General features: G+C 47.7%; 2 protein-coding genes and 1 long non-coding RNA gene across 3 annotated transcripts; 1 reads left to right on the plus strand and 2 right to left on the minus strand.

Annotated features, from left to right (window-relative positions):
• Positions 1-12,083: 12,083 nt before the first annotated feature.
• Positions 12,084-13,311, minus strand: LOC121135321 (olfactory receptor 2AT4). The gene has a single exon (XM_040733849.1). The coding sequence runs from the start codon at positions 13,302-13,304 to the stop codon at positions 12,267-12,269; it is 1,038 nt and encodes a 345-aa protein (XP_040589783.1). The 5' UTR covers positions 13,305-13,311; the 3' UTR covers positions 12,084-12,266.
• An 11,594-nt stretch (positions 13,312-24,905) lies between these two features.
• LOC121144446 lies at positions 24,906-52,090 on the minus strand. Its single transcript, XR_005881798.1, has 3 exons — positions 51,902-52,090; positions 37,730-38,187; positions 24,906-25,505 (listed from the first exon to the last, which is right to left on the minus strand). It is a non-coding gene; the product is annotated as an uncharacterized LOC121144446 (long non-coding RNA).
• On the plus strand, positions 50,886-98,239 carry Slco2b1 (solute carrier organic anion transporter family member 2B1). The gene is made up of 14 exons (XM_040758133.1): positions 50,886-51,224; positions 63,865-64,001; positions 65,122-65,259; positions 66,659-66,821; positions 70,067-70,297; positions 70,640-70,738; positions 73,316-73,506; positions 84,829-84,922; positions 88,956-89,313; positions 91,260-91,425; positions 93,420-93,583; positions 94,945-95,009; positions 95,333-95,453; positions 96,464-98,239. Exons 1-14 carry the CDS (start codon positions 51,209-51,211, stop codon positions 96,600-96,602), a joined length of 2,082 nt encoding a protein of 693 aa, XP_040614067.1. The 5' UTR covers positions 50,886-51,208; the 3' UTR covers positions 96,603-98,239.
• The last annotated feature ends 30,361 nt before the right edge of the window (positions 98,240-128,600 follow it).

Consider the following 128,600-nt stretch of genomic DNA (forward strand, 5'->3'; position numbering starts at 1 on the left):
ATAAGTTTGGCAGAGGAGAGGCTACAGAGACAGATGTTACACAATCTGTGTTCTAAGGAATAGAGCACCCTTCCCTTCACAAAGCTCTGGCTCAGTAAGAGTCAAGTATGTGGACTTGGGAGATAGAGTGTATATAAATCCTTGTTGCACCCTCCATGTGTGTGACCTTCATGTTACTTCAATTCTGAACCTTTTCTCCCTCATCTGGGACCTTGAAGGTTTCCTTTTTTTGTTTTTGTTTGTCTGTTTGTTTTTACAAGATAGGGTTTCTCTGTATTGTTTTGGAGGCTGTTGGTCCAGCCTGGCCCCGAACCCACACAGATCCACCTTCCTCTGCCTCCTGAGTGCTGGGATTAAAGGCGTGCACCACCACCGCCCGGCACCTTGAAGGTTTCTATTTTATTTATTTTTGTTTTTGCTTAGACAGACAATGCTTACTGAGGCTAAACCATTTGCTGGAGTTTCCCATGACTCCTGCTGCTACCAGCCTTATCTTGCTGTAGGAAAGCCCAGGCTCAGATGGTCTGAATCTTACCTGCAGGTACACTTCCTTGCCTCCATCTGTCAGTATATCTAGTCCAGGATCCTACAGCTCAAGTGTGATTGATGATCCTGAATCCTAGGTGTGTCCTTCTTTTTATACTCAGTATTTCTGGCCCAAGTCTATAGCCCCTGGACCCCAGTCCCTGTCTCTCTCTATACCACTCCCTACATATCTTAGCCTCTCCATCCGTAGCAATGATTACCTGTTGGCTGTGGTTCACAGTGGTGTCTACAGTGGTTCTCCACAACAGGCCTCAGTTGAAGCAGCAGGCTGGGCTGAGCTTGAGCTCTTTAAAACCTCAGCCCTCTCCTTCCAGCCAGGTCTCTTGAGTACTTTCCTTCAAGATGCCTCTTCTCTTGTACAACACCCCATGCTCTCAAGAAATCACTCACTGGCATCTCCTACAAAATTCATCCCAGGGAGGCAAGATTTGTCCCTCAGCTTTGCTTGTAATTAGAAGGTTGTCACTAACAACCCTCAAGGGCCCAGAATTTTACACTAATGATGCAGTCTTTGTTCTCATGATCTCATCTAGTCCTCACAACAACAGAGGAGACAGGAAGTAACAACAGGGCATGACAAGAAGCCCAAAGGAAGGACAATAAGACCCAGGGGGTGAAATAACTTGTTCATTTTAACAGTGAGGGCTGGAAGCAGAGTTTTCTGGCCCAAAGTTCTATGTCTTGCTTAGGGCCTAGTTTACTGTAGCAGGATTACATGCTGCCCAAGAGTGACCTGGGGATAGTGAATATGAAATCCCTCCTGCCTTGGTTTGCTGGCTCTTCATTAACTTTCATCATGGCCGTAGAAATAGAAGTCTCCCTTCCAGACAAGGCTCTGGGTCCAGAAATAGTTGCTCTTCCTCTGTTTCTCCTTCAGAGTAAGATGTGTGAGTTGCGTTTTTCTTAGCTTGTTGATTCAGTGGCATGAGGTCTCCCAATTGCACATGACAATTTCAGCTTCCAGGTCAATGAAATTATTATTCTAACCTTAGTATAGGTGTGCATTCTTAGAAGCTATGGTGTTCAGAGAAACAGAATAAAAAACTAAGGGGAAGGGAGAAAATGTTTTGATTCTTAGGGCTAGTGAGTGAGGCCCTCCTATTTTCTACCTCATGTGTATCCTGAACAGACCAGAAACTGCTGTGTTTACTGCTGCTTGTTAAGAGTATGGGTTTAACTTATCAGGCAGTACCTGTACACCCTTCCAGCTCTAATCAGTTATCCAAGTGTAGTCTTCACTCTGCTACTAGTCCCTTGGCTACCGCTACTCACTTCTGAGTGATGGGCTATATTGTATGGGCTGATTGCTACGAATTATGTGCCTTTGTCAAAAGCAAGGTCATACAGGAAATAATCGTGATGAGTAAGTTATTATGGTTTGCATAGGAAATATTTCCTGAAGGCTCATGTGTTAAAGGCTTGGCTGCCAGTCAATGTGATTTGGGGAAGTGATTGGATCATGACAGCTCTCACCTCCTCAGTGGATTTATTCATCAGTAGATTCATAATTTGATGATGCTATTAGAAGTGATACAAACTAGGAAGAGGAGGCACATCCTGTACTTCTGTTCATGCCCACCATGAGGTGAACAGCTTTACTGTGCCTTGACACAAGTCCACGGAAACCAAACCAAGCAGCTACGGCAAGCCTCTAAAATGGTGAGCCCAAATCGACACGTAGGTTGACTTTGTCAGTCATTCTGTCATGATTATGAGAAGTGACTGATACTTGAGGCATTTATTAAATGCACAGGTGATGGTGGCAGATACACTGTGAGCAAGAAAGACAAATCTGAGTTCAGAATGGGTTTCCGTTCTGTAAAGATAGATAGTGCCCTTCATGATGAAAGACATCCGGCTGACTGGCTCCCTTGAGTGCTGGTCATTCATAACCCTGTGTGCAGTGTCAGCCATGTTGTTGGTACTTTGGGTTCTTAGCAGACGATGAACCAGATAAGGCTTGATGGACTCATGTTTAGACTCCCTTTATACCGCCCGGGCCTTTTATTCATCGCTCTTTAAAAAGTCTATTTCTTTATTCCTTGACAGTTTCATACATACATTTCATAAAATGTATTTTGGTCATTCTCATCTCTCAATACCCTCTCCCACACACCCCACTCACACTGTACCCCTTCTCTTCCCCAACAAGTCCCCCTCTTATTTTCATGACTTTTTTGTTGTTGTTCTTATTTTCTGTTTTGTTTTTTGACCCACTGAGTTTAATTACAGTTGTTTGCGTGGACATAGGTGCTATGATTCTCTTGTATAAACACTGAGATGTTGGCAAAGTGCGAAGCCTTTAACCCTTCGGGGCCAGGGTCATCTTGTCTGCCTCACTTTGCCCACTCCTGCTTATGGAACCTTTTTCTTCTGTGGGTATCCTTTAAAAGTCACACAGGATGGAGCAGGCACCAGTGCCATGGAACCGCCTGATGCTGGAGTAGGAGAAGCCAGCTGTGGGTCAGTGCTTGCTGTGTGGCCTTGAGGAAGATGATGAAGACAGCTGCGGGGACTATGGGTCCAGCTCTGTGGACCACTTGGAAGACTCTAAAGTGGAGAATAAAGCAAAAGATACTTTTCCTCTTAGAAGAAGCTGTTTGGGTAGATAAAGATGAAGATACTGAAATCACTGATATTGAGTAGCCAGCTTCCAAAAGAAACAATGGAAGTAAATTCTGGAAAGATAAACTTCTAAACTGAGTGCTGTGGTACAAATCCAGCACTTGGGAGGTGGAGGCCAGAGGATCAGGAGTTCCAGGCCAACCTGAACTACCTCCTGAGAACCTGGATTAAAGAAGACAAAACGAAAGAAACTTTAGAAGAGAGTTGAGTTTCAGCATGCTGTGGGACGGAGAGTGGGAGGTTATCTACACAGAAACTGGTAAACAGCAAACATTGCCAGAGGAATGTGAAGAGGAGGGAGGTGATCGCTTTAAAAGGCTGATATCCACAGCAACTTCTCTTCCAAGAGACATCTTGAAGGCCTGCCGGCATGCCCATGCAAAAGCCCTGAGCACTGTTTGGAGCTCAGTGCTGCAGTTACACCCACATGCATGGATGGTGATAGTCCCTGGATTCAATCGTGCTGTTGCACTGTTTCGGGGTGACATCAAAACAAATCCTAAACTTCAGAGCTTCTGTTTAGGCAACTTTCATGTCTTTAAGGCTTGTTTTAGTGCTGATATAAATAAGGTTTTAGTTGTGAGTACCCACAGCAAGGCCCTTTGTATCCATTAGATGCTTGTTAGAAAGTTAATTCCTGTATATTAAGTATCATGTTTGAAAAGGAAAGTAGTGAGGGGATTTAAAGTCTCCCCAAATGGACCTTTCTTACTCATTAATAGCATTGTTAAATAGTCTCATTTGCTATCAATGAAGACCAAAGAACTGATTGATAGCATGAAGATAATTGACAGGGTTGCAGTATCTACCTCTTCTCTAAGGATGGGAAAGTCCATGCTTGTAATGTGCATTGATGGATGTTCATGGAAGCAGTTTATATTGTTTAAGTGTTGCCATGTTATGGAGCAGTCTGTGGCTTGTGGTTCTAAATTTTGAATGGTGAGCACATAGAATTAAGATCGTTCCTTCCTTCCTTCCTTCCTTCCTTCCTTCTTTCCTTCCTTCCTTCCTTCCTTCTTCCTTTCTTTCTTTCTTGTTTTTTTTTGAGAAAAGGTTTTCTCTGTATAACAGTCCTGGCTGTCCTGGAACTCGCTTTGTAGACCAGGCTAGTTTTGAACTCACAGAGATCTGCCTGCCTTTGCCTCCCAAGTGATGGGATTAAAGGTGTGCACAACCACTGCCCAACAGAATCAAGATTCCAAAGCCTATAGCAGTCAATACAGATGTTACTTCTCTGACCTCAGTCCTACTTCAGAGTTGACTACTAAAGATGCCAGTCAGTGGTTCGTGTTTCCTCTGGTACAGTGTTTTCTAGCTTGCAAATAATTTTATAAAGCCCAAGCTTTTTCTTACTGAAGTTTCACCATGGAGAGTGAGAAAGGCAAGACCATAATAGATGGACTGCATGGGTCCTCAGACTTCTGAAGAGATTATTTGAACTCTGTTCTTCCACAGATGAAGCCTGTCCTGATGCATCTCAGAAACTTTCCAGATGTGTGACAGTACACAGATGATGATTTCTGTTTGAAAACACAACAGTCACTTGGGACATTCACAATTATTTGCCATTGTTATTAGGACATTCCCAGACAAGACAGTAAGGCCTGTGGGTCAGTAAAGAGCACAGAGATAACCTTACTCTAGAGATGGTTTCAGGGAACAGCATCTACTTTATTGCACATGAGCAACCAATTATATAGTGGAAGACTAGTGAGTGTGATTGACTAGCAAACTTCCTCAGACTGGGTATGAGCGCTCACGCCACCAGTGTCTATGTGGAAGGAGACTTGGAGAGTGCAGACTCATCCACAGGACAGCTACCAGCTACTCATGCTGCTTCAGACTTCAGTGTTCTGGCTTCTGGGAATACTCGGGAGCATGGTGTGCCTTACTTCTTATTTAGAAGTGCAGTATGTCAAGTAGGCTGGCCTCCAGGTCATGCCTGCATTTTCTCCTACAGTTCCCCGCTCTGTATCATTTTGCTTTTCTGAGAGAAGAGCCTCCTGATCAATGAGCAGAACATGCCATCCAATATATTACTACTAAAGGGATAATAACATAGATAGATTATAAGGGTTATGAAAACAAAGATGGTATCTGGGCATGGGAGTGGTGTCTTCCCAAATTTTAGAATCTTCTTATAGGATGCATATCAGGAAATAGTTTGGAGTCATTAGCAAACAGGTGAAGGCCAGGTCCTCTGGCTTCCACCCCTGATATAAGGCAGGGTTAGATACCAATGCCCAATAATTTCCAGGGCTGGCATTAGAGTCAGTGCAGCAAGCAAACACGTGAGCAGAATAGGTGCTTGCTGCCATCTCTTGCAGCTGCTCAGTTTCATCTGCTTCATTGCTGGCATCACCTGTCCAGGGTCTGATGAGCCCACCCAAGATCCAGATAGCTTCTGGTCCATTTTCTAGAAGGACACAAGGGAAACTGCTCCTAATGGTAAGTAATGGCGCTGGTGATTGCTATTTGCCTATTATTGCATCTTTCCAGGTCACCAGAAGTAACCACATAGGCCCTGACAATGGTGCCCAATGTTTATGAGCTACAGTATTTCCCTAGTCATCTGTTTGCAAAAAAATAAAGTAAATAATGCCATATTATTAAGATGTTGAGGGTGAGCCTTATTCAGATCCATACTCTCCTCTTTGAATTTATCAATTTGTTCTTTGAGTTGTTGTGTGCTCTCCACTACAGCGTCACATGGGGAATTATATAAAATCCCAGTAACATGTTGACTTTTCCATTGGAGATTAAATTGTTTAGAGGCAAAAGAGAGAGAAGCAGGGCCATTGTCTGTTCTTACAGTATAGGGCACTCCTGCAATCAAAACATTTTAGCAAATGAGAAATGACATGAGAGCCCTCTCCCCTGTCAATAGTGTGGCTAGAAGAAGGTGAGAATAAGAATCTACTGTGCCATGAGTTATGCCTACAAAATGAAGAGATATGCATGACATCCATTTGCTATAATGCCAGTGACTGTAGTCCCCAGGGATTGACCCATGCTGACTGCAGAGGTCTTGAAGAGAGAAAGGTAGCACAGGCATTACACCCTCAATCTGTTTTGTTTGATGATGAATTAAAGCAGGGAAAAGGGCCCTTAAAGATCCTGCAGATTGATGAAAGTGATTGTGCATAATCACAGAGTCCTGCCAGAGGGAGGCCACTAGAGGCCACGATACCTCCTCAGCAAGAGCATTTCCTTAGTTAGCATCCCCAGAAGATATGGGCACTGATAAGTGACACAATAATAGGATGTTGTTGCTGTTGCAATACAGCTTGCAAAGCTAAAGTACAGATGTCAAGGGAAGTCATAATTTTAGTCTTTATGAAAGTAGCAGGTAATCTAGGAATAAACCGAGCACAGTAAATACTGTCAGCTTGCAGGTTAATAGGTCAAGGTTTGTGTTTCATGGCTATGAGTACAATTTTTAACTCTAAATGTTGTGGGGAAGCTCTCTCTGGTACAGCATTCCAAATTTTAAATTCTTGATAGCAATATTGAGTATCACACAGGCCATTCCTCCATGGAAATAGCACCAGTGAATATTATATGTGCTCCAGGTACAGGATTTGAACTGACAGGAGAAAAGCTCTTTTCAGTGGTTTGTCTTAAACATGTGGGCTTCCATGGAGGACAATGATTGTCCAATCTTTCTGGGAAACCAAAAATGCTAGCTTGGAACAAAAAGTTATTATAAAGAGAATCAATTATATGTTTATTGAAAGACCAAATTATAATATCCAGCTCCATAGTAATTACATGAACCACTCTGTGTCTCATCTGTATTATCAAGATATATAACATATCCAGTTGGTGTTGTAATCTTTGAAGGGAAATGTGAGGACAAATGGATCCATTCAATAGGATGGTTTGCATTTTGAAACAGTAGTCCAGTGAGAAGGGGATGAGTAGCTATCAAATGGGCAATTCCTTTGTGGTATCCCATAGCAACAGTTTTAGTGCATTTAGTGACTCCTTAGTCTTGCCTGGAGCAATAGAGCTCTGTGATCTATGAATCTCACTGAGGAAGGGTCTGGGTCTCCTTCTAGTGTCTGAAAGAGGGGAAGCAAATCACCAGTAGTGACCTGTAGAAATGACCTATTCCAATTAATGTCTCCCAATAGCTTTTGAAGAACACCTAACATGATTTGATTAGGTATTTTAAATTGAGGAGGGTTTACGGATACTGTGTGTGAATTCATAGGGATCCCAGAAAATTAAAAGTCAAGATTCACTGTGTTTTTGTCAGAGGCAACTCTGAGACCTCTATTGTTTAAACTTCTCATAGCTAGTTGAAAAACTTCCCCTAATTTGTTAGAATCATAATAAGCAAGTAAAATGTCATCCATATAAGGAATATATGTGACAGGTGGGTCATTTAACAAAGGATGAAAAGCCTGAAATATATAATATTGACACAGAGTAGAACTGTTTTCATCTCTGAGGCAATACTCTCCCTTGCCATCTTTGAGCAGGATTTGCATTGTCTTGTACAGGTACAGGAAGACCAAACATTTCTCTAGCCTCTTGGTGCAGTGGGCTAGAGTGATAACAACCTTTGATATCCATGGCTGTATTTATTAATAGGGTCTCTTCTCGGTATCAGGCTTTAAAGACTTCATCTTTTCATCTGTGCATTAATAGTCTTAAGTCATGTGATAATCTCCATTTTCCTTTAGCTTTTTTTTTTTCAAATGACGAAGATAGAGTTCCAGGGACTAAGTCTTGGTTCATGTATTTCTGTTCTTATACTAATACCTAAGCTTGTTGCAGTTTCTCTTTACTTAAGGCCAGGTTCATCTCTTCCATTGAATTTTTATGGGCTCAGGAAGTGAAACAATGGCCCTTAGTATTGGAATCGAGGAGGTAGTTCCTTTCTCACAGTCTCTAGGTCATCATAAAAGGCTTTATCATCAGTGGTAAGCATGGCTGCAGCCATTTCTAATACTTCTCTTCCCCAGAGATGATTAGATAAACCTTCAAGAGTCAAAGGCTTAGCATTTCTGGTGGGTCTGTCAGAGTCCTTCCGTGTAAGAAAGGTCAAGGGTGTTTTAGAATGACAGGACTACCAACACTCTCCACAGTAGGACATGTAGTTAGAACCCATTCAGTGAATACCTCCTCTGCCCTAATAATGAAGATATCTTCTTCGGTATCTGTAATTCCCTTAGATCTTTTTCCTTCCCAATATGTAGCCATCTGGGCTTTACTAACTCAATGGGACAGTCCAGTACACCTTAGACTGTGACCTTTTCATATCCATCTGATCTGAGAGAATCTTTTGGGGAAAGACCACCTCCCCCTCACACCTTTACTCTCACTGCTCGGGAGGCAGAGGCAGGCAGATCTCTGATTTTGAGGTCAGCCTGGTCTACAGGATGAGATATAGGACAGCCAGGGATACACAGAGAAACCCTTCTTGAAAAACAAACCAACCAACAAACAAAAGACAACCATCTTGTAGGTGGGGCTGAGGGCTTGGGGGGAGCTTATAGGACCAGGGGCTGTCCATCTTATCATATTTAGATTTACTATATTTTACCCAGTGCTTGCCCTTTGGACATCTGGGGCATTTAGTAGGTGGCTCTTTGGAAGTACCCTTTCCTGCATTGGGCAGTTGCTCTTAAAATGTTTGGTTTGTTAACAGGACCAACAAGGGCCATTAAACTTTAGGGCTGCTCCAAGAGCCTCTGCAGAGACAGGGGCAATATATTTCTTGACATGACAGGATCCAATCATTCAGAGGGGCATTCTTTATCTGACATAATACCCTCTGTATCTCTACTGTGACCCCATCAAAGGCAAGTTGGTGTACCAGTATGTCAACTGCCTCAATTTGCTGTACTTTGATTCCATGGAACTTTGTACTCACCAGTAATTTAGTAAAAGGCTCAGTAGGCCCCTGTCTTAAATCTTTGAAATTTGCTGTGTCCCCTGAACAGCCTTCTGAGTTCTTAGGGAACACAGATGAACTTGGTCAAAATACTGAAGAGATCCAGAAGCCTGCTCAGCAGGTGATGAAAATGTTACTTCCCCCTGTAAGGTCTCCATATTCAATGCTATACCTGAGTTTCAATTTCTCTCAACCTGAAGTTCACATTGATCATAATGTGCCTTCCAAATCAAAAAATCCTGAGGGCTCATACATCCTTGGGCTTGCTGTTTATAATTCTCTGGCATGTTTAAATTCATTCTTATGGATTCTAATAACTGCATTGTGTATGGAAACTGACATCTGTCATCTCACACACAGCAACTACTGCATGGCTTTCATGACATTCAGATGCCATGTTAAAGGCAGGGTAGGATTTAATTTCACTGGAAAAGCCAAGACTTTGGGTTGCTCATTTGGCCAGCAATCATCACAACTAGCACGGAGCTATGAAAAAGAATCTAAATGTTGTAGCATCTGAGATTCCTCTCCTTCTAAGTTACAGTGTTCAAGCAATGCAGTCAAGGAAAGGTGTAATGGCATCTTGTTTCAACAATAGACCTGAGGTAATAGTAATAGAGACAGTGAACAACTGTGGGTACCCCACAGCCTTTATATGATGGCTCAGTTCTTTTATTTATTTTTTCTGTAACTATGTAATTTACCTTTCTTTCTCCTGGACTATACTTGATATTTGTTATCATTGTATATAGCTTTCGTATCAGATTTAAAACCCTCTTATTTAGATAAAAAAAAAGGGAAATGTAGTGGCATTTTGTTCCACCAATAGACTTAAGGTAATAGCCACACCTTAGGGTGTGGCTTCAGAGTGTGCAAACGTGACCCCTTATAAGGAAGAGGAGGGGCTGTCTCGAGCTCTCTTGGGTTGTGGATGGAGGATCCTGAAGGGCAGAGGCTGAATCTCCAGAAGGAGACTCACAACTGTGAGTGCTCCCCAAATAAACATCTGTTAATTCTTTATCTGGGTGTTCGTGGACTTGCTTTAACCACCTTCAGGAAGGTAAAAAGTGAAGGTGCTGCTGAGAGGCCTCTCCCTCGACCACCCTTCCGTTATGATCACAGTTATGGGAAAAGTGACTAATACAAATGTAGAGTTTTTGCTGCATCTAAATATGACCATTGTGTGTCAAAAGCTAAGCTTAACGGGTGATTCCTGCCCTTCTGCTGAGCTACATCCCCAGGGCAGTCATATGTCTTTTCTTTTATAGACAGGATATCTTTTGTCATGCAGACTTTTTAAAACTCTGTGTGCATTTTTGAGTTTCTGTGTATGATGGTAGCACAGGTATGCCGTAGCACATACCTGCAGAGGTCAGAGGACAACATCACATGTCAGCCCTCCCCTTCTACCTTGAGATGGGAGCTCTTATTCCCTGTGTGACTTGTTCTAGGCTGGCTGGTCTGTGTCATTCTGGGTGTTTTCTTGCTGCCACTTCTCATCTTGCTGTAGGGGCACTGGGATTTCAGATGGGTGCCACCACAACCGAATTTATGTGGAATCTGGTGACCTGAACTCAGGTCCTCATGATCGAATGGCAAGTGTTTTACACACTGAACTATTTCTCTAGCCTCCAATTTTTATTTTATTTTATGTGTTCTCTAAGTGAATTTCTTTTTAAATTATTTTTTATTAATTAAATGTTTTCATTTATTTTGCATCCCGACCACAGGTTCCCCTCCTTCTTCTCCTCCCATTCCTTCTTTCCCCTTTCTCCACCCCTCCATTCCACTCCTCCTCTGGCTACATTCAGAAAGGGGCAGGCCTCCCATGGGAGTCAACAAAGCATGGCATATTAAGTTGAGATAGGACCAAGCTCCTCCCTCTGCATCAAGGCTGGACAAGACAACCCAGCATGGAGAATAGGTTCCTAAAAGCCAAATCAAGCACCAGGGACATGTCCTGGCCCCACTGTTAAGAGCCCTACAAACAGACGAAGCTATACAACTGTCACAAACATGCCAGAGGGCCTAGGCTGGTCCCATGCTGGCTGCCTAGCTGTTGATCCAGATCATGAGCCCAGGTCAACAGTCTCTGTGGGTTTTCCCATCATGACCTTGACCCCCTGGCTGGCACAGTCCCTCTTCTCTCTCTTCAACAGGACTCTTGAAGCTAGGCCCAATGCTTGACTGTGGATTTCTGCATCTGTTTTCATCAGTTACTGGATCATAATTAGAGTAGTCATCAATTTGATTACAGGAGATGGCCAGTTCAGGCACCCTCTCCACTATTGGTAGGAGTCTTAGCTGGAGACATCCTTGTGGATTCCTTGGAGTTTCCCTGGTACTAGGTTTCTCCCTAACCCCGAAATGCACTCCCTATCAAGACATCTCTTTTATTAGTCTCCCCCTCCATCCAGACCCCAACCTACCCAACCCTATCTCTCATGTTCCCTCAACCAACCCTGGTTTGCCCAGGAGATCTCTTTTATTTCTCCTTCTCGGGGAAATCCATTCGTCCCTCTTTGTGCCCTCCTTATTACCTAGCCCCTCTGGGTCTGTGGATTGTAGACAGGTTACCCTTTACTTGACACCTAATATCCACTTATGAGCGAGTACACACCATGTTTGTCTTTCTGGAACTGTGTTGCCTCACTCAGGATGATTTTTTCCTGGTTCTAGCTGTTTGTCTGCAAATTTCATGATGTCATTATTTTTTATAACTGGGTAATAATCTATTGTGTAGATTCACCACACTTTCTTTATCCATTCTTTGGTTGAGGGGCGTCTAGGTTGTTTCCAGGTTCTAAGTCTCCAATTTTTAAAATACACTTTGCTTATACAGAATTTTTTTCTTGCCATGCAGATTTTTTTCTACTTTAGTGAATGTTTTTGAATTATCCAGTAGTGAAACTTTTATACAACCTCGGAGTCTTATAAAAATAAAGGTTAGCCTTATTACATTGCACAAAGGAAAAAGAAAAACAGGAACCAAGCTATACAGATTGAATTTAGTGCTATTTGCTTGAGTGAATTTTTATTGTACATCATTGCATTCATTAATTTGTCCATTCTGTTATATTTACTGAGTTTCTTCTCTGAGGACTGGACCACTCAGAGTCTTCTTCTCTAAGATAAACATTGCTGGATGGAGTCCTGGGGGTAGAGTTAGCTGCATTAAGAGATCAAACATTCACATCATACTTTTGAGATAAACAATTTTGGTGATGGCTGCCTTGACATCCTTGTTCCTCAGGGTGTAGATGAGAGGGTTGAGGATTGGTGTGAGAATGGCATACACCACATTGCCCATGATGTGGAAGTCCAGGGGCAGCTCAGCCCTGTAGGCTACATAGGCTATGGCAATGGATGAGTAGTAGGTGCCCACCACCAGGAGGTGGGAGCTGCAGGTGGAGAAGGCTTTGGAACGCCCTTCCCTGGAGTTGATACGCAGCACTGAGGCCAGGATGCGGGCATAGGAGAGAAGCACCAGGAGGAGGGGAAGGAAGGACACCACCATGGCAATGCAGAAACCCATGAGGGTCTGGGGGCTGGTGTCTGAGCAGGAGGACTGGACCAGAGCCAGGTGGTCACAGAAGCAGTGGTAGATATAAGCGATGTTATTATATACCATCTGGGAGGTCTGTGCCACTGCTGGGATGGGCAGGAGGAGGGCAGTGATCCAGGCACTGGCTGCCAGTGCAGTGTTTGTCTGTGGGGTCATGTGAACAGGGTAGTGCAGAGGACGGCAGATGGCCACATAGCGGTCATAGGCCATGACCACCAGGATGAAGGCTTCTGAGCAGGTGAAGCCTTGAAAGAGATACATCTGCAGTAAGCAGGAAGGGAAGGTGAGGAAGTGGTCTCCCAGCAGGAATAGGGACAGCATCTTAGGGACCGTGGTTGTGGTGAAAAGGATGTCCAGGCCTGAGAGGTTGATTAGGAAGAAGTACATGGGCTTGTGGAGGCTGGGCTCTGTCACCACGGCCACCAGGATCAGGGTGTTCCCCACCAGGATGAGCAGGTAGAAGAGGAGGAAGAGGAAGAAGACAGGAAGGTAGAAGAGCTCTGGCAGAGAGGGGATTCCCACCAGGTAGAAGACAGTAGAGCCATCCACCGATCCATTGCAGGTTGTAGCCTCCATAGTAGAACAGAGCTGGTGGTCTGGGTCACAGACATCTGAGACATCTGAAAACCAGAGAAGGAAAGAATTCTGTTGTAATGATTCCATAATGTTGATCCTTAATTAATCTGAGCACTGTTATTTATAACCAGCTACAGAGGACTGGTGGTGGGCTGTGGAATTGGCTTACCTCAGATGCCACACTATGTGACTTACGTTGCTGGATCTCAGACACCAAGTTCTTCAACCCAGGCTCTACTTTTGCACTCACTCAAAGTTCCAGCATGTGACTTTGGAGGGACAGCTTTGTCCAAGGTTCTCGGTAGCACACTGCAGTTCACACACTCATCAGGCCTCTTCCTCACTTGTGCTTCTCAACCTGGGACTCTTTTGACTGCATGGGAACTGGGTATCCTGGCCTCTGCTTCCTAACAAGGTGTGGTTGGCCATGGCAGTCCAGCACCCACCCAACTGTAACAACTAGGAAAGTCTGGATAAATTACCTAAGTCATCATTTTGTTGAGACAGGGTCTCATGTACCCGGATTTGCATTCACCTTGTACCTGAGGCTGATCTTGAATTCCTGATCCTTCTGCCTTGGCCTACCAAGGCCTGAGATTACAGGCATGTACCACCACATTCTAAAAATCAAACTGAAGAAGCACAGACTCAATAAGGGTGGGATGAGTTGGACTTCCACAGGCTGGAGGACCTTCCAGAGTGAATATACAATCATTTTTCCCCCTCAGAGAGTATTTGATTTGGTGACAATCATGGGGATGGCTGAAACTAGGCAGAGAAACTTGGGTATGAGAGAACCTAGCAAGCTTTTGTCAGTCAAAAGAGGCTTGCAAAGTGGATTAGACAGTTAAAGTACCCTGAATGTAGGACTAATCTTTTCCAGACTCATCTGAATTCTGTGGACTGCGCAGAAGAGGATGGAGGGCTATGTTGCTTTGTTTTGTTTTGTTTTTGTTTTGTTTTGTTTTATTTTTTACCGTTCTTCTAAAGGACAAAGATCTCCCCAGGGGACACTGATACTTAAAAGGCCAGAGGGGAGGGCTTTCCCCTCACATATACACTGCCCTTCTCTCAACATTTCCCAAAGACTTGAAACTGTGCATGCGTGTGAAGGCAGGGTGTGGAGATAGGTGAGAAGGACTAAGGCCTTACTAGTACTCTCCAGAATGCGGCACATCTCCCACAGGCATCACTGAGGAGACAGAGAACCATACCCCAGGAAAGGTTAGATTCTTTCCAGGACTGAAGAAACCAGAAACCTAATTCAATTACCAGGTAGCCTGAAGTGCTCAACCCCTGACTGTCTGCTTAAGAGAGAAATGGGAAGTGTGACAGGTAAGACATGTCTGTGGTCCAAAGCGTCCAATGAATCTGCTGTTAATGATGCTCAGCCCACAAAAATATTATTATATTGCAAAGTCAGGAAAAAATGACCAAGAGGGAAAGAACATTATAAATGACATACAAATGATCTCAGGCCAAGGATGTACAAGCCTCTCTACCACAGAACATTTACCTAGCATGTATAAGGCCCCAGGTTCAATTCCCAATATTGCAAAATAAAATCAAGTAAAATGTAAAAGTAAGTTAATTTTAAAAGTCTAGATACCTAAATGAGTAAACAAGGGCATTAGTATGAATTTTTATGTTTTATAGAGGAAACTGTAAAAAGGATTAAAAATAGAGAATTTCCACAGAAACTTGGAATCTATTTGAAATATCCCAGAACTAAAGTGTGCAATATTTGAAATTAAGAACTTGATGAATAGGTCCAGGTCTGATTCAAGTTAACAGGGACTGCCATCCACAGAGGTAGGAATGAGCCTAAACCTCAACCCATTGACCCTGTGTTTTGTCTTTCTCTCCTTGGGGAGTCTGGAAGCCCAGAAGTCTTGAGAGGAGGGATGGATTCCCTACTTTCTCTATTCCTGTGGCCAACAGTGCCATTTCATTGGTTGATTATTGTGTTTCAGAGAACAACTGTTTGTCTCTGTAAGCATGGAGTGAAGCCTGTCACCTGATTCCCTAACACTGAAGAGATACAAACTGCATTTCCCCAAATGCCTTGAAAACTCAAAGCAGTCAACTGTGTATCCAGTGTCATGGTATTAGGTCAAGTTGTGTTTCAAAAGACAGAAGCTCAAAGCCTCTATTAAACAGTGATAGAGGCCCGTGTTGAGGCTCAAGGCCAGAAAAGGAGAACAGGTCTTGAGCCCCAAATGCCTCATCTATATTTATGCCACCCACAAGCCCTTTCTCTTGACCCATACTTCTGTGACACTATCTCAGATGTCACCTTCTCCAAGAAGCTGTCCCCAGTTCTGCTTGGCTCGGGGCTCACAAAGTCCCCCTTCATCACCATCAAATTAGTGGTGTGACTGTGGAGCACTTTCAGGGTGGCAGTGAATGTTTCTACTGCCCACGGTACCCCAGCCCCTCCCAGGAGCCACCATGTAGCTTCTTCAACTTGACCCACTTTGCTGGTCATCATGAAACAGTGACAAAGGAGCAGTCAGTAATGAAATCATTCAAATTGGTTTAACTCAACCCTCTCATTATATGGAAGGGGACAAAGAATGGGGCTTGGAAATGGACTGTTGTTGTCTCAAGATGACAGGGGAAATGGACTATGAGTATTAGAAATGGACTAGCAGCAGGTCTTAGTGGTTGGCCCCTCCCTTTGAGCCTGGGATAGATAAGTCTGCAGTGAGCCTATGAACGGGGACCACTGAGCAGCCTAATGAGTTGAGGCTTTTGTGCTTACCCCAAAAGCACTGGAAGTGTTTGCTCCCCTAAGCTGCTGTTCCAGTGGAGCTCACAAGGTCTGGGAGGTCTAGCCAAAGAGGAGCCTGAAAAGGCTTCTGAAAGAATCTGGCACTTGGTATCATATTTTAGAAAGCATCCTCATACCGTTATAGCATCAGATCCCTTTTTACCTTTATTCTGTAACTCAAGAGTAAGTGATTTTATTCTGAATTACACGTTCCATAGGTGTTTTGGGTGCTTCAGGCTACTAAAGCTATGAAGGGCCATCTCTTTGGTAGGGTTTTCTCTGCTGAAATTCTCTAATAGTTCATTAGTAAGCCAGAGAGGGGAAGAGAGGAAACAAGTCGTCCAAATATCCAGGCTGATGCTGCGCTCCACGGACCGCATCCCTACCCACACAGTCCTGCTGGGGACTGCTTATGCTTCCCCAGCAAAAGAAGGGACCAGGAGTCAGAAGAGGTCAGGCCCTCATCCAAAGCCACATCCAGAGAGGTTGTTTCTTTAGCCACCCAGTCACAAAGATCTGAACCCACCTGGCAACCAAGCGTCTTGGCTGCTGGGCCAGCCTTCTACCTTATTTCCTGTCTTTGAGCCTCTGGGCTCAGTCTTCACATCTGTAAAATAAATGTTTAGAAAAGATGACCTTCTCCAATTCAATAAGCATCGTTAAGGTCCTCTGTGCATCTGGCTGAAAGGGGGTTTAGAGGTGACTATCTCACAGCCCAAGCCCCTAAAGATGTACGTCAAGAACTCCCCCAGTTATTGAGTGTGTGTGTGTGTGTGTGTGTGTGTGTGTGTGTGTGTGTGTGTTTGTGGATGCACTTGTGGAGACCAGAGTTCAATGTTGAGTGCTGTCCCCAACCTCTCTCCTCTCTTTTGTGAGGAAGGGTCTCTCACTGATCTGGAGCTGCACTGGCTGGCCAGGGATCCACCTGTCCTGCCCTCCACTAGTGCTGGGATTATAGCTGGGCACTACCATGTCCTGTTTTTATGTGACTTCTGGGGATTTGGACTTGGGTCCTTATACTTACACTTCAAGTGCTTTATTAACAGAGCCAGAGCTACCCAGGCAGGGCTCTATTTTTAAGCAGTCTGATTCTTCAGGCACTGGGGCATTAATTTGCTATAAGCTGAAACCCACACGTGCTCTCACAGGCTCTGATTGTGCTGTTCCCACAGGAAAGGTATATGTGTGTGAAGCACAGAATGTAAATCAGTTAGCATACGACTTAGACCTGGTTTCCATTCTGGCTCCGCCATTTTCCTCTTTCCCTCCCTGACCTGAAGTTCCTCCACCTTGACTCTGAGAGTTCAAAGGGCTTCCATTAAGTACCTCCAGGTCCCTTTGTCTCCTGGCAAGTCCCTCCTCCCAGACCTTTAGTCATCTACAGATGCACACTATTAACTGGCCTGCCCTAGCATCTGATCCAGGGAGGGTCATGTAGACCAGGCACACAGCTGACATGCCTCCTAGGACCAGGATATCCACACATTAGGTGGGTGTCTCCAGACTGCACCATGGCCCTACAAGTTCTCAGTGTCCTCAACTTTCTCCTCTATCTTAGCCTTTGCCGACTTCTGGATCCCCCATCCCCAAGTCAACTCACCTGACCAATCTGGTCTACCCAGTGATCTTCTGTGGAGCCGTCACCCCTGGACTTGTAGAAAGAGCCAGAGAGGAGCTGAGCCGTGACTCATTAAAGCCTCATCCCTCCCTGGAGTCAGGCCTGCTGGGACTCTTCCTTTAAGCTGGCTCTCCTATGGGACCACAGAGCTGGCAGCCAGCCAGCAATTCCACAGGCTACAGTAGAATGCTGGCTCTGGGGTTAGCTGTTAATGAAAATGGAATCATTAACAAGCCTCATGGGTTCCAGAATCCATCACTGGAAACAGTGCTGTTCCTAATTTCTCATCTCAATTTCACAATCACCAGGGAAGATGTCGAGACTGTCTGCCCCCTCTTTTATGTTTGAGGTCAAAGGAAGGACTTGAGGATGGGTGCCTTATGGTCCAAGCCCCCGACGATGAGCAGCAAAACTAGAGAAGTGGAGTGATGTGTGCAGACTCACAGGAGTACAGAGTGCCAGAGCCACGGCCTGGACCAAGGCTTGGAACCTTTTCTTAAAAACACATTTTCTAAGAGTTTATTAGTTTTTCGTTGTCATACAGAATGAGTTCCATTATGAAATTTCACACATGTAAGTATGAAATAGTCTTTGCTCCTAGTCCCCCCCGTGACCCTCTATTGTGTCACCTCTTACCAGTCACTCTCCTTCCTCAAAATTCTGGGCCAACAATTCAGCAGTATGTCATCTATCTACTGAGACCTGAATCTCACTGAGCCTCCAATTCCATATATGCACATAGGGATTAATGATTTCCTGTTTCACATCTGATCCCCTGGAACTGGATACACACAGATGTGAGCTACCATGTGGGTGCCGGAAACAGAGCCCAGGTCCTCCGGAAGAGCAGCTGGTGCTCTTACCTGATGAGCCATCCCTCCAGCCCACCCCGCTTGTAGAATATTGAATCGGTGTGGAGCTTTGGGAAGTGAAAATTGCCCTCTTTTCCAGTCCCTCTCCTGTCCTTCCTTTTCCCAGAGGTAATCACTTTTGACTTGGAATGATTCTTGCATACCTTTGTAGGAATTTTTATGTATGTCGTTTTTCTTTTATCATAAATGAAAACAATTTGCACATGTTGTGCACAAATTGTGTGTCTTGACTCATAGTAAGGCTTGGAATCTTTTTTTTTAAACACGTTTTCCTTAGTTTGTATTAGTTTTTTAGATATCATACAAAATAATGAGTTCCATTATGAAATTTCACACAAATTTATCATTGCTCATAGTCATCCCTATTACACTCTGCTGTGTCTCCTCTCACCAGCCACTCTCCTTCCTCCAAATTGACCCTTCTCTGCTCTCACGAGTGCAGCATAAATCTAATTATTCTTAATAGCAAAAACACACAGTCAGATATCAGGTTAAATGTTGAAAGATCAGAGAAGTAAAGGAGCCAGCCACTAGAGTTCTTATCTCTACGTCATCATCAGATGGGAGGGGTGTGCTCCTGTCTCCTCCCGCCTTATAGTCAGCTCTCTGTCCAGGCGTATCACCTCCTCTCTTCACCTCCTCAGTGCTGGGATTGAAGCTGTGTGCCTTGGGAGCACTGGGATCAAAGGCTGAGATTCCAAGTGCTGGGATCAAAAGCGTGTGCCACCACTGCATGGCCTCCGTGACTAACTAGTGGCTAGCTCTGCTCTCTGCTCTTCAGGAAAGCTTTATTTGTTAAAGCACAAACAAAATATCACCATACTTGACAGATATATATGTGGTTAATTCTGACTCTACATGTAAGAGAAAATGTAAAATTGTGAGCTATTTCTTTTTTGTTGTTCTCAGTTAGCTTCCTCATTTAGTCCTCTTCCTTCACCCAATCAGTACCTTTTACTTTTATGACATTTAAATATATATTTAAATTTATTATTATTATTATTATTTTCAAGACAGGATTTTTCTGTGAAACAGCCCTAGTTGTCTTGGAACTTGCTTTGAAGACCATACTGGCCTTGAACTCACAGATACCTGCCTGCCTCTGCCTCCTGAGAGCATGTGTCACCATACAAGCTTCATCCATTTTCCTCTAAATGGTGTGATTTCATTTATTATTTATTTTTAGGTAAAACTTCAGTGTGTATGTATGCCATATTTTCTCATCTGTTCTTGGGCGTCTATGCTAGCTCCATGTTTTGGCTTTTATAAATAGTGCTTCACTGGGCATAGGCACAGAATTGTCTCCATGGTATACAGATTTAGATTGTTTTGGGTATACACCAGAAGTAGACTATATGGGTTCTAACTTTCATTTTTTTCAGGAACCTCCTTACTAATTACCACTTTAGCTGCACCAATTTCCACTCCTACCAGCAATGTACAAGGGTTCCTTTCCCTGTGTTCTTACCAACACTTTTTTAAATTATATTTTATTTAAATTAGAAACAAGCTTGTTTTACAGATCAATCCCAGTTCCCTCTCCCTCTCCTCATCCCCCTACCGGCCCCCTATCCCATCCCCTTCCTGCTACCTCAGGGATGGTAAGGCATTCCATGGGAGGGGGATCTTCAAAATCTGTCATATCTTTTGGAGCAGGGCCTAGGCCTTCCCCCCGTGTGTCTAGGCTGAGAGAGTATCCTTCTATGTGGAATGGGCTCCCGAAGTCCATTCATATACTAGGTATAAATACTGATCCACTACCAGAGTCCTCATAGATTGCCTCCTAACTGACACCCATGTTCAGGGAGTCTGGATCAGTCCTATGCTGGTTTCCCAGCTATCAGTCTGGGGTCCATGAACTCCCCCTTGTTCAGGTCAGCTGTTTCTGTGGGTTTCTCCAGCCTGGTCTTGACCCCTTTGCTCATCACTCCTCCATCTCTGCAACTGGATTCCAGGAGTTCAGCTCAATGTTTAGCTGTGAGTGTCTGCTTTTGCTTTCATCAGCTACTGGATGAAGGCTCTAGGATGGCATACAAGGTAGTCATCAATCTCATTATCGGGGAAGGGCATTTAAGGTAGCCTCTCCATTATTGTTTAGATTGTTAGTTGGAGTCATCCTTGTAGATCTCTGGGAATCTCACTAGTGTCAGATCTCTCCTCAAACCTATAATGACTCCTTCTATCATGGTATCACTCATCCTGCTCTCCTCTATTCTTTTTCCGACTCAACCTTCCTGCTCACCCATGTCCTCCTCTCCCCTCCTCTTCTCCCCTTCTCTTTCTCCTAGCTCCCTCTTCCCTACCCCCATGCTCCCAATTAGCTCAGGAGATCTTGTCCCTTTCTCCTTCTTTAAGGGACCATGTATGTCTCTCTTAGGGTCCTCCTTGTTTCCTAGCTTCTCTGGCGGTGTGAATTATAGACTGGTAATCCTTTGCTCTATGTCTAAAATCTATATATGAGTGAGTACATACAATGTTTGTCTTTTTGTGACTGGATAACCTCATTCAGGATGGTTTCTTCTAGTGCCATCCATTTGCCTGCGCTGCTGAGTAGTACTCCATTGTGTAAATGTACCACATTTTCTTTATCCACTCTTCAGTTGAGGGGCATCTAGGTTGCTTCCAGGTTCTGGCTATTACAAATAATGCTGCTATGAACATGGTTGAACAGATGTCCTTGTTGTACGAATGTGGGTGGAGGCAGGACTAGTACCAGGACGATGTCAGACCCTGAATGGGCTGTTCCGTAGGGAGGGTTCCCTTTTGCGTCCAGGCCCCAAGCCTCAGGAGGCTCTGAGCAGGGCACTGGAAGGTGGGCTGGCAACAGGCTCACAACTACCTCCTCCCATGGGTGGAGGCGGGACTAGGATGTTGGCAGACTCTGGATGGGCTGGTTCACTGGGATGGGTTCCCCAGTTCGGAGTCCCCAGGCCTCAGATGGTTCCGATCAGGGCACTGGAAGGCGGGGTGGAAACCCAACACTTTTGGTTGTTTGATTTCTTCTCATTTTAATTTATTATTTGTGTGTGTGTGTGCATTCCCATTGCATTCCCATGCATGTTCATGGTGTGTGTGCTGGAGTTGGTCCTCTCCCTCTCACACAGGACTCAGAAATTGAACTCGGGTGGTCAGGCTTGTATGGCAAGCACTTTGACAGCATGAACCATCTTGTTGGCTTCTCGATAGCAATCGTTCTGACGTTCTAATGGGTGAGGTGAGCTCTCAGTGCCATTTTGATTTGCATTTCCTTGATGGCTAAGGATGCTGGATATATTCTCATGGGTATTACCACTTTTGAAAACTGTCAATGCATTTGATTGGGGATATTTGTTTATTTTAATCTTCTATGAATACTCTCTATCGGCTGCTGACATGAACAGCCGGCAGAATATCTCTCCCATTCTGTAGCCTCTTTGCTGTATTAACAGTTTCCTTCTCTGTGCTGTTTCTTGCAGTCTCACTTGCTAATTCTTGCTATTGCTTCTGGGTATTCAAATCTTTCCAGAAGGTCTTTGCTTATTCCTGCACCTGGAGCTTTTCCCTGTGTTTTCCTCCAGCAGGTTCAGGATCTCAAGTCTCCCATTGAAATATTTGCTTCATTTCTAGTTGAGTTTTGTATAAAGCAAGAGGTAGGGATCTAGTCTCGTTCTTTTATAGGTGAACACCAAGTTTTCCCACAACATCTGTTGGGCAGGGCATCTTTCCTCCAGTGTATGTTTCTGGACCTCTAGCAGGAAACCAGATAGCTTCCATTTGTTTGTTCTGTTGATGTCTACGCTCTCCTTTCTGTCTATGTGCCTTTGCTAGTGATGGGTGTTTCTTCTAGACAATGAACAGGTCTTTTCAGTCTCCATTTTCCAACTACAGTGTTATGATTGTTTGCATTTAACATTATTGTTGAGAGGGACTTTCTGATTTCTGTAATTCTGTTGATCATTTAATCTGCTTGTATGATTAGAATATTATTTGCTCTTTTCTTCTTGTATTAAACCTGTGCTTTATTGAGTTAGACTCTTCCTCCTCTGCCGTTTTTTAAAAATTGTTATTTATTTTAAAAGACATTTATTTTTATCTTACTCACATGAGAGTTTTGTCTGCATATATGTATGTGTACCACATGCAAGCCTGGTGCCATTAAGACCAGAAGAAGTCATTGGATCCTCTATATGCACATGCACAGGCAAACATACCTGTGCACTTGTATACATTACACACTGTGTGTGAACTACACACATTGCCTTAGTCTGTCCATAGCTATTCATTCTTTCATGAATAGAGACTCTTGGGTTTGAGATAAATTTGTGCATTCCCATCTATTTTTGGTGTCACAAAGTTAAATATTGTACTTAATTTCAGGAGAGTTCTAGTTACCCTTAAGTTAAAAATAATGCCATAGATTTACCAGACTGTTGATTCTATTGCTTTATTTCTTGTTTATCAGACTCTACTCCAGGGATTCCCTAATCAGCAGCAGAAAGCCACCATTTGGCAGCACAAGACAAGGCTTTTTGATATGTGTCATTGAAACTAGGAAAATGACATGGGCTAGGAGAACCCACAAGGAGGTAGCAGTTGGCAGAATTATAGTAAGTGGAAACAAACAAAAGTGAAGCTTTAAGTTTCCTTTTAAAATGTTTCTTACTTATTATGTTTTTCATAAGATAGAAAAAAACATTGGCACCAATTTCTTTGTAAAAAGCCAACAGTCTAGGACTTCCTGTTGTTGATTTCTGAAGCATCTTGCAGAGACAGAGGCAGAGCAGTCTAGAGACTGTCTCCAGCAGACTGCACTGTTTATTTCAAACGCTGAGGGGCAGACACAGTGGGAAAAGGAAAGGGATACACCTGGGTTTGTGTAGGAGGCTTGGGGAATGGAAAGTTAATGCCAGTTCACAGTTTCTCCATCCTGGAGTTGTTTGTCCAGACAAGACTGTTTTATCCTTAGGAACTTTCTTGCCCTAGTTATCAAGTGCAGGTCACAGTGGGTGAAAGTTTGGCAATGGTAGAGATGGGGAAGGTGCTGGAGTTTCAATATAGGGCATTGGTCAAGGTCTGGAAGAGATTGTTCATAGTTTATTCTAAATATTATTATAACATTATGAGTTGAAGTAAGATTTGTTCTGTTCCTCTGAAGAATAAAACTGGTCTCATGTTTCTAGGAAATGACAGTCAACAGGCATAACAACAACCATCAAAACTTGTTTGAAACTCGTTGAATTATTCAGTGATGGATCCCCACAAGTATACATACTCTGAAGTCTGGTCGTGCAAACCGGACTTCTGTCTTTGGAGGTAAACTAGCCCCGAAAGACTCATACCTGGACCCTGATCTAAAAATGAAACTTTCAACACAGCCCCATGTGCTGTGAGCCTGGTTGTCAGCCGATGGAGTTTGGGGAAGTAACTAGATTCTTAGGCCCTTGACCCAATCAATGGATTAGTTCCTTTTGAGAGGTGACAATGAATAAGAAGTGGGTCCTAGCTGGAGAAAGTAGTCCATGAGAGCTATCCTTGTGACTTACCAAGAATTACACTCCATGGAATTCTCTTCTCTTGCCCCTCTCTCTCCTTCCTCTCTCCTTCCTCTCTCCTTCCCTCCCTCTCTCTCTTTCTCTCTCTGCCTGTCTCTGTTTGTCTGTTTCTGTCTCTTTATCCCTTACCTATATAATTCTCCCATGATGCTTCTGTTCAAGCACATGGAGCTAATCAACCATGAACCAAACCCTCTGAAACTGTGAGCCAAAATAAATAATCAATCCCTTAAGTTGTTTCTGCTGGGTATTTCTGTCACCACCGTGGGAAAGGTAACTACTACATCTCATTTCCACAGCCCTGTGCAATAGTAGCCAGTGGGGCACAGAAGCAGACTGTGCCATACAGCACAGCTTCCCCATGTGTAAGCTTCCACTTCCTGTTTCTGTGACAAAATATCCTGACAAAAAGCTGCAGCTGGTTGTTCTTACTCTTTGTTTTTGGGGGACCCACCACCCAGCTCCCAAATAAATCAAACATGGAGGCTTATTCTTACTTATGATTACCAAGCCTTAGCTTGACTTTTTTTTTAGCCAGTTTTCCTTAACTTAAATTAGTCCATCTACCTTTTGCCTCTGGGATTTTACCTTTCTCTATTTCTGTATATGTTTTCTTTCCTTCTTCTTATATATCTGACTGTATGCCTGGATGACTAGGTGGCTGGTGCCTTCTTTTCTTGCTACTCGATATTTTCTTCCCAGACTTCTTCTCCTATTTATTCTCCAGGCCAGCCTTGCCTATCTTTCTCCTACCTTGATATTGAATGTTCAGCTCTTTATGAAATGAATCAGGTGTTTAGACAAAGTAACACAGCAGCACAGAGTTAAACAAATGTAACATGAAAGAATGCAACACATCTTTGCATCATTAGACAAATATTTCACAGCATAAATGAATGTAACACATCTTAAAATAATATTCCACAACATTTCCCCCTTTTGTCTAATAAAATGAAAGGTTTTAACTTTAACGTAACAAAACTATTTACAACACAAACAGTTATCAAGTAAGAATTACACTTACAATATTCAGTCCATTTTTATTTAGTAAATGCAGAGAAAATACTCTATTGTCTATCTTAGTGATTACAAAGTTTTATACCTAATTAACTTTCTATTATAACTAAGGAAAACTATGATTTTAATTATTTAGTCTTTAACTCTCTCAAAAATCCCAGAAGGATGTAATATTACCTAACAACAGAGACATTTGGCTGCCTGGACAATCACCCAAAGTTCTTCTGTAATGGTGGGGCATCCATCTTCAGCCTACATGCCTAGAATATCTGGCAGACTTTTCAGTGAAGCAGGAATCTGGAAGAGCTGTCCTGCCTTTTATGGGCAAAGTTCATTAGTCAATTTCCTGTGTGTCCTGAAGAATATCTGGCATATTCTTCTGTGAAGCAGGAATATCAAAGGACTGTCCTACCTTGTATTGGCAAAGTTCAGCAGTCACTTTCCTGTGGGTCCTGCATGTCCAGTTTATACAGCATACTGTGAGCAGTCAAGGAAAAAACTGTTTCTTGCCCAAATGACTAACCTTGCCACAATGAAATCAAACTCCTATGGAGTTTCTTTGATGCCCATCATCCTTTTATGAAGTAAATTGATACTACCAGGAGCAAACATGTCATGAGACCTTATGTTATTAAACATCTTAAACACCATGTTATGTAGGTCTTTGAAGTGTTTGAAGATCATCTATATGTCTACAATATATCTGCTAACCTTGAATACATATATAATGTGACTCTAAGTTTGATTATTATAAATTAACCTCACTTCTTAATTATATTTGCATTTTTAAATGAGTTGCACAAGCACAATACCCCAAACAAGAGTAGAACCATATATACAGTGTAATAAAATTAACTTTAAATTTGTATCAAAATACCAAAATGCATGCTAATGCAAAATATCTGAGATTAATAGTTGTCTTTTTATCCTATATTCTTATATTCCCCTAAATGATAAAACATACATAACCCACCAAATAACCAAAAACCACCCACTCCATCTCTTGGGAATATGGGAGTCAGGTTCTCTAAACTGCTTCCTGTTGTCTGTGGGTAAGGCATTTTTAGGAGTCCTTGAGAAAAGTTGACATAATGGCCAAGTCCTAGGAAGACCAGTGGTAATCTTTGTTGATGGGTACCACCTATTAAGTTTCAGAAGATCTCCACTGATCAAAGCAGATCCATCCAAACTGGAACAAATCTCCCACCTCTTGTTTCCAGTGGAAACAAGAGCAAAACCTCTTCTACAAAGCATTTTTGACTTCCATTTGACAAGCACATTTTTGACCTCTTTTTTAAAGTTACAGCATTCTTAAAATATCTAGGCTAGTGTATTTTATCAGTCCTTCTTTCAATCCCATGTCTCTTAGCAGCTGTTTTTTTACTTATCAGCATTCAAAAAATTCAAAATCAGCCTACTACTATATAAGATACAGACTTCCTGTGTATTTTGCATCTTATGCAGTTTTTTCTTTTATGTTACTTTTACTCTCTATTTAAAGACTTTACTTTATTATTTTTAAATGATTTCTTTTTTTCTATGACTGTCCACACCCCCCTTTTATGTCTTTCTTAAGCCTACACACATTGTAAAACACACCACACTGGAACCTGCTTGGAGGTTTTTTCCCATCTGGACCGATCTCTTTTACTACATATCTTTTAGTCTTTTATTTTTTTTAACTGTGTGAGCAAACTGTAAACTGCTAAACTACAGCTGGGTCCTCTGGGCAGCTCTGTTGGCTGTCTCCACCCACTTCTAGGTTCATGAGAGCTAAGCCTAAAGCTTGAGACTGGGTCCGAGTTGTGTTTGACCCTCCAGCTCTGGAATGACAATGCCCTGCACTGTGGCAGGCATCTTTACTTAGTTTTTTTCCTTTCTTTCTATTTAATATGAAAAAAGCTGAATGGCAGAACTTCTTCTTCTTCTTGTTCTTGTTCTTGTTGTTGTTATTGTTCTTGTTCTTGTTCTTGTTGTTCTTGTTGTTGTTGTTGTTGTTGTTGTTGTTGTTGTTCTTCTTCTTCTTCTTCTTCTTCTTCTTCTTCTTCTTCTTCTTCTTCTTCTTCTTTTATGGAGGCAATGTTTGAGACAGGGTTTCTCTGTGTAGCATTGGAACCAGTCCTGGAATTTGCTCGGTAGACCAGGCTGGCCTTAAATTCACAGAGATCTACCTGCCTTTGCCTCCCGAGTGCTGGGATTGAGACATGCACCACCACCAGCAGGCATATTTTATCTTATTTTAGGCCCTATGGAAATTTGAGAGCCCTGTGTCAGATGCCAAAATTTACTTGGTTGTTTTTACTCTTTATTCTTCTGGGGGAACTCCCCCAGTTCCCAAATAAATTATACATGGAAGCTTATTCTTATGTATTAATGCCCAGCCTTAGCTTGGTTTATTTATAGCCAGCTTTTCTTAACTTAAAATTACCTTTTGCCTCTGGACTTTTACTTTTCTCTGTTTCTGTATATCTTTCCTTTCCTTCTTATTCCATGGCTGGCTCCTGGAGTCCTCCTCTCCTCTCTTCTTTCCTACCTTGATCTCCTCCTCCAAGATTTCTCCTCCTATTTATTGTCCTTGCCAGCTCTGCCTATCTTCCTCCTGCCCAGTTATTGGCCATTCAACTTGCCACAATAATCAGGTGTTTTAGATAAGCAAAGTAGCACAGCTTCACAAAGTTAAATGTAACAGAAAAGAATGCAACATACCTTTGCATCATTAAACAAATATTCCACTGCATAAATGAATGTAACACATCTTAAAATAATGTTCCATAACAAGAATCAACTAGCTCACATTTCTAGGTTTCAGTACATTGTTTTTGGGAAATCAGAGTGTCAGGAACTTAAAGCAGCTATTCCCGTCCAGTCAAGATCAGAGAGAGAGAGAGAGAGAGAGAGAGAGAGAGAGAGAGAGAGAGAGAGAGAATAAATGCATGCATGCATGAATATTACTTAACTCTCTTTCTCAACTTCACTTTCTACCTATATCAAGATGGGAACCTTACACAGTCCCAGACCCAAATTCATGGAATGGTGTCACCCACAGTGAGCTGGTTCTTCCTACATCAATTAATGTAATAAAGACAATCCCCCACAGTTAACTCATAGACCAAATTGTTCTATGCTTTTCCTAGAAGAGTCTAGAATGTAGCAAGTTGAACTTAGAACTAACCATCACAGATAGTGATAATCCAGCCTTATTTTAGACACTGAACAATAGTACACATTTCTCATTTAGTTTTGTATACTCAATAGTAATGTCCCTTTGTTTAATTTTTATTGAAGTAATAGTCTTCTTTCTTTTTTCTTGGTTAGTCTAACTAAGTGTTAATGCTTCCAAATAGCCATACTAGGCTTTGTTTTCTGTTTTATTTTAATTCTCTTCTCTATGTAACCCTGCTCTTGTTTTTATGACATTCTGATTATTGTATATTTGAGTTTAGTTTTCTTTTTCTTTCTAGTTTCTTACAGTTAAAAGTTCAGTAATTTGAGTTTTCTCTTTAATGTAAGAACTTCTTTTGCTGTATCTCATAAGTTTTGGCAGACATTCTCATTTTCATTCCTCAACATATTCTCTAATTTTATTTGTGATTTCTTCTTTGATCCACCAGTTGTTTTTGGACTGTGCCGTCCAATACTCAGATTTGTGGGAGTGGCATCTAATATCTGAACTTTTATTGCTTTAAAGACAGCGTGCAAGCCCAAGCCTGTTGGCACACATCTGTAGTCACAACTATATATGAGCTGAACTGTAACAGGAAAAAGTAAAATCCCAGAGATAGATACTGGGGTTCAAGCTTCAAGCTGAAGATCAGAAAAGCAAGCAGCCAAGCCTCTATCGTTCACCTTTACCTCAGGCTGAAAGAATTGATACTGTCTATATGAACTCTCACCAAGCCTCATGCTGCCTCTCCTCAGCATGGCTAGAGATTCAATGCCTGATACTGACTGTTGAAGACCCTACTCCTATCCTTTACACCTCTCTAATGCTGGTATTAAAGGTGTTATCTCATTACTCTTTTTTTTTCAGTATAAAATTTTCCAGTTTTAATTTTCAGATACTTCTTTTCTTTTTAATTAATTCTTTTTTAGTTTATCTTTAAATTTAAATTTAAATTAGAAACAATGTTGCTTCACATGTCAATCCCAGTTCCCTCTCCCTTTCCCTCCCCTCCTCCCATGCCCTCCCACCAACCCCCCCCAACACCCCTTCATTTCCCCAGGGAGGGTGAGGCCCTCCATGGGGGTGTCCATAGTCTGTCATTTCATCCAGGGCAGGGCCTAGACCCTCCTCCAAGAGTCCAGGGTGAGAGTGCATCGCTCATTGTTGGATGGGCGCCCAAAGTCCATTTATATGCCAGGGATAAATATTGATCTACTACCCAAGGCCTAATAGATTGCCTAGGCTTCCTCACTGACACCCACATTCAGGGGGTCTTGATCAGTCCCATGCTGGATTCCCAGCCATCAGTCTGGGATTCAAGAGCTACCCCTTGTCAGGTCAGCTGTTTCTTGGGGTTAAACCAGCCCAGTCTTAACCCCTTTGCTCATCAGTCCTCCCTCTCTGTCACTGGGTTCCTTGAGTTCAGCTCAGTGTTTAGCTGTGGGAATCTGCCTCTGCTTCCATCAGCCATTGGATGAAGGTTCTACTTCCCAAACTCTCTGGCCATGGAATTGTAGGCTGGCACTCCCCAGATCTATGTCTAATATCCATATATGAGAGAGTACATACCATGTTTGTTTTTTTGTGACTGGGTTACCTCACTCAGGATGGTTTCTTCTAGTGCCATCCATTTGCCTGCAAATTTCAGGATTCCATTGTTTTTTTTCTGCTGAATAGTACTCCATTGTATAAATGTACCACATTTTCTCTATCACTCTTCAGTTAAGGGGCATACAGGAGACTGCTTCCTGAACTTAACACCAGTAGCACAGACAGTGAGGTCAACAATTAATACATGGGACCTCCTGAAAATGAGAAGCTTCTGTAAGGCAAAGGACACAGTCAACAAGACAAAAAGGCAGCCCACAGAATGAGATATTCACTAACCCCACATCTGACAGAGAGCTGATCTCCAAAATTTACAAAGAACTTAGAAAGCAAGTTTCCAAAACACCAAAGGATCCAGTTAAAAAGTGTGCTACAGAACTAAATAGAGAATTCTCAATAGAGGAGTCTAAAATGGATGAGAGGCACTTGAGAAAGTGCTCAACATCCCTAGCCATCCGGGGAATGCAAATCAAAACAACTCTGAGATACCATCTTACTCTTTTAGACTGGATCAATGTCATGTAGCCCCCCAGTGGTCTTGAACTCCAAGAGATCCGTTTGCCTTTGTCTCCCAAGTCCTGGGGTTAAAGGCATGTGCCTGGTTTCTATAGTTAGCTAATATGGCTGCTTTGCTATTTTGATCTTCAGAGGCTTTAAAAATCATAAACAATATATCACCATACTGATCCAGGAAGATTGGGAGTTCAAGGCCAACCAAAGAGTCCGCATCTCAAAAAATAAAAATTCAGAAATAGTGAACAGGTTACTTAAAACATATGTTTCTTAAATCAAAACAAAAAGTGTTTAAAGTATTGGAGTTTTCAAATGAGAAGCAATATTTTAGTGGATACAAATCTGGGGGTCTATTTTGGAGAAAACAAAGGAGAGGATGAAAATTAAAGTGAATCATAGTATTTGAAATACAAAGAGAAAACACAAAATAAGAATTTGATACTAGTAAATTTGTTGCTATCAAGAACATACACTGAAGAAATGGTATCATTATAAACATCATTCTTTTAATCGAGTCATAGCCTCATGACTACAAAATGACTGCATGAGTACATTAGCCAGATTCCCATTACTGTGGCAAAATACCCAAGCTAATCAATTTATAAGAGGAAAAGTCTATTCTTGGCTAACAGTTTCAGAGGCATTACTGGGATGTCATGGAAACTAAGAGGTGGGAACTGGCTGGAGTCAGTGGTTCAGAGGGCATGACTTTACAGGACATGCTCATCAGTCCTTCTGGGTCACCCTCTGGTTCCCAGCTTCCATAGGCTTTGCTCCAGCATGTCTGCTTGCCACCGTGATGTTTCACTACACCATACTCTCATTACAATAGAGCCAGCTGACAGTGGATGTCTGTCTTTGTGAGTCAAAATAGATCTCCTCTCCTTTAAACTGTTTCCCGCAGGCATTTGTCACAGAGACACAGAGATGGAATGTATAACACAGACTAAATGTAGTCACCTGCCCCACAGTGATGTAAGATAGCCATTGTTGGACTACCTGGGCCACAGCCTTTAAGCCAATTTAATCACGCATACACATACACACACACACACACACACACACACACACACACTGTGCATGTGTGCAACAATCATTCTATCAGTCTATTCCTTTAGAATCCTGACTAATACTCAGTATTTTGCTGTAATTTAGATCTGGAATGGTCTCTGAAACCTGCATGTTTTAGACTTGTTCCTCTAGTTAAAACTATTAAAAAGTCCTATGGACCTTTAACAAACAGAACCTTAATGAGAGATTTTAGAGATGTGACCTGGAGGTGACTATGAGTCCTTGGTCTCTTCCTCTTTCTCCTCTTCCATCCCCTCTCTCCTTCTTTCTGAGATGGGGTTTTACACAGCCCAGGCTGTACTAGAACTCACCATGTAGTTGAGGATGACCTTGAATTCTTGATTCTCCTACCTACCCCTCCCAAATTCTGGGATTATTGGAGTTCATCATTACATTTGGTTCCTGTTTTAGTCAATGTTTTATTGCTGTGAAGAGACATAATGACCACAGCAACTCTTATAAAGGAAAACATTTAATTGGGGCTGGCTTACAGTTTCAGAAATTTAGTCCATTGTCAACATGGTGGGAAATAAGGCAGCATGCAGGTAGATGTGGTACTGGAGAATGAGCTGAGGGCTCTACATCTGGATCTACAGGCAGCAGGAAGGAAAGAGACTCTGGGCTTGGAATGGCCTTTTTGAAACCTCAAAGCCCCAGTGATACATTTCCTCCAACAAGGCCTTGCTTCCTAATCCTTTCAAGTAGTGCCAACTCCCTGAAGACCAAGCATTCAAATCTATGAGCCTGTGGGGGCCATTCTCATTCAAACAGCACAGTTCCTCTTTTCTTCTCAGCTCCTGGCCACAAGGTGGAAAAATTCTTCTGTCGTATGTGTTGTTTCAGACCCAGAGTAATTGGGTTAACACAATATGGAATCAACATTCAAATACTCTGAAGCAAAACTAAGATCTTCCTGTCACTGAGTTGATTTATCTCTGGTATTTGTTATACTAACACAAAGCTAACTAGCAAACTCATTTTGAGTTTTTATCTTTTTGTGCAACACTGAGATTTATCCATGTTCTTGCACATGTATGTAATTACTTCATTTAAAAACATCGTGATCGTGATTATGTTCATGAGAGTGCAGGTGTCTGTGGAGGCCAGAGGTGTCAGCTCCCCTGGAGATGGAGTTATCTTACAGGTGGCTGTGAGCTATCCAACATGGATACTAAGAACCAAACCCGAGTCCTCTGGGAGAGCAGCAAGTGCTCATACCTGCAGAGCCATCTCTCCAGCCCCAATTATTTCATTGGTGTGTTTTCTGAACATTTCATAATTTGAAGAAATGCTATTATGATGGACCAAACAGTACCTGACTTCAACATGATGAAATCATGTTTTAAGAAGTGATTATATCAATTTCCAGCTCTCAGTACCATTACCCTGAAAACCAAGTCTTTAATATGTGGGATTTTTCAAGGACATTCAATATCCAAACTATAAAAAATGTCCACTACTGGAAGGAGGAGGTGCAGGTGTAGAAGGTTTTTGAACACCTTGGGCTGGAACTGATGCAAGCACCAAGGCTAGGATTCAGGCACAGTAGAACACCACCAGGTGAAGGGGGAAGAAGGACATCACCATGGCGATACAGAGCCCATCAGGGTCTGGAAAGTTCCTAAGCAGGAGACCTGGGCTAGGGCTAAGAGGTCACAGAAGTAGTGGTAGATACAGACAACATTGTCCGTATTATCTGGGAGTCTGTACCAATTCTAGGCTGGGCAAGAGGAGGGTGGTGATGTAGGCATGACTTCCAGTGCAGTGTTGGTCTGTGGGGTCATGTGAACATCAAAGGGTCTCAAAACAGTCATGTGTCATGGCCACCAGGAGAAAGGCAGGAGGAACTGGAATAAACGCATATACAGCTGTGCAAGCAGAGGAAGTGAGCCCCACGCATGGCCAGTGCCTTTAGAGCCATTTTTAGCAGAAAGAATGTCTAGCTCTAAGAAGTTAGTGATAAGGAATTATGTGGGTGTCTTAGGGTTTCTATTGCTGCGACAAAACAAAGCAATTTGGAGAGGAAAGGGTTCATTGGGCTAACACTTCCATATCACTGATCATCACTGAAGGAAGTCAGGACAGGAACCCAAACAAGCAGGAACCTGAGGCAGGGGCTGAGACAGAAGCCATGGAGGAGTGCAGCTTACTGGCTTGCCCTTATGGCTCGCTCAGCCTACTTTCTTATAGAACCCAGGACCACCAGCCCAGGGATGGTGCCACCCACAATGGACTGTGCCCTCCCACATTGATCACTAATTAAGAAAATGCCTTATAGCTAGATCGTATGGAGGCAACTTCTCCACTGAGGTTCTCTCCTTTCAGACAACTCTAGCTTGTGTGTCAAATGTCCTAAAACTAGCCAACACAGGGGGTTTACAGACTGGGCTATGCCAGCAAGATCAAGCATTCCTCACCAGGAAAAATGGGTAGATTCAGAGCAAAGTCAAGTCTGGATGGTGGTACATCCATGTAATTCCAGTGGGGGACTGAGGCAGGCAGATAGCAGGTGGGGTGGGTGAGAAGTCCTATGGTTCATTACAGTTCTGCTGTTGAATGAATTCTTGTCATACCTGTGACCAAAAAACAGCTCAAAGGAGGGTTTTTACTAGAGCCAGGGTTCTCTGGGGTGTCAACTCATCACTGCTAGGACCTTTATACTTGAACTGAGCAGCTTGGTAGCAAGAGCAGAGCTTGAGCTCTTACCTAAAGGTGGACAAGGAGCACAGGAGACAGACTGAGAGCCATGTGTAACCTCAAAGGCCCCCTCCTAATCACCTACTCTCTTCAACTAAGTCCCACCTCCTAAAGTTTCTACCACAGCACCACCAGTCAGTGACCAAAAATCCAGGAAATAACCTTTTGTTCACATTCAACCCATAACTGCCTTCCATAGTGGGATGCTTGAAGGTTTTGAGTAGACTACACATCACTTCCTTTCCAGTCATCATTGTTATCCCAACATTGTTGTGGGATATTATTTTAAGATGTGTTGCATTTGTTTATGCTGTGGAACATTTGTTTTAATGATTCAAAGATGTGTTGCATTCTTTTATGTTGTATTTCTTTAAATCTGTGAAGTTATGTTACTTTGCCTGCCTAAAACACCCGATTGGTCTAATAAAGAGCTGAATGACCAATAGCAAGGCAGGGGAAAGGATAGGTGGGGTTTGTAGGGGAGACAGAATAAATAGAAGGAGAAGAATGTTAGAGGAATCAGAAGAAGGAGCGAGAGAACAAGGAGAGGAGGACGCTAGGGGCCAGACACCTAGCCACACAGCCAGCCATGGAGTGAAAATGAATGTAAAATACAGAAGAAAAGGAAAAGGCCCAGAGGCAAAAGGTAGATGGGATATTTTAAGTTAAGAAAAGCTGGTTAGAAATAAGACAAGCTAAGGCCAGGCATTTGTAAGTAAGAATAACTTTCTGTGTGATTTATTTGGGAGCTGGGCGGTGGGTCACCCAAAAGAGCCAAAAAGAATTTAAAAAGCCAACAACACAGCATTCTCTCTCTCTCTCTCTCTCTCTCTCTCTCTCTCTCTCTCTCTCTCTCTCTCTCTCTCTCTCTGTGTGTGTGTGTGTGTGTGTGTGTGTGTGTGTGTGTGTGTGTGTGTACATGGAGACCATAGGTTAACAATGGGTGGCTTCCACAATTGCTCTCCACCTTAGATTTGGAGAGAGTTTCTCACCGAACCTAGAGCACACCCGTTAGGCCACACTTACTGGCCAGCAAGCTCCAGGGATCCTCCTATCCCCATGCTGGGATAACAGGCACAAGTACTGAATGACTTTCCATGTATTTACTGGGGATCTAAACTCAGGTCCTCACATTTGCATGGCAAGCACTTCACCAGCTGAGCCACTGAGAAATGAAATCTAACCGCAATGACTGAAAATGTTGGTACCATTTGGCAGAAAAGAAAAACATTTGTAAAGATCTGGACTCATTGGCAGTACCCACAAGGGCCTGAAAATCAATCCCACTGAGGGAAAAAATCAGTCAGCCTATCTTGTAATGCAATGATAGGCTTGAAAATTAGGCACTTCCTTTGCAATAACCCGTATGTAATACTGTAGTCTTTTTGGATGGTGTGACAAGGGAGATTTAACACTTAGGAGCCAGACTGAAGACTTCAGGGCAGCTTTCTAACCTTAAATCCTTTAGTCCTAAAGAAAGAAAAGTAACAATCAAGAACCAAGTCAACACTACAAGGTCAAAGGGTAGGTGCCATCAGTCTGAGAGGAAAAACAGAAAGAAGAGGAGGAGGAGGAAAAAAAAAACCTATTCAATCGTTAAGATGTCGACCAGAAAATCAAGTCGCTTCTTTAAGGACATGGCCAAGGCTCCCACTAGTTTCTGCTGCCACGGAGGAAGGAACATTCTGGTGTGGATATGTGGGCCAGCCTCCTTTGATACAAACCCCTTCAGTATGCATCCCTACTTAGTTCCTGAAGAGGAGTCCTCAAACTTGGGCCCTCTGAAGGCAACAGACTCACTGAGTAAGAATGAGTGAAGTTAAGTCCTGTGTGTGTGTGTGTGTGTGTGTGTGTGTGTAGGGTAGAGTGATGCAGTTTATTCTGAAGTTCTCTTAACTGCACCTACGAGCCCAGAGCAGTGGTACTGGCCTCAGTGAGGACTCGGCTCAGAGAATGTAAGGGATGGCTGGCACACTCCACTCTGATCTGCAATGGATTCCATTTCTCTTCTGACCTAACTTTCCTCTCCCTCTATCTGGGTGGGAAGATGCTGACCCGGGCTTTACTCGGACTTGTTTCTTTGGCAGCTGTCCAGGGCAGGGCATGTTGACCGGGGGCATCTGGGTCACTGCTACTTCCTCTCCTGCAATGCTGGAGAGGTTCTACTTGGGTTTTCCAGGACCACCTCCAGCTCTCCCTCTTCTAACGCTGTCCACCTTTCCAGTGTAAGAGTGGAGACAGCCCTGAAGAGAATCGTGCCTGTGCCCTCTCTCATGACTGTGGAAATCAGGCTGTGACAAGGTGGCTTACATGTGTCGCCTCCCTGTCAGAAGAGGGTCAATGTCAGATCTCGTCTAGTAACCATGCTCCCCGAATGTGGTATTCACTCCTCCAGCAAGCCAGTCTGTCTGGGCAACTTAGACGGTTTCTCTGATTTCATTTCTCTAATGAGGCCAAAGGTTTTATTTTCTTCTCCGTTTCTCAGGCTGGTGTCCGAGGCAGGTATAAATTTCAGTTTTGCACTGAGAGAATTTAAAACAGGTTCAGATGACCTGGATGATAAAGAGACTCTCTAAATAGTTAGAAAAAAAAGTTCTCAAATGTGTCTTAAGAAGAGAAAAACTAGTCACATCTTCCTGAAGAAAAATCCTTGCAGCTGCTTCACATCTGGTGAGTAAAGGCTCAGCACCTGCAGCCGGGGTCACCATGAACCCGTGGCAATATTTTTGATTGGTGAGTTCATTGGTAAAATGTCTAAGTTCCTCCCAGTAGATCAGTCAGTAAGCACAAACAGGTACCTTCTCCAAAAGCAAAAGTCTGAGGAGGGCGTTCCTGCTGACTGGGACCATGTGCCAAGTTTTCTGGGAGATTCTGGAACACCAGAGCCAGGGTTTTTGTTTGGTTTTTTTAAGTCGGCAGTTTTGTACAATATACAAGTGACATTTCTCCTCCATAAGCTCCCTCCCCTAATAAAAATGGCTCAGAGAAGGGAGTTACTTGGCTGAGGTTGCACAGAGAGTTGGTGGTACTCAAACCAGAACCTGCACACCTTCTGCCTGCCCGGCCTCCCTGGGGCCACTGTGGAACCCATCAGCTATGCTTCCCTTTCTCTCACCATCCTTGGAGGTCCTGGACCACTCTCCTATAAAGCCAGCCTGACAATAGTACCCAGGCCCCCAACTTCCCACAGGCAGAGATTGTGCTGATGACTTTAGGGCAGTGTGGAAAGTTCTGCTGTAGAATGGGTGAGCACTACACTGCAGAGAACCTCTGGCCCATTTTCCTTGTTCCTGTCTGGAACCTCTGTAGCTTGCCCCAGGCCAGCCCCAACCCAGGAAGCTGTAGCTGATCCTTTCTCTCCCACCCAGTGCCTCACTGCAAACAGCCAGCTTGGGATGGAGTCCAACACCATGAGTCCCCTAAGAGCCCACCCTTCCAAAGCTGCTGCCATCTTCGACTTCAAGGATCTCTTACTGGAGCTCTGATCTACATTTTAGGGGCACTCTCAGGTGACTTGTTAACTACTCCTGCTGGGCTTTGTGAGAAGGAGAACAACAAGATTAATCATCCTCACTGGGACACAGAACTTTGTGTCCTCTGGGGCTCCCCCATCCATAAAGCAATGGCTGGTATCACTACTTAAGGATACCGTAGTTCTGAAGGCCCACATTCGCTAATTCTCTGTGTAGCTTCCATGGTGATGCAATGAGGACAGGTGTGAGGATTCACTCTGGGAGTGTAAAGTGCCCGTGTGGACCCTCAGGTGTCCTGAAGCTGTAGGACAGGTGTGGCAGAATGGAGAGCCACTCAGCTCCCAGGCTTCTTTTCACTCACTTGCTGGTTCTCTCTTGCTCACTCCTGCTCTTTCTCGGATACCTTATGGGTAGCCAACGTGTAGCCTCCACCAGGGAGCCCTCCATGACTTCATCTTCCTCCAGCTGCCAGCGTGCTTCCTCTTCTCTGGAATAACCAGGCCCAGCTGTGAATGCTGCTGTTTTAAATCATAGAGAACGCTGCTACATCAATCATGCTGTCTTGAGTGATGCTGGCTTGATCATGGTGAACTGGCAACGGAGTGGAGTGGCCTGGCATCCTAACTATTATGACCTGTGCATTGGAGGTCCCAGAGGAGAGAACAAAGCAGGGTTACCTCATGAGGAGAGCTTAGCCGGGACCATGAGAAAGAGATCAGCCAAGCCACAGTGGGTTGGGAAGCTTGGGAGAAGTGTTAGACAGACATGTAGAAGATTGTTTGGAATGCAATGTATGTGTCTTGCATGGCCTCATGTAGTTTAGTCTGGCCTCAAACTGACTATGCAGCTGAAGGTAACCTTGAACTCCTGATTTTCCTGCCTCTGCCACCCAAGTGCTGGGATTAAAGATGTGTGTTTCCTCCGTCCCTCCCTTTCTCCAACTCTCCCTCCTTTCTCTCTTTCTTGACAGGGTGTCACTATACAGCTCAGACTTGCCTGATTCTACTATACCCTGGGCTGGCCTCGATCTCTGAACCCTCCTGTCTCAACCTCTCCAATGCTGATGTTAGAGGCCTGCACTGCCACACCTAGCTGACTATCTGTGATGCAGCTGAGGGCGTGGGGAGAATCTGAAAAGATGAGGCTAAAGTGGCCAACAAGCCCAAGAGAGAAGGGTCTCTAACTCCAAGCTCAGATGAGAACTCAGTGTGGGGATGTCGGGAATCTGCACTGGCTGGTTTTGTGACATAAGCATCAGAGAGGAAGGAGCCTCAGTGAGATCCAGCTGTAGGGCATTTTCTCAATAGTGATCATTGGAGAAGGGCTCAGCCCATTGTAGATGGTGCCATCCCTGGGGTGGTGGTCCTGGGTTCTATAAGAAAGCAGGCTGAGCAAAGCATGAAGAGCAAGCCAGTAAGCAGCACCCTTCTATGGTTTATGCATCAGCTCCTGTCTCCCGGTTCCTGCCCTGCTTATTTTTGTCCTGACTTCCTTTGGTGATGAACAACAATGAGGAAGTATAAGCCAAATAAACCCTTCCCTCCCCAACTTGCTTTTGGATCATTGTGTTTTGTCTCAGCAATAGAAACCCTAACTAAGACAGAACTGGTCCCATTCTTAGTGAGACTAACACAGTCAGCTACAGATATCAAAAGCTCATGGCTTTTGTGGCAAGGGGTTTGGGTTAGAGCAGGAAGGGCTTCAAGCAGGCAGATTGGCAGGATGCATGGTGGTGAAGAGTGGGACAGGGACACAGCCGGTCTCAGGCAGTGCTTACCTGTGCCAACAACTGTATCCTAGTTCTCACTTGATTTAATATGAGCAGTATTGATTTTTCTATATAATATGATTCCTGGGGCTTGGAAGATGGCTTCATTGGCAAGGTACTTACCATACAAGCATGAGAACCTGAGTTTGGGTCCCTAGCACTTGTGCTGAGCACAGCAGAGCATGTCTGGAACTCCAGCATTGATGTGGGGGAAAATGTAGACACAGGTGGATCCCATAGTTCATTGGCCAAAGTCAGTACTCCAGGATCAGTGAAAGGCTACCTCTGAAAAAACTAATGATAATAAAGTGGAGGGTGACCAAAGAAGACATCCAACATCAACCTCTGATCTACACACACACACACACACACACACACACACACAAGTAAACACATTTGTACACAGCAAGAGGGACACAGAGAGTGTTATGTGACCCCACAAAAAGGCTAATGTATTGTAGGCTTGTGCCTCTGTGGGTGGCACTTCTGAGAAGTCAGTGGATCACGAGGGTGCCAACCAGTGCTCTTGTGACTGAATAGGCATTCAGAAGGTGATATCCTGTCAGAGGAAGAAGGTCACTGGAGGTGTTAGCATGCCTTTGATGGGGATATCTTATCCTCAGATCACTGGCCCATGCCTCTTGGATACAGGGAATTGCGCGGCTTTGTTCTGCCACATCTTTCCTCCTGTGATACTCTGCCTTCCCATAGGCTGACAGCGAGGAGCCAAATGACCATGCACTAAAGCCTCTGAAGCCATGAGCCAAAATAAATGTTTCCCTTCTTAAGTTCTTTGGCTGGGGTATTGTGTTACAATGATGGGAAGCTGATTATGACATCTTGTTTCATAGATGAGGAAGGTCAGAGAGGTGAAGTAGCCAAGCCTGCCAGGGTCCTTCTGATGGGCCAATCGTGTGGTGCTGTTAGTGTTCAATCTATCAAGAGTATCTTTGCCCTTTAACCATCAAGGATTAAGGACAGCATGAAGAAATAAGAGAGCTGATGGTGGAAGACTTTACTACCATGTGTTTGGTCTTGGATGGAAAGAGACAGTATCAGCATTGAGACGGAGAACATGGTAGTGGGTAGCAGTGCAGCTGAACTGAGGTGAAGCGGTTAGAAAAAGGTGATCAGTTAAGCTTGGGACACATGGCATTTGGGGAGTCTGCGGGATATCCATAGGGGGGCTCAGGAGAGAGAGCACTGAGATGCAGGTCATAACCTTGGGGAAGCCAACTTGAGACTGAGACAGGCAAGAAATATCTGTAAACAACAGTGAGAAACACTTGCCACAGAGGGTGACACGGACACAGGGGATGGTGGTGTACATAGAGGAGAAGGTGCTGACCAAGTTGAGTACCAGTGGGCAGTCGTGCCAGCAACATTACAGTACTGATAGAGCCAACCATGGGGTCACATATCCGTGATCCCAACAAGGGGATTTAGGGGATTTAGAGGTCAAAGCCTGGCTACATGATAAGGCTAGCTTGAGCTACATATCAAGACCCTTAACCGCCAGCAACCAGTAAACAAAACACTACTCCCGATGGGTCCAGAAAGATGGGATCTGGATGTGTCTGTGAGATTCAGCAGAGAGGTTCCTGGTGACCTCAGCTTGATGGTCCCAGTAGTAAAGAAGCTGTGAGGTCGATCAAGTGGAGAGCTGGCTGGCTGGAGTCAGAAGTATCTAAGGACACCCCGTTGCTCTATCAAAAGACTTCAACCTGGGTGATTGATAGGTGACAGATCCAGGAAGCTCAAGGTCAAGTGTCAGCGGATTCCTAGGCTTCTGCTTCATAAACGCCCTCTCCTAGCTGTGTCTTTGCATGGTGGGACCCAGGCAAGCTCCTCCTGGCACTGCCATAGGGTCTCTGCTTTTATGACCCAATTGCTCTCCCCACTATCACACTGGAGCTGTGTTTCAGTGTCTGACCTGTAGGGAATACTTTGGGATTGAAGGTTGGTGCAATGGTTATTATTGGTTGTCGAGCTGGCTGCATCTGGAATTAACCAAAACCCAAATGGCTGGGCACACCTGTGAAGGGTTTTTTCCTTAATTAAATTCTTTGAAGAGGGAAGACCCACTTCTAATTCGAATCTCTGTAATGGGGAAATACACCCTAGACCCATTTTTTTGTGGTTGGAAGAGCCAGCTTTAATCTGGGCCACACCTTCTGCTGGCAGCCTATATTCAGGACATGGAAGGAGGAGGCTTGCTCTCTCTGCCGGCTTTCTCTTGCTCTAGCTAGCAAGGCCCTTCCCTCACTGGCATTAGAGCCCATTTCTTCAGGATTCTGGTGCACACTGAAGACCAGCTGAGACATCCAGTCTCAAGGACTGAACGACTACTGGATTCTTGGACCTTCTGTTGGTAGACAGCCATTGACAGACTTGCTGGACCACATCCTGTAAGCCACTCTAGTAAATCCCCTTTCTGCTGTTTGCTGGTGGGGAACCAGAAGTAGAGGGTAAAGCATGGTGGGGCGGGGGTGTCAGTTGCTTTTCTTGTTGCTGCGGTGAAATACCTTAGTATAGGAAGGAAGGAAGGAAGGGTGTATCCAGGTTCTCAGCTTTTGGGTGCAGTCCTTTATGGTGGGGAAGGTATGACATCAGGAGCACGCAGCGCCTGACCACTCTTTATCCACTGTCAGGAAGCAGAGAGCAATGGATTCTGATGCTCAACTCACTTTCGCTATTTTAAGAGACCTGAGGCCCAGGGAGTATCACCCACATTTAGGGTAGGTCTTACCACTGAGTTAACTCAGTCTAGGAACTCCCTCGTGACACGGCCAGAGCCTTGTCTCCTAGGTGACTCTTTAATAGATTCTGTCAAGTCAGCAATATTAGCCATCACTGGGAAGAAGGAATGAGTGAACAGAGCAGAAGAGCTCTGAACCTAGGATCTGGGCTCCAGGCCCGGGTAGGAAGAGGCAGGCAAAAGCAGAGAAAGCTAAAAGGCACATTTTGAGTTGGGGTGAGGGTTAGTGACAAGTCTCCTTTAAGACCTGGATGTGATCAGAGGCTGCAAGGTACATTTGACCACCACTGGGTGGACCTGGGGACAAGAGTGGACTAAGCTCAGATCTCGGTGCTGGGCTGAATTAGACCCAAGCCTTGCACATCTGGTAATCTGTTTCCTTTGCTATGAAACAAAGGACTGTTGATCAAGTGAGGGTTTCTTAAGTGTTATCTTTGTACTGATACAGTGCAGATTAAAAAGAGGTGAAAGGTGCCAGCAGACACCACAAACACATTTCATCCATGCTGCACAGTCCATGTCCCTCTCCTCCAGGACCATAGGAGGTCCACATGCTCACTGTCCCCTGTCTCCCTAACTGAAGTGGAGAGGTCCTGAGATGTCTGCAGGAGGAGTCACACATCTCAGGAGCATGTACACACTCAAATCACAGAACAGCCTGGGGGCAGAGAGTTGACCCAAGGGAGTATAAAGGCACCTTCTGTGGGCCTAATGACCTGAGTTCAATTCCTGGAACCTATGTGGTGGAAGATAAGAACCAAGTCCTGTGAGCTTTTCTTTGTCTTCCGAGTGAACACACACAAACACACACTCAATAAAGTGAAGAAGAGAAAGGAAGAAGAAAGAGAGAGAGAGAGAGAGAGAGAGAGAGAGAGAGAGAGAGAGAGAGAGAGAGAGAGAGAGAGAGAGAGAAAAGTACTTAGCCAAACAGAGACCAGCTGACCAGCTGCCTGTGTCTGCCTGGACTCCTCTCTGCCCTGGGAGAATGGTGACGTGCTGTCTCTCTCTGTCTGGCTCCCACTGCTCCTCCTCATCACCTCCACCACCTTAGAGGTGTGAGGTTCTGACAGACATGACAGGCTGGAAAAGGAAAGTGCCAAGGAATAAGGGGAGTTAAAAATACATCTCAGGAGAGCCTGGGTACCTTCCCAGCCATGGGCAGGAGGTCCACAGTGCGCTGTGGAGCACACCAAGCTCAGCACTCCGTGTCAGGGCCTCTAGTGTGGCTGTCCTTGTCATCCTCACTTCCTCCAAGAGACAGTGTCACCAAAGCAGACATCCATTTGTCTCCAGGACTAAATGCACCTGAGTTGGGATGTGTACTTGGGACCACCAAGCAGCTATGCATCCTGGGCAAAGGGTGATCAGACAATTGATGTCTTACGTGAAAATTTAGCAAGATACTTTGTGTGAACGAATCCTTTGCAAAGGGAGCAGCTAAGCAGCCATCTGTGCAGCTCAGCTCACTGCCACAGAAAGAAAACACACACATGCACACACATGCAAACTCACACGCTCGCGCGCACACGCGCGCACACACACACACACACCTCCTTCTGGGGCTTTTGTGCTGACATGGCTGAGATGCCTCACTTGTTTTTCTTCAGGGTTGTGCTGCCCTGTGCTAAGTGACCCCAGGGTACCTCCGTCCTTAGCCTAAGGTCTTAGATGCAGAACAGGAGGTTTTGTGATGGGGCCAGACCACCAGGTGCTCTTTAGCCTAGGACCTGGGAAGAGTAGGTGAGCCTTCCAGAAGCTGAAGAAACATTAGTCATCTGGGAGCGTGGATGGCCGTGAAGGATTCTGGAAGGGTGTTTGATCAGAGGCTCAGGCTCAGGCGTGGAGATTGGGGGGAGCATGGAGCGACTCAGGTGTGAAGATGGGATGCATGGAGCAGCTCAGGCACGGAGATGAGGTGCACAGAGCTTCAGTGAGGCTAGGAGAGAGCTTATGCCTTATAAGTGATAAGCACTGGGTATTGTGTTAAAGAACACGCCCTGCTCATGGAGAAAGCTGAGCACAGGAAGTAGGGGCCTCGGGTATCCTTGGTAAGGTGTGGAGGATGCCCTGGGTTCAGGAACTACAGAAGAGAAAGACTGATGGCTGGACAAGGGTCCAGAATAAAAAGTGAAGTGGATTTTGGGTACAAGGTGGGACGGGAGCAGATAGGAAGGTGAAGGGCATTGCCATGTAGGTTGAGGGGAGAGACAATGGTCAGGGACAGCCCTGGTTCTGAACAGACTCGGGGCTTCAGTTCTGAAAGACCGGTTTCCAGATGAGCCTTGGGTACCCAAGGTCAACACAAAGTGAGGAGACACAGTTGGGGGGGGGTCTGAGTTAGAACAGGGACCTTGGAGTCACTGAGATTTGACAAGGCAAATGACAGACAGGCCTAGATCACCCAGACAGTTGCCAGTGGGTCAAGCCTGGATCCCTGTCATCCGCATTAACTCAATGTCAGTACTCAACTCTGCACCCAGCCCAAGACAAGGAGACTAGCAGCTGATGACCGAGTTCACAACCGACATGGTTAGGACTCTGACTACCAGTTTGGCCAGACTGCCTAGGTTCTGACCATGACCTGTCCATTGCCGGCTGTGCGACCTTGAGTAAATGCTTTAGCCTCTCTGTACCTCGGCTTCCTTGTCTGTAAACTGGAGATTCTAGTAGGTTGTTGGCAGCATTACCTGAGCCAACACATGCACTGAGAACAGTGCCTGACATGTGGTGAGTGTCAGCCGTCATCAATGCACCCATTTTTATCATTTTGACTATTTTGGTGATTTTTGAAGCAAGATCTCACAATGTAGCCCCAGCTTGCCTCAAACTTGTTAAGTATCCAAGACTGGCCTCATACTTAGAGTGAGCTTCTTGCTTCGGTCTCCCGAGTGCTGGGATTTTAGGTGTACAGGATGATGCCTGGCAACACACTGATTTATAGTCAAGGACACAGAAACTTAGAAAAATTTAATTACTGCCTGATGTCACGCAGCTAGTTACTGGTGAGCTGAGGCCTAAATTGCTCCAAGGACTAGATCGGCTTGTTTATATGAAACTTCCTCCCCTTGCCGCCCAGTTCTAAAAGGCAGTTTGACATTTTTGGCTCGAGACTGGGGGATGTGGGAGATGGCTCAGTGAGAGATGACTCAGTGGGTAAGACACCCTTGAGGCAAGCATGAGGAACTGGATTTGGATGTCCTGAGCCCGTGTAAAGCTTGGTAAGATGGAGCACATCTGCAACCCCAGCACTCCCGTGGTGACCTGAGGTAAGCTGTCCTCATGTGTGCTGTAGTGAGCGAGAGACACCATCTCAAACAAGAGGGAAGGTAAGGGCCTAACATCCAGATTGTGCACCGCATCACTAACATACACAGGCACGCTCTGACCACAGTTCTGGGCCCAACTCTCATTCTAACACCACCATCAGTCTGTTTCCAGGGGAACCCCCTGCCCTTGGCTTGGGGAAGCCACTCCACCTGAAAGATCTGATTTCTTCCCACATGAGGCTCCCTGGGTCTGTTCCCCTTAAATAGTAAAGAGAGGACAGCATTTGCATAAGGCCAACCTTACCCAGAACACTTTAGACACATGTTCTAGAAACTAAAGCAAACTTGTGTGCCGAATGGAGGGCATGTGCTGGGGTGATGGGAGTCAGGCAATCTCTAGATGCAAGCTGACAAAAGTCTGGATAAGCGATAGTGATGAAGAGAAGGACACTGGCTCAGGTCCTGTCCTCCCTCGCCCTGCAATGCTGGCAGCAGCAGGCAGGTACCCTGCCTAGCCCAACCTTGACTCTCATGCCAGGCCAGCCCTTCCAGAAGGACCATGTGACCCAGGCCCTCTGAGTGAGCAGCCCAGAAGCCACTGCAGCTGTGGGTCACTGGTATTCTTGCCTTCCACCATCAGATTCGCAGGCTCGCAAGCCATCAGGGAGGAAGTGAATCATCTTCCTGCATGAAGTTAGTGGTGTGCTTCCCTGGAGCTGTCACAGCCTTTGGGAGCCTGGTAATGAATGCTGTGGATTCTAGACATCACTGCTTGCTCCAAAAGAAGAAGGTACTCGTGGTGTTGGATGAACACCTATTACCCCTTGACAGTGCCACACATAGTACACGTACTCAATGCCATCCAACTTTCCACCTAAAAGTGGGCAAGGTAAGAGGAGCATGGTGGCACACACCTGTAATCCCAGAAGTTGGGAGACAGGAGGATCAGGAGTTTGTTTTTAGCTGCATAGTGAGTCCAAGGCGAGCCTGGGCTACGTGAGACCCTGCTTCAAATAAACAGCAATGACAACAAAAGATGAGGTGGAGTAAGTGTGGTAAGTTGGGTGTGGTAGTTCACACCTGTAATCCCACCACTCCGGGGGCTGAGACAAGAATTTGGATGTTAATTTTAGGTCAACCAGGGATATAAAATGAGACTGTCTCAAAAAGATGAAAATTAAAAATTAAAGAATGCATTTAATCTTGTGCATGTAAATATTGTGCATACCTCACCACTATAAAAGTGAAGTAAAACAGCTGACAAGTGGGGAAGCCAGAACTCACACAAACAAAGCATCCTTGTTTGTTTGACGCTGGTCCTTCCAAAGGCCACTTCTGCGGTTACTGGGATCTGGAAGGAAAGGTCAGGGTGCAGACTTCCTCTCTGCCTCCAGGGGGCAATGTTGCGAAAATCTTTGGGGGAGCCAGGCTTTTCCTACAAACTATTCCTTAGTGGCCTACTCTGGTTCCCTCTCTCTACCCCACTGTCAGCACCATCGCTCCCAACTCATGTCCCCTCCAGCTTTGCTGCACTCAAGGACACAAATTATTGATGACTGTAACCCCATACTTGACTCTTTCTGAACACATCAGTTTATGTCATCCTTCCAAAATCAGAGAAGAATAGGACCCCTTCCAGCCACCTCCCCATTTTATAATGAGACTGACAACCAGGCAGACGCAAGACCTGACCAGTGCCAGCATAGGGATGGAAAAGTGAAAGCTGGGGCCCCAGGCTACCCAGTGCCCAGCTGGAGCCCCATGAGAGACCCACTAAAGCCCCCACAGAGCTCCCGCTGTTAACACTGCCCCCCATGCCCCAGGCAGTCTGCTGAGTTCCCAGTTTGGCCTTGAGCCCCCTCCCATCCGGTTGGGGGCTTGGGGGCTTCCTTCCCAGTGATTTATTGCCTTGGGGGCTGTCAGTCAGGTCAGGCTGGCATCTGCTATGATTGACTTCCTCCCCTTCATCTGCTTCCAGAATCACAAGTCATCACCACGGTCGTCATGGCTGCCATATTAATAATGAGCCTGCATCTGCTCAGCTCTCAGAACTTAGCAAGCACTAATCCATCCATCAGCTCATCCCAGCCTTGACAGCTCTAGAGAGGCATTTCACAGACAAGGGCATGCAGGGTCAGAGAGGGCAATCAAGGGGCTCCAGGTCACCCAGAGAAGGCCTCTCTGGTGAGAGGATTCTGCCTCCTTGGAGAGAGACTGCCCACTCTCTAGGGAGATGGGGCGCAATGATGATGATCTGTGTGGTCCTGCCTGGAGGTTCCTTGTCTTTTTTTTTTTTTTTTTTTTACTGCAGCGGAGGCCACTGGCCCTCAGAGCATTCTTGCTAGGTCAGGATTGAAGCATCCAGTGCCTAAAGAGTACCAGGTGACTAAACTCCTGCTCTCTGGGAAACAGGCCTGCCACTTCTAGAGGAGGATGAGGTTTATAGCCCTGCATGGAGGCAGCAGGACCCAGGGGAAGGCTGCAGAGACATAGAACCTGGGGTGAGTGACACCCCTATAGTCTAGGAGGTGGGGGGTTGGCTAAGCAGCTTCAGTAATCACAAGTGGCTGAGCAGGTTGGAAGTGCCAGGGGTGGGGCTGAGCCAAGGGAAGGATCATGACACAGCCCCTCCTAGAGTCCCCTTCACCCTGCTGGCCTGAAGAGCATGATGTTCTGGATAGAGAGGGCCAGCAAAGGGGAGGCCCTGACTCTTAGCAGGATGGAGGCTATTTCTCCTCTACTGGCCAGGGAGAGGTGGACAGCCACTCCAGGGCTCACTGCACTCCCAACCTGAAGAAGAGTCTAGACTGTAGCAAGTTGACCTTAGAACTAACCATCACAGGTAGTGATAAGTCCAGTCTTATTTTAGACACTGAAAAATGATACACATTTCTTACTTGTTTCTATATGCTCTTACTTATTTCTATATACTCCCAATCTGAAGAAGGGACATTGAATTGAATGTGCTCCCCATTCCTTCCCAGACTGAGCTCGGTGCAATACCTTTGATGCCCTTAATTCAAAGCCTGTCTCCTGCTGCAGAGAAACTAGAGTATGCAAGTGTGTGTATGGTGGGGGTTGACTCTGAGCAAGTCACCTTTCTGAGTGGCAGTGTCCTCATAAGAGAAGCAAGCCTGGCATTGCCTTCCCTGGACAGAGCGAATGAGCCACACATGGAACAGATCTATATAGCAGGGAAATAAACCCAAAGCCACATCTGAGGCTGGGCAAGCCCAGGCTTACTGAAGACCCTCATTTGCCACCCAGTTAGGCTAGAGTTCATTTATAGATATCCGCTCCCTGACTGGCAGGCCAGAGGGAAGTGAGAATGAAGGTGCTGAGGGCGCAGTTTGGGGTGTTTTGGGGGAAGGCGTCTCTAACTATTCGTCCCCTTCTATGTCTTCTGAGCAAGGTCACAGTGACCATCAGGACCTTCCTGGTGGTTTGAGGCTGTGACTACTTAACAGATGGTAAGACTGGGTCCTAAGGAGTAGAGGATTTGCCCGGGAATGGTTGTGACAGAGCTGGGACCAGACCAGAGCTCAGTAGTCTGGTTCCCTGCATCCCTCTTATGTACCGCGAAGCAGATGGCTTCACAGCTGAAGTCTCCTGTTGTGTCAGGTTTACAGAAAGACCTGTCTCTACGTGGGCTACTCAGAGAGAAGGGCTCAGGTTCTGCCAACAGCTCCGGGTTTGCAGCAGCATCCTGCTTGGCATGAACCACGGGGCTGTGAGAACGTCAAGGACCCTGGGAGCTGCAGAGTTTTGCAAACCATGCCAACAGCAGGAGAGGACGCTAAAAAAGGCATCAAGTTTCACAAACAATGGGAGTCTGCAGATGGTGTTGGGATCCGCACACCCAGTGCGGCTGTGCAAAAATCACAGGTTGCGGGAAACACCAGCACCCCCAAGTACACTAAGCCAGGGAGCTCCTGTAGATGGACCCCACTGAACTATGTATTAGTCCAGGCCTAGTCTGGGCCTATTCAAGCCTCATAAATTCACATAGGTCCTTGACCTTTGCTCCAGCTAAGCACACCTGGATTCAGGAATATTCTGGTTCCATATAAAGAACCTCTAAGGCTAAGCCGATGATAAGAGAGCTTCTAGAAGTCTAAAGGGACCTTCCTTCTTGCAACTGTGCACCTATGAGTTGGAATCTGGAGGGTTCCCTGCTCTGCCAGTCTTAGGAAGACACAGTGCTGACTGTAAACTGGAGGGCTGAGAGCCCAGATCTAATATGGCTTCCCAAGCAGGACTAGAGCACATTCTTTCAGTCAGTACAAGACAACTGTTGGCCTTCCTCCACTGGCATGTGCCCACGTGACTGGTCCTTTAAGGACACCTTCATTCCAAAGCTGTTGGGCATCCACTGAGTGCCTACTAGGTGCCAGACAGATCTGTATTTCACATAGCCCTATTTTCTATGGCCAAGTGGACTAAAGGAAGTTTCTCTGTCACTGCAGAGGAAGCTAGGCTCTAAGACCACAACCCCATTGTATGCAATGGTCCTCATCTGAGATGGCCTTGGGCTCATTTCTGTATCTTGAACCTGGGCAGATACTCTTCCCCTGAGAAGACAGCCTAGGTTGAAGGTTTTAAAGCCTGATTCTACATCAGAGGGCCAGGACATGTTGCCCCAACTACTGGGGTGCTCTATGGCAAGTGACTGAGACTCCTTGACTCATCTGTGAAGTGGGGAGCTCCCAGCCTGCTGGATGAAAGGGACCCTAGAGAGCCTCACTTGCAGGCTCTGCTGAGCAAACCAACAATTTTCTCCTCAGCCTGGTAAAGGCACCCAGCTCCTGCCACACCCTCCAGCTCAGACTCTGGCCTCCAGGCTTAGCTTCTTTATATATTTATTGCCTCACTATTCAAGTCAGCCAGCCATGCAAAGGAGAATTTCGGTCCTGTGCAGATGAGGTTACTGGCACTCGGAGAGGTGCAGGGACTTACTTGCCTGTGACTCTTTGTCCTTTGGCTAGGACCAGCACTGGGATGGGACCATTCCTCCAGCTGTCTGCAAGGCCTCATCCAGACATCTCTAAGAATTTCACATTCACCCATTTGTCTTGCTTCCTTTTCCCCCTCCCTTCCTCCCTCCATTCTAGGTGGTTATGCGTGATGGAACTTTGGGGACCCATGATGCTTGGGGGCAGTTGTTTGTTAATCTGAATCCTTGGGGCAGATGGGAAGGAGCAGCTGTTAGTGAGGGATGAGGGCAACGGGGGACAGGGACAGGAGTGTAGTAAAGGAGGACCAAGGCTCAGTGGGGAAGCAAGGGAGACAGCAGCCCCACGGGAAGGGGGCCTCAGTCTGGGGCTGCAGCAAAAGAGACTGAATGTTCTGGAATATTTGTCCCCTGAATGGCCCTGAACTTAAGAAGAGCCATCAACGGCTTCTCACTCTTGCTTCTGCTGCTAACACCAGGGAACTATCCGAAGGCCAAGAACTAGGAAGTAACCCACACAGTCTCAGGGCGGGAGCAGCTTCCAGCCAGCATGGGGGCTGGACCTAAACAAACCCGCCTCCTGTACAACTCTGGTCCCGGGCTGTCCCAAGCCAGAGATCAGAGGAATTCATGGAGCTAAAGAAGCAGACACAGCAAGTGTCAGGGCTGGGAGCCAGCAAAGGAACAAGTGCCCAGAGCTCTCAAGAGGGGCTCAGATTGAGCGGGGTCTCTACCACCTCTGCCTCGAGGGCAGTAGCTGTCCAGTGTGGCCACAGAACTAGCCTAGGAGGGAGCAGTCCTCTGTCAATGCTCCCTGCTGCTGCTCTCTCAGAAGCTGTCTCCAGGAGCCCACCGACAGACTCATTTCTTCTCTGCTGAGCTCCAGGTTGAACCCTTGGCATTCCCCCAGCCATGGGGCCCAGAATAGGTAAGTGCAGGTGAAGGAAGGGAGGGAGTTGGGAAGGAGCCTGGAGGAGCCACGCAAAGGGTGAGACTATGGACCTCTGCTGGGGAGACAGGTCCAGTTCTGCACAGAGCGACCCACCGGTCTGTGGAGGGTATGTGAGTGAGAGGGGCAGGAAGGGAAGCCATTTATTCAGCTGAAGGCAGGAAGCCCGGCCAAGCCACCCTGGTGAGTTAGAGACCTGAGACCTGCCCAGCCACCATCAAGCTGATCCCGCAGTAAAAGTGAGACAATGTAGAGATGAATGGACAAGGTAGAGAGCCGCAAAGAGAGGGAGGGGAGAGAGCATGTGCGCACAGACACGGGGACCAGCAGGTGTTAACAGAACTAAGGGATAGACTGGGAGGGGCGTGGCCCTGAAGGAGGGTCATGGTAAAGATCGGGAGGGACAGAAGAAGGAGACTGTGAGTGTGAGCCAGAAAGGCAGAAAACCACCAGACCACAGGGACAGACGACCAAGGGGACGGACAGACAGATGCTAGGATCTACACACAGGAGGGGAGACCCTCATACACTTACCTGGCTTAGATGACAGTGGGGTATGAGGAGACTAGAGGGGAAACATCTGGAAGCGTCCAGAAACCAAGCTTGGAATGGCATAAGGAAAGCGCAAAGTGGCCAGGGCAGAGTGACAGACCCACCTGTGACCGCGGTGGAGCGAAGGGTCCTTTACACAGGGTGGCTGGGCTGGATGCCCCGCAGTAACCCTTGGCCTCCCTGCCTGTCCGCTGCAGTGTCAGCCTCCCACCCATTCAGGCAAGGCCAGGCTTGCTCCCGGGCGGCCACAAGCAAGGCTTCTGTCGAACAGACTGCACAGTGTGACAGACACAGCTTGGGGACCCTGGCACACCAGGAAGGGTGGGGATGGATGCTTCCTCTCAGGAGGCCTCACAGGACAGGGGAGGATGAGGTCAGGTTTGAGGGGGTGGAGTTTGTCTTGGCTTTGGTGACACAGGATTTTGCTTATAGCCCAGGCTCATTTCCAACATGTCGTCCTCTGGCCTCCAGTATGCTAGGATCACAGGTGGGCACCACTGAGCCTTGCACAGTGGGATGGTTTCAATGGGCTTGTGGGCCATTGACTAGTAAAATGCCCATTCATCTTCTCAGTGTGAATGGTGGGGGAGTCGGAAACCTGCGGCATGGGAAAAACTAGCACCCTCAGTTCTACACCCGCCTCCCCTCCCTGGCTTTACAGGGCCCTCTAACTGATCCCTGACATACATGTAACAGGAAGCTGTCCCAAGTCCTCCCACTGAGTCACCAGAAGTCGCCTCCAGCTGTGTTTCCTCAGCTTCTGTCTGGGCTATGGCCAGGCTCAGGACCGTGGGTAGAAGGATGAGAGGATGCAGATGACTCTCAGTCTTTGCAGAGTCCGGGGCCAGCGTCCCACTAGGGGCAGACATGTGTATCTCCCACAGAGATAGGTTGTCAACTTACATGTGCCCTTAGATAGCAGGCAGAGTCCTGTCTGTGTGGCGGGGAAAACTAACATCCCACACTGTCCCCATGGTGAGATCCAGGGAAGCCACTCTCAGGCCTCTGCCCCGTTTCTCAGAGAGCCTACGGAGATTTGACACTTCCAACACCTCTAAATGAAGCGTAGCTGAGGGCCTCCCTGAAAGCTGGAGGAAGCCTCTGTTGGCCCCACTGCACAACGGACACACACACACCCCAGTTCATCTTTCCTCACTCTAAGTGTGGCCAGCGTTGCTTGCTCTCTGTGGCCCTCCATGTTCAAATGAGATCTTCCCAGGACAGATAGGGGAGTGGAGGGACAGCCTCATGTTCAAATCCCAGCTCTGCCCATGGATAACATGAGAACTCAATGAGATGTTGCTCTCTTTCAATAGGTGAGGGAGCAGGTACTCAGAGAGGACGGGTGATGGCCCAGGATCACCCAGCAGCTAATCAGCAGAGTAAAGGCCAGAACACCCATCTTCCTGATGTTAAGGCTCTCTCCTCTGTCACTTGCCGGGGGCTTCCTCACTCCACACTGGTGAACCCCGGCGTATGTTGTATACTGCCCGCCCTTGCACCTCTCAGGGACTATGTCTATGTTCACAGCAGGTGGCATGTATGGTCCCTCGGTCCCCAGTGTGTTTATAAGCTTGTTCTGCCACGAGGGCAGCAGAGCAGAGGCCTCTCTGTGAGAGGCCTTTACATCAGTGTGGGTGATTGAAGCATGGGGCAGCCATTAGAATGGTGTTGTCCCCCCAGAGGCTGCAGCCAAGGTCTAGCAATTTCTCTGGAGTGTTAAGGAAGGAGCCCACTCCCAGTGGACAGGGAGGACTGGGAGATGAGGCTTGATACCATCCGTTCCCGAGGCCGTGGACCCAGCTGGGACTGGACAGAGCTGAGGTGAGAGGATTGCTCAGTGAGTAAACAGCTCTGTGTCCTGTCCCAGCTCTATGATGTCCATCTATAGAGTCAGAAACACAAGCCATAAAAACAAAAATGTCAAAGCTTCTAACGCCTGAGGCACAGGCCTGTCATCCCCGCTACCCCAGAGGCTGAGTCAGGAAGATTGAAAGTTCAAAGTCAGCCTGGTTAGCTAAGTCAGTGGTACAGCATGTGCCTAGCAGGTGTGAAGCCCTAAGTTCAATGCCCAGGATCACAGAAAAGATAAAGAGAAAAGAACACCAGAGAAAGAGAGGCCAAACTGAAGTACCTCCTCATGGAAGAGGATATAAAACTAATTGTTTTTCTAATTCCAATTGTTATGTTTTTCTTTTCTTCTTTTTTTGTGGTGGACAAATGCATTAAAAGTATAATTGAGCAAAGTCCCAAGGTTTCAGAGTAACTGACTTCAAACTATAGACAAGTTCACTGAGATGTTCGGTTTGGGATTGGGACAAGTACCTAAGTGACTTTTTTAATCTAACTGTGTGATGCTTTTATTTGTAATTTCATTACAATAAAGTGACTTTTTCTTGAAAATAATACTGAAAAGAAAAAGTCAAAGTTTGAAATAGGCAAAAACAAATATTTGGCCAGCAGCTAGGGGGAGGAGGGCAAGATTCTAGGGGAGGGAATACCAACAAGGCCTGAACAGAATGTAGATTCTAGAAGAGTAAATGGACTGGGCATGTTTGTGGGTTCAGTGAGCAATCAGATAAGAGAAGGGGTCACTGGGAGCTATCTCAGAAAATTAAGCCAAAGCCAACAAAGACTCTGACACAAGAGCCCATGTGAGAGTTGTCATAGAGACTCTCTCAGAGGCCGCTGGGGCTATAAAAGACCATGCCTCTGTGATCTGTCCTAGGAAAGCTCACCAGAGCCCTACTCATGTGGCACAGTTGTGAGTTCAAGTCAGACTTCTGTCCAGTTAACAAATGAGAGAAACAAGCCTGGGAAGAGCCAGCAGCCTGCCTCAGGTAACACTTCTGGTCAGAGGTAGAGAAAGCCAGGGACACCCAAGCACCCTCTGGAGCCTGGGTTCTTGGTGGCTTCCCTTTCTCTTTAGAATCGCATGAGGGCTCCCAGTGCTCTGTTGATGTTCACTGGGATGACCTGTGTGTGGCTGCTGAGCCTAACCAAGGCCCTCAGACTTGATGCAAGTCTGCGTGAATGGGTGACTTGGAGGTCAGCTCTAGCACTGAGAGTGACTGATGAGTTCCCTATGTGAAGGGAGAGGAAGCATGGCCATGGGCCCACGGCTTCTTCTTTAGATCTAAGGACACTGTCCTGCTTCCCCATGGGTTCAGGACCCCCCTCCCCAAGCTCTAGTCTCTAAAGGTCATCATGGGTTTAGACGGGGTAGTCAGGGCCAGAACTGGGAACAGAAAGTCCCAGCACAGGGCCCTGACCCAACTCGGAAACCACCAGAGTGCCTACCCTCCCCATCCTGACAGAGCTCCCTCAAAAAATAACAGCTGGACCTCGAGTTGCTTTCCCTGCTCACAGGCCACCCAAGGGTCCTTCCAGAAGGAATTTCCCAAAAATGACAGCCAAATCCAATTCCTGTCTGGAGACTCCCTCCCCGTGTTCTGCCTTTGACTCTTTCTCCTTCGAAGTACTGGGCTGGGTCACATTGGAACTGGAGCTTCAAGCCCCACAGTCACTCTTTGTTACCCTGGCCACCCCGACCTGTGGCCCAGGCTCCAGTCTTGTCAGCTATCTCATTCAGGTGAGCTCAACTCAACAGGCTTGCTCTTCAGTTAGGTGAGCTCAACTCAACAGGCTTGCTCTTCAGTTAGGTGAGCTCAACTCAACAGGCTTGCTCTTCAGTTAGGTGAGCTCAACTCAACAGGCTTGCTCTTCAGTTAGACCAGGGCTGAGAGATGAGATGAGAGGAGGAGGAAGGACAGTCTGTCAAGAGCATGGCGTGCATAAAGGCAAGGGCAGCATCTGATTAATTTGGGGAATGGCAAGAGTCTATTGGGGCTAGACAATCATGTTCTATTGGAATGGGGAGATGAAGCCTGAGGCTCTCAGGGGCCTTGAACTTGAGACTGGGATGATTCAACTACTCTCCACCACCTGTATGCTATCCTTCCTAGGCTCAGACACTATGCCTTTAGTTCTGGGAGCTAGTAGCTTTTTCAGTGACACCAATCCACTATCTTGAAAGATGGACCTGTAATGGAGGCCCCCTTTCTTTCTGCTTTTAGCTGGGGCACAGGATAGGGCAGGTTCAGACACTGGCTTGCTAAGGTCAACTGCACACAACTCTCAGACCCCCAGACATGTGTCTTCAGCTCATGCCTTTTACCTGGAGGCATGATTTCCTAGAGAAACACTCCTCCCCAGGTGGCTCACTACTCACCCAATCTTATGTCTGGTGCTGAGAACACTGTCATTCTCTCTTCCTGGCTCTCAGCGACCAAGCTCACCACAGCAGTACACCAAGACAGGCATCTGAGCTTCCCCCAGCTTGCCCCATCCCTGGGTCCCTCCAATCTCTCCAGCCCCACACCTCTTCTGTGCTCCATCCAGCCTTGCCATATTTGTTCCCTATCAACCTTCCTACGTTCACTGCCTTTTTCTGTTTCTTCTTCTGAGAAGTCTTCCAGTACCTTCCATGCCAGGGTAGGACTTTTCTGCTGTTTCCATATCCTTGAAAGACCTGTTGTTATATTACTGGGCATCTGCCCCTGTTTGAGGTTCTTTAGTAGTAATAGTAGTAGTAGTAGTAGTAGTAGTAGTAGTAGTAGTAGTAGTAGTTGTTGTTGTTGTAGTAGTTGTAGTAGAAGAAGAGGATCTAGCGTGTGTATATGTGTGTGTGTGCCATGTATGTTTGTGCGTGTGTGTGTGCATGCCAGTGCGCACACACCACAATACACTTGACAGTGCACTTGTGGAGGTCAAAGAACAACTTACAGGAGTCTATATTCTCCTTCCAACATGTGTATCCTGTGGGTAGAAAGGCAAGTGCCTCTCCCAAATACTAACTCTCACTTCTAGAACCAGCAGAGCATCCCCTCTGTGCCTGCCATGGCGATTCTGGATAAGTTCTGGGCTCCTTTGACCTGTTTCTCCACCTTCAAAGTGGTTTACCTAACCCAGGAATCATGTCCAGGTCCAGTGTTGCTAAAGATGGAAGACAGGGACGTCCACAAGCAGGTGAAAGGAGACCTGGAAATGGCCTATGGCTACCCCACTGAGGCTCCAGCAGGGCGAGCTGCTCTGAGCAGTGTCATGGACCCTGAGTCCTCTCAGAGGTGCTGCGTGACAGATCTGCTGATCTTTCAAGACAAAAGCAAAAATCTGCCACTTGATGTGAAATTTCCTGATTTTTAAAAAAATGCTGGCAACTAATTTAAAAACAGTCAGCAAGCCAGCATTTTTGCAGGCTTCAAAACAAGTCCCCAGTCCTGAAGACCCTCTAGGTAGGACAAATCCAGAGGATGCCATCTGCCTCAAGGGACAAGACTAAGAGGAGGCCTTGGGCCAGGGTTTCCTAGTCACAACCTCTGCCTTGCTGTCTGTGTGCTGTGTGGTGGCACAGTGTGTGGGTGGGTGTGGTGTTTCTTCTTGTGCACCAAAGTCAGAGAGGGAATATAGAAAAACAAACAGCAACAGAATAAGCCCTGGAATGTAGCCGAAGAGTGCAGGAACTTGAGATAGAGTCAGTGTGGAGACTGGATTGTGTGGAGGGACAAGAAGCTGTGGGAGGAGAAATTTCCAGTGGTGTCTGTAGTGCTTCCTGGGTCAGATGGAAGGGAGTGATGTAAGCCTTCCAGAAGAAGGAAAACAAGTTGTTCTGAGGCCTGGTGGTCAGACTTGCAAACAAACTAACTGTTGAGTTTGGAGCCAAGGCTGACAAAACTGGCTTCAGTGAGTCTTCTTGAAGTTGGCCGAACACCTTATCCCACACAGTCTCCCAGAGGGTGGGAAGCAAGGATCATTGTTCTTTTGGTCACCAGTCAAAAAGTACCCAGACCTCCATGGTCCTGGTCTTGCTTTCTGTATGGCATTGACTATAATGTTCTACAGAGAGTATCATACCTAATTCTCTCACATTCTGCCTTGGCATTTCTTGGCAACTGGTGGTGTAGTTCTCAAGAAGGTTTCAACACAGGCTTTGGATGTGGGATCCTGAACTGGGGCCCTTTCAACTGTCCCCCCACTATTCCTTTCCTAGCCTTTTCAGGCTGCAGAAATAAACCTTTGACTGACCACTGAGCTGACAGACAAGCTACAGAATGGCCTATAGAGTAGCAGATGGCAATACAGACACCTTTGACAACTCACAGAAGAGAAGCTGGGACAGAATAAGAAGTGACCACCCAGAGACTGTCATTATATTTGTTCCAAAGCCATCAGTGCAGAGCTGGTGACTGAAGTCACGAGCCTTGGAATCAGACAGATCCAAATCACCATTCACCAGTTCTCGATCCTGGGTGCCACTTCTTCTCCAAGCCTGTTTGGTCACAGGCATCCCAAAGCCCTGGTGACACACTCTGGGGTGTGAGGATACACGCATGCCCAAAGGAGCCTTGCATTTGGTGATGTTCATTCAGCAGTAGCCCCTGCTTCCCCGAAGATCAAGATCGCACATACTAACTAGGCATGGTGATACGTGTCTTGAATCCCAGCACTCAGAAAGCAGGGGTAACAGATCTCTGCGAGTTTGAGACCAGTCTAGTTTACATAGTGAGTTTCAGTCCAGCCAGGTCTACACAATGAAAGCATATCTAGAAATAAAGAGAGAGAGAGAAAGGGAGAGAGGGAGGGAGGGAGGGAGAAGGAAGGAAGGAAGGGAGGGAGAGAGGGAGCAAGGGAGGGAGGGAGAGAGGGGAGAGACAGCAAGCATCCGAGAGCACTGTCTCTAGTGGGGCCCTACCACTGCCCACAACAGCGAGATTCCATCCCACTCCCTGGTTCTATACGTATCAATACTTGTTGCTTCATGGAAGCAAGCATCAGTGGAAGGCACTGGCAGGACAGACAGCTGATGGCAAGATGGACTCTCTGACAGGGAAAAGAGTGTCATTCATCGACTACACACCACACACCATAGATTGTCTCAACACCTAACATGACCAACGTGACCTCCCAATGAGGGAAATGTTATTGCAAGCCACAGCTAAGAGCCTGCAAAGCCATCTGTACTTTGTCTATACCCTAGCGAGGCTGAGAAACTGGAAATCTAGTTCAGAAACTTTCAGTTCAGTGGGGGAAGGCGCCCTGAGCCCTGAAAGGGCTGAGATAAGAACCACAGTGTAGCAGTTCAGGATTGGTGGAAGCTGTAGGGGCAGGAGGATCAAAGGCTCTGAAGCTAGATGTGACCCTGCGTGCAGGTAATCCCAGCACAGGGAGACTGAGGCAGGAGGCTTGCGAATCTGAGGTCATCTTCAGCTACACAGTGAGATCATGTTGATAGGAAAGAATAGGGAAGGGAAGGGAAGGGGAGGGCAGGGGAGGGGAAGGGAGGGGAAGGGAGGGGAGAGAATGGAGGAGAAGAGAGAAAATAGAGGGAAGGAAGGAAGAGAGGGAGGGAAGGAGAAAGGAGGGGCGGGGTGGGGACAAGATAGAGGGAGGAACCCGAAGGCCAGTGTTTTGTTGATGGCTCCCCTTGAAGAATGGACCAGATTAACAAACGGTTAATACTGAACAGTTTAGCCATCTGCTTTAACTGGACAAACTAGGAAGAGAAAAACACTGCTTATGAAGACTGTAGGGGAGCAGTGCCATGTTAACAGGGACAGGCAGAGTCCACAGGCTCTAGTGTGAGGTCCCATGTGCAAATAGGCAAGTTGGACTCTCAGGGACGCCTTCTGCACTGGAGGGGGGTGGGCTGTTGTCCCTGCCTTGCACATGAGAAGTCAAAGTGACCTGAATCTAAGGCTACAAGGCTGAACCTTGTCCAAACCTAGGTCATTGCCTTTAGGGTCACTGGAGAGAGGGGTGCAGTTCTTGGGTGTTGCAGTTGACTGGAGCCTGGATGAAAGGGAGGAGAGGCTATTTGGAGGTGGGCAGTGGCTCTGCCAGAACAAAGGCGAGAGCTCGGAAGCCGGAGGCGGCTCCAGTTGAGGTGTGTTGTCTCGGAAATTTTGGAAGATTTATCTGGAATTAGTGGAAAATGACTCTTGGTGGGTGTCAGTCAGAAGGCCAGTCTTGATAGAGGCTTGCCTCGTGGGCCTGAGGCAGTAGAGACTTTTCTTTCTTTCACTGATCCTAGTTTCATGCCTGAGACACTCCAACGGCAGATTAGCATGATAAGAAGCACACATAATTATTTAGTCTAAAGTTCATAAGATATGGAAGCCTCAGTAGGAGACATGAAGTGTGTGTGTTTATGTTAGGTCTGATGAAATATCTGATCGTGGAGACACACAGTTGGAAAAATGGGGTATGACCTGATGGTGCTAAACTGAAGGGGACGTAGCCAAGCCTGTTTTGAAATGGTTCGAAACGGAAAGGAGGGGAGAAGGTCAGCTAGCAACTTGCCGAGGCCACTGACCTGCTGCGGGGGGTGGGGTGGGGGTAAGGCACATCTGACTCCTGCTGTTTTCTCCATTGCCAACCTGCCAGATTTGGGAGCTATGTGCCTTGAATCCTGTCTGTAGATGCTGTCATTCATAGCTGTAAGCTGAGGAAATCTGGGACTCAGAAAGATCAAGATACATATTCAGGATCACCTTGGAGGTTTTCAGGCAGTTGCAAGTCCAACTCAAGCTTGAGGAAGCCTATACCAGCTCCAAATTTCCTAGGGTTTGCTTTTGCACCCTGACCCTGGGAGGTACTATGGATTGGGACTGAGTCTTGCCAGGAAAGAATGAGCAGGGAGGGGAGGGGTAGGCTGGTTTCTGAAGCATTGGCCCTTGTCCTGTGGCTGCAGCTAGACTTGAGCGACAGCTCCTGTTCATGAAGCCTTGCACCTGAGGCTGGAATGGGCCAGCTCTTAGAAAGCAGAGGTTCAGGCTGACAGATGTCGCGGGAGATGACGTCTCTCAAAGCCGAAAGCATTTGCTGGGCTTCCTTCTCAACCCAGAGAGGAGATCTACGGACTTCGTGCACCAGAAACTGTCACTTCACTAACGAACAGAATAAGCCAGGGAGACTTTGAGCTTTGGCGGGGAGGCTGAGGTGGAAGCCTCGGGAAGGTCTGGACTGAGGCTGTAAGTAGGAGCTTACCTAAGGCAGGCGAACAACGCTGCAGGAATGAGAGGATGATAGTGCAGAGGAGAGGGATGTGACTGCCCAGAGGGAAGACTGTCCCCAGTGTCTCAGGAGCCCAGTCTGAGAATCCAGGGTCTGGTCTTGGGCTGGGAAATGTGTGTTCTGAGGTGGCCCACTGGCTTTCCTTCCCTCCCCTCATCCATCCCTTGCATTTCTTTCTGAGGCAGAACATCTTGTCAGTGACTTCAGACCCCCCAGCCTCAGCTCCAGCCCTGCTGTCTGGTTGACCAGGCTTTGGAGCATTCTGGCACTGCTGCCAAGGTGACCTGGCTAGGTTGGAGGGCACTGTACTTTCTCCCCCTGTTCAGACATGCTCAAAGAGCTATCGAGGAGGGCTGTTGAGTTCAACATCTGGACTGAGCTGCTGGGAGTCCTCAGAAGCTTGGAGACACAAAGGACATAGGACACAGAGCTCCGGAGAGTGTTTATGTACTCTGGATGCATGAGAAGACAGATGGCAACAGGTGACAGGAGCTCAGGTTGAGAAATAGTCTCCCTGGTGTCTCTGGGGACGGTTGCTTTAAAGGCCCTCACCCCCTCTTCTTTAGGTGACCTCTGCAGTCTCCTCCTCTTTCCCAGTGGTACACCCCAACTCCCCCCTGCCAGGTGCTGCTCTCCTTTGTTTCCTCTGGATGTTTGTGCCCCAAAAGGAACTCCTCCCAGACATACGCACTTCCATTTCCTCAAATTCTTCCAGTTACTGTCTAGGCATTTCTCCAGAGAGTTATAAAAACGACAAATGTGAACATAAAAAGATGCCTGTCATCCCAATCAAACCATACACGTCACACCACACCTGCTTGTGTGGCCATCACTGCAAAGACAGACTTCTATATATCAGAAAAGGTGTAGCGGGACTGGAATGTTGCTGGCGGGCTTGTAAAATAGAGCATCACTCCATGCCTCTTGAACAGTGTCTGACGAGGGGAGTGCCTTTCTTGAACATTCTCTGACGAGGGGAGTGCCTTTCTTCGTTTGAGCCCACTCAAAACTAGCCAAATCACCCCCGCAGCAGTGTCAGCACGCCCTGAGTCCAGGCCAACCAGACAACAGGTCTGGAAGAGCTGCAGCAAACAGTTTAATGGTTCCTCAAAAGTCAAACAGAACTGTCACGGGACCCAGCAATTCCACTTCTCCCAGGCATATGCCCAAGAGGACGGAAAATACATGTCACATAAAATGCTGTGATGACTGCTCACAATATCCCAAATTACCCAAATGTTTATCAGTTGATGAGTACCCGAACAAAAAGCAATCTAACGGTTCAGAGTGCTATAGAAAGCAAGCACTGACAGATGCTACAATGTTGAGCACCCTTGAAGATATTATGTGGTTTAAAAACTAGCTCCAGGTGACCAACCACACATTAGGTTATTTCATCTGTGTGAAATGTCCAGAATAGGAACCCCACAGAGCCGGGAAGATTAGGGTTTCCAGACCTCTGCTAAGAAGGAATGGGAAGTGACTGCTGCAAGCTTCCTGATGCAGGAAGGAAGAGCTTGGGGACTGGATGTTGGTGATTGCTGTACAATTTTGTAAATGTACTAAAACCCATGAATTGTGAGCGTGAAGGGTTTATAGAGAATTCTATATCTTATCAGTCATCTTGCTGGTTGGAGTCACAAACACCAGACGGTAGAACTACTTAAAGAAGGTTTGTTTGGACTCATGGTGTGAGGGTACAATGTATCACTATGGAGAAGGCACGGCTGCAGGAGCACAGAATGTCAGGTTACATTGTATCTACAGTCAGGAAACAGAGAGGTAAATGCTGGCACGCTGGTGCTTCGCTAGCTTTGTTGTATTCAGTCAGAAACCACAGCCCACAGGATGAGCCACCTCACTCTAAGTGGATCTTCCTCAGCTAAATCTCTCTGGATTGTAAGTCCCATTAAGTTGACAATTACAATTAACTATGATCTGGAATAATAGTTCTCAGGGCTGGAAGGCATTGCTCAGTAGTTAAGGAAGTATACTGTTCTTGTAGAAGACTTGAGTTCCATTCCTATCACATCAGGTGGCTCACAAATGTTTGTCACTCCAGCTCCACCAAGTCCAATGCTTCTGACCTTTATGGACGTACGCTCACATGACTACATGTACACTTTAAAACATAGTCTTCCAGCTCCAAGGTACCTTGTGTGAGGGTCACACAACCTTGGCCTATGGAGGTTCGGGGTCTCAAGGGCTTTTATGAGTTTCTTCTGGGGATGGACAAGAACCCCATGGTGGGAGAGGTGTCCTCCAGCAGACCATGTGAAATGTGAAGAATATGTAGCCTGTGGTGAGGGGGACATGGGACAATGGAGGAGGCTATCCACAGGAAATGGGTGGGTTGAAGGCCAGCTGAAAGGATACTGTCCTGCAGGCTGGACTTGTGGTATTTCCATTGAGAACCAGGAGCAGGAGAGAGTAACAGACATGTTTCCATAGTTACTGTGAGACAGCCATCACAGCAATGAGATCAGGGGTGTCCCGGTCTGTTTGTCCAGAAGGTTCTGTGGCATACATACTGAGTAGCTGTGTGCTTTGATGTATGATTTGCAGGCTTGGCTACATACATGATGGTGTCCTATGACAGGAAGGGGTCTCTGTCTTATAAAGGGAAAGCCTTTATCCCTTGGTTCTGAACCCAACCTTGACCCTACCCCTAGCCTAAAAGCCTACTGAAAGACTACACAGTTCATACTTAATGTGAGGGTGGTTGCTCCATAGCTTGCTGTGGGGAAAGTGGATTGCTTCCCTTTAGGAGGTGTGTGTCCGAATGGAGTGAAGGTCTCCAGCAAGATCACATGGGACCCATGGCTCTCAGGAAAGTCCCTCTCAGAGATCTCAGATGAGATCGACTCTCAGACCCTCACAACCACCAAGGTCATGTTTTCCCAGAAACAGTTTGCTCCTGAAGTCTACCTGGGTGAAGGGCTATTATCTGGGATTTTATCTCATCATCTCGTTGAATGTCCCATTGGGTCCACAGGTGAGGGACCCCAGATGACAGACAGAGACACCAAGACCACAATGAGCACAGAAGACATGCATGAAAGCAAAGTCAGCATAGAGTCTCAGGACTCAAATCAGGATGCACGGCCCCAAGGACTGTTCCACAACATCAAGGTACTCACTATTGGGCAAGGCAGGGAAGGGCCCACCAAGCCCAGCAGTTAACACCAAGCATCTTCCTTCCCACTTCCTTGCCTGGAGGGTGGGTTCCTGGGTAGTCAGGGAAGCTCTTTGTTTGGTTCTGGGCACAAGGAAGGTGGACAGGTTCTCCTTACAGAGGCTGATACGTGTTAGTCTGTGGATGATGAGGGATGACTCCTGTTGCCTCTCATTCCCTTGGAGAAATGGGGACATGCTCTGCAGTCCTAAACTTGTGTGAATACTGGAGTACTGGCTCCATAGAAAGGGCCCTAAAGACTCACCCAGTAGGTGTCAGATCCTGTGTGTGGTACTACACACCCCATCTTTCTGTCATTGTTTTCATAACACCAATGGAAGTATAGACCTTTCACTTGCTAGAAGAGTGTTCTACCACTGAGCCCCATCCCAGCCCTCAAGATCTGAGTTCCCTAAGTAATCCTAGGAAGCAGGGGCTTCCCTAGGCCTAATGAAGAGTCCAAGGCTCCAAAGTATTGAGCAAATGCCTGAAGTTCTGGCCTAAATGTTCTCAGATTTTGATTCTTTGAAGCAAGTTTTTCTTCCTCTAGGAAATTTGCCAGCTTTTTCTGGGAAGACTGGGTTGTTTGGGGTGAGGTGGGGTGGGACAGCTTGGGGAAGTCAAAAGAGGGAGTGTTTCTACAGCAGAGATTTGTGGGCAGGGTGAGAGTGGGGTGGAGATGGAGCTAGGAGATCTAGGAGAACCTTCTGGAGAAAGTGGTGTTGTTGTAGAGCACGGAGGAAGGTCCAGCCCAAAGCCTGGGGAGATCGGAGGGTCGGAAGGGCTCTGGTGTTCCTATTTTTAGTCAAGTGTGTCTCTGGTAGCACCCACGACCCTAAGCTCAACCTCCACAAGACTCCATTGATATCTCCAATTGACTCTCTTTCTCTCTCCCTCCCTCTCTCATCTCTCCCTCTTTTTTCTCCTCTCATATATCTGCCTCCCCTGACTTTGTTTACCCAACTTCTATTCCATGCTCATCTTTGGCCTTACTCTCCCTCTGGTCCAAACTCTGTCTCTATCTCCCTGACTCCTGATGGTGTCCGTCCCTGTGCCACCGACACTGCGTCTCCACAGTTCTTTGTCCTGTGCCACAGTATACTGCAGCTGGCTCAGCTCATGATCTCTGGCTACCTCAAGAGCTCCATCTCCACAGTGGAAAAGCGCTTCGGACTGTCCAGTCAGACATCGGGACTGCTAGCTGCCTTCAATGAGGTACTGTTGTCCCTAGCTCCCCCTCAGGAATGCATGCCGAGGGAGCCCTATACTCCTATCTCCACCATCCTCTTTCCTTACGCTCATAAACATTTCCTCCCCATGTCCCCATAATCCCCCAACATTGGCTGCTCCCCCAAACTTCCATAGCTCTCCTCTCACAGCATGCTGGCCCAGGGTTGAAGCCTAGAAAAGCCTCTACTGCCCTGGATCGTCCTAGTAGGAAAAGGGACCCAGCCATCATGCCCGTAGGAGCTCTTTGCTAGGGGACATGAGATATTGTCTAGCTTGCCAGAATTGGGTAGACATCCACCCTCCTTGTGGCTCCTTTGTGTCTTGACTCCTACAGCTATTGACTGTCCAAGGAAGGAAACACAGAAAATCACTTCTACTGTCCCAGAGAGAGGCTTGAGTTACCTCCAAAACACCCTCTGACTGACTTCAGGGTGACAGGAGGGAGGGGTGACACTGCAGGGGAGGTCTGGCCCCAGGATGTCCTGTATCCACAGGCCCTTGCCTGTGGCCCTCAGCCAGGCAGGGAAAGGCAGAGCTTCTCCGTGTGGATTCGGTGGAAATCAGTTCTGCTGGATCTCAGCCATCCCTCCCTCACTAATGTTGTCACTCTCTGGGGAGAAAAGTCTGCTCTCTCCAGCCCCATCAGATTTCTGTGAAAGTCTCTTCCCTGGACAATAAGTCACATTCCTCTAGAGCCAAGACCCGGCCCACTAGCTGAACAGCTTCCCATCTCCAGATGGGTCTCAGCATGATACTACTCTCAGATCTCACATGTGGGAAGGGAAAGTGAGTCCATTTGGTAAATGGAAACTATTCCTCTACCTCACAATTAGACCCAACAACCCCTGTTGGTGCAGCTCACTCCCTTTGAGGACCATGGAGCTCACCCACCCTACTCCTAGCTCCCTGGGATGATGAGTCTAAGACGTGAAATTCCAAGCCTCAGCCTCCTGCTTTCAGTCTTTATTTGGGCCTCTCATTCTTGAGGCCCCAGAGCTCCGAATCCCTTCCCTCTTCTGCTCACCTGCCTCCAGAGCAAACTTGGCCAGCCAGCTTTGTCCTCATTTTCCTCCTCTGAAGAAGCAATGAGACCTTTCCTTTCCTAGGGAGACTCAAAATCTACGTGTTTTTGTTGCTTGTTGAGATAGGGTCTCACTATGTAGCCCAGGCTAGCCTTGAATTCCCAGCTATCCTCTTGCCTCATTTACTCTCTGAAGTACTGGGGGTGGCAGGCATGAGTCATCACGCCTGGCTCAGATTGTCTATTCCACACATAGCCAGGTGTTCTTACTCAAACTGGCCAGTCTAACGTACAGATGGGAACAGCAACGGTAGCCAGAGGAAGGACGGGCTTCACCATGTTTGTCATTTCATCTCTTTGCAGGTAGGGAATGTGTCCTTGATCTTGTTGGTGAGCTATTTTGGCAGCCGAGTTCACAGACCCCGTATGATTGGCTACGGGGCTATCCTGGTGGCCCTGGCAGGCCTGCTCATGACACTCCCACACTTCATCTCCGAACCATACCGCTATGACCACAACAGCCCTGGTAAGAGACTGGGCAAGCGATGACCGGGGAACTTCAGTCCTGAGAGTCGGGCCCTTCCCCAGGCCTGCATCCAGGATGGTGTCACACCAGTGTACCTGACAGTCCTCTCTACTTCATTCCCAGTCTTTCTGATCCTGACCCATGTTAGGAAGGATAGACACAGGGCAAAGGTGAAATCTTCTAGTCTCCTCTGGGCCAGGACCTGCTCAAGTGTCTCGGTGGGGTTTTGAGATGGGAGTGAACTTATAATACAGCCTGCAAGCGGAAACTCCTTAGGACAAGTCTGCAGAATAAAATGACAATATCATAATGTGCTTTCTGGATGCCACACATAGTTTGAAATATTTCCTTCATCTTTGTCCATTTGGTTTTCACCAGTATCCAAGACAGAGGACCTGGGCTTGGTGGAACACCCTAACCCTTGGGAGGTAGACACAGGAAGATTGGGAGTTCTAGGCCATTCTTGGCTACATATTGAGCCAAGCCACCCTGAGATATTTGCTTGGCTGGGTTTTTGTTTGTTTGTTTGTTTGGGTTTTTTGTTTTGTTTTGTTTTGATTTGGTTTTTTGTTTTTCTAGACAGGGTTTCACTGTGTGTAACCCTGGCTGTCCTGGAACTCACTCTGTGTAACAGGCTAGCCACAAACTCACAGAGATCTGTCTACCTCTGCCTTGAGAGTGCTGAGATTAAAGGCATATGCCACAATCCTCTGGCTGAGATCCTGTCTCAAAAAGAAGAAAACAAAATCAATATTTGCCTTAGTTAGGGTTTCGATTGCTGTGAAGAGACACCATGACCACAGCAACTCTTGTAAAGGAAAACATTTATTGGGTGGCTTAAATCTTCAGAGGTTTAGTCCATTACCATTATGGAGGGACATGGTGGCATGCAAGAGGACATGGTGCTGGAGGAGCTGAGAGTTAGTAGATCTTGACACATAGGCAACAGGAAGTGGTCTGAGTCACAGTGACACACTTTCTCCAACAAGGCCGTACCTACTCCAACAAAGCCATACCTCCTAAAAGTGCCACTCCCTATGAGCTTATAGGAGCCAATTACATTCAAACTACCACAATGCTTGAATAAGTGTACAAATATAGTAAAATTAATTAATTAATTAAATGATAGAAGGATTTTGTTGAGAGCCTAGCTGAAAAAAAAATAATGTCCCTTAGAGCAACCAGCTTGAGTATTCACTTTCCTCTTCCATCTGTCCATCCATCTGTCCATCCATCCTTCTTTCCATCCATTCATCCACTTACCCATGCATCCATCTGTCCATCCATCCATCCATCCATCCGCTAATTCATTCATCTAATGGTTCATGTAACAAATCTGTAATGCTGTCCTCTGTACGAATCCCTCAGGGCATTCAGCCTTCTCTCCAGAAGGCGCTCAGCCTAGGAGAGGAGACAAACTGACAGAAAAACCAACATGCCAGTTTCACCTCTAAAGTGCTAAGACCCAGAGGTGGGACCATGAAGCATACATGTGCTGGAAATTACGGGATGGAGTGAGTATGGCAATTCTACATAGCACCTGACTGCTTACGAGACAGGAAGAGAAAGCCATTGGAGCCCTGGGTAGGGGAAGAACACTAGTAGCTGGAGGGAACTACCAAAGGCTGGAGGAAGCAGCATCGGAGGGGGGTGCAGCAGGAACAGAGCCCCCAAAACTGAAAAAGTGCAGAAAACATGAAGAAAGCAGAGAGCCAACCTTGGTGGCTCACACCTATCATCCTAGCACTCAGATGGCAGAGGCAGGTGGATTGCCACAGTTTGAGGTCACCCTGGGGCACATAGTGAGTTCTAGGCTGCTCAGGCTACCTTGTGAGTTCTCATCTCATATTTTTCAAAAATGCTGAGTGGCTATCTAGAGCAGAGAGCATAGTTGTCAACAGGGCATCTAGGGATGCTGAAAAGTAAGACTTCCTCGTGTTTCTCCAGAACTTCCACTTTAGCAGAGATTTTTCTGTGCAAGGTCACGCTTCGTCCTCTCTTCCAGCTCTGAGCTCACTCGTCTGTTTTTATAAGATCAGCTCAAAGACTGCCATGACTCTAAGCTCCAAACCCTCTCCCTGCTCTGATATGCACAGCTCTTTGCCCAGTTTATCCCTTCTGTGGTAGTCATGCAGCTGTGTGACAGGCCAGGCTATGTGCAAGATCCTGGAGACTCAGAGATGCTAAGGCAAATGTGACTTTTTACATAATGTCCAGAGAACTAGACGGGGGTGCCACTCACCACCCCATCAATGCCCCCAGGGGACAGAGGTTACTATGATTGTCTCAGGGCCCCAAAGGCCCAGGCCCACAGCTAGAACCAAACATCACTTCTGGGAGACTCACTTGAGATGTGAGGACCAGAGAGGCAAGGGTCAGTCACACAGTGGGACCACCACTAATGGCGATGGGATAGACACTGATTGTAGTCACCACTCACTAGACCACAAGTCCACTGGCAGAACAAGATGCCACTACAACTGATGACTTTGGTTGCATGTTTTTCCCAGTACTGGGTGTGGCTCTCCAGGTTAGCTTGACACCCTTGTGCCTCCTGTCACAAAAGGAAGGCCACACTGAGAAGGCCACTTCAGCGCATTGGGGATAATAATAAAACGAGGGTCTCCTCAAGTTTGCTCACCAAATATTGGTCAAGGAATAAATGTCTGGTACTAAATTAAGAAAATGTCCTTTCCTGCACTCTGTTTCCATGCCCTGAACTAACACAGCTCCCTCCCCTAAATGAGTGCCCAGCACATCAGAGCCCTCCATGGTCTGGTGGCTTCCTGCACTTGCCTAGCCCTGCCTGTAGCCCTGGCCTGACCCTTCCTCTGTGACTTGCTGTTCAGAACACCTCTTTCCAACACTGTGCCCTTCTGAGGCCCTGGTTTTGCCCTACCGTGAACTCTCCCAGGAATATCCCTCCCTCTCCCTCTTTCTGGAAAACTCTTGTTTGTCATTCTCCACCCAGTTCAAACCCTACCTTTTTTGGTCGCTCCTGTCCCTCCACCCAAGAGCCACACTTCTGAATGCCCCTGCTCAGAAAGGTGACCTGTGGCAAGTTAAGAACAATAACTGTGAAGACAAACTGAGGAGGCCAGCTGGTTGACATGTTTATAGTCTGTGAACCCTAGGTTTTCGGAGGATTGAGTGACTTGCGCCCAAACACTCAGGGCAATGTCTTACATTTGGTGAATATGGTTCATCTTAGTTATGGTCATAGTCTCACTGTCTTCTCTCAAAAGACAGGTCACAGGACTTGGATGTTTCGCTATGCCTGCCCACGACTGTGGCCCCAACCTCTGCCCTCTCCAATGACAGCTGTTCCAGCAGCACAGAAGCCAAGCACCTAACTATGGTGGGGATCATGTTCACAGCGCAGACCCTGCTGGGCATAGGTGGTGTGCCCATTCAGCCCTTTGGGATCTCCTACATTGATGACTTTGCCCACCATAGCAACTCACCCCTCTACCTTGGTAAGGGCGGTCTCTTCCCTTAAGCTCTGAGAATGGGGCCAGGCTCAGGCAGGAGGAGGAGAGGCCAAACATGAGGATGGGCCACGAAAATTCTAGAGAAGCCCAAGAGCTCCTGATCCTGACAAGGAGACGGGACTACTGTTGGAAGACTAGGTAGGCAGAGACCCACTCAGGGCAGGCAGAGACACCCAGTGATGGTGGTTAGAGACCCTCTGAGTGTAGGTAGGAACCCACTAAGGATAGGCAGGGACCAATTAGGTACGAGAGGACCTACTGATGATAGTCAGAGATGTTGACGCCGAATAGTACCACAGGACCCTCACCAAGGCTTTGCATTTGCAGGGATCCTGTTTGCAGCAACCACAGTTGGGCCTGGCATGGCCTATGGGCTGGGCAGCCTCATGCTACGCCTTTATGTGGACATTGACCGGATGCCAGAAGGTGAGCCCGTGGAGTGTACATTCATCCTCAAGGGCGCACACATGCTCTGTAACTGACCACTGGTCTTACAGGAAGCATAAAACCAGGAGCCCATATGGGAGCCCAGCAGCAACACTGACTATGGACAAGCCTTTTCTTTCCACTCTCTGGGCCTCGGTTTCCTCATTCTTTAGATACTCTCTGTCCTCCTGTGTCCCAAGACTGTCACCAGAATCTAGTGTAGTGTCAGAGGTAAGCTGTGAGGAGCCGTCTTCTGTGGAGCTGCGCCCTCTGTCACCACCCTGCTTTGTTGCATATCCTCCCTCCCCCAGGCACAGGCACACTGTTGGCAGATGATAAAACATGCCATCTTAGCTTGTAGGGAACACCGCCTTCGGGGGAAAGGCTTCCTATGACCAGGGCCATAGCATGCTGACAACGGAGTGCTCAGTGACTCGTGTGTTCCCTTAGGCCTCTGCCAGTTGAGATACAGCCTGGGACACTTCAAAGACCCTTTCAGTCAGGGGACTACCTGGGAGTCTGAGACACTTCTAGAGGCATCACTTGGGAAACCGTAATCTCAGAATCATCTAGAAGTCATAACGGGCCAAGGAGTCTGGCTAAAGCTTGTTCTGAGGGTGGCCAGGAAGAGGTGTGTAGGGGCCCCAGAGCCCTGGATTCTTTCGTGTGTGAGGGGAAGGGGTGGGTAGGACGGGGGAATTCTATCAGAGCAGGTTACCGTGGCTTCCTAGCTGCCTGCTTGTCACACCAGCATGTGAGTGCCAGGTGTGCCTTCTGCCTCCTATTGCTCGGAAATTCCGTCTCTCACTTGGACAGCCACCAGCAACACATGTGAGACTGGGTGGCCATTCTATAACTTGTTCCCATCGGTTCCCCCAGTTGGAACAAGTCTGGGCAGTTCTGTGTAACCATCAGGAGTGATAATTCTGCTCATATCTCGGGCCCCAACACCAGACCAGAGCTCTGTTACTAGTTCCTTGATAACCCGAGGGAAAGACTCTGGGAGTTGGGGTGACCTAGGTTTCCCAGCCACCTCCACCTGGGAGAAACTGTGTTTCCTGCTACTGTTGATACCGTCTTGGCATAAGGTGAATGTTGCCTTTGAGCCACCTCTCAGGTCCTCCTCTCTTCGTGGGGGGTTGGAGGGCCGGTGGCTCCTGCCTGCTGCAGGCACAGACTAGCATGTGCATGAAGAAGAATTATAGGCTCTCTCTAGTCTGGCATGGGGCCAGGCAGGCAAGAAACAAAGAAGGCATTGAGTACCACCGTGAAGAAGTCACACCCATCCCGGCTCTGGAGATCCATTTGCTAATTGCCGGCTGTGCTCCCTCGCCTCTGCCCTGAGATGCCAGGATCCAGCACCTGGAGAGCAGTCTGTGTGAGCGGCTGGTTGGTGCTACCAGGGACTTGTATTTTTATAAAGTACCTGTGATGCTGGGGTGTTGTGTGACTTTTCCAGGAGAGAAGTGAGCAAAAGTCTTTTCACCCCAGATAGGGCGATGATGACAGACCAAAGTAACAACCACCTCTGAGGAGAGCTTGGTAAGCCAGTGAGTTTATCGGCATTACTTATAGGAGCACGGACTCCAGGGCATCACTGGGAGGCCCACCACTGGGAGGACAACTCACAGAATCTGTATCCCTGAAGCTCCCTGCACAACTTGCAGATGGTCCCACCCAAGACGCTCCTCCTGCCTAGAAATTGCTTACTGCTTTCATGACCTTGGAGAGGGGCTCTGTGGATCTTGTGTAACTTCCTCAGTCCCCCAAGTCTTACAATCCTCCCCTCAGAGAAAAAAACTACCCAACACAGGGAGATTGAAGGAAAATGCCCCCACTTCAGCCCTTCGCTTTAGAAACTATACAGGCAGTTATACATTACGTTCTAATTAAAACAGGTAAGGGACCAAAACCATGGGGACAAGCTACCTTCCCCCAAACCCTGTGGTCACTTGAAGCAGGTCTTCAGTGACGCCAAATACTTCTGTTAAATAGTTCTGGTTCTTTTAAACATGCTGGTTGGAAAACAATAGCAATCCCGCCCCCACTTGATTCAGTAATAATACTTCACCTAATAGTGGAAATTGCAATAGAAACAGAAGCAGGAGAGGAGGAGCATGTGCCTATAAAACACATCCCTCAAGTGCTTTTCCTGTCTGTCTTTCATGGATTTTGTTTGTTTTTTGTCTGTTTGTTTTTGTTTTTTATTTTTTTCAGACAGGCTGACTTCAAATTCAATGCTTAGTCAAGGGTGACCTTGAAATATTTGATCCTACTGCTTCTACTTCCCAAGTGCCCAACTTAGATTTTAAATTTTAATTAAATTTTCTTGCTCTATGTGTGTGTGTGTGTGTGTGTTTGTAACTCTCCCAACAACCCTATGATGTACTAAACCTCATCTCCTAATGTTATTGATACCTGTACGCCACAGTAGAAGAAGCTGAAGCATAGAGATGTGAGTTATCACTAGATTCTGAGGTTTCCCCCAGTACTCCATTGGCTTAGTGATTGAAGGTCCTCAGAGGTAGAAATGACAGCCAACTGTGACACTAACACCATCACGGTTTTCTCTTTCAGGAGGTATCAACTTGACCCCAAAAGACCCCCGATGGGTGGGCGCCTGGTGGCTGGGCTTCCTCATCTCTGCTGGACTGGTGGTACTGGCTGCCTGCCCCTACTTCTTCTTCCCCAGGGAGATGCCCAAGGAGAAACATGAGCTTCGCTTAAGGCGGAAGGCCTTGGCTGGTTCAGCCACCACTGACAGCAAGGTAAGCGCCCTCCACGTACTGGCCCTAGTTCAGGTTCCAGAACCCACTGTAATTCTTCCTAACAGAGGCTTCATGCTTCCTGAGCAAGCTCCACTGTCTCCTCCCAACAGGCCTGCACAGTGACCATCATGGGCCCCTTCCATGACCCAGGAGATGTGGGGCCAGAGGTTGAATGAATGAGCAAGTTCAGTGAGCAAGCCATGGAGTCCTCTAGTGAGAGCACAGGCTTACTGGGGCTCACGTCCTTCAGTGCTGGTCACTTAGAAATTCTGACCATGTTGGAAGATGCTGGGAAGTGGAGGTTGTCGAGCTTGGGTCTAGGAAGAGTTCCTGAGAGAGGAGGGATTTGACCTGGACAGAGGATGACACGGGCAAGAGCAGGGAGGAGAGCCCAGGGGTGCTGGGTGCAAACAGCCTCGACATAGGGTTCCACAGCAGACATGAACCTGGCCCTTCCAGGCACGGTGACAGGGCTAAGAACACAGTGAGGACTCTGGCTGGTGAGAGGCCTTGTCCAAGGTCACACAACTGAAAGAGAGGCTAGGAGCTGTGAGCCACAGGGCAGGATAGATGATTCTAAGCCAAGGACTCCGAGTTTTCCAGGAGTTCACAAAAATATGAGGTCTAAAAGACAATAAGTTGATTCCAAATGAAAAAAATTTCAAAGAAACAGCCCCCCAATACTGGGGTCTGACCTCTCAGGCCTTGCACGTGGGGACTCTGCCCCTAAGCTATGTGTGTCTGGCCCCGGAAACAAGTTTTAAAAGCTTATTTTGACAACGTAATTTCAATTTCATTAATATTTTGATGCATACATACTTGACTATACTCAGAAGTTTTGTGCATTGTGCTTTCTCTTTTCCCAAGTGTGTGAGGGGCATGTTAAAATCTCAAAGGTATAAATGAAGTATGGTGCGTGCTACTAAGTCATTCTAATTGTAAAAGAACAATTCATCCAAATCTTGCTAAATATTCTGCAGCAAGAGGAATTCTATTTTCCGTGGCAGCCTGGGGCTTTGCTTCTGAGAGTGTTTACTGCCGTGTTGGGGGAGGGTCTCCTCAGAACAAGAAAGTTCGACCTAAGAAGTGAGCCTGAAAAGACCATTTCTTTTTCATCGCTTTTTAAACTGAGGGTCAATTTATAGAATGGGAGTTCAAGTCTATCTAAGCCCAGGTCCGTCTGCCCTGCTGAGACTTGTCAACCACCTCACCCCAGGGCCACGACAGCCCTGGTTAGGACGGTCGGCAGGGGCCAGAACCAGACAACCTTTGCTTCCTTCAAGACCCCTGGGTATCCCTGGAGGGACAGGAAGCAAGGACTCTACAGCTGCTTTACCAGTGCTGTGTGTGTAAGGACTGAAGGCCAGGAAGAGCCTGTAAAGAGAGGCTACTGACGCCATGATGGCCACGAAGGGGCAGGGAAGAGGATGGACATAGGCTCTTCTGCTCCGGGACAGGACTTGCCCAGAGGCAGTGCTGCTCTGCACTGCTGATTCCCGGACATAGTAAATGTCTGGGCTAACAGTGCCTGTGCTGGCTCAGAGGCAGCTGGGGGGGGATTTCAGCAGAAAATGATAGGGAGGGGGCATTTCAGCAGAAAATGATAGCTTGGAACCTCAGTTCTAGATAGCTTGGCCTAGCTCAGGCCAAGAATTCAGATTCCCAGAACTTGGAGTGGAGTCCTTGGAGCTAGGAGTGTCGCTTAGGAGGACAAGGGGCTGTGTGACTGGTGACAGATACTCTGGGCTGGGCCCTGTATTTGGACAGAGAACAATAGGAGTGGGTGGCTGTCTGCTGGACTCGGTCACAGGTCAGCCATGTGCTTTTGCAGCAAGTTACTTCTCTATGCTTGCTGTGGTATGTGGTGTGTCTAAGGTGCAGAGGTCAGATTTCTGGAGCACTACCCAGTTACTGTGGGTTCTCAGAATGTGCAGTCCCGGCAGCTGCGGTCCCTGGAGTCGGCTTAGAGAGAGAGCTCTGTGCCATGAAGCCTTGTGATGCTGGTCCTGATTGTGTGCCTGGCTGACTGGCTGCATCCACCCTGTCAGCTCGTGGGGTCCTGGGAGGCAATGGGCTGAGAGGTCTTAAGGAAAGATTGAAGGCTGAGAACATGGTGATCTGCTTCCAGCAGCCCTTGGGCAATAAATATTGATGTGGGAGGAATCGATCCTCTGCCTCCACCTCCTTGAGGCTGCCAGGGCTGGCCAGGCTGTTTGCAGTAAGACTGACTGGCCTGGCCCTTTAGGGTCACTAGTGAAGAGCCTGAAGGAGGAGAAGGGGTCCTGCTGGGTGAGAGCAGCTGATAGTTCAGGCCTGTGTCTCTCCTGCAGGGAGGGGGATGGGTAAGAAGGAAGCAGTCAAAGCCAGTCTGGGAAACCTCTTCAAGCATCTTCTCCAGACTTAGGGCTCAGAGATTCCCTAAGTACCCTAAAGGTAAATGCAGACATTAAAAGTATCTGAGAGATTGTGGTGCATAATCCAAGGCAAGGCTTGTCTGATAATGAGAGGGTCTAACTTGTGTCTAACGGGTGGTCAGCAGATTTGACAATAATTGTCAGATCTACAGACTGAGGCTATGCCTTCTAACTGGCTCGGTGTCACTGGCTTGTGACACCCATACCCCTGTGCTGAGGAGTGGAGGAAGGCCAGGTGCAGGGAGATGGGTGCCTGGATGACAGCTCAGGGATGAGGGCTCAGCAGGGTCTTTGGAGCAAATGTCTTTTATGGGCTCTCTGACAGACTCCTGGATGCATTTCCCCTTGGGTAGTGGTGTCCACATTCACAGCACTCTCCAGTGTTCACAGGTCCCTCAGAGAACCTGCTCTTGGGGCTGAGACAGGAACTGGGAAGGGGCCTGGCCACCTACCTCCCTTCCTGGCAGGCTCTTGCCTCTTGCATCAAGGATCCTGGCCATGCCCAGACTCTGAGTGCCACTGGATGCCATGGCCTTCCATTGGGTAGTATTTCTAAGACATCTGTGTGTTATTCCTTCAATAATTCTGACTTTAGAATCCCAAATGTACAGTCTTGGTTTTGTCTTTGTTGTTTATTGGTTGGGGTCTTATTTTTTAGACACTTGAACCTCAATCTGGGCTAACCTAAAACTTACTGTGTAGCCCAAGCTGATCTCAAACTCATGGTGATCCTTCAGCCTCACCCTCCCAACTGCTGAACTGAGAAGTATGAGCTACTACAACCAGATAAAGTTCTAATTTCAAATAGCTGGGGATTTTCAAGCACTTGTTTTCTAAAATCAGAGAACTCTGTGTGTGTGTGTATGTGTGCCTGCACATGCATGTGTATTATATGTGCACCTGTGCATCTGTGTGTACCTGCACAAGCATGTGTGTGCACTAGTGCATACTGGTGTGTGTGCGTACATGTGTTTGTATGTGCAGATGTAGGTACGTGTGTGTGCATACCTGTGCGGACCAGAGGACAGCCTTCTAGGGTCTTTCCTTAGTGTTTGAGACAGGATTTCTGTGGCTAGAGGCCAGAGAGCCCTGGGTACCTGCCTATCTCAACCTCGTCTGTGCTGGGACTACAAGTGTGTGCCACTACACCCAACATTTTTACATGGATTCTGGGCATCAAACCAAGGTCCTCACATTTGCATAGCAAACACTCCACTGAGCTAACTCCCCAGACCCAATAGTCTGAGGATGCATGTCTGACAATCTTTGAGTCCCAAAGTCACCTCTCTGTCTCTATTTCTCTGTCTTTGTCTCTTTCTGCCTCTTTCCCTCTCCCTGTCTCTTCCTGAGATAGGGTCTCACAGTGTAGTGCTGGTTAGCCTAGAGCTTGCCATGTAGACCAGGCTGGCCTAAAAATCCTAGAGAGTGTTGTACATCTTTAATCCCACTGAGTATTGGTATTACATATGCACCATCACCCCTGGCCAAAATCCACATGTTTAAGTGGCTACGAGCCCATGAGCCCATGACACTGGTTGTCTCAGTCATTAACCTCAATGTACCTCTATGGGACAATAGCCAAGAATAAGGGCAGAAGCAGGATGTGGGAATTCCTCAAAACCTAAAACTCAGGACTTGCCTAATAGGATCCATTCATATTCCTACTGGGACTTTTGGGTTCCTGCTGTCGCCTCTTAGAATACAAGGTGACACTGGCCTTCCTTGTCACCTGTACCTTCTCCTTGTAGGCCCTGTTTTAGAGTTCTCTCTACCAGCCTTGAAGCCTCTTGTGTCTCCCTTCCCAATCTGGCAGTGAAGGGCTGAAACTCCGTCTTTACATTCCCTTTGAGCCCCAAGGCTTGAGCAATCATACAACCCCTACTCCCTGTCACAGGAAGAGGGACTAAGTCCTATGGGGGACCCAGAGGGATCCAACGTGTGGTAGCCCTATGTCTGTCTATATGAGGCCAGTTTCTGGCCCAAAAGGTCAAAGAGGAGTCTCCCTTTCCTCATATCAGAGCTAGAGTCCCTTTCAGGGTGTGCTTGAATAGACTTCAAACTGTAACCCATATAACACCAAGGATGACACCATAGAGAAAATGAGGAAGGATGCTCTCTCCCAATCTCTCTCTCTCTCTCTCTCTCTCTCTCTCTCTCTCTCTCTCTCTCTCTCTCTCTCTCTCTCTCTCTCTCTACACACACACACACACACACATACATACACACACACACACACACACACACACACTCACTCCCTAAACACAATCCCTTTTTTGTGTTTTATAGCAGTATATTTGTTTCTGTTTTCCCAGTGCTGGCTTCTGGTCTCATGCACGCTAAGCAAGTGTTGTACCACTGAGGTGTTTTGCCTTTATCAGACATCACGATGGGATTTCAAATTGGACGAAGGTTTGTGTTGCTAAGAAACAGCTGGTCTAGGCATACCACAGTTTGGCAGAGAAAAAGACTAAGGCTAAAGAAGAGATGGAACCTGGCATCTCATGATTGCAATCCAAGCATTTTGGAGGCTGAGGCAAGAAAATGGCCACAAGTTTAAGGCCATCCTGGGCAACGTAGTAATTTAAGGCTTTTACTGTGCTACACAGTGAGACTCTGTCTCAAAACAGACACACACACACACACACACACACAACAACAACAACAACAACAACAACAACAACAACAACAGTGCCCTCTGCAGCTACTCCCTGGTCCTTCCCACAGTCCCTGGGAACCACCACTGCACCCTCCCTTCCCAGAGTTCCAATTCCTTAGACTCCGCCTACAAATACCTGTTTGCGGCCACCTTCTTACACTTCACATAATGTACTCCACATCCTGACAGATGAGAGAATTTTGTTCCTTGTTAGAATTAGTTCTCGCCGGGCATTGGTGGCGCACGCCTTTAATCCCAGCACTCGGGAGGCAGAGGCAGGCAGATCTCTGTGAGTTCGATGCTGGGTTTTTATGAGAAACCCTGTCTCATAAAAAAAAAAAGAATTAGTTCTCACATGGTCTTCATCCTGTTGCTAATGCACTTAACACTGACCGTGAGCCTCAGTAATTGCGAATGGTGCTGCAGTGAATGTGGGCAGGCAGCTTCCTCTAACACTAGACATTGGTGATTCACCTGTCTGTTTCTTTAGGGACCGAACCTGGGATGCAGGCCTCTAGGCAAGCACTCTACCACTCAGATAGATCCTCAGCCCTATTTTCACCTTTTCTTTTCTTTTTGAGACAGGGCTCTGTGTATTCTAGGCTCATTATGTAGCCAAAGAGGACTGTGAACTCCTGATCCTCCTACTCCACTTGCCATGTGCTGGGAAAACAGGCATGGGCCACCACACCCAGTATATGCGGTAGCAGGCCTTGAACCCAGGACTTCATGAATGCCCTGCAAGCACTCTACTAACTGAACTACATGCCCGGCCCTGTTTTCCGTTTTTGTGAGGCACTTGCACGCTTTTTGGCTTACACTAGTTCCCATTCCCACCAGTAGCGTACAAGGGCTTCTCTTCCACAGCCTCTCCAATGCTTGCTGCCCTTCGTCTTCTTTCTGTCAGCCGCTCCGACTGGAGAGAGTTTGAGAGAGAACGCCCAGGCCTGGTACTAAGTAAAATAGTAGGAATTAAGCTAGCGTTTGTTATGTATGCTCTTTGTGTCGCTCTGCTGGGTTCTATGTGTGTATTATCTCATTCAATCCTTACTGTCTGCCTGTGCTGCAGATACAGTTTGGATGTTCTATTCGCCCCTGAGAGACCTGAGTTGCAGAGAGAAGATGACATGGTCACATGGCTTGTAAATGCCACCGAGGTTGAGTTCCAGGAAAACCTATTCCCATTCCCGTTCTCAACTGATCAATCAATCAAGATGAAAGAGTAGCAGAAACTTAAACAGGAGCAAAGGGTCTGTGGAATGAGACCATAGCATACATGGGTGGGGTCATCAACTCCGGGAGGACAAGTGAGCCAGTTGGTCGACTCAGAGCTTCTGATGGCCTGCTTCAGTCTTATCAGAAGAAACCGAAGGCCAAGATGCCCTGGTGCTCTGTCCCGCCCCCTTAGAGGGTCTCCAGCTCTCAGAGAGCTCGTGCCTGTGACTACTTTCTGTGATGACACAAGATTGGCATTCCAGCTCTGACTCCATCAGATGGGGACCTACCCCCAGGACGAAGACTTCTAGGACCTCAGCTGTCCCCAAAAATAGCTTCAGGATGGCTAGAGGCCCACAGCGAGTCCTATTCCACAGCATGTGTGCCCTGTAGGCTTGCAGCTGTCAGCACCAAGCCCCAAGAGAGGAAGTCCTACCAGGCTTGCTGACCTGAGCAAACCGCAGGCCAGATGGGTCATCCCAAGCCCTGCTTTGAGCAGCACAGTGCTTCCTGTCTGAAGAACCCACTATTAGTCAGCGGTCCTCAAAACAGATGACGTTTCAAAGATAGAAACAAATTGAAAGCATGGGGTGTATGAATCTGGGGGCACTGGGGGCTCCTGACACCCCCAGAATAAAGTCTCCATCCCTTCATCTGGCCATAGACCTCCAAGGTCTAGCTCCAGTCTGTCACTTGTCCCCAGTTGCTGCCCCAGGAAGTGCTGGCTGTAGTCGGGTTTCGGTGGTACCCAGGGTCTACCCCAAGGCAGGCTCCATCCACCTCCGTGCCTCAAGTCAACCTGTGCCCTGCTCTGTCACCTCTCCTTTCTATCCACACTGCTCTCTGGACACCATTTCTGACAGCCCAACCCCCATGCCCCTGCAGATCTGTCTCTCCTCTTCCAAGCCCAAACTCTGTCTCCTTTGTAACAACACACCCTGGTGGGTACCGGAGAACCTGAATTTGATGGCCTGCTCTACCATGTCTTCTTGGTGGCATTTCCCACTCACCAAATGAGTGCACTAGGATGTCCAGTCTCAAATGGACAGCTCCCAAGCTGAAGTGACAGGGCAGACATGAAAGTGCAGCCAACCTGACAGGAATGCAATGCAAAGGGCAGGTGACATGTGACCCGGGGGACAGAGCTTACAAGACTCTGCCTGCTCTCAAGGGCGAGCCTGCTCCTCCCTGGTGATACATGTGGGGAAGTCGTCAGGCTGTGCCATTTAGCTTCTACTTTCTTCCGCTCCTGGCATCTTTCCCTCGGCTCTCCTGGTCACACCATTCTCCCATGATGTGACCAGGCCTACCAAAGAAGAGGCCCCCTGGTCCTCTCTGTGGCAGTGTGTCCAAAAGAGGTTATAAGACGTGTGTGTGTGTGTGTGTGTGTGTGTGTGTGTGTGTGTGTGTGGTGCTAAAGTCTCTATTAGCTACATTCAAAAGTCAATGTGATTTCTTGTAATAGTAAATTTAAACTGGGCATGATGTCACAGGTTTGTAATCCGAGCACTTGATGTTGAGGCAGGAAGATCAGGACTTTAAAGTCGGCTGTACGTGATAGCTCATGGCTGTTGTCCCAGTACTCTGGGAGTTGAGGAAGGAGGGTAACCAGGAGTGTGAGGCATGGCAAGCTCTAGGCTAGCCTGAGTTACACAGTGAGATTCTGTTTTAAAAGGAGTTCAAGGTCACCTTCAGTCAATCTGAACCACAGGAGACATGTCTTAAAAAATAAAAACACATGCATACACACATTCCACTATGTCTAAAATATTCCAATTTTGGCATTTAATAATATAAAGAGTTTATTCCTATAACTTGAAAATACAATTATACACACACACATATATATATATGTATATATATATACACTTGTGACATAGTTCAGTTGGACTAGCCATATTTTAAGTGCTTAGTCACCACGTGACTTGTGACTGCTGCATTATATAATGTGGCTATAGCAGGCATGTCCAACCTATAACCCAGAGACCACTATAACCCAGAATAATGATGAATGCAACTCACCACAAAACCTTGGATCTTAATTGTACCACTCTGTAGCTGTGAGATACCCATTCTTAGAGCATGTTTCCTCACAAGTGAAGAAGCAGAGAACTCCCCATCCCCTACTCTTTGCAGGTTCTGAGGAGGAAAGAACAAGTTCATACATCCGAGGTCTAGCATCTCCTGGCATCTCACTCAGTTCTGCTAGACCCTGGGGAGTTCCATAATTCACTGACGGACTCTGAACTGTCTCAGTCTGAGGGCTGCCTCCAAGTGTGTCAGCATTTCCTCTTGCTTTTCTTATTTTTCTTCCGAGAGCAGCTGGTGTAAGCCATCACCAGTTCTTTCAGTGGAGATTTATCAGATACGATTTTGCTTCAGGCCCCTGTAATGAACACCACAGTTCAAAGAGAGAATGAGATAAAAAAACATTGCCTGCTTATACAGAACCCTATCCAGCAGGAAGCAACACAGACCCAGAACAAGTTTTGACTCAGACCTAAGTGTTTGTAAAATAGATATTTGTTTCATTCCTTTAAAAATCAATTTAATTTCTATTCCGAATTCCTAGTCTCCCAGACCATCCAGAAAGTCAACCTTACTCTTTCTCAGGGCTACTCCACGAAGGTAAAGCAAACCCTGAGATCTTACACTGTGACCACTCACCACAGAGGCCCCAGCTCTACCCGTAAGGACAAACATCAGTCAACCCTGGTCACTGTGCCAAGGCCCACCTGCCACCCTGGCCCAAATGGTTCCCCTTGGCATGCTTGAACAGAGGCATCCTGGTATGGTGGGGAGTTTGGGAGGCCTGTCTCTCTGAACAGTCTCTGAGGTACATGGCTCCCTGCTACTAACAGAGGCTAAAGGCTGCTTGTTGCCTGCCTCATACTCACTTCCTGCCACAGACTAATTTCTGTTCTTCATCACTGAGAGAACGACAAAACCCGTTAGTGCTTTCTGCCCTGCCACCACCCTTCCCCAGACCCAGGCCAGGAAACCCAAACCTGCGCCCAGCTAAAATGTAAGAAGATGGAAAGGCAGATCCCAAGGGGGATGGCAGGCCTAGATTAATGCTTGAGTGAGCTGCCTGCAGAGACAGGTCAAGCTTTGGCCGCCAGTGCAGGGCAAGGCAGGGGGAGTTTGCACAGTGGGTCTGTGATAGAGTGGCCTATGGGTTCTGAAATAGGAAAGCAAGCATGAGACTCTCCTGAGAACTAAGACGTGAAGCTGGGGCACAGAGGCTCATGCCTAAAATCTTAGCACTCAGGAGCAGTGGCAAGGGGATCACTTTGCCACATGTTCAGGTCAGCTTGGTATACAAATGAGCTCCAAGCCAGTCAGAGTTACATGGTAAGACTGTGCTGGCTAGTCTTATGTCAACTTGACATGAGCTAGAGTTATCTGAAAGGAGGGGAGTCCCAGCCCATTGTGGGTGTTTCCGTCCCTGAGCAGGTGGTCCTGGGTTCTATTAGAAAGCAGGTTGAACAAGCCAGGGGAAGCAAGCCAGTAAGCAGCGTCCTTCCAAAGCCTCTGTATCAGCTCCTGCCTCCAGGTTCCTGCCCTGGTTGAGTTCCTGTCTTGACTTCCTTCAGTGATAAGCTGTGCTGTGGAAGTGTCAGCCAAATAAACCCTTTCCTTCCCAACTTGCTTTTTGGTGTTTTATCACTATAATAGAAACCCTACCTAAGATTGAAAACAAACAAACAAAAAAACCCTGTCTCAAAGAGAAAAGAAAAAGATAAATGAGTTGAGAAAGAGGTGTCCATCTCAACGTCTGAGAAGCTCAACTTACTCTCCCCACCCACAAACTTGTTCCAGAGAACTGGCTTCTCCTTACACCCGGCCAAAGTCTTTTCCCCTGACACTGCTGACTCTGACTTCAGGCTGTAGAGAAAAATGCATTGACATCAGACCACAGGCACCATAGGGTGCTTATTATGTTAGGTGATTAGAATGTCAAAGATGTTGTTAAGGATAATGGTGACACTGATGATGGATGATAGTGGTCATGGGATAGATAACCTGGGTGAAATGTTACAACTTAGTCTCCTGTTGCTGTGATAAACCCCTCAAACAAAAGCAACTTGGAAAGGAAACTGTTTCATCTCACGGGTACAGTCCACGCTGGAGTTAGAACAGAAACTCAGGAAGGCAGTTCCAACAGGGGAACTTCTTGAAATAGATCTCATGGAGGAATGCTACTCATGGAGCTTTTCTCCAGGCTCATGTTCAACTACTTTCTTATTGCAGCCCAGGCCTATTTACCTAGGGATAATCCCGCCCACAGTGGGCTGGTCCCTCCTACATCAATTAGCAGTCAAGAAAATGACCCACAGATATGCCCACACGGCAGTCAGATGAAGATATTCCTTCAGTTGAGGTTCCTAGGTGTGTCAAGTTGATAACAAAGATTAGTCATCCCATAGTGTCAGTGGCATTGATAATGATGTCAGTAAGGAAAGCATTACTGGTGCCTGCAGTGGTGATAGGACTGTGAGTTGAGATGTCCGTTTTAGTGGCATTAGTCATTTGGTGATAGAGATGAGGTTGGTGGCATTGACATTGATGAAGATGATTATGTTAAAGACAAGGGTGATGATATTATAATCACAATATTGGCAGTGATTTTGAAGGTACAGGCAACAAGGATAATAACAAGATATCTTGTGGCCAGGACAGAGGTAGGGATAATAATATTATGATAATAATATTATGGATAAATTGGTCATCTAACTGGTTATGGAGATAGTACTGAAATATGTAGAGATGTTAGGACTGATGATAGTTTGTGGCTATGGTAATAATTGTCACCAGAATTGTGTTTATCGTGTTAAGGTGACATGTTACAGTTTAGCCACAAGAATTTCATTCGGTCTTTCAAGTCTTCTTATTGAGTACCTAGAGGGCCAAGAACCAATGGACTAGTGGCCTGTGCTCCTGATGAGGTACCAGAGCTCCCTTCCCATCCCCCTACTATCCCTGAACAGGATCTCTTGCATCCAGCTGACTGGACCTGGCTATGTGTCTTCCTAGGGTGAGGAGCTCTCCTCTAAGCAGGAGCCCTTAAAGAAAGAGGCTGGATTGGCTCAGATTGCCCCGGACTTGACCGTAGTCCAGTTTATCAAAGGTAAGTGAGCCCAGAAGAAAATGGAGGGAGGAAACAAGAGCTGCCTTTGAGATTATACTAAGCACAGTCCTTAAAGTTTGTCTGTATTAGTTCATCTGTATCTATGGTCCTCTCATGAGTCCAGACACTCCTGGTAAGGTTGGTCATGTACACCTCTCTGCTAAGAACATCTTCTCTTACTGATGTCCATCACAATCATTCTTGTCTCTGCTGGTCATGTTCAAGAGCCCTTCTGTCCCCTGGATATGCCTGGCTCCCACCAGTGACAAGGCTACATGGCACTGTCCTCTGGACTCTCAACATCCTTGGGGCTCCTGTCTTAGTTCTGCCTTGTGTTTGCCCATCCTCTGCCATAAGCAGTGAGCTCCTGGAGATCAAAGCTTGTGTCCTTCACCCGCTTGCCTCTAAGCCTGCAAGCAGGAAGCCTTGAGTAAATGCTCATTAAATCTCCAAGCTGTGGCATGGTTAGAAAGCCATGGTTCTTTGCCCTTGCTTCTATGTGGGCCTTGAATTCCCAGGACAATTTCTCAGTACAGTAAGAAATAGACTCACTGACAGAAACTTCATGCTACCCTGATCCTGACACAAGAAAATCAATCAGTCAGTTACCAGAGCTCACAGTGGGACCAAGCAGCACTTTCTAAAGAACTCAACCCTGTGGACATTGATTGAGTGCCTGCTGTGTGCTAGGCACGTCAAAAAGCCCTGATGTAAGGCCTGCCAGACACTGGTCAGTGTACGGTCTAGTGAAGTTCTTTTTTCGTCTCTAACCTGAGTTTCCTCATGTAAAGATTAGATTGGTGATATTTGCTTTGCCTTTCTCAAGGGTTGGTGTGACTGTCAAGTAGGATGAGGCATGGACAGATAGTCCTGTCTACTATTTTTAAAACTGCCTGTGTAAGGTGTGAGCACATCTACCTTACGCCTAAACAGAAAGTGGATCTACTGTGGTTTCAAAAGGTGTTATCCAAAGGGACCCTTCACCCTTCACCAAAGAAAGACATTTGGAGCAGGAAAGAACTGGATACAACTTTTTGCCTGTTTCGTAAAATTTGATGTTGGGTTATCTGGAGAAGGGACTGTCTGAATGGGGCTGGGCCTAGAGGCAGTGGCCTGCACTGTGGATCGTTGTCACCCCCAACTGCTGGAAGGCCTCAGCACACCAAACCATGGAAGAACATATTAATCACTGCTTTGCCTCCAGCACAGCTGGGCTCAGCTGTGCAAGTTAAATCCTAGAGCTGGGGTGGTCTGGGCCAGTTCTTCTCTGGACCATTCAGCTTCTAGAGGAACCTTATAGAAGTCAGAAACGGGCCTCTCTGTAGGCCCTGTGACTGGTTTGCCAATTTGGCCTCTGGACAGCAAGGCTCTACATGGACCATTCTGACTCCGGGGCCTGGATTTGACCACCTCCAATCATGGGGGATGCAGAAGGAACAGAAACTCTTGGAGAAGACAATCCCTGGCTGGGGAAGTTACATGATAGGGGAGACACATTCTACAGTCTGCAAATGGAGGGAGACATTGTCTGATGGAAGAGACCAGGATGCTAGAGGAGTGCCTTGTCTGGTGGGCGTGGTATGGTCCAGGAGTTAGGAAAGGCCTTTGACTTGAGGGAGGAAACAGCGCTAAACTAAGGACACGCTCATTCTGCGGCCTCTGAGCTGGCAAGGCTGGTGAGGGAGACAGACATCACTGAGCCGAGGGAGGTACTGGCATGCCTGCTGTGGAAACCTGTGCTGAGTGAGTCTCTGAGAGAGAGACAGGCCCTGGAATTCCCCTTCAGGTAGCTAAAGGAAAGGCACGGCCCTGACCTCCAGGAATTTTCCATCCCTTGTGGAGAAGGCTGTGGCTGCTGAGAGGTGGGGGATGGGCTTGCAGTCCACTGCATTGCCGGGCACAGCAGAGTGAGCAGGATGGAGTCCTCCAGAGCCAGGCGACTAGAAAGAACAGACACAGAGTGGGAGGGGCAGAAGGGAGCATGGTTCTGAGCTAGAAGTGAGGAGAGCAAGAGGTGCCCTGTGAAAAGTGTCTGCACCCATAAGTCTCTCCAGCGATGTAGCAAATCCAAATCAGACCAAGTCAAACCAAATTAGGAAAAGTGATGTTTAATGGATGCAAAGCTCCCGGATGATTTTCCAGTCCCACCCCCCCAGCCAGAGAGGAGATGGGAAAGGAAAGCCATGTATCTGTTTTCTGGAGTAGTCTTGAGCAGCTCTGGGGGAGGGGTCATCACTTGACAGGCTTTCTGAGATAAGGCAGGATTAATGGGTGAGAGGGTTTCGACCAGAACATTCCAGATTCTTTGGGGCTGGAGTGACGCTTCCCCCAGGTTTGCTCTGGACAAACCTGAGTAAGTCCCTGCCTCTCTCTGGGGCCCACCTTGCAGTGAAGGCCAGGTGATATAAACATCTCTCAGTTCATATGGAACTTCAGATACCCTGGGCCACTCATGGAGGGAGGAGAGAAGGGGGAAGGGAGTCCAGGAAGAGAGAGAGAGAAAAAGGAAAGGACAGAGGGAAGGGGCTGCAGCAGCTACCTGGACGCCACCTACCCCATTCCAAATGCTAGCTGAATATGCAGTTTGGAGGCAGGGGACTAGGGACTTGAAGGAGGACACATTCCACAGTGTTAGCCCCTACTCACCCCTCCTGGGATGATTTTATTTTCTGTCTCTGAAGGAAACAGGCCCAGGTCATGAGGATAGGGACCAGGCTACTTTGACTATGCTCTGAGGACAGATAGAATGTGCCGTCTATAACACAGGGACAAAGGTTCTGGTATGATACGGCTTTGTCGCTCCTCACCAGTACACCCTGGTTTTTCTTCTCCTTTCCCCACTCTTTGTCTAACAGTGGAGAACCACATGCAGAATAGAAAGTGTCCTTGGACATCTCTGAACACCCAACTCACCGGAACACTGAACTCAGGAGGGAAGGGATTTGCCTGCCATTAGCACTTTCAGGGTGGGCAGCCTGACTGAGGCACCAAGGCAGGATTCAGGAGCTACTCAGAGCCTGGTGAGGTCCCCATTGCCAAAACAGCAGTTACCACTGCCTGTCTCCAGGCTGCTGTCCAGGCCACACCCCTACCTGGAATTCCTCTCCAAGTCCCCTCATTCTCTAGTCCTAACTATGTCCTATATCCAGGAAGCCTCCTGGCCCAAGGCTGCCCAGGATTCCCTTTCTCTGGAGGCCTGAGATTCTGCCTCGGGCATTTGGACATTTGATCTGGTCCTTATTCATTAAACAGTATGACTAGTGAGTCCTGGGCTCTAGAGATAAAGCAAATGATACGTAAAAATTACTACTCCAAAATAAAATGGGGGTCAGGTAGCAATAAAACAGCTAAATGAATAAAATGTGTAATCTCTTAGGTACAGTGCTCTTGGGGAAACACACACTGGCTGTGAGACATCAGGGCAGCAGTAGGCACCTGGGTTGAGGACAAAAAGAGAGGACCTGAGTCCAGGTTGGCATGGAAAGAGTAGGACAAGAAGGAAAGGGCCTGATGGGAGTAGGAGAAATGGAGAACAATTCAATAGAAATAAAAAAAAAATCTAAAATGAGATGGGGGGGGGGGTGAATGACATAGATTCGATTGAGATGGCATGAGATAGAACTGTGTCGGATCCAACAGACCTGAACAGAAATAAACATGTTAATACGCCCCCATGTAACCCAAAGGACTGGAAGACACGAAGAGAATCTCAAAGTCGGAGCAGAAAGGAAAGGAATCAGGTGTAACGGGATAGCCTGGGATTCATTAGAACACTAGGATGAGATGGAATGTAATGGAAGAAGCGGGAAAGAACGGAAGGGTGGGGTGGGGCGAAAGGCATGGATGGTGGAAGGGTGGGGTGGGGTGGAAAGACATGGATGGTGGAAGGGTGGGGTGGGGCAGAAAGACATGGATGGTGGAAGGGTGGGGTGGGGCGGAAAGACATGGATGGTGGAAGGGTGGGGTGGGGCGGAAGGCATCGATGGTGTGGCGGGCTGCCCATGCTGACCTCCTCCCCCACTTGTCCCAACAGTCTTCCCCAGGGTGCTGCTGCGGATGCTGCGTCACCCCATCTTCCTGCTGGTCGTCCTGTCCCAGGTGTGCACCTCATCTATGGTGGCAGGCATGGCTATCTTCCTGCCTAAGTTCCTGGAGCGCCAGTTTTCCATCACAGCCTCCTTTGCCAACCTGCTCCTTGGCAGCCTCACCATCCCCTTGTCCATTGTGGGCATTGTGTTAGGAGGTGTCTTAGTCAAGCGTCTCCACCTGAGCCCTGTGCAGTGCAGCATCCTCTGCCTGCTGGGCTCGCTGTTGTGTCTGCTGCTCACCTTGCCGCTCTTCTTCATTGGCTGCTCTACTCATCAGATTGCAGGCATCACCCAGGACCTGGGGTGAGTAGGCATGTGCCTGGGAAGGTGCATGCTGAGGGTCCTCAGGGAGCACCCACCTCTCCCGTCTCCTCCCAATGCTTACAAAGCTCTACGCATGCCCTTCCTTGGACTCAGGGACAATCAAGCAGTGGTCACAGGATGACATCAAATGCCACAGAAGAGGCATAGATGGAACATCAGGGGCAGGAGAGCTGAGGCCTGGATAGGGCCAGAGGTTGAGTCAGGGTGCAGCCACCTATGGGATGGCATTTCCCAGGGATGCCAAGACCTGTGGGCCAGCAGAGTGGGATAGAGGCCATGCATAGGAGGTGGGACCTAGCATAGCATGAGGGAGGTTTTTGTTCCCAGCTGAAGTTACATTTGCCCAAGAGCAACAAGCTCCATGCTTCGGAGAAAGGATGAGCAGGTTGCTGGGCAGTCCTTCTCCAGGAGGCAGAAGAGGTTAAGAAACCCTGCCTCTTCCTATGATGACCTCATTTTCCCTGGAAGCTGTTGTGAGCTTAATTTGGCCCAGCACCCAGCTAGAATTCCCCAACTTCCTTCTCCTTGGCACAGCCTCCCTTACTCAAGTGCCGAGTTTCCTCACCTGGGCATATGACTGTGGACTCAGCTTGAAATCAAAGCACCAAGGGCTTTTCTCCCTTCTTTCTCCTTCCCCTCTCCTTTTCCCAAACAGAGAGGCTGTCTGGAGTAGGGGCCTTCCGTATGCAGAGTGCGTCCTAGGCCCGCAGCCAGGCCCTCAGGAAGCCCCATTCTGAGCAAGCACCAGGTCCTCCCAATGACATTTCAAGTGAGAAGTCAATGGATATTTTACCATCACTTTACAAGTCAGCAGGGAAGGCAATAGAACAATGATAGAACCCATTGTAGAGATTTCATGGGGACCCAATGAAACATACAAGGGACGCCTTGAGCCTGCTGGGTGTGCAAGAGACCTTGGCTCTGGGCAGATGTCCATGATGCTAGTTGTACAGGAACTAGTTCACTCAAATTGGTCTCAGACCATGCTGCTTGCCTGTGTTTTCTTCCTTCTCCTCCTCCTCCTCCTCTTCCTCAACTCTGAAATGGCATTCCACTCATAGTCTCACCAAAGTTCTTATAAGTTAATTCATGGGTTCTGGGTTCTAACTCACTGAAGCCTGTCCCTCTATGTTCCATTGAGTCTCCGTGTCATCACTACCATGAATTCTATCGTTATATCCACTTTACTGATGATAGTGTCACCTGGCAAGGGTGCTGCGTTTCCTCGTAGAATGAAGCCAGGTCACAGCCTGAGCCCCAAAGCCATCCTCTTGCCCCCCACCCCAGAGAGAGCACCTCTTCAGACTTGGGGCTTCTCTCTTTGGGCTTCTGCTCTTGTCTGCCTTCTCAGTTCCCCAGCTAGGGCAAGAGCACGCCTAGGATCTTGGAGTAGGTCCTGAGGTAGCAGCTTGTGACACAGTGAGCAGAACAGGAGAATGAACACTGAGGCTGTGAGATTTCCGGTGACAGCGAGACGGGAGTCCCAGCCCAGCTAATAGAGAATTGAAGGTCTCAGAGGAAAGCTGCCACAGGTCGGAGGCCCCACAGCCAGTTGGTCTCCTCGCCAGGGCCCCGTCACAGCTGTACTTTGCCCAGACAAGGCAACAATTCAGCCTGTAGAGACAATGGCTCCTTTATCTGACACTCACTTCTGGGAGGAATTTCTCTTGTGCTCCATCCAAGCACAAGGATGTTTACAGAAGCTTCCAGACAAGTAGAATCCAGGATTGGAAGGGCACGCAGCTGACTGACCCAGACTCCTCCTCACTACCCCCATTAGAAAGTCCCCTTAGTTTCAGTGTCTCCCTCAGGGAAAAGCTGCAGCTGAAATTGCTGGCCACTGCTCTCAGAGTAGGAGCCAGGCTGCAGAGAGGGCCCTGAGAGAGGAGAGCCCAGCCAAACACATTTGCCTTCTCTCTGTCTAGCGCCCAGCCAAGGCCAAGCCTGTTTCCTGGCTGTGCAGAGCCCTGCTCCTGCCAATCGAATGACTTTAACCCTGTTTGCGACACCAGTGCCCACGTGGAGTACACCACACCCTGCCATGCAGGCTGTACGGGTCATGTGGTCCAGGAAGTTCTGGGCAAAAGACAGGTAAGACCAACCTCTCACCCAACCTCTGGCGCCAGCCCCACTAGCCCCCCCACCCCTCACCCCAGTCTGTGCTTCCTATCATTCTGCCCCCTCTCGCTTGCTGTCTCTTCCTCTGCTTTGGCAGGTACAGAGCATCACTCTCCCAGTAAGTTTCATTGCCAGCCTGGGGCCAGGGAGGGGAGCCAGAGGTGCCTCCCAGCTGCTGGTCTGCTCAAGGAAATGAACCACAGGGGTTTCAGGCTGCAGGAGGGCAGAAGTAGTCCCTACCAGTACATACAAGAGTAGAGGGGACACAGCCCACCCGGGAGGGTCCCAGAGGGTTCCAAAGGAAGCAGCATCTGTGACAGATCTTTCAGGGTCATTAGGCAAACAAGGACTTGTGATGAGAGGACTAGGCAGGGAAACAGCATAAGGAGAGATTTGAAGAACACACACTGTGTGTTCTGGACCCCAGGCCCTGCACTGAGTTGGCTTACCTTGGTGAGCTCACTAACAAGGAAGCAAAGAGACATGGTGCCTTAGAGATGTAAAGCACTCACTTTCATTCTGCCCATTGTACAGACAGGAAATGAAGGCCTGGGAAAGAACCAGACAGTGCCCAGGGTCTTATTACACAGCTGGGTCTAGAATCCAGGTCTCTAACCCTCAGCCCAACCTGCACTGGATCCAGAGGTGGGGGTCTGGATGCACCACATGGAGGAGGAGGGTCAGCACTCAGGGACATCTTTCCATCAGGGGATTATCTCTTGCCACATGTAGCTCCTTGGTTCAGCACAAACACCTGGGATCTGGGATGGGCTGGTCTAGCTGAGGTGCACCCAGGTAGGTGACAGAGTGAGGCGGGCAGAGGTGGACACTGACTGAACCTCAGGTTTATAAGGTAAAACCAGCACTGTGGGAAGGACTGGAGATAACCGTGAGAACTTCCCATGGGCATTGATGCCTATGAGGGAAGCCTGGGGAAGAATCTAGAAGGCACAGTGTCCAGCCTTGGTGTCCATCCCAGCCTGGCCGTGACTGTCAGCTCTGCATGGCAGTAGGCAGACATCTTGGAGAGCCAGCAATCCAATTCCCAGTGTCCTTCCTTCTGCCATCTTTCCTCTCGCCATTCATTAATTCCGTCTCCTAAATAACTCCACCTTAAAATTCTTTCCCCATACACCCTGACAGTGGGACCTTCTCATTGGTCTCATTGGACCTTGCTCATCCAGCCCATCCCAGGAGCCACTGAGCTCGGATCCTTCCAAGGCCCCTAGATAACGCCTTGGTTTCTCAGCCCTTCTCATACTGGGAATTATCTAAGGTTTCTGTGGTAGGAAGTAGGAAGACTGGGGGTTCCAGGTACCCTAGCCAGCGGTACCACCTTTGAGAACTGATGGGACCAATCCCTGCACACCTGGCTGGTGCCCCCGGTAACTGTGATCCACCCGTCAAGAAGGTCTGACCTAGTGCTGCAAAGATGGCTCAATGGTTAAAAGTGTATTGCTCTTGCAGGGGACCTGAGCTCCATTCCCAGAATCTATGACCAGCAGTTTACAACCTTCTGTAATTCCTCCCCAGGGGATCTGACACCCTCTTCTGGTTTCCGTGTGTGCACACAAGTAAACAAGCACATAGACACTCTAACCAATAGGAAAGGGAAAGGAAAAAGAAGCCGTGGCCTTGCTCCTCACAGGCACCAAAGTGGCGATAGTGACCAGACCACTTCTTAGCTTATCCCCAGCTGGAGGTCCTCCAGGCTGCCGTCAAACACTCCAGGGCTTGCCTGGAGAGCCCCTCCGCCTCACAGCTGTGGCCCAGTCTAAGCAGTCTGCCTCCAGGCACCTTGCTTGACTCAAGTGGTCACAGATCAACTGACGGACAGAGTCTGGGACTCCAGCCAGCTCTGCCCTGCTGGCTGTTGACACTTGGGAGTTTCCCAGGCCCTAGGCCCTTGGCCAGCTGCTGCTCTTGGAGGCTCCTGAAGGTCCATCTCCTTCTGCTCCTTACTCCAGGCTGTCTACACCAACTGCAGCTGTGTGGCAGGGGATGGAACAGTGCTTGCAGGTTCCTGCGATTCAGCCTGCAGCCGCCTGATCCTGCCCTTCATTCTCCTGATCAGCCTGGGGGTGGCAGTGGCCAGCATCACCCACACACCTTCCTTCATGCTCGTCCTAAGGTGAGAGCAGGGCAGGCAGGGTGGGTACCAGGAAACCTTTCATAGCCAGGATAGGGCATTCAAGGGAAGAGTTGAAAGAATGAGGCCGCTCAATGTCCTAGCTAGCTCCTCCCTGTCCTGTCTTCATTGCCCTGGCAGCCCAAGCTTTCTCTTCATCTTGGAGACAGGGAGCCTAGGCTCAGAGAAGTTCAGAATCTGGGGCTAGTTTTATAGCCTAGCTGCTTCCTTGTTCGAGGGTAGGGGAGGTCTCAGGCGCTGACCTGGCTTCCCTGAGGAGGGCACCCTGTGGGGAAGAAAAGGTGGATCTAACCTCTTGCAATGGTGGGACACAGAGGCATGTCTAGGGAACCAACTGAATCCCCATGGGCTGGTCCTACACTCCCCTTAAGGCCCTGAGCATGTAATGAGGGCCTGCTGTGGACCCAGAACCTGCAGGTTGCGGCTTCTAAGATCTTCCTGTCTCTTGTCCTGAGAGTGCCATGGGCCCAGCAAATTGTCATCTATGGTAGTCCTTGGGTAGGAGCTGGGACAAGGAGACCTGAGAGCAAGATAATTCTGTTGTCACTCTGCTGGGACTTTTCTGCTAGCTAGAAGACTAGAAAGGGATATTAGGTTCCGAGTGTGATGGCACACACCTTTAATCCCAGCACTCAGGAGGCAAAGGCAGGTGAATCTCTGTGAGTGCAAGGTCTGCCTGGTCTACAGAGTGAGTTCTAGGACAGCCAGAGCTACACAAAGGACCTGTCTCAAAAGAACAAGAAAAAGAAAAAGAAAAGACTATTAGAAGATAGAAGGTCCATAAAGCAGGCTGGCATGAGAGAGAATGTAAAGGAAACAGATACTTGCAAGTAGCTGGCTCTAACCTCAACAGCTGTCAACCCTCTTAACTGCAGAATAGAGTTGGTGACATGCGCACCTCCTGGGGATGAAGTGAGCTGAGTGTAGAACCCCTGAGTTGCAGGGGGCACCCCTAAGTGCCAGCTGTGAACACTGTTTAGAAGCCAGATGCTGCTGGATATCCTAGACCAAAGGGTTGCAGTGCTGGGAAAACTCTACCTGGTGCATAGCTGTCCCGGGATCAGGTCTCTCAGTGGAGAATCCAGCGGGGCTATGGGATGGAGGTGACTACAGTGGTGTCTGTGAGCCTGGCAGTTGGTATGTGGACCTAAGGTGCAGGGAGCTGGGCTCTGTAGGTTGAGGAACGACAGGTGTAGGCTCTGAGCTTCCCGCACCACCCTGACCTTCAGCCTGACGGGGGAGATTGGCATGAGGGGTGGAACCCCCCCCATGGAAACCTGCTGCTTCACGGTGCTGGGGCTGAGTCTCGGTCTGTCCTCACACCACCATGTCTTTCTTGGTAGGGGAGTGAAGAAAGAAGATAAGATCCTGGCAGTGGGAATGCAGTTCATGCTCCTGAGAGTGCTGGGTAAAGAGCTTTCCCCGGGGACCTTGGTGGTGGTGATGGGCATCCAGATGTCTGCTGTGTACCAGGCCTGGGAGACACAGGCCTGCGTGGGACCTTAGGGCTCCCAGGTGTGTGGGGTAAGAAGACCTGGCCATGTGCTTGGAAGTGTTGTGCCTTGGCCACACCAAGCCTGATGGAGGCTTCCTCCAGACACATGCTAGAGGATGGTGGAGGCTAAAGACTCCCGAGCCAAGAGATCTATCAGCCTTGTGGCTTGCATGCGCTGAGGGTGGGGACTGGGGCATGGTGAGCCTCTGCTGTCCCCTGAGCCTCTCCTTCCTTAGCCTGGATGCCCAGCCCTGTGATCCATGGCAGTGCCATCGACACCACCTGTGTGCTCTGGGCCCTGAGCTGTGGGCGGCAAGCCGTCTGCCGCTACTATGACCACGACCTGCTCCGAAGCCGGTAAGCACCAGGGTGGGGAGACCCATGTCAGGACACACCCACCCTGCAAATCAGAGGCTACCTCTAAGAGAGGTCTCATATGCCTGGTCTGGAACTCCCAATATAACTGAAGCTGGCCCTGAGTTCCTAATTCCTGCCTCTGCCTCCCAAGTACTGGGAATGCAGGCATGTGCCACCAAGCCCTGGATTTTTGTTTTATTTTTTGAGTCAAGAACTCATTCTATGCTCAGGCTATTCATGAACTAACTAGGTCAGTCAGACTGGCCTTGAACTTACAGTAATCCTCCTGCTTCAGCATTTCAAGTGCTGGTTTTATTCACATGAGCTACTACACCTGGATAGCTCCCCTTTATTATATGCGAGGAAAATGTCAGCTAGAGTAAGAAGTCCCAGGTTCTTATGACAGAGTCACCTCTAAGTCATCAGACAGCTGCATCCTAGGGGAAAGATCCCTGACCCCTCCTCTGGGGCTCAGTCTTTCTGTCTGTACAATGGGAAGTTCATAGAAGCCCAAAGGTGTGGATATCGTAGGCTGGGTGGATGTGGAAGAACTTGGGACAAAGCAAAGGAGCGGCCACCTCTAGCGCTGAGCTACGGAACACGGTTCCCGCAGGCTGGGGCTGTCTGGGGGGCTTTGCAGAACAGAGACCTTCAAGAATTAATAGGAGAGGCCTAGCCTGGGTCAGTGACAAAGCAAGAGGGATGTTTAGTCTCACCCAGCACACCAGTCCCTGCCCAGCTCCCCTCTCCTCAGGCCTCAGTGTCTTTTTTTTTTTTTTGGTTTTATGAGACAGGGTTTCTCTGTATTGTTTTGGAGGCTGTCGGTCCAGCCCAGCCTCGAACTCACAGAGATCTGCCTGCCTCTGCCTCCCGAGTGCTGGGATTAAAGGCATGCGTCACCACTGCCCGGCAGGCCTCAGTGTCTACTGATTCTACCATCCCCACCCTGAAGCTAAAATCAGTCCCTGAAGAGTGGGTCCTGAGTTCAAGTTTCCCCCTTCTTCCCTCAGATTCATAGGCCTCCAGTTCTTCTTCAAAAGTGGATCCGTGGTGTGTTTTGCCTTAGTTTTGGCCATCTTGAGGCAGCAGAACAAAGAGGCCAGCATCAAGGTCACCGTGAAGAGCTCTGACCTACAGCAGCAACTGTAAGCATCAGGACCAGAGAAGAAACCCAAGGATTCCAGGAGGTCAACAGCCCCAGTCCCACCCTGGTCCGGTGTGGCAGCCACAGCCATGCATCCTCTGAGCCCTTTGCCAAGATGAGGAGTCAGAAGGGCCATGTTCCAATCCCAACTTCTCCACTAAATTGTGAAGTGACTCTAAACAAGCTTCTGGCTTTGCTTGCTCTTTGGAACTAAGGAGTTGTTGTTTTGATCATTTCTCAAGCAACAGGGTTGTCCTTGTTCCTTCCTCTGACAACCAACCTAGGACTAAGCTGTGCTGCTGAGGAGGAACTGTCTGGCATGCCCCAGCCCCTTCTAGGATGGGAAGGTAGATGGTGTTTCTCCACACAGAGCCTCAGCCCAGCTCTGCCACTCATGGAGACCCTCTCCAAGCTTACGTAGGAGGGGATTCCAGCTCTCAGGCTCTGTCTCCAGCTGTGCACATCTGTGAAGGCCTCCTCCCCAAGCCCAGTCTGCCTTCAAGAAGTGTCTATTTGGCGCCTCCTGGAGGCAAAGTCCAGAGATTTAGGAGCACCCCAAGAGCAGGAAGGAATAGGACACCATGTTTGATGAGGTGTGTGGTCAGGAGCCTTAGCCTGGCAGGAGAGGGCCTATCTGACCCAGAATGTCAGAGCTTTTATCTTCAGGAAGTCACAATTGGGGAAAGGGAGGTCTATCCTTCCTTTTAGAGGTCTTGTAACTTCAGAGACCAGTTTATTTTCAGAGTTGCTCCTACAAAATGTCTGTTGTCAGGATCTCACACGTTTGGCCAGGGGCCACCAAAAACACTGAGGCTTTGGGGAATTGAATCCTAGACCATATCCCCAGAGCTTTGTAGCTAATACGTGATTCTGCGATAACCAAATCGGGCTGACCTCTTGTTCTCTGAGATCCCTGGATCAGTGTGAGGTCTAGGGGCAGAGAAGAGCAAATCCCAGCTTGGCACAGAGACCTATGGTGCAGCACACTTGGGTCAGAGCCCCTGAAATCCCCAGTTCTTTTCCAAGTCAGATCTTGTCTGGCTTTCTGACCAGTCTTATCTGGTCTAGCTGCTTCCAGGCAGCCTGATCTTCACCCAGTCCAAGATATTGATACCACACACCCCACCCATGTGGCCACAAAGAGAGGGGAGAAGGAGCTAGCATCAGTCCTTACCCTACGTGCCTAGCTCTTAGCTAAGGGACAAGGCGTTGTCTCCTGTGCATAAGAAGGAGCTATAGAAGCCCTCATTCCTTCCAGGTGTGGTGGCACATGTCTGTGACCTGGCACTGGGGGACAAGATCAGGAGTTCAAGGCCTAACTCAGGTACATAGTGAGTTTGAGTCTAACCTGGGCTACATGAGAGTGTCTCAAAAAAATCTAAAAGGAATAAAGAGAAATAAAGAGGAGGAGGATGAGGAGAAAAAGGAGGAGGAGAAAAAAGATGAAGAGCCTAGTCGCTATTCTATCCTGTTTAACCAGTATCAGAGCCTACACCAATCAGTGCCAAAAATTTTGAAGTATCTTCCACCAAGACAAGTCTGTTAGCAGGTTTTCATTCTGTCTTTTCTCCTGCTCCCCAGGTTGTACAGGAATAACCTGACTGTATACACACAGCTTATTATTAAATTTGTCTTTGCATAATGCCTCTTCCAAGACAAAAAAATTATCCTTCTAAACTGCATTAGAGGTTTGCGTCAGCCATGTCTCTTCCAGTTATTTAGATCTCAGCCCCACCAAGTTTATTCACTCTGGCATCTTGTATTGTTTCCTCTTTTATGGTCTGGTCTAATTTTTCCTTTGACTGGTTTATTTCCTCCAGTAATGGTTCCAAAAATGGAATACAATCATGAGGCCATCCTTACCTGTTTCTATCATCACTCACATTTTACAGAAGAGAAATTGCCTCAGAAAGGTTAAATGACTTGCTTGGGTCTATAATAATACATATGTAATCACATGATTATATATGTATGCACACACACACATGTATAAACAATGGTGGGGTCAGAGCTGGACACAACCTAAGCTAACACAACCTAGAAGAGTTATTTTTATGAAAGGAAGAATGCAGAATAACAAATGCACTATGAGGATACATTTCAAAATGCCTGAGACCAGAAGTATTTTGGATTTGAGATCTTTTTGTATTTTGAAATATTTGTACCATTATCATTCAATCTCTCAGGAATGAGACCCTAATCTAAACACAAATTCATCTAGGTTTCATGCATACCTTATCCACACAACCTGAAAGTCATTTTATGCAATACATTTAATGTTTTGTCTATGATGAGGACCCGTCACATGAAATCAGGTCTGAAATATTCCATGCGTGCAGTTACATTGGCACTCAGGAAGTTTGAGTGTTAGAGATTTTCAGACAGTAGGCTTCATGTTGGGAAGTCAGCCTTTACAAAATTAGATAGGAAAGTAAATACCCAGATGAGAAAACAAAAAACCTACTCCATCCAGAAAAAAATGGCATATTTTTAAAAATTAAATAATTACCCCGCATATCTGTAATCCATCTACACACACCTTCATGGTTCTCCACAGACTGCCTCTAGCTTCATACACTTTCTTATTTCTCCCCTGTCTGATCCATTCTGTTTATGTTTCCAGGGCCACAAGCCACAACAGAAACCATGGCCTCAGTGTTTGCCTCCTCAATATCATAATGCCAAATGATTTAGGCAGTGGCTGGGAAGTTCCCCAGAAGCTACTCTTTATGCAGAGATGGCTATAGTGACTTCCCTAGGCATAGCAGTAACTAAGGTGGACATAAACACATCTAGGGAGCCCCCAACTCCTCCTTGGCCCAGGTCCTAGAAACCAGAAGCCACTTGCTGAGCCATGAGGGAAGCTGGGGTGGGAGGAGGTGGCTCAAGTGTCTTCCCTTTGCAAGTTTCCCACTCTGAGGATGAGCGACATTCCTGGGGCAGCTCACTGGATCTGAGGATCCGCCCAGGTGCCCGCCAAGCATTCACCTCACCAGAAGCAGGTCTCTGGGGGAACTGGGGATGGAAATGAAGCCTTCAAACCACTGTAGGACATGGCCCTTGGGGAAGCTGAGAACTGGGGACCACACCTTTGTCCATGAACACTTCTGCAGGCCAGGTGAGAAGTCGTAGGCATCCCTGCAAGAAAGATGTGCAGCCACGTGCCAAGAAAAAAGCAAAGAAGGTAAAAGACATTTCTCTAAACTGTGAGAGAAAATGCGTACACACAAACACACAAGTATAATCACACATGCATGCACATGGCACACACATGCTCACAAATACATGAATACACCTCCATATGCACAGGTACATACTCCCTAACACATGCACACATGCATATAGTCAAATGCACAAGCATGCAAACACGTTTGCATACACAGAAACATAAAAACTCACACACGCACCCTTGTATCCACTTACACACACATAGTTCATATGATCATGTGCACACATGCTCACATTCACATATGTGTCCACACAGTCACAGATTCCCACACACATGCATACGCTCAACACAAACATGAACATACACAGAAGCTACCCATTCTCACACATGTGTATACATGCGCACACATGCCCACAATACTCCATACACTCACATGCACACTTGCAGACACACACAATCTCACACATACATACAGACACATTCACATATACACTTATGCACACACCAACTCACACTTAAAGTGAAATGCATACATATTCATGCACAGGCACACATGCAAATCCGCACATGTATATACACACACACACACACACGAACTCATGTCCACAGAGTCCAAGAAACACATGGAAACACACCTAGTCTCCCATCAACGAAGAGACACGAGCATCTGTCTGCGTCTGTGAGCTACCGTCTCTCTACCCTGCACCAGGCTCTACCCTGCTTCACTGTTGGTGAGGGCCCAGCAGCAGATGGGACAGGCACCAGAAATAGCATCTCAGTGCCTGGCTTGTGGTCCCTTTTGCTTGGAGAAGCTGGAAAGCTCTGGGGCAAGCAGACACCCCTGGGGACCTGGCTCAAGGAGCCACAGTCAGCTCACTACATGGTCACCATTCATTGCCTGGACATGCTGAACATTTCCCCTGCATCTGCCCAGCTGCCCTCCTGTCCCTCTCTCCACCCCTCACGAGGACCTACCCTCCATCAGACCCAGTTCAAAAGCCTCTACCTCCAGGGAGGCGGTATGGCATGACAGTGCAGGGGCAAGTGGGGGAGGTCGCCTCATTAAAGACACAAAAGACATTTAAAGATCAAGTTATGAACCAAGCCTGGTGTGGGATGCGTGCCTGTAATCAGGAGACAGAGGCAAGAAGATGGTGAGTTTGAGGGCAGCCTGGCCTACAAAGTGAAACCTTGTCTCAAAATCCAAAACAAACAAACAAAATTGGCCAGCACTCTCCTCCCCACACACATCCAAAGATGCACAGTTGTGTGTGGTTTCAGAGGAGGGGGCCCTCTAAAGCCCAGTACAGTCTTCCTAAGAGGCCAGTATGGCAGGTCAAAGCCCTTCATATTGGAGCTGCAGAGACGTCAGACATAAGTTCAGACCTGGAGACCACCATGTAGTCACAGCAGGACCCTGACCACATCCCTCTGCGCCCAGCTCCTTACCTGTAAGTCAGGTAGATCCACCCTGTCTCCAGGATTGTGGAGACAGGTAAGGAACCATCCTGGGCTCACAGGCTCACACCTGATGATTTGTAGTTTCCTTCCCTTCTCCTGTCTCCGACAGGATTTAATCAGCACCTGGAGCAGAGAGCAGGAGGGGCAGAGTAGACCCGAGGCTCACCCCCTATGCTCCGCCCTGGCTACAGCTCCCTTGCTCCCTAATCTCTTCTCTGCTGTCAACGAAGGTTCAGCTGGCCCGGTCTTATCTCTCCCCACAGCCAGCCTGGGACAGCTTTTCGACTCCAGATTTACATTTTTATTGATTTTTCTTCTCCCTCCAGAGCTGCCCTTCCCTCCTGCCTCCCCTTTGGCTATAAAATGGGTCTGCTGTGGAATATAGCAGTTCTGGGGCCGGCAGAGATGTGTGACGGTGCAAAGCATGACCTCAGCCCCATTCACTTACTCAATCAGCAACCCACCCAACCAATATATCCCACAAGCATCTGGGACACGGCTACAGGTCCAACATGGCCTGCTCTTAGGAGAGCTCCTGAGGGTGTGTGGGTGCAGGATGATCCGATGGCTTTGGCTGCCTTCCTGGAGGGCAAGGAGGAGCCCTTGGAGCATTGATTGATGGATTATTCCATTGACTGGTTATTTTAAGCTGGTAATAACAAGACGTGTATTTTAGAAGGGGCCACTGGCTGCGCCATGGGGGCTTAGGGTGAGAGAGAGAAGCTGGAAGTTCGGCGCTTCGGCAAGAGGCTAGAGCCGTAATCAGAAGGCCTCCAGCCACATCAGAAGTGGCACCCTAGAAGTGGAACAGACAGGCTGGGTTTTGAAAGATGAGCAGGGTAGAGTCGGAAAGGGTGCCGCGCGGAAGAAGCTGTGGAGATACAGGGAAGGTGGCAGAAAGCTCCTGGCAGGCTGAGGAAATTTCCACTCATTCTGAATAGCTCAGCGTGACCTAAAAGGGCAGCGAGGGGCGGAGACTGAAGAAGTGGGTCAGGGCCCTCGGCCTCTCAAACCCTCTGTCCTCTGAACCTGGACACGGGTGGGGCTAGGAGGACTTGGAGGGAGCTGGATTGGGCTCTGAGCCCCCAGGTTGAGGTGCTCCTTCCTCAAAACAAGCCTTCTCTGCCCACAACACTGCAACGGTTTTTTAGAAAGGAAGGCAGAAATGGGACATTCTTCCCATGGAACAGATAAAGCAACTTAGGCCCTGCATTTCAGAGATTGGTCAAGCCAACCATCATGACACACAACTGTTTATCCCCACACTTGGAAGGTGAGGGCAGAAGCATCAGAAGTTCAAGTCTGAGGCCAGCCTGAGTCTGGATGAGATCCTGTTTCCAAGTATGCAGGCAAACAAACAAAAAGCATGAGAGAGAGGGAGAGAGAGAGAGAGAGAGAGAGAGCTGAAGAGATGGACAGCAGTTAAGAATGCTCACTATTCTTCCAGAGGACCCAAGCTCTGTGCCCAAGCACTCACATTGAGTGGCTCACAACCAACTGTCTTAAGTCCAGCTCCAGGGAATCTGGCACCCTCTTGTGGCCTCATTGGGCACTTGCACACATGTGTGCACACACATACACATACACAAATAAAAAGAAAAATACTTTTAAAGAAGTGCAGAGGTTTGCCCCAGGTCATTAAAGAACCCAGGTACCCCATCTTCAAATCCCCGCATATGTTTTTGAATCCCACATTCACAGTAAGTGGAATGGAAAAGAAGGAGGGGGAGAAAAACACATCAAACTGAGTCGAGTGTTTGCTTTTGTTGTTGTTGTTGTTTTCATGTCCCCATCTCTTCTTCAGTCTTTGTACCAGATATAAAAACCCAGTCAGGTGCCCTCTGTGCTTTGGAGGGCATATCCCAGCTCTATCACTCACCAGATGAGTAAAGTCACCACACACAGCTGTGTCTTGATTTTTTTCCTCGTGTAAATAACAAATCCTAATTATCAAAACAATTGAGGCATAAATACAAAATTGTAACAGTGTAGTGGTTATCTATTACTGAGTAACAAATGACCCCAAACTGTACTGACTTAGAACAACAAGGACTTTTCATCTTACACAGCTTCTGGAAGTCAAGATCAGTAAGTTAAGTGGGAATTGCGGCTCAAGGTCCTCACTGAAGCTACAGTCGAGTATCTGTCAGGCCCAGTCAGCAGAAGGCTCAGTGAGGGCCAGGCCTAGTAACACAGTCCTGTACTCTCAGTCATCAGGACCAAAGGCAGGACCACAAGTCTGAGAGAGGCTACAGAGCCAGACCCTGCCTCAGAAATAAGAACATAGGGCAGGCAGGGTGTGGTAGCACACATCTTTGAGGACAGCTCTTTGGAGTCAGGAGGATCTTTTGAGAGGCTGGCTTATACAGCTAATTCCAGGCTAGCTAGTGAGACCCTAATAAATAAATAAACACAGCCAGCAAAGTTGCTCAGTGGGTAATGACAGCCTGACTGCAGCTCCATCCCTGGGGCCCACATAGTGGAAGGAGAGGAATGATTCCAAGTTGTCCTCTGACCTCCACATATATGAGCCCACATATATGGTAAATGTGTGCCCACATATATGCACACACAAAACAAACAAACAAACAGTCTCAACCGAGGCTGGAAGACCCATCTTAAACCCAGCAGCTTACTAAAGCCTTCTGTTCTCTGTATGTGGTCTTCTCCTGGGGCTGCTCATCCTGTGTAAGCCACCTTCCCTTGGAATGAATGACCCAAGAAGCAGACTCTGCCATCAAGATGGTGTTCTGGAGGTGACACACTGCAACCTTTGTTGCATTCTTTTGACCCTCAGGCTCACCCTACTCCAATGTGGAAGAAGAATACAAAGGTGCATAATGACCAGGAGACGTGTATGCATCACTGGAGCCATTTGGAAGGTGTCACCCACATGCCCGGGATGACAGCTGGCACACAGTAGGTACTTACTCCTTAGACGCTTCTACTACTCTCACAGTGGTCATAGCTAGGCTGAGAGGACAACATTGGACGTGGGAAAGGAGAAAGTCCTGCAACAGGAAATGCTCCCTAGTTAGGTCATGCTCAATTGCAGTAAGAAAGAATATCTAGATAAAGGGGTGCAGCCGGGGAGACTTCCTGGCAGAGGTGGAGAGTAACCCTGAAGAAGACACGGGTGAGTATGACGGACTGGTTGTCACTGCCCAGGACTGGGTGTGGAATCCTCTCTCACACACAGCCCGTGTGTTTGGACACACAGACCCATGCGGTGGCACTGCTGGAGGAGCCTGTAGAATGTTTGAGAAGTGGAACCTCCTGGAGGGTGAGCCCTGAGCTTTCGAGCCTAGCACTGGCTCCACCTGGAGTTCTCTGCTTCTTGCCAGTTGATGTGAGGTAACCAGCCTCTTCAAGCTCCTGCCGCAGCTGCAAACCACTCCCACCACCGTGTCTTCCCCACAGTGGTGAGCTGTATCCCTTCAAACTGTGAGCCAAGCTAGCACTCTCCTCTCTTTAGCTTCTTTTCCTCAGATATTTGGTCACAGTGATGAGGAAAGCGACTGACACACTAGCCCACCATCAATCTCCTCTTCTTCGGTCCAGTGGCAAGATGCATGGTCACAAGGATGACCTAGGTCAGCAGTGGTCATGAGCGAGGGGGTCACATGACTCACTTGGATGGACAAGATGGAAGGATGGTCTTTCTGGGTAAGAGGGTGGTTGGGAGAGGAGACTATCTTTCTTACCATCATATTCTGATGCCACATCAGACATTTATGACCACAACGGGGTGGGGACTCCCTCATAGCTCAGGAGGGGGAAAGCCTAAGTCGTCAGAGATGTGGTTCAACCACCAGATCCGGCCTGGGACCATTCGCCCTGGCCTCCTTGTTAAATAAACATGCCACTGTGGATCAGGTTCTATTCCATGTGTTCTAACTGATCCCACCCCCCTCTGGGGGATTTCTTTTTTGAAGTAGACATAGAGAAGAATGGGGCAGTGAAGAGCCCTAGACTGGGAGACAGAAGTCCTTCGTCTAACCCCAACCCTGTCCCTGAGATGCTCTGCAATCCTGAGTAAGCCCCTACCCCCACTGGGCCTCCAATAATTATAGCTAATATTTATCGACTGCCTGGTGTGTGCCAAGCGCTCTGCTAAGAGCTTCCATCACTGTGCTCATCCTCCTAGCAGCCCTCTTCTGCTGATATTGCTCTCTTTATCTCACGGAGAAGGAGACTGGAGCCTGAGACCCGAGTCCAGGGCAGGTCTCTGGATTTCAAATCCAAGTTTGTCTCCGTGAAACGTCAGGCTCCCGGCCATATCCACCGTACACCCTAGCAGTAAAAGGGAGCCTATGGCCAAGGTGACCTCTGAGGACCTTTCCAGTCCAAATATTCTTTGATTTGTTGTCCCAGTTGTAGCTAGATGATCAACAAGCCAGCTTAGCCTCGCTGAGAGAAGAGAGAAATAAGGGCTGTCTTTAACCATCCAAACAGCTGTCATGTGAATGGGATTAGACTTATTCAATATGGATCAGAGGACATGAACTGGGCCAGTGTGGAGACACCACAGGGAGACAGAGGGTGCCACTTACACACAGGAGATCTCTCCAGCAGCCCTTCGGCGATGGGTAGAGCTGTACCCAGAGGCAATGACTCCCCTGCCATGGAAGTTATGCAAACCTGTGTTTGACAAAGCTTTGTCAGAAGCGAATGACTTTGGGCTTACATGAATTAAGCAGGATAACATGACCGTGCGCCCAGATCCACAGTATGCAAGGTTAAAAGGGGGGATAAACTGAGTGGTCTTTCCTTTTGACACTGAAACACTTAGACGTCATGGTTCTCTAGTTTGTTTTTCCTTTCTGGCTCTGACACTCTGCAGCTCCATGGTTTGAAGATGCCCCAGCTCTCTCTGCCTTCCTGAGGTACTATGGGGTTCTGATACTCTGGCTGTGACTGTGTCACTCAAAACACCGAGAAGCCTGTGATTTTTTGATTTAACAGCCTTTAGCTTTAATGATTCGTTAAAGTGCCTCTCGTCAGTTCCAGACACAAGAGGGAATTGCTCCAGATGCTGTGTTTCAGTGGCCTGGACGTGGACTGAGCCGCTCTGCCCACCATCCCACTCACTCCCACCCCAGCTTCTGCTCTCCCTCCCAACCAAGCAACGGCCTCCCCGTCCCTGCCCCACCCCACTCTGCTGCTGCCTCTTATCCTACCAGATAGGTTCTTCACTCCCTTCACCCTGGATGGCTCCATAGACAAGAGTTTTCACTCTACCCAAGTTTATAGCTAATCATTCCAAAGGAGACAAAAGAGGATGAGGGGACTTGGTCATTGTTCTTGAAGTACCTAAAAGTTAAGGATTTGTGTCTTTACTTTTCTTTCTTTTCCTTTCTCTTCTCCTTTCCATTTTTCTCCAGGTAGACTAGGCTGACTTTAAGCTCACAATCTTCTTGCCTCAGTCTCCTGTGTTCTGGAACTCAAGTGTCCCACCCAGTTTCTTGTTTTTATTTAAACCCAACTGAAACTTATCTCCACCAGGAAGCCTTCCATGATTGACACTAAATATCAAGCACTATAACCTGGATTATAAGTGTGATGCTCCATGTTTTTTGATTAGTTATTGTGCACACAGAAAGTTCTGTGTCTATTCTGTCCCCTATCTATGTATGGGATTATCTCCGAATCCTCAGCTAGGCAGAGAGCTTATCTTCCCATCAGAATGGAGGCTCCAGACAGCCACAGTTGCACCCCCAATATATTAAGCCTGAATTGTAGTGAAAGGTTGAATCATGATCTTCTCCCAGTTCAATACATTCCCAAAGGCAAGTTATGTCTCTGCCATTGAACTGAGGACTGTGTAAGATTAGAAAGCACAGGTCCCTTTAAGATAAGGAAGTCCCCAAGGTCAAGAGCTGTGTCTCCACCCTCAGGCTGCACCAGAAGTCTAACTGACAGCAAGAAATCTAGGACTTCTGCAAGCTCTACATATCCCCTGCAAGCTCTACATATCCCCTCCATCTCAGCCCAGGAATGGACACAAGAAAGGGTGTTTTTCTTAAAGCAAAGAGACAGAATTTCTTAAAAGGAAGATGCAGGAAGTAGCATAGGAACTCGGTGCCTTTAGACCCTCCCTAGGATCTATTCTGCACCCTCTTTTCTAGAAGCTGGAATGGTAGCCTTCCAGCTCCTCCCAGGAACTCAGAGCAAGTGAAGATGTCAGCACCTTGGACAGCGCCCAACCTATTACAGGACTCTGAGCCAGAAAGCAAAGCTCTCCAACTCCCTCCACCTCTGGGTGATGGATTTCCTCATTCCTCAATTTGATTAAAGCCCAGTAGATAACCAGAGCGCCTTGTTCCTTTCTCTTCTCCCTTCCTGATGAACATAATTAACTCTGTTAGGCTGGGGATACTTGCTCTCAAAAGCTGCCTCCCAGCCCCCACCCAGGCATGAATCAGTAGGATACAGCCAGGACACTTAGAAGGCTCACAGAGTTCTTCCTGGGCAGTGGAGGTGGAAGAGGAAGCTTGACTCAAGATATACAGAGGCTGATATAGAGACTGGAATGTGGTTGTTGGATGAAGGTATCCTAAATAAAAGGTCAGAAAATTAGTGGTTTAGCCCTAACTCTATCACAAATCTAACTAGGGTTAGCCACGTGCATTTTCTTTCTGAGCCTGATCTTACATTTGCAATACAAAAATACTGGACTAGACAAAATAAAATGCTACATTTGATGCTAAGATCCTATGGAAAGAAATCTTTAGAACAGAAGGGAACGGATTTGTTCAAGGTCATACAGAATCTCAGGGCAAAACAGGCTTGAATTCATGGTTTCTGGCTTCTATTCCAACAGAATTCCCATGAACAGAATTCATCCCAGTATGTATCACAGACTTTCTTGCCAGGGAATGAAAGCTTCAAAAGTTGAAGGCAGGTAAGATTATGTTAACTGGTGTTGGCAAAAGAAAGCAACATTTAAGATATATAGAAAAACTGATGTCTCCAAAGAAAATCGAGTACCCCTCAAGTCTTTAAGATTAAGAACAACCACCTGAGAGTCAGACATTCAACCTTAGGTGCATATAAACCCAGAAGTGTTTTAGGATTTGCCAAGGTCATCCAGGGAGGCAACTGTAGACTCTGGAATCCTCCTATTTATCTATCTGTCCGTCTGTCTCTCCCTCACTCCCCTTCCTATTCTTCCCTCATGCTTTCTCTCTTCTTTCTCTCCCTCTTTATTTTCTTCTGTTTTATACAGGGTCTCATGTATCCCAGACTAGCCTCAAACTGATTCTGTAACCAAAGGTGACCTTGAACTTCTGATCCTACTACCTCCACCTCCTAGACTACAGGTATGCACTACAACACCCTGTTTATATAGTTCGGAGGATCAAAACCAGGGCTGCAATCATACTAGAAAGCTCTACCTAGCCAGCCATTTCTCAGCCCCCTATAGAAACCTCTGCAAAGAAAAACTCAGTTATCCTAATAAAGCATTTGGATGTTCTATCAGGAAAAAATGGGGAAAGAGACAAGCCAATCAAAAAATATGTTTTAGATGCCTGTTCTGTGCCCAGCTCTTTGACGGGCATATAAAGAATGATACACAACTTGAGCTCTCTAAGCACCACTTCTTCAATGTGTCTCTTCTGCTTAGAATTACATTCAATGGACCTATGCATCTAAACTGCTGTTCCATCAAGGCCAAAATCAAATGTCTTCCTACCAGGAAGGCATCCATAGCCTCATTTAGATGGTACATCCTCCTCCAGCTCTCCAAAGCTTTTGTTTCTGTTTTGTGATATTCAGCACCATTTCTTTATGTGCTCCTGCCCCCTTCAAGAGTAGTGATAAAAGAGAGAGAGAGCCTGAAATGCATTTTCTTCAACTTTGAATTCCTCAGAATACTCAACACAATATTTGACATGTAGTGGAATCTCAATAAATACAGGATGAAAGGAGAATGGATGGACAGATAATGTATGGGGAGATAGATGATGGACGGGTGGATGACTGATGGATCAATAGGTGGATGGATGATGGATATATAGGCCACTGAGAAGCAGAGAAGTTGAAGAGGTAAATATGTGGATTGGATGAGTGAGTGTTTGAGTAGAATTGTGGGTGGAAGAATAGTTAGATAATTGGGTGACACTGAAAATGGATGGCAAGTAAACTGATTGGTAGATGGTCTGGTGGGAAGGTGACTGACATTTGAGTGAATCTCTGGATAGACTGAGGAGGCTGTACAGGCAGTAGAAAGGCTGTTGGTTGGGTTTTGTCAACTTGACACAAATCTAGACATAGCTGGGAAGAAGAAATCTCAACTGAAGAATTGGCTCTGTCAAATTTGCCTGTGGGCATGTCTGAGGTCCTTTTCTTTATTAATAATTTATGTGGGAGAGCCCAGACTACTATGGGTGTTGTTGTTTCTGGGTCAGTGGTCCTGAGAGGCAAAAGAAAGCAAGCTGAACAACAACGGAGAGCAAGTCAGTAAGCAGCATTCCTCCATGGTTCCTGCCTCCATCCCTGTCTAGAGTTCCTTCCCCATATTCCTTCAAAGATAGAGTGTGATTGGAACCTACAAGCAAATAAAGCCCCCCCAATAGATGGAGTTGGATGAGCAAGTAGATATATAGTCACATTACTACACAAAAAGATAAATGTCAAAGTAGGTTGAGAGTCCTTTGTAGGAAAAAACATAGATGTACTTAATATCACAAAGGTATTTTTATTAAAGTGTGTGTGTGTGTGTGTGTGTGTGTGTGTGTGTGTGTGTGTAACTGTGTACATGCATGCCACAGTACTGGGAATTGGTCTCTCATTCTACCATGTGGGTCCTGGGAATCAATCTCAGGTTGTTGTCAGGGCTGGTGGAAATCACCTTTGCTCACTGAGCAATTTTGACAACCCACAAAAGTCTTTTTCCTGGAGATTTCCCTTTGGTAGTGACAGAATAATGACGGGGTTTGCTGACTCTGCTTAAGCCAAATCAAAAGCGGAAAGTGTTCAGGTACCAATGGCTTCAGGCTGTATCCATGGGAATGCAATAATGAGACAAAAAAAAAGACAGATGGCCCTGTCCTACCCTGAACTGTTCACACTGCCCTGGAGTCCATGTGATGTCTATGAGTTATGCACATAGGAAATGCATGAGGGAATTATCTAAAGTCTACCAACTAGAGAGCTAGCAAAAGAGCAAGGAATGCTCATCCCAGAGGAGGAGAAATTCAGAAGAGGTGATGACCTTGTCCCAGGATCTGGCTGTCCTAGGACCCACAGGATGTGCCCTGTGGCTTTGGAGGCAGAGCTAATTCCAAAGAGAAGCCCAATATGAGGAAGAACTTCTCCTAGGTGGTGTTCCCACATAGAGAGAAGTTGTCCTGGGGGTAAGCTTCCCTTCCTTGGAGGCATCCAAGCACATCTGAACACCTCTTCCAAAGAAGCTGCAGAGTGCAGACTCACTTGATGCAGAAGGTAAATTAAGGTCTCTTTCCCTCACTAAAATTAAACCATCTGCTCATCTCTTCATTCCTCAACAAATTAGGTTTCTCTGCATCCTGTGCTCAGAGTGGAATGCAGGGAATTTCTGTCTGGGATTGGAAAAGAACTGAGAGGTAGACAAGAGTCTTATGGGACTCTCTTTCCCTTCCATGGAAGCCTGGGACTTGAGGAATGAGGAGTGACTAAAATGCCCTTTCAGGCACCCCAAATGACTAGAGAGGAGAATCAGAGCCACTGAGAACCAATCCGTGACCCAGATTCCCTGTAATGAATGTGCCCACGTCACTGATGTGTTGGCTCCTGATCAACGCCATCTCTTCAACCCTGGCCTCACTCTCTGTATGAGGAGATTAAATCAATTAGAAGGAGATCTGGCTGGTGCTGGTTAGGGACAGAGGATAATTCACTTACATAACAGGGGATTGAGGTTTGGGCTTGGCCCTTGAGGGGAGGGGTGGGAACCTCAGATACCATGCCTTCACAGGGGAAGGACTCCTGCACCTGAGAACCAACATAGATGGGAGAAGACATCCCAGGGAAGGGATAAATGAATCCACGCCCATCTTGCCCTTCCTTCTGAGATCTAGACTTCCATTCTCTGGGCCAAAACAAAGCCAAATTGAAAGGCCATCTTTCTGTCTCCATATGAGGGCACCTCCAACTTCAGGACCCCTCACCTATGCCAATAAACGTAAGCCTCTCTTTTAGCCTGGTATTCAAAGTCCTGTGGTCTCTCCAGCTGCATCTTCTGCCTCCACAGAGAAGGATGGACAGAGAAGAAGGCTCCATGTCCTGGTACCCTCTGTGCCAAGTGATGCAACAGTTTTGTGTGGGCAGAGCACAGAGCAGGCACAAGCAGGAAGGTCTCTGTGGCCAGTTCTGGAAGGTTCCCCAGAGGAAGCAGTAAACCAGCTCACCAAACTGTAAAGGAAGGATAGGTTGCTGAGAGATAACCAAGGTAACCTGGGGGAGAGGGAGCTTTGGGTGGAGGGAAAAATGTACAAGGTGCAGCATAGCCATGAGGCAGGTCAGCAATGGTTATGGTAAGCGGAGCCTCGAGTGAGGCAAGAAAGGAGGAAATGAAGCAGGAGGCCAGGTCTCACTTGAATGGTATGCCAAGATAGGATGGAGGCGGGGATCCCATAGTCTCAGATCTGTCCCCACATTCTGAGCACTGACAGCATGCTGAAATCAGTCTGGATTTGGGCGGTAGGTATGAAATGGATAGAGATGGCCCTGACTAGAGCTCTACAAAGGGTACACAACTATTCTCCCTTATCTGCTGGTGAGTCCAGTTAGCTCTAAGTGAGATGGGCCAGGCTGGGTGCTTCTAGAGCTCCCGTTGGCTGAGCCTGCCTGAAGCCCTTTGTCAAATGCCTGAGATGCCCAGACAAGCAGACTTCCTGATCTAAATGGAATTGACCTCTGGGGACAGCTACTGATACCTCATCAGCCTCCAGAGGGTATAGTGAACAAGGGGGCTCATGAACAGATGCAGACAGATGGGGCAAGAGCAGGACAGAATGGTACCCTGCAGACAGGAGTGGAAAGGTGGTATGGACTCACCAGGGTCTACTAGCATGGGAGAGAAAGCCGGGAAGCATGGTAGGTGATACTTGGGGCTCTTACCTTGAGTTGTTCTATCCCCTGGAAAACATGAGAGCACCAGAATGGGAGGGCAGGGATGAGTGATGTTTCTGGCTGTTTGGGCCCTGGGGCTAATCAGCTGAGGCCTGCCAGCCTGAGTTTAAGTAGCCCATCTGGAAGCTGCTGCAGGGCCTTACTGCCTCAGCCCCAAACCCTGACTTACTCCCCAGTCTCTTTCATTCTTCCCTGGAGCTGCTTTCTTTGGAACCTTCCCTTCAGGCTGGCTCAGCCAAGCAAGGAGGCACATACCTGAGGACTTCCCTGTTCTTTCTCCAGAAGCCCTGCACCGAACACAGTACACCCAGGGTACTTCTGCATAAAGGCTTAGGCTGGAAAATGAGTCACATGCTTCAAATTTATTCTCCTGTTGAAAAGATTTTAGAACTAACCTTTGTGATTACAACAACTAGTCCCCGTGCTAGGAAGAGGAGGGGAGGGGAGAGAAGGCGAGGGAGGAGAAGGAAAGGGAGGGGATGATTGTGGAACACAGAAAATTATTTGAAGTAATTATCCCAATGTTTTCACAGGATGATTGATGGGATAATGAAACAGGGAGTAATATTTTGTTTTGTTTTATCTTTCTGTACTTTTCTCTGTTTGAAACAAAAGGCACAGAAAATAAAGTCAAAATGGTTTAAAAATAGCACCATTAGGACAATTAGAGCTAAATATGCCTAGAAAAAGGAGTAGAAGGAAATTTGTCAAACAAGCATGTTTTTATTGCCTTCTAATTCTGTTTTCCAGGTTTTCCATTGTGAACATACTCTGAAAAGAAAAGAGACATATATTTTTAAAAGCCAAGCATATGGAGCAAGGTAGCGCAGGCCTTTAATCCCAGCATTTAAGAGACAGAGGCAGGGGGATCACTGTGAGTTTGAAGCCAGCCTGGTGTGCATAGTGAGTTCCAAGCTAACCAGGGCTATCTAATGAGACCCTGTCTCAAAAAGAAAGAATGAACAAAAGGAAGGAATGAACAAAAGGAAGGAAGGAAGGAAGGAAGGAAGGAAGGAAGGAAGGAAGGAAGGAAGGAAGGAAGGAAGGAAGGAAACAACAAAAAACATGTAACAGATTAACAAGAGGCTTGGTCCTCTGCACTGCTGGAGCAGACAGCCCTCCACATGCAAAGGCAGCTGGGAGTTTTCTGGCATCCTGGCAACTCCACGGTGCCATCAAAGCTGATGCAACCTCACCCTATCCTGGTAACCATCGTTATCTCAGGCCAGGCAGTGAGCCTGGGTGGGAACAGCCCAGCGCTCCCACATCTTGTAACGATGTGAATGTTATCAGTCCAGTGTGTGCTGTGAGTTTTCCAGCTCTGAGGAGGGGTTGGCCTCCTCCCTCTGGTTTTATCTCCCCTTTTCCAGGCTTTGAGGCTTACCATCCCTCTCCAAGTGGGGCAGGGCCACTCCATGGTGGATTTTGGGCCCCTCTGAGGCTCTCTGTGTCTCTCTTATCTGGGTTGTAAGCCCCACCCCCTTGCCTCCCACTTACTCTATTCAGCAAGTCCATTTTCTCAGATAGACAGATGACAGAGATTTGGGGCAGTCCTGCAGACCCCAGGTTAATGGGAAAGCTATTCCCTATCCTATGCATTCCCTAATCAGATGGAAGAAGGCGGGATTCCCCAATGATGGGAGGTCTGGTATTACAAGAAAGTCCGTCTCAGCCAGCTAGGACTACCCAAACCATCCCTAGCCCCCCAGGCCTCCCTGCTTACTCCCATGGCATCCTCCGAACCCTTCTTCCCACCCCTTTCACAGTACATGCTATGCACCCGCTAGCAGTTTGCCTCCCCGTCTGTGCCCTGGTGTGTTTCCTCAGCAGATCTCTGACTGACCAGCCTGGAGACCTTGCAGATCAGCAAGCACATTCTGTGTCTCTTGTGCCCCTTCCCAGACCATTTTCCTCCTCCTCCCAGGCACGCCCACCTGTGTGTGCCCCTAGACTCCAGGCTGGGCCGCTGGGAGTTCTATAGCTGAGTGCTGCAGAGAGATGCATTGGAGTGGGAGCGGCTGAGGGGGAGGAGGAGGCCCAGGCCAAGGCTGGGCTCGAGGAGGATGGGCAGGGCAGCCAGCCAGCCTAGCTGCCCATGCCAGCACTACCTCAGCAGCTTCTGCTAAACTCTAATCCAGCATCTACACTTGGGTGGCAGCCGCAGGGCTGGAGAGGCAGGGTGGGGTGGGTATCCTGCTGAGGTCAGCAGCCTCCAGAAGCCTCTCTGTAGGAGGAGGAGGCTATACAGATCCAGGGCCCAAGCCTGAACTCAGGGATACTTGGAAAGGATGCTTCTACTGTTCCCTAGGGGTGGGTGACTCAGGTCACCTAGAATACACACATAGGCAGGCCCCTAGAGTGGTCTCTTCTAGTGAGAAGAGAATATAGCTCAGTGGTAGAGCACTTGACTAGGGTGTGTAAGGCTCTTGGACTAGTTTCCAGCAGGCATTCTCCCCAAAGGAAGTTTCTGGTACTCCTCATGGACTCGTGCGTGAGTCTTCTGGGGCAAGAAACTCACTTTTTCCCATGGCAGCTATTCCAAAAGGTTCATGTATCATTTGTCAGGGGGTCTTAAATATCCTATCCCATCAGTACCAAGCTGGGTTCACCCTTCCTGTCTATTACACACCTTGTCTTATCTCTCAGCACACGTCCCGCTATCCACAATCAGAGAACAAGGCCCCAGGCCGTGACTCTGTGCATGCAGCTTGTCTCCCTCAGTACCTCCAGCCCGCCCACTTCTCTGCAACCCCACACCTCCGCTCTGCCCCATCATCACGGCCTTTCTTCTCCTTGTACTCTGCCAAGCTTCATGTTGGTCTTGCGCCTCGCTCCTTCAATTAAGCTGTGAGAGTAGCCTTTCAGAATGCAACAAATCGGCAGCACCCCTCTACCTAAAAGCTCTCAGAAGCTCTTCCTGACCTCTGAAATAAAGATCGGCCTCTTGGGGGAAGGGGGGAGTTGAGGGGACAGGGCCTCGTGCAGCCTAGTGGCCTTGAACCCGATGTATAGACCAGGATGGACTTGAGCACCTGATCCTCCTGCCTCCACCTCCCAAATGCTGGGATCACAAGTTTGCAGCACCATGTTTGGCCAAGGTCAACATCTTGGAGAAGGCATTTTGACTAAGCTGGGTGTAGGTCAACAAGCTCTTTCCTAGTCCTCTCCCCCTCCCCAAAGCCTCTCCCCCAATCCTCCCTGGCCTCTGGTTTCTGACCCACCCAGCCTGTCTGCCACCTTAGAAACATTTGTTTGTGTCTTTCACCTTGTCTCCCTATGGACACAAACCTTGGGCTGTTCTCTTTTTCTGCTCCAAATGACTCCTGGGACATCTGTTCCTCACATGTCCCCTGCCTCTGAACATGAGTCCCCAGACCATTCCACCTGCCAGAACAGCTGCCGAACTCAGCAGGGAGTTACAAAGTTAAAGTGTTCAGAGCCAGCATCCTGGAACCACCTACTGTGCCAAGAGGCATACTCCTGACTGATTCCCAGGGCCTTCCGGACTCCCACCCACACCCTGCTATGGGCTCCCAGGCTCCCATCTATGAGAAGGGGGACTAAGGGTGGGGGCCTGACAAGCCTCCCTCTCTCAGTCTGTTCCTCCTGGGACTTCACAACGGACCTCAGTGCCCTTAACACTGAGGAACAGAGGTGAGGTGCCTAGCCTGGCCTACTCTGTATAGATTCCTAGCCAAGCCCATGGGTCTAGGTGCTCAGGCCAGGGACTTCTTAAGGAGGTTTCAGGGAGTCCCTGAAGCCCTGACTTCCTCTGAGCCTCCACAGCATTCTGTGCCCCCAGAATATTCATCAGTTGTGATGTGGGGTTGAGGCTCTTCTCCCACACCAGGGGCTCAGCTTGCTCCAGGGCTTAGAGTCTCCATGCCAGCCCCCCATGCTTGGTTCAAGGAAAGAAAGCCCAGAAAAGAGGCCAGGAAAGGCTCTTCTACTGTCTCAGGAATCATAGCACTGACACACACTTTTTTGTTCTCTTTGTGCACAATTGTATCAAATGCTGTTTTCTATGTCCAGAGCTTTCCATAAAGAAATGAAGACTCTACCCAAGGATATGATGAACCTGGATTCAAAAAAAAAGCAAAAACCATAAAGAGGGGCTCACTATGTCACTTTGGCTTGCCTTGAATTCACATAGATCTGCCTGCCTTATCCAAATCCCTCAAAATACATCAGATTGAATGGGAGAGAGCATGGGGGCCTGAGCCACTGGTCCTCTGCCTAGCTTACATGGACTCACCAATCTACTCTTGATGTTGTCTAAGCAGCAAGGTAGCCACATGCACCACTGTTGGGTTCAGCCTCCAGACTCCCATCAAAAGGCCATGCCTGGGCCTAGGTAATCTATTGAGCCTTGGGCAGCAGATCAGTACTCATCCCGAGTATACACATGGACTTTGGACTCCCATCCAACAATGAGAGATGCACTCTCACCCTGAACTCTTGTGGGAGGGTCTAGGCCCTGCCCTGGATGAAATGACAGACTATGGACACCCCCATGGAGGGCCTTACCCTCCCTGGGGAAATGAGGGGATAATGGGTGGGGTTGGGGGGGAGGTCACGGGAGGAGGGGCGGGAAAGGGAGAGGGACCTGGAACTGACTTGTGAAGCAACCTTGTTTCTAATCTAAATTTAGCACCAGTGAGCCCCAGGTATCCACCTGTCTCCACTTCCAACGCTGGTGCTATGCACAGTCATGCTCTGCTTTCACATTGTGCTGAGGGTTCAAACTCAGCTCCTCATACTTGCACAGCAAGTGATCTTACTCAGAGCCATCCTCCCAGCCCAGCATTGATCTTCTTGCCTCCACCTCCCAAGCACTGAAACCAAAAGCATGTGCTACCATGCCCAGCTCATTTTTCTCAGTCTTTGTTAGTGGCATTAAATCTGGAGAATTATCAGTGATCAGTGAGAAGCCACACCCAAAAGGATGCTGTCAACGCAGGCTACTTGCCCACAACAGGCAGTCGTTGGCTGGAAACAAGTTAAAACACTGAGTAAAACTCCCACCCTGCAGGAAATCTACTTTCTTTTTGTTTGTTTGCTTATTTGTTTGTTTGTTTGTTTGTTTGTTTTTCATGACAGTGTTTCTCTGTGTAACAGTTCTGGCTGTCTTGAAACTCACTCTGGCTGGCTTTGAACTCAGAGATCTGTCTGACTCTGCCTCTTACAGGCGTGTGCCACCACGCCTGGCTAGGAATCCTACTTTGTAAATGAACGAGTGTTTGAGGGAGTGATAAATGTCTGCTCTGCTCTCAGTCACTGTACAGGTAGGTGGAATGGTGAGATTCAAATAGCTGCTGCCTTGTATTAATAACATTGTGTCAGGCGTTCACTTGATGTTACTGTGTCTTAGTAAAAGCTTGACTGCCTATTTTTAAGACCTAGAAAATAAACTTAGCTGACCACAGCTCTCATATTTTTGTATGATTATTGAGAACACAGAAAGCCAGCGCAGGAGGAAGCATAATGGAATCCAGCAGGAGTAATTTGTGATTAGAAATCCCCATGCCACATCTCAGCCAAGGATAATGGTGATCCATCTCCAGCGTACACGTGTCCCGTGCTGGGCGCTGATGAGTCTAATCAGACACACTTCATCGGCATTTTCCACAGTACCACAGAGCCCCTAATTGCCCGTGGGTGTGGAGAGCTAGGCTTCTTGCTGCTACTCTGGGTGATCATGAAGATGAAGAGCCTGGAGCCAACTGCCTGGAGGTGTGATCCCAGCTTCCCTGAACCTCTGCGGCATCTCTCCATTTCTTCATCTGTATTTTGTTTCGACTTGTTTTGTTACTGTAGATGGGGTCTCATATAATATAGCCCAGTCTGGCTTCAGACTCAGCAAGACCCTGTCATGGCCTCCAATGTTCTGGGATTACAAGGAGTGCCCTAGAACTCGAGTTTGTTTCCTTGTCTTTAAACGTGGGGTTGGCACCTTTCAGGATACTGGTGGTTATTTTGGTTTGGTTTTTGCTTTTTTTTTCAGGTCTCATGCATCTGAGTCTGGCGTTGAATTAACTACTTAGTCCACCATGACTCTGAATTCTTGATCTTCCTGCGACTGCTGGGATTACAGGCATACATTACCATGCCCGGTTCCTGTTAGAAATAGAACCAAAGGCTTTGCACACGTAGGCAAGCACTCCACCAACTGAGCTCCATCCCCAGCCTGTGGTGGTTGTGATGGCTAAGCTAGCTCTGTTCACCAGTCTGGTCCTTAAAGTGTCTTATTCCCCCACTGTTAGTTAGTTCAGGGTGCCCACAGGCAGGAACCACTGAGGGTCCAATTCCTAGTCCCTTACTTCTTTGTTAAGGGCATTTTGCTCTGCCAGAAGATCCAGCCTATGTGGAGAGACACGGGGACCACACTGGCCCTTCCTGAAACCCAGTTTACCCTCAGCTCCCTAGTGTCCACCACCCAACCTGGAATTGTAGCTCTGCTCTGAGCATCTAGCCTGATGATGATGCACCCAGCGCCAGCAGAGTAGCTCGTCCCCAGCAAGGGTTAAACATTCTTCACTTGGTTTTCTGCTTCAGTTTAAAAATCTGGGAAGGTGGGGGTTGGTAAAGAGATGAAAACAAATTACCTGTTCCACGCTTACCTCCCCAGCCTCACCTTCTCTACCCTGTGTCTGCCAACGGCTCAGTCAGGCGCTGGTGTAAGCTCCTGGAATCCACTGCATGGGGTCCCATGGGCTCGGAAAGCTCTCCCTGTCTGCCTCTGAGCGCTCCACCATTCCTCCATCTGTTTCCTCTTTCTGTGTCCTTTCCTGGCTCAGCCTCCGTTGCCCACAAAGTTCAGCGGCTGCTCTCAGCACTCAGCCACATGCCTGACCCTTCAGGGGTGATCACCGGGGATACTGGGGTGCTGCAGACACAGTTCTGCCCTCCCTCCGAATATCCCTATCTGAACACCAGAAGCAGGCTGCAAGTCTGAGCCACCGCCCCTCTGCTGGGCTCCTTTCAAACCCCTTGGTCTGAAATCAGCCACTTCATCTGAGTGGCCATCTTTGTATTTAAAAATCCTGGCACAGTCTACATTTTAGTGACATTGAGAGAAGTAAATATGATCACATGCAATGTTCCCCCCATGAAGTGTGCCAAGTACACACAACGAATGCACTCACAGGGAAGTTAGCTTGTCCTCCCTCCTCCCTTGGTCATTCCCCTCCCTCTTCTCTTCAGCCAGCACCCCCTCCTCCGAAGATCCAGCAGGGTCTGTGGGTAGCTGTGGAGCCCTGATTCAGCTGGACCCCAGAAGCCAACATCAGGTGGGTGTGGAGGCCAAGCCCTGTACCAGGTCGTGTGAGGGGTGAGGAGCAGCCAGACTCTGCCTGCCAAATGCTTTCTTTCCAAAGGATCCGCAGCCCTCTGACCTCCTTTTTCTTTCTCACAGTGGCTAATTAGTGCCCATTGTGGGATCCTTTTTTAGCCTTTCCTTTTCTGAACTTCCAATTGGCTCCTTTTCCTTCCCCTGCCCTCTGAGAACTGGGGCTGGGACACATTGGCTGAGACAAGCTAAAACAGGCCAGGGCCTGTGCTAAGTTTGAGGAGAGCTACTTATCCCACTGTATCACCGGGATTCTGAATGCTAGTGGAAGAAGGGGTTACCCCTACGGGGAGTTCTTTTTCTACTCTCTATCACCCACCTGTCATCCCAAGCATCTGCCCTAAGCCCAGGAATGTACAGGACAACTAGAATAATAAAAAAAAATCTTGGTGGCCATCAGGGAAATGCAAATAAAAAGAACTCTGAGATACCATCTTATTCCTGTTAGAATGGCTAAAATCAAAAACACCAATGACAGTTTGTGCTAGAGAGGATGTGGAGAGAGAGGAACACTCCTCCACTGCTGGTGGGAGTGCCGACTCATACAGCCTCTTTGGAAATCAGTATGGAGATTCCTCAGGAAAATGGGAATTAATATACCACTAGACCCAGCAATTCCACTCTTAGGCATATATTCAAATGAGGCAAGTTCATACAACAAGGGCATCTGCTCCACTATGTTCATAGCAGCATTATTTGTAATAGCCAGAACCTGGAAGCAACCTAGATGCCCCTCAACTGAAGAGTGGATAGAGAAAATGTGGTACATTTACACAATGGAGTATTACTCAGCAGAAAAAAACAATGGAATCTTGAAATTCGCAGGGAAATGGATAGCACTGGAAGAAACCATCCTGAGTGAGGTAACCCAGTCGCAAAAAGACAAACATGGTATGTACTCACTCATATATGGATTTTAGACATGGATCAGGATAGTGCCAGTCTGCACTTCCACTGATAGAGAGTCTGGGAAACAGGAAAGAACCTAAAAGATATGCATATATGCATAGTACCCAAGAGAAGAGGATGGAGGCAAGATCCCCTGAATGGATGGGGAACACGGCGAGGGGTGGGGGGGAGTGGGACCTGGGAAGAAGAGAGGGGGTGAAGAGGAAGAGAGTTGGTCATGGGAGAACAGGAAGTTGAGGGGGTGGGGGTCGAATAGGGGAAGAGGGAATCATAGGATCGAAGACAGATCAGGCACCAGAGCGACCTCGAGTGATCTAAAGGGATAACACCAATTGGCAAGCTAAGCAATAGTGGAGAGACCACCTCGAATGCCCATTCCTGATAATGAACTTGATGTCTATAACCATCCGGGAGCCTTCATCCTGTGACTGATGGAAGCAGAGGCAAACACACAATTAATCACTGAACTGAACCCAAGGAACCCAGTGACAGAGGGAGAGGAGTGACGAGCAAATTGGCAAAGAATGGGCTGGCAAAACCAGCAGAGACAGCTGATCTGAACAGGGGAGAGCTCTTGGACCCCAGACTGACAGTGGGGAGGCCAGCATGGGACTGATCTGGACCCCCCAAATGTGAGTGTCAGCGAGAAGGCCTGGGCAACCTATGGGGCCCTGAGCTGTGGATCAGTATCTATCCCTGGTATACAAACAGTCTTCGTGTGCCTATAGCACAAAGAGGGATGCTCTCTCAGCCTGGACTCTTAGGGGAGTGCCTGGACCCTACCCAGAGTAAAATGACAGGCTCTAGATATCCCCTATGTGGAAGGATTTGGCAATAGGGTGGGAGGGTGGGGGGGAAGGGGAGTGCGGGAGGAGGGGAGGGAGAGGGAACTGGGATTGACATGTAAAACAAGCTATTTAAAATTAAAATAAAATAAAAAATAAAAAATTTTAAAAAAGAAAGAATTGCCTGAGTTATGCTACCAGAAAAAAAAATCTTGGTGAAAAGCGGCCAGCATGAGGCAGGGGAGTTATCATGAACCACCCAGTGATGGGGAAAGTATGGTTGTGAGTCTCAGGAACAAAGATCAGCAGTATAAAGGGGTACTGAGACACACTCATCCTGACCACTGGGAAAGGACTCGAGCAACAGGGCAATTGAACCAGCCCTGCTGAGTAGCCGAGGGCTCTGGTGTCTGGACCCGGGTAAGGCTACCATGTGTAAGCTAGCATGGGCCCACAGGAAGGGTAGTAGGTCAGGTTGGCTCACAGAAGCTCAGAGCCTAAGCTGAAAAACCTGGGCCAGTGGAAGACTTCCTGAAAAGGAATGTCACTGGGAAGGTTGAGAGGTCTTGAATCAAAGTTTGGCAAGAACTAAACGGGGATTGCCAGTGATGCAATGGCAGGGAGCTCAGGGCCTGCACTGTGCTCTGCATCCCGGAATGGAGCTGGGGAGTGCTGCTGGGGCTCCAGCAAGGTCTCCTCACGCACCACTGCCAATGAGTGGGGAGACCGCCACATGTTCCCAGCATGCCTTCTCACTTGGAGCTGCTACTAATGGCCTCCAGATGTGTCCTTGGGCCTCTGAGGGGGAGACTTCCTAGAGGACACACCTGTTCCCGTGGTCACCTTCATCCGCAGAGCCTGGTGCAGGCCATAGTGCATAGTTACAGTGCCCATCCAGATGACATCCAGGGGCATCAAAGGTCAGAGAAGATCAGTCTCCCTCCTTATCTGGTTGGCCTCTCACCCCAGAACTTCATAGCTGTTATTTCTGTTTCCAGTGTGGGACTCAAGAGGTCACATGAAAGTTGTCCTTTGGAGTAAGATGGCTGGTGGCCAGCCGTCCTCGGGAGCAAGCTTGCCATGAACATCCTGTGCAACAGGTGTGGGTCTGTGACCACGGCCTATTTCTGTCTGTGCCTGTAACTTCCTGCTCACCTGTCTTTGTAATGATTCCCCTCTATTTCTGAGGTGCCCATGTGTTTCTCTGCATTTCACAGCAAAGTTTTCCTTGACTATAACAGAAAATTACATCTGTGTTTATTACCTAATAAATGTAACTCCAATGTTGCTCCTCCTGCTTCACCTGTCAAAGGCCTAGACTTGAGTCTCTGTTCTCAGGTTATTTGCGGCCTGAATGGGGGTTGTCCGGCTCCTGCTGTTGTTGGGGTAGCTTCTGCTCAAGAAGGAAAGAGTACTGCAACAGCAGTGGAAGTGCCAGAAATTACACTTGATCACTAGAAGCAGGCCCCGAGGCTATAGACATTGGGGGTATATTGACTCCATTTCCCATTCTCTTTGGCCAGACTTATGCTTAACTGAATGTGGGCTCTTAGACCCGAGCTTATATTGACACCCAGCTTAATATTGCCACATTCACACTTATCTCCTTCATCACTACCATCTTTATCATCAAAACCATCATCAACTGTCATCACTCCCCTTCCCATTGACCTTGCTATCAACTCTACAACTACTATACCATAATCACTGTCCACATCAACACAGTCATTTCATTGTGAATGTCAGATGTTTTTAGGGGCTTTTCAATAGCTATTTCTTTTGCTTTCTCACAAACAAGGACCACAATGTTCTCCGATTTCCCCGACTCATTGAAGCTGGTTAGGCATACCATGTAAGTGAGTGTGTTGGATTAAACTGGGGGTGGTGCTCATGAAATGAAGAAGAGACTTTATTTCTGTTTTTCCTCCATCTGTTGTCTGATGTGGTGGCTACTGCCTTAGCAGCCATTTGGACAACATGCATAAGACCTATACCCCAAGAAGGACAGAGTGGAAGGCTGGAAGAAGCATGGGTTCCTTGTGAAGGCAAATGATTAATTAGACTCTAGACCCATCCTTTCAGACTTTCATGTAAGAGAAAAGAGTAGACTTCTATAGCCTTTAGAAGGCTGTTCTTGTAATAAACTTAATTATTATACATCACCATCACCACCATTATTTTGCATTGAGCAGTCCAGACCAGTGATCTCTCTAAGAAGTCTGGGGAAAACACTAAGATATGGTAGAATCCCCACCATGAGGAGTTGCAGCATTTGAGGGCAACAATTAGAAAAACAAATGACAGGGGATGATGGTGAGGATGTGGGAAAAGGAATGCTTACCTGCTACTAATAGGAATATAAACTGGTACAGTCACTATGGAAACAAGTATGGAGATTCCTCAAAAAACTAGGAAAAGAACTAATATGAAACAGTTATAACAGCCCTAGGAATTTACCCAAAGGACTCTAAGTCAGAATATCACAGATATATGTGCACATTCATGCTTGCTGACATGCCATTCACAACAGCCCAGGAATGGAGCTAGCCTAGATGTCCATCATCACACAAATTGATGAAGAACATATAATACATATACACAGTGACATTTGTTCAGCTATAAAGAAGAGTCAATTATGGCATTCACATAAAAATGAATGGAACTAAAGATTCCTGTTAAGTGAAATAAACCGGACTCAGACAAATTTCACGATTGTTTCTCATATGTAGAATGTGTGTGTGTGTGTGTGTGTGTGTGTGTGTGTGTGTGTAAAAGAGAAAGAGGAGAGGGAGAGATCATGCATGCACCTGAGTGCAGGTGCCCAAGGAAGCCAGAGGCATTAGAACCCCTGGATCTGGAGTTACAGGGAGTTATGAGCTGTTGGGCATGCGTACTGAGAACTAAACTCTGGTCCTCTGAAAGAGCAGCACATGCTCTTAAACCTCTGAGTCATCTCTTCCAGCCCCAAAATTCACATTAAAGCACACAAACAAAACTGGGTACAGTTGTATATGCTTGTAACCCCAAAGCAGGTGGATTCCTAGGGCCACCCATCATTAACCTATGACCTCCATGTACACATACACTGTACCCATCATATGCATGTACATACGCAACAGAGGCAGAGCACTAACTGGCATGAAGGAATTCAGCACCATGGACAGACCAATGCTCCCTTTGTTGGTGGTGGCTGTGCTTGGTCTAGGTAAATTCCAGAAAGTTCCACTTTGAGTTCCTGAGACCAGAATAGATCAACACGGGAAAGCTTCCTAGGCATGGAGGATTCAGGGGATGGGGGAACAAGACTATGTAACAGAATGCACAGCATATTGAAGAATAAGGGACCATGAGGGTGGGGAAGACTCAGTGCTAAAAGGGTCAGTGGGCCAACTATTCTGAGTGAGAAGACAGGGTAGCAATGGATGGAAGTTAAGAAAGATAAGTCCTACATTAATGTTTCCAGCTTCTTGTCCTACACATGATGCTGGCATCACAGGAGCGAATGAACTGTGCCTGGGATTCTAGGCTCCTGATTCTCAGACTCTGCATCGGTACCTCCTGCTGTGTGACATACTACTTTAAGGTTGGGTATGTTAAAACCCGGACTCAGGTCACAACTCTGTGAGTCAACGGTTAGAGCTTGGATCTTCTGGGTAGTACTGCTGCAGTTGGGTTTACACATCATCTAGGATCTGGTTGGTCTCAGGGGATTCAGCTGAGATGGCTCACTCTGGTTCCGTCCTTGTGGCTTTACACATAGCAATTTCAGGGAAGCTAAGAAAAGACACCCCCAAAGTTTAAGCACTTGCTAACCCCTGCTTACGCCATACTTGCTGATGTGCCATTGTCCCAAAGAAGTGGTATGGTCAAATCAAAGTCAGTGTGAAAAGGCACAGCGTGAAAGTGTAGATCAGAGTGGTAGGATGCATTCAGGAACACCGGGATGGTCTCCCATAGCCTTGCCGTGGTTAATTCCCCACCGTTCCTATTACCAACACCACAAGAGCCTATGCTCTGCTTCACAGACACTGTGACTCTACTGCTCCTCAGGGCTGTGGTTCCTGGAATTCGATGTTTTGATGTCAAAACTGTGATTCTGAAAGTGAAATTCTATACAGCTGAGGAAGAGCACAAGATGAGGCTAAGGAAACCATGCAAAGGAAGGCCTTGCCTAGACCTTGACCCCCAGCTCCATGTCTGGATCAGGTGAATGGAACCAGCAACATGCTTGGAACTAGAAAACCTGGAATATAGTCCCTGGGTTATGACTCATCTGAGATGACCCCAAGGACAGCTTCAAAAAATTATGTGTATTTATAGGGAAGGTATGTGTACATAAATGCTGATACTCCAAACACAGATTTTATTTTTATCTGTGACTTTTTGCAGTGCTGAAAGTGGAACCCAGGGCCTGGTGTATGCTAGGTGCTCTACCACTGAGCCACACTACCAGCCACTCAAACATAGCTCTAACCCAGCCAGTGTTCTCTCACAGGCAACAGTTACCGAGCCCTGTTTTCAGAGTGATGCAAAAGACCAACAAGGCCAGAACTGAGCCCACTCATTTCCATTACTGTGAGCCTAGGCCCTGTGCAGTTCGGGAAGAGGGGTTTGATCCCAGCTCCTCCAACAGCACCCACAGCTGCCAAGACCTTCCTTGAGTTTCAAGGGAACCAAGATTCAATGGGCTCTGGCTCTTGGCTCCTACTTTGATCTGCAAAAGAAAGGGAAGAGAGCAGGGAAGGGGAGGGAAAAGAAGGGACCAACTCTGCTCCTTCCTCTTTCCCACGCTCTCTGGGCCAACCACTGGCTGTGCTTGAGGTTCTGTGGCTGTGTCCCTTGGCTTCTCCCAGAAGAGTGACAGAGAACCGTGATGTCTCTACAAGGGAAGGAAGCCCGGAACCACACAACAAACCATGACAGGTCACTGCTACAGAGGGACCAGTGGCAACCCACTAGCCAAACCACCTTGTAGCACAGGTGAGGAACTAAAACCCCAGGAAAGACTGTGGCCTGCTCGGTCACACCCTAGCAGAAGACCAAACCCAGACACTTTGGGCTCCCTGCCCTTTGCCAGAATGTAAGCTTCTGACTCTAAATGGGATCTCAAGCTCAGCCTGGAGCACCTTTGTAAGCCATCAAACTCAGCACAGGGCAGTAAGGGAGTCTTTGTCAGTGGCGCACGGATGGAAGAGGGAGGGGGGGCAAGAGCACTTACACTTCCCCAGGACTCTGCCCACTCACTTATATTAGCCCTTCCTCAGAGGCAGGCCACAGAGTGAAGGAGGGTATTAAATATCAGAGTTATTTAAAAGCCGAATGCCCGCCCCTCCCAAGCAGAGTATGGCCTCTGCTGACTCAACGGAGAAAATGAATCTCCAGCCTATGGATTTTCCTGTGTCTCAAGGCAGAGTGGGAGGAGGGAGGCCCACAGAGAAGCTCCCCCTTCCCAGCCAGGACATCACAGGGACACAAGGGGAGAGAGCTGGGCTTCCCCAAGTCACCATGCCAGACTGCTGGAATGCACTTCCATCTGCCTTAGAGAGAGGTGGACAGAGAGGCACCTGAAGGGGACCCCCCAACACACATGCACGCGCACGCGCGCGCGCGCGCGCACACACACACACACTAAGCAAGCTAAGATAGGGACACTGGGGAAACACAGAGGCTTGCCTAAGAATTTGAGTGGTCTTCATGCATCTCTAAGCGCAAAGAGGTGGTGCCTGCTGAGTAAGGGGATGATGTCAGGTGATCCCAGGGAAGTCGCCAACCTCCTTGTGCTCCGAGTTGCACTGGAGCATAGAAAGAAGTGGGGTCTTTTCAAGGAGAATAAAAGGCCAGAGTGAAGGAACCTGAGCACAGGATGGGACATCACCTTGCAAGGCTCAGAGAGGAATCCTGAGGTCTTGGGATAAGGAACTCAAGAACAGAGGCCCAAGTTAAGCATGATGGTAATCTCCTTTAAACCCATCACTTGAGAGGCAGAGACAAGCGGATCTTGGTGAGTTGACAGCCAGTCTGGTCTTCATGGAAAGACCAGCCATAGCTACATGCTGAGGTCTTGTCTCAAAACAAACAAACAACCCTGAGTCCTGGTCCAGGTGCATGGCTGCCAGTTACTCTGCTCGGATGTGATGAGTGCCTGCCTTGCTGTTAGCTCAAGGAAAGCTTGAGAGGGCCAGCTCACCACCCACAGGCCCCCAGTCACACTGCTGAGAGGGAGCCTGGGACACAGAGGACTGTTATGGCAAAGGAGCTATGGAAACCCTAACCCTGACCTGGTGGGGGTGGGAGAGGAGCACTTAAGCTTCCAGGCAAGGGTCTCCTGGTGCAGGATCCTCACCTGGCTGGCCTCAAGCCACAGACTTTCAGTGAAGTTTCACTCCCTCGTTCCTTCTCCGTGCCGAGCCCTGAGCTGGGTCCTGACAATAGAGGACTCAGACTGGTCTCCAGTCCCCACTCCCAACAGTTAAAAAGCCCAAGAGAGTTCTGGCACTCTGATCACTAAATGAAGTTCCAGAAGAAGATAACAAGCACAGCCAGAGGAGACTATCACAAAGGAGATAAACAGTTGAGAAACAGATACCTGCATTGACTAAATCGGAACAAAGAGCCTCCGCTTCAAATGGATATACATTTATTAAAATACCTACTGTACATAATACACTGACAACTCCCTGAGAGAGGGCTCTTCTTCCAGAGAACACAGCAGCATCCTCATTCCCACAGCACAGAGCATGGGTCCCCTTGCCCAATGATTATAGGTTCTTCCTAGGCTTCTCTTCCCCGACTGAGGGGTTTAGCACCAATTAATGAAGGCTGCCTGCTGCCCTGTAGCCCCTTTTCCCTTGCAGAGGGAGCAGTGAACAGCAATCAGAGGTCAGCCACCAAGAAAACCTAGGAAGGAGCACTGGCCTTGGCAGTGGGCTACAGTTCCTTGGAGGCTGGAGACAGAAGGTCTCCATGCAATTGGGCCAAGGAAGCTGACAATTTTGAGCATTTGTGCCAAGTGAGAAAAGGGATCTGTGATCTCCAGCGACCAAGAGCACAGTTCATGCTTGCACTTGCACACAAGTCTGCAAGCTGCCCCTCCAAGGCTGCAGTTGAAACCTGCTCTGGTGTAGTAAATGCTCACTCAAACACTTGGGTGTACTTCTGAATCTATGGACATATACCAGCTTGCACTCCAAGCTGCATTCCTATGAGAACAGGCACC

This window comes from Mesocricetus auratus, unplaced genomic scaffold, assembly GCF_017639785.1.
Source record: "Mesocricetus auratus isolate SY011 unplaced genomic scaffold, BCM_Maur_2.0 Super-Scaffold_4256, whole genome shotgun sequence".
NCBI lineage: Eukaryota > Metazoa > Chordata > Mammalia > Rodentia > Cricetidae > Mesocricetus > Mesocricetus auratus.

What these genes read in the sequence shown, in the direction of transcription:
- LOC121135321 (XM_040733849.1), bottom strand. Translation starts at nt 13,304, where the DNA reads ATGGAATCATTACAACAGAATTCTTTCCTTCTCTGGTTTTCAGATGTC.
- Slco2b1 (XM_040758133.1), top strand. An exon ending in CTATGACCACAACAGCCCTG is followed by an intron (nt 66,822 to 70,066) that starts GTAAGAGACTGG and finishes TTCTCTCAAAAG; the next exon opens with ACAGGTCACAGGACTTGGAT. An exon ending in CAACTCACCCCTCTACCTTG is followed by an intron (nt 70,298 to 70,639) that starts GTAAGGGCGGTC and finishes TTGCATTTGCAG; the next exon opens with GGATCCTGTTTGCAGCAACC.